This window comes from Equus asinus, chromosome 15, assembly GCF_041296235.1.
Source record: "Equus asinus isolate D_3611 breed Donkey chromosome 15, EquAss-T2T_v2, whole genome shotgun sequence".
Classification (NCBI taxonomy): Eukaryota; Metazoa; Chordata; class Mammalia; order Perissodactyla; family Equidae; genus Equus; species Equus asinus.
The window spans coordinates 97,507-241,685 of record NC_091804.1 but is presented as its reverse complement, the minus strand read 5'-3'; the positions used below and the strand labels follow the sequence as shown (position 1 = coordinate 241,685).

Genomic DNA, 144,179 nt, shown 5'->3' with positions numbered 1-144,179 from the left:
ACTCTGAGAATCCCTTTGACTTCCAAACACGCTGATGGTTATTTCTTTTACATTAAAGGGAGTTTGGAGATCCTTATTATCGAGGTTTCATTTTACAAAAAAGGCAAAATTCAAAGATACTCAGGGCCGATTGGGAAGTGACAATGACATCAACATTTTCTCTAATCTTCCTAGGGAAATGCTAAGAGTGCCCTCCTACCCTCCTATGCAGCTGGTGGGGAGGAGCAGAAGTCCAGATTCCTTTGGGAATGGGATTGTCGGACACTCATGGAGGACAGCCCTGTTAGGGTCCCAGGAGAACAGCAGTGGGAGGTTGGATTCTGGGCTGGCCCTCGTCATCTCATGGTCCTGGGTGGGAAGACCCCTCTGTGCCCACTCTCACCTCAGAGCAGCCCTGGTTATTGATGGTGGCGCGGTGCAGCTGGTCCCTGTCCAGGGAGATGGAGTACCCGAAGCCATCTGCCAGCTCTTCGACCACCTCCTGCGTGCAGCTCTGCAAAGACAGTGCCCGAGAGCCGGGCCAGGAGATCTGAGGGGCATGCCTCGACTTTGCCACCGGAGGAAACCCCAGCACAGATCAGGTACCGAGCAGCATCTGCATAGACCTCTAGCCAGGGAGGGAATGAGATGACACCCGGAGGGCTCGGGACTAACCTATGGGTAGAGGAGCTTGGTCCCCAGCACCCACTCTCCCATCCTGCTAGCCACCACCTAGGCTGGGAACATGACACACTGCCAGTCTTCCAACACTGAGCAAATGGCTCCTGCCCAGGGTGGGTCCCCGCTCAGCCCCGCCGTCCCTCTCTCACTCCCGTCCGACACACAAGGAGCCTCAAAGTGGTGTGCGGGTGGCATCCAGCTGTGGCCTAACCCGGTTGGCTTTCCCTGTGTTACCTGAGTGCTCCTCCTGCCAATTGGACAGAGGCGGTGCAGGCGAGGGCCAAGCCAGTGTCTATAGTGACTGAAAAGTCTCTTTTTCTTGGCTTTCCTGAAGCCAGAGCTTCCACAACTCGGGAGACAGCAGGAGAACATCCTCTTGTCTTCAGTGTCACCACTCAAGTGGGCTCAATAGGATGCTATGTCTAAAATGCGGGTGCCTGGAGACCAGTGTGCTAAGTTCTGTTGGGGTCTGTCTCCAAGGAAGTGAGGTCACTTCCTCAAGGTTCCCTTACCTGGGCCCCTTCCTTCAATCACACCCACCCAAAACCCCTCTGGGATCTTGGCTGCTCACCCTCCTTGCCCATGTCACCTCCAGAACTGTACACAAATAGCCAGCACACTTCCCCACACAGGACCTTGTGATGGAAGCAGGGTTCCAGCTTGAGGTCATGCAGCTGAGTTCAGACCTCTTTTTTCCTACAAGCTCTGTGTCCTGGAACCGCCATTGGGCCTCCCAGGGCCAACTCAATCACCCAAGCTGCACGATGGGGATGATGCCAGAAATAGCTCCCTCGGGACGTCCTCAGGTGTAGAAGAGACAATAGCGACAACACCTGTGGTCTGGTTTGCATGTGTCTGATGCACACACTTAGAGATGAAAGAATGACAAGAAGGGGTGGGATGTAGTGTGGAGTACCCCTCAAAACAGGACTGGGTTCCAGCTCTGTGACCTTGAGCAAGTCCCTGCCCCTCTGGGCCTCGTTTCCAGGTCTGCACCTCTAAGAGGTGGAAATTAGGGGAAATTCAGATATTTCCATTCACTGGCATGAAACCTTGCACGGTCTCCTGTTTGACTTAGAATCAGACCCAAGTGCCTCGTGTTGGCCTATGTGGTGGGCAGCCTCCACCATGGCTCCTGGTGCTCGCTGTCTTCTGCTGTGCGCATCCTTGTGGAACACACAGTGGTCAGGAACTGGCTTCTGAACAGAATGCAGCCAAGGTGATGGGATGGCACGCAACCCAGGGTTAAGAATAAAAAGCCTGGCCCTTCCTTCTTACTCATTTTTTCCAGCCCCCTCCCTCTTTCCCTCCTCCTGTTTCCATCTTTCTGTCTCTCTCTCTGCCTCTTAATTCTCTGGAACTGCGGGAGCAAGTGTGCATGTTTTCAGTTGCCCTATGAAGAGGCTCCATAGGAGAGAGTGGAGGGAATGATCGGCCAACAGACACGCAGGATCTCAGATTTTCAGTCCAAACAAAACCCATCAACACGCATGTGAATGAACTTGGGACCAAACCCTCCCCAAGTCGAGCCCCAGTAGAGACACAGGCCCTGCTTCAGACAGACCTTGAGGCAGAAGCACCCAGCCAAGCCGTGCCCCCTTCTTGGCACACAGAATTTGTGAGATTAAGGATTTGTACTTTTTGGGCGCAAGCTCTTGGAGCAATGTCATCAGAGAGCGATGGCAAAAAGCACAGCCTACCAGTTCCCACCACCTGGCCCTGCCGTGCCCCCATCTGCCCTCCGCTCCCTTCTCAGGCTCCTTCTCACCACACCTCCACCCTTCTGCCCTTCTCTGGTCACACTCACTTCTTCCTGTGAGTCTCTGCACCAGTGGTGCCTTCTCCCTGACACTCAAACTGTTCCCAGACACAGGCCGGCGTGCCTCTCATCTGGCACTCTGCTCACAGCAAATGTCACCTCTGTGAGGCCTTTCAGAGCCTCCCAGGCACAGGCTCCATCATCACAGATCTCCCACCTGCAAGGGCATATCATGATGTCCTCCTTCTTGGTCTCATCTGGATAAAGGGAGTCCATGAAGGAGGGCTTTCTGCTTGGCAGACGCAGAGGCAGCTTCTTCCAGTTTCCTCAGGATCATGACTGTCTCTTCTGGGCTGAATGTTTCAACTCCCAAGTCCACTGTGAAAGGAAACCCTCATTCCCTTGCTTTCAAGGGTCTGGTTTCCCCAAGAACACAGGGAGACTCCCATCTCCCTGGAATGCGGCACCAGCCCCTACACCCAAAGCTAGAAAATTAGCACCCAGCTTGAAACACCACCAGATCCTGAAGTCAGTTCCTGCTGAGGCCTCCCATCCATTTTGTAATCCCATGGGAACTCCTGAGCTCACCTTTCCCTTCAGACCCAGCTCCCAGCCTGCCCTTGGCTTCTTACAGGAACAGTGGGATTTCCCAGAAGCACTCCCAGCCTGGGCAAGAAATGTTTTGAAATGTTCTCCATGTATTTTCCAGGACATGGGATATGGGGAGAAGTGATTTTGGTTGTGTATGTGCAAGAGTTTTGATGCAAATAGCATCTTTTTCAGACAGAGATCAAAGAGTGGGGCTACCGGGTGTAACAAGAAAATGGATACACTGAGCCAACGTCTTCTTGGTGTGAAGTCATAGGGAGCAAAGAACATGCTTAAGAGCAGAGAATATGGAGCCACAACTTATGTTCAAATTCCAGCTCAATCACTTCCTAGATATTGGTAGTGGGCAAGTTATTCACCTCATCAGTGCCTCAATTTCTTCATCTGTTGTCGGCAAGAATGATAAGCGTACCTAATTTGTGAGGATACGGAGAGTATTAAAGGAGTTAATGATTCAAAACGCTTGCAACATCCAGCACATTACAAGCACTGTGCCTATCCATTATAAATGAAATGCAAATGTTCTTCTGATGCTGTCTGTTTGCTCCAGAGGGGAGACTAGGGGCTGGAAGGAGGTAGACAGCACTCCCTGAGACAGCACGTATCGATGAATGAACAACACTGTTGAAGGCATTGCCAATGGCACATCCGCCTCCCTATGGACATTCCCAAGCACAATCACACCCAAGCATCCCTCCTTTGTCCTGCATCGTCTTCTGGGATTCTATCCAGGAATCACGGGGGCTTCTTGAACCCTGGGACCCACACCCACTACAGGTTCTCTTCTCTCTGGCAGCAAACCCCAGGCCTTGTCCTAATGGCTGCAGCCCACAGGCTCTGCACTCTGATCCTTTTCTTCACTTGAGGGAGAAGTGCCATCCCCAGAGCTGGGCACACACAGTGTGAGCCTTGGAGGGAATGTCTCCCTGGCCGGTGGCAGGTGGAAGAGCGCCGTGAAGGAGTGGGATTTGGGGAGAGTCCTCCAGGTGTGCTCAGAAGGGGCCCAGCCAGGGTATTTTTCAGCAAGGACTTGTCTGGTTGGTGGACCTTGGCGGCAAAAGAGTGGCAGGGGCAGCATGTTTCAGAGGTCCTGGCACAAGACGATCCATAGGATGGTCTTCAAGTCAGAATCAGCCTAATGAGGTCCAGCTCAATCCACTGTCATCTGTTCCCTGACTGGCTCACTAATCCAGGAGTGTTTTACATGGGCAATATTCGTGTTCTACCATCTTTTCGTTGATTGGCAGGAGCTAGTATTCTTTACAAAACTTGTGTATTTTTACATAGGAAAGGATAGGTGAGTTCTGTAACAACCCTTCTTGCAAAGTTCTCCCTAATGTATTGAATCACTAACAGAATCCACCGCTGGGAACCTCTCGAAAGATCCTGACCTTTACTCTCTGGTTTTAGATCTTCCTGATTGGTAAATTCTCTTGACTCCTGGCTGCTTTCCTGAGGTTCGTCCACTTAGGACAATGTAGGACTGCAACCTCTTGCCACTTGAGAAGAGTAGTGCAACTCTATGATGATGTTGGTCTTGTTTTCTATGTGTGTGTGTGTGTGTGTGTTTGTGTGTGTGTGTATGAGACTGTTTTCTGCATCTTGCCGTGCATTCAGAGCGACTCCTTTCCTTGGAAAAATTGTCCCTAACCACGTTCTCTGGGCTTTATTCTCATGGCTTGAACAGTGCTGTACAACAGTAGAATTTCTCAATCTGTCTTATGGAATTTAATTTTCTTTAGTAGCCACATTTAAAAAAGTAAAGATAAACAGGTGAAACTAATTTTAATAGTATATTTAAACCCATTATAACCAAGCTATTACCATTTGTCCATGCAATCTATATAAAAATTAACAATGAAATAGTTCACATTCTTTTTTGTTTTAATTGGGATCTACTAATCCATTTAGAGCACAGTCTTCATTTGTAAGTTGTATATTTCCTCATCTGCAGTATCTGTGTTGAGATACTATAATGCTCACAGAGGTAACATAAGATTCACGTATCTAAGGAGCTCCAAGCTTATCAAAGTTTCCCACTGAATGATCATGTCAGATGAATGATGAAAAGCCCCTATTGGTCTAGTAAGAAAGGAGTCAGTGTGGCCTTACAAGGGAACAACCCATAGAATGGTGAGGGCAGATGGAGCATGGGGTTTTCTGAGGAGGCGTTTGCAGGTGAGGCCACAGAAACACACAAGGTAGATGACCTTTTCTTACTGGTTCATGTCAAAAGGGAAGGAGAAGAGACAGCAATTTCTCTGTGAAATATCAGGCAAGTTAAGGGACCCTGAATATATGTATAAAGGAAAAAGAAATGTAGGGAACATTGAAAACAGGCTTTGTGGAAAATCAAGGAGTAAATATGCCAATCCATAAAAGAAATTAGAATTTCCAGGCATTAGGGATGCTTCCAGTTGATGCAGCTGATTTTGCATTTACACTGGTACCAAAAAAATCCTGTTTTGTCATAAGATCATAAGATTGGCAGCAGCTAGGGCATGGCTGATAATCAGGATCTTCTGGGGTTGAAATTTTACAAGACATATATGATGAGCAGTAAGAAATTTTGGACGGCTCCAAGGGAATTACTGAGATCATAGACCACAGATTGCAGGAATGGCAGGATAGGAGAAGAGAAATTAAGCTGAGAACACGGTGATGTGGCATCACTTCCGATCTTGAGGAATGGGTATCTGTTGTATGAGTGTTTGAGCAAAATCCGGCCATCAGGGATTTGTGTGGGTTGATATGTTTCTGAATTATTTATTTTTGAACATGATCCTTTGGGTTGATGGAAACATGTGGGACAGGGGAGTCAGTCACTCAGAGTTGGGCAGATGACAATTTCACAACTGGTTCGAGCTCTAAAGGAGCTATGAACACCAGCTGGCCAATGGGAGACACTATCTGCACAACAGATCCTTAGCAAAGCACATATGTTTATAATATCCAAAGAGCTCTTACAACCCAATAGTAAGAAGACAAGCGACACTTCCCTGCTTACTAGGAGACAGCAGTTCAGGCATGTGATGAGCACCAGGAATCCTGCTAAGCAGATGAGGACGATGGCCCAGAAGGGGAGGTCTGGGGAGACAAATGTTGGGCTGAGCCACCTCCTGCTATTCCCCCAGGGCTCCTGCTGTTGCCCACTGTACTCAGCAGTCCTTCACATGGTCTGGTCAGCTTTCATCATCAGCCAAGACCCTGTGTGCAAGGTGCCCTTTGATGAGGCACAGCATCGAGATATGAAGCACAAGCCCCACCCTGGGCTAGGACTTCCTTGAGACTCACTCGAATTCCCAGTCAAGGCATCACTTCTGTTGGTAAAGTACCCTGGAAGTCAATAAAATGGAGAATACATGTGAATGTGTTTTACTTTTTTAAATAAAATTTTTGAAACAGGTAGAAAAGGAGAACAATATTGGAAACATCCATGACCTGATTTAACAATGTAAACTTCATCCAATTAAAACCATATTTCATCCAATGTGTAAATTATTCAGACCTGCCACCCATGCTTTCTCCCATATTTTCACTGAAATATTAAAGTCAAGTAGACATCCTGATATTTCACCCCATTTCAGTTTGCATATCTGAAAAATTAGGACACTTTGCTACACAATCCAAGGCCATGATCACATTACAAGAGTGTAACAAATTAAATCAAATTTATACCTCTGGGCACAGAGGAGTGAAATTGCACCAGGCCATCTTATGATGGTGAGGGGGAGCACGGGTCATCAGTTGGCAAGACCATGGGTAAATTTGTAAATTCCCTCTCAAATGATTTCTTCCCTGTCTAGAAACACATTCCTCCCCTTCTCCTTTACCATGTGTTTCATACTCATATGCCAGGATTCACCTACAGTGGAATTTCCTTCAGGATGTCTTCTCTGATTACCAATCCCAAGTATGGAATGGCTCGCATCAAATCATTTATAACTTTCAATCATCTGTTCCTGTTATTGCCAACTACGCCATCTACTCTAGGGGGTAGAGACACAGAGCACTCATTGGGCACCAGGGGAGGGTTGCAGGTCCCCCTACTTGTGCAACCTCTCTCCAGGTCACTTCTTAGAGATGTGTTGTCCAATATGGAGCAGCAAATGCCTTTTTACATTAAAATTAATTGTAATTGAATAAAATTAAAAGTCTAGTACCTCAGTAACATTACAAATCAGTAACCATAAAAACCAATCACAGTGCCACCCTTCAAGTACTCAACAGCCACATGTGGCCTGACAAATGGAAATGGCGAGCAATAGGATATATTGGAGTAAATGAGGAAGCCATTTGGTGTAAACCAAATTCAGCCTGACTTTCTTTCTCCACAGGGGCCTGACACGGTCATCAACCATGCATTGTATATCTGCTTTAAACATTTCCTATGGCAAGAACAAATGCCCTTAAGATAAAGGTGCAACTTCCCCCAACACTGGCGTTTCCTTAAGGATAAGCATCTTTCCTTAGGCTAGGAGCTGATTGTCGTGCTCATCTTTGACCACCCAGCTCACCTGTGACCACTCAGCTCAAAACAACAGACCTGCCATTCTGCTGTGTCCACTGAGACAGCAGACCTACCTGCTGTGTCCATCAATCGCTGTGCTGACAGAGCAGTCTCGTGACCATTGTAAAGGGACATTTCCATCACATGTGAAACATCTTGCTTGGGGGTATATAACCGCTCTGTACACCCCACTTCTTTGGTGCCCTTCCTTCCACTGGGAAGAAAGGCCCTGGACCATGGTCCTCACATTTTAGCTCAGAATAAACTCACCCAAATTTTCATTTATAGATTGGTTACGGATTATTTTCATCCACATTTCCTGGCATAGTCGTGGCAGGATGTCAAAGAAATCCATCGGAGACCACTTGAAATCTACACTGAACCAGCATTTGGTACCAATAGGGGCCCATTGAGCCCCCGGGATCACTGCATTCTTCGGGTGACCCTGGTGAATTCTCCTGAAACCCAGACCTCCTTATTTTATGTTGACAGTCCAAGAGTTTACATGAGCTGGTTAAGGTCTTAAGACTAGGTGTCTTAAGGGGTACCGGTACATACCCTCGGTAAGAGGAACCTAGGAGGAATTTGCTAGGCCAGAGCAGCCTTGAGGAACTTTGGAGTGAATGGGGAAGGCTGACCTTTTTAATTTGGCTTTAAAATTGGAAAGAATTGTGTCTGTAAAGTCTGAACAAACTGCTTGATAGAGAAATGAGAGACTGCAGGGGTTCAGCTCTGAAGAAAAGGGACTCCTGCTCCTCCTTGCCTTTACCAAAAGGAGTCCTTAGGTGACTAAGGGCCTCAGCAGGAGTGTCAGAGGATCAATCCTCAAGAAGTGCAGCGGTCCCAGAGGGAACTCTATTATCATTCACGTTACCTAATTATGGGCCACTCCTTCCTCCCCATGTCATCCTGCCACCATCAGCCGCAAGCCAAGCCTGCAAGAATGAGAAGAGCCAGCTGCGGCCGCCCACCTGACCCCGGGGAGAGCCCCGTGGAGACTGGTCACCCTGACCCCAGTGGGAGCCTGGCTGGGACACTCAGTGATGATTGGCGTGTGTGGTTTTAGCCTCCGAGCTGTGGGTAGATGGGATGCAGCTACAGACAAGAACCCACAGTGAGGGCCTGGTGCTGGAACAGCCCCATCTTCACCCCAAAAAGGGGGGACAGCGCTGTTTGCAGGACGCTGCCCCAAGACTTGGTTTGAGGCATTTTCTGAAGGGCCCAAATCGTCTGACCTCTTAAGCCCTCTCTGAGGATGCGCTATCTCCCCAGGTGTCTGTGACTTTGTCCTCATGCTCCGTGCTAATTCCGCACTTTTCCCCTGTGTTCAGGCTCCCTCGTTTTGTGCCCAGCCAGGTCATGTTGGGGTGGCCATCTGCTGCCTGTGGGGAGGATTCTGGGACCTCATCACAGCCCTGCGGGAGAGCTCGGCGAAGGGTCTGCAGCATCCCGGGCACAGCCGAGGATGCAGTGATGACTCCTGGCACCAGCCACACTGAATTAGAGAGAAATGCGTGTTGTGCGGGTAGTGACTTAGCAATAAGTTTAACGAAGTGTGTTTGCCTCTGACTCTTTGAGGCGGAGTCTGAGGGGGGCTGTAGCTCCTGGAAGGTGATCCCAGAGGCAGGGGGACCAGGTAAAGACGGGGAGGCGGAAGCTCTGTGGGGCTGTGAGTTGAGTGGTGGCCCCCACAGGCCCTGGGCCTCCATCCCTCACGCCTGCTGACGGGCATGTGGACCACCCGCCTCTCAGCACCATCACCCAAACAGCCGCAGGGAGCCACGGGCAGCGAGTTCCCCAGAGGCAGGATGTGACTCCCCACTCCTGGGCTGTGGTCCTGCCTGTGGCCAGCGAGCTAGTTGGAGAAGCTGTCCCTGCCTCAGTGGCTGGAGCTGCCAGTCCCCACCACTGGGGTTGCAGTCGCCTTCGCTGACTCGAGGGGCCCAGCTCCACGGTGTCAGCTCTGGTCTCCAGAGGACAGCTGACCCTCTCTGCACACTGACCAGCCGCGCTGCACCTCCACCTAGCTCACTGAAGACCACCCTCTGTGGGCCAGGACCTCAGTAGGGAGCCTGGGCCAGCACAGCCGTGTCACCAGCCCTCATCACCACCTACCCTGTGCCAGTCCTTGTGGGTCCACCCGCCCCGTTTCCCTGGGTCCTGATGGTTTGTGTTCTCTGGGTTTAATCTGTTTGCAGGATTTCTGTCTGGCATTGTGCTGGGATCTGACCCTGGTCATTATTCTAGAAGAGCAGGGGGAGACCAGCCGAGGTGAGGAGGACGATGCTTACACAAGGCCTGGGAGGCCTGGCATGACCTCTGGCCTCCAGGTAAGGGGGCCTCTGTCCTCTGTCAGGGAGAGGGACTGCCCCTTCCAGCTCAGAGAGCCCAGGACTCCAGGGGCGCCTGTCTGAACCTCCCTGACCAGGCTCCGGGCGCCCTCACTGCCTGTGGGTACTGACCGCGATGTGGAAGGCCGTGAGGGCCCACAGCTACCACCCCGTAGCTCAGCCACACGCTGGCCATGCCAGGGGAGCAGCTGCAGCTGTTCAGCCTTCATGGCAGGCCCCCAGGGATGCCATGCTCTGTCTTCAAGGCTCTGCAACTGCCTTCCACAGTCTTCCACCACGCCGCCCCTTCACCTGCCCAGCCGTCTACATCACCAGGAAACCCAGGCTCCCCTCCCACTCCCTCCACCGAGATTCTCTGTAAATGGGATGTCACCTATGACGGGGTGATCACCACCTCACCTTCCAGGGGCCAGGGCCCTGTCAGCCCCTGAGCAGGGTGCCCACCTGCACAGTCCCTTCCTGGGGCTCTGCCCTCAGTGCTCCAGCCCGGAATCTGGGCTGAGACGATGCATTCTAGAGAGGCGACCCCAGGGAGCAAAGGTTAGAAGAGAGCCAGACAGAGGTGGGGAAGTCCAGTAGATGGTGTGCTGCATTCAAGCAAATCCCAGCTCCTGGCCCTGGGCTCCAGCCTCCTGGACCTGCTGAGAAGCCAGGAGAACCACCCTCAGAATTGCCGATTGACAGGGAGAAGGTCTCCCAGAGCCCACCAGTGGAGGGTGCCAGAGGGGCACCAACACCCCTGCACTTGGGGGCTGCACACGTGAGTGTTAGTCGGCTGTTGCCACAATGATGCTAAGTAACCACCCGCCCCAGTGCAGTGTCTTAGATAACAGGCATTTATTGTCACTCCTGGGTGGGGAGAGACCAGCGGGGATGGAGACAGGGTGCGTGTTGGGTGGAGCAGGTAGAATCCCAGTGAGGACCTGGAGGAACGTGTGTGGGGGCCGCCAGGCCCGGCCAGCATAGCATCAGAGAGAATGGCCGTTCAGGCAACTTGGGGACATTTCCTGGACAGACACAGTCCTTGCATGGGTTCAGCAGAGCAGGGGTGTCCCTGTGAGGATGTAGCCGCCTTGGCTGCTGTGTTGAAAATTGACAAGGGCAGAGACAGACACAGTCTGCATTTAAACAAAAAGGATACAGAAGTAATATCAGAGGCAGCCCCACCACCGTGGCCTCTATTAATACAACTAATGACTGGATTAGCTGAGGCTGCACATTGCTCTCCTCATTTTTTTCTACTTAGATAATGCAGTTGCCAAACTTTGCTGCCTACTGTGTGGGTGAGACGTCCATGCTGAGGGGCTCTGCCTGGGAGCCAGGCGCTCAGGACGCTGTCAGCCACTGTCTGGTCTACACACCCTCTGCTCCACCTGAGCATCTGTCCACACCTCGGCGTGTGCATTGGCCACCAGCCTGGAGACCAGAAGTCCACCTTCAATGCAGGTTCCCTCCTCCTTCAGATCACTCACTCAGACCTCGTGCCGTGTTCTTTTGTGAGGATTTTCTATCTGACTATCTGCATAGCAGTCATAATGAAAATAATGATTTTTGATACTATCTTTAATATTTATTCTCTATGCCTGTTAAAGAGGAATCTCAATATGCCTTATTTCTCTCATATTAAGCTATGCGTATATAAAACTTGAACTTTGGATGGTTTTTTAAGTCCATTTGAAAAATGACTTAACAATTCTACCGAAATAACATGATAGCACATATTCATAAGTAACATGATTGGTTTTGAATTGAAGCTGTTCTACAGAGAAGCTGAAGGACTTCTGACTGCTCTGGGCCGTGTAAGCATGTTTCATATAATAGGCTTGGAAACCAGCCTACGGTAGTCGCCTTTGACAGCTGACAGCTGAAGAGCAGCTGCAGGATGAGAGGAGGATCCACGGCGACACTTGACTCATCTCACTTTCCCTTGAGGGGAACTCGCAGGATTTTCTGCCTATGAGCTTCCATCTTCCCCAAGATGAGCCCAGGCAGACAGACTACACGACGGGGACGACTGTGAACACCCGGCTCATCCGGTGCCAGTTTTACATTGTCCGTGTGTTTGTTTATACCCTCTGTGAAGACTCTGCTGGTCTCTGCAGAAGGTACAAAGTAGAATAATTCACAATCCCACACCTAATATAAGTGCACTTTGGTGATGGGGCGAGGAGTGCCTGCCTGGCTTTTACTTCACGTTTCTGAAAGCTGCTCATTTTTCTCATTACTCTGGGAGACTCAGGGACCAGGTCTCACCCATCCCTTCCCTCTAATTCTCCGTCATCGCCCTTTCCACATGGGGCTTCCCGACATCCACGCTGGTGTCATTGAATTTACAGCCGACATGGGGAGAAGAGGCATCGTACACAGTGCTGAGTCCTCCTATTCTGTAACAGTCAAGGTTCAACAAGAGAAGCAGAATCAGTAGAAAGTGACCACAGGTGGACTTATCACAAGGAGTCAGCTTTCATGACTATGCGGACTGGCCGGGCAAGTCCAGGAAGGGCAGGCTGGAGCTCTGGGCACAGGCTGCAGCCGCTCTGCACAGGTGGCATTCCTTCTTCCTCAGAGAAGACTCAGTGCTGCCCTTAAGGCCTATGAGCTTATTGGACCCGGGCCACCCAGACTATCCAGCATAATCTCCCTTCCCTCAAGTCAGCTGATGTTGACTTTGATCCCATCTGCAAACACCTTCATGGCAACACCTGGATCAGTGTTTGACTGAATAGCTGTCACCATATTCTAGCCAAGGTGATACACAAAACTAACCATTATGGTCCATGCCTTGTCAACTTGGCACCCTTTTGAATCTCCTTAAGCCATACTTAATCCCCTAATAAAGACAGTAACAAAGGCATGCTTTCACCTAATATGATATTACTGTCTTTTGTATAACCAAAAATGCATTAACTTTTTCCCCACAAAAGGATGCAGAGTCCTTGGGTGACACTCGCTCTTCTCTTTGATGTCCCGTAACCTAAATGCTAGAACATAAAATTGACTGTTATTAACACATCTTACATTAGATGATAATGGAATAAGAAAGGGAAGAAAACAAATACGTTAGCTTAATTGATCTGCCTGTCTATCTATCATCTATCTATCTATATCCATCTATCTATGTACACACACACACACACACACACACAGACATTCATGACAAAATAAGGAGGAAACACTCGTGATGATTACAGTCCTCATGTCTGTGACTGGGGTCACGTGGTCATAGCTGCCATCATAAACAGAGTCTTCCACCTCCCACTCTGTATTCCCTTTACGCCTGTAAGTACCTCAGCTGGTCATGGTCTTTGCCTGGTGGGGTGACCCAAACCTTCATTCCTGAAGGATCGGGGTCACACCTTGGAGCCTGGCTCTGGCCCTAATGGTGTGGTGTGGGCCTGAGGTGGGCTCCACTTCACGGGTCAGCTCCCCGCCCCTCCCCTGGCCTCTGTGTCATCCCCACAGCATCCCGCTCTGTCCCCCCAGGTTCTCTGCTCAGGGCTGGGGTGAAGGGGAGCACCGGGCTCTGTGCTCTCCTGCTGCTGTTCCTCCTCTTGCCCTCTGTCACTTTGCCATCTATCAGTTCTCTGTGCAGGATGCTAAGGTGCAGTTTGCTCCGTGAGGCTCCCCTCACTGCCCTGCAGGGCATTTGCCATGGTTCCTTCTGCTGTCACGCCTCCCCCCACCCCCCATGGATCTCACCAGCAGCGCCACCCCTGAATGAGCTCCTGATCCTGCTTCAGATGCCCTGATTTTAGTTTCCCCAGAGTCTGGGAACTCCTTGCAGCAGGGCTCCTAGGATCCTTGTGTCTCAGACAGACGTTTGGCTGCACCGTAAGCTGGCTGCACCGTAAGCTATCTGCACCCCGACGAGTCCTGTAAAGTGTTAAGGCTTGATGGTGAGCACCCCAGCACGAAGGCCAGGGAGACACTGGTTCTGAGAGTATATGGCCTCCACTGGGTGTCCATCCATCACATGGAGCACTTGGACCCTCAGTGGACACCTGGCCTCCAGTGTGAGGAAGTCACATGCCCTGGCAGCACACAGATAATTCCATTCAGTCGTTCATTATGTGATGCATATAATCACGAGGGTATTTATTCTAGGTTTAGAGATGCACACGTTCTCGCCTGGGTCTCACCTCCTTCCAGACACATTCTAACATTTCCTCCTCTTCCTGTGTCCGTCCTGTTTCCTCACCCCCAACAAGAACCGGGGGCTGGATGCTGCTCGTGTCTGACAAGAACCAGTGGCTGCAGATCGACCTTGGAGAGAGGGCGGAGGTCACCACGGTGGCCACTCAGGGCGGGTCCGGGAGGTCCGACCTGGTGACCAGCTACCTCCTGATGTTCGGCGACAGCAGCAGGAACTGGAAGCAGTACTGGGAGGAAAGCATCTCCATACATCCCATTGGTGTGACACGACTCCTGGGGCCACAGCAGGGTGACTCCTCCCCCAGCCACAAAGGTCTCAAATCCAGCAGAGAAATGGAACCTGCAGAATTACTTTGCCGAGGTTTTTGTGCATTTTCAGATGCATGACACACGCATAACTTAGGTCTCCAAAAGTGAAATCATTTTAGAGCGTATTGGAAAAATTGAAGAGAAAGTCCTTTGTTTCACTGAACGTGTGGACAGCATCGCGTGTAACAAGCTGTGTGCCACAGCACGGAGGCCGCACTGTCTCCCAGTCATTTCACACGCACACAGGGGCCATTGTCTTCACTCCTTTGATCCCAAGTTTCTGAAGGGCACCACTGAATGACCTCCATTCCTGGCATGTGCAGAAATGCGGAAATTGCCATGTGCGGTCTGCAGGGTCTGTCCTTCCTTCTGTGGCCACGTTTAGCGAGTCTTTGGGTAGAGACCTCAGTGGGATTCTGTGACCTTGTGTCTCTGAACACCAGTGCTTCTTTGGGACAAAGTGTTTTTGTTTGGTTAACTTTTGTGACTTTTAGAAAGTTATACAATTGACTGCACCTCCTGTATTACAGGATCATTTAAGGAACATTTGCTAACCTTTGTTCAACCTTGCCTATCTCTGACAAAGGTTTAAAATGTTGGATTTTGTGGCTGGGGTGTGGGCTGATAAAGGAGGGACTGGCCATTTAAAGAGGCAGGTTATTTAAAGAAGGCAGTGATGACAAAGCCACAAATGGGAAATGAGCACTGAGGGAGCGAGCTAGAAGGAGACTGTCAGAAAAAAGACCTTCTTCTTTTCTGATCTAAAATGACATACAAAAGTTAGTCTGGGTTTGTGCCCACCAAGTACCATGTCGCAGCTGGATAACCCTCGATTCTTTGTTCTGAGCTGTCTTGACGAGGGGAGGATGCAGAAAGTAACCACCAGTGACGAGCAGACAGCGAGCCCCGGCCGGAGCCCCGCCCCGGCCCCCCCGCCCCGGCCCGAGCGCCACCCGCCCCGCTGGGCTCGCTGCCTCCGGGAGGGCGGGGACGCCGACGCGGAGGGGTGAGCGACAAGGCCTTGGTTGCGGCGCCGAGCAGCCCTCCCTCTGCAGGGGACCTGTCCCCAGGCGCAGACGGGGTGTGACGAGTTCTCTCTCCCTTCCGAGGGTGCAGGCTTCCAAGAGTTCATGTTGTTCGATGCACCGCGGTAACGGCGGTGACAGTGAGGACGCTTCTCAGGGACACAGGGCTCTGACCAGGGGAAGGGGTCGTCGCCGCCAAGCCGGGGCGCAGGACCACGACACCCTGCGCTCGCCTGTCGGTGGCTCTGCTGCCGAATCCGTGGTGCGCGTCGGCACGTGTGACTACAGGGCAGTGTGCACCCCGAGAGTGAGGGAGGGCGCCTGCAGCAGCAGGTCGGATCACAGCAGCCCGCCCGCCACCTGCGGAATCCTGTTCCCTCTGGGAGTTCCCAGAGGGGTCGGAAATGCCGGTTCCCTGAAGGACGGTGCCGGCTGACTCTTTATGGGGCGGTGGGTGGTCTTGGGAGGCGGGAAAGGGAAATCTTCCTACTATAAATAGTAGCAACAGCACAAAGTCTGGAGTCAGGCTCAAAACCCAGTCCCAGCTCTGCCGTCTACCAGCCGTGTTGATCCCACCTCCCACTGAGTCAGTTTCTCAGGTGTAAAGTGCGCCTGAATCCGTGCACGTGTCTTTCACAGAGGTTGTGTGAACTGACCGAAACAGCACTGTAAAGCCTTACTCCGCAGGGCCGGCGTAGAGTGGAGAAATCTCTCCAGGTGTTTTTTTTTGGGGGGGGGGGGGAGATTGGCCCTGAGCTAACATCTGTTGCCTGTCTTCCTCTTTTTGCTTGAGGAAGATTGTTGCTGAGCTCACATCTGTGCCAGTCTTCCCCTATTTTATGTGGGATGCCACCACAGCATGGCTTGACAAGCAGTGCACAGGTCTGCACCCAGGATCTGAACCTGTGAACCCCAGACCACCGAAGCAGAGCATGCGAGCTTACCACTGCACCACAGGGCTGGCTCCTCTCCAGGTACTTTGGGGTTTTGTTTTTTGGGTTTGTTGATTGTGGTAAAATATGTATAAAATAAAATTTACTATTTTCATGAAAAGAACTCTTTTCGTCTTGCAAAACTGAAACCCTGTCCCCATGAAGCACTAGTTCCCCATCCCCTGCTCTTGGTCCCTGGCAGCCACCCTTCCACTTTCCATCTCCGTGAATTTGATGGCTCTGTGTCAGATACCGCATATGAGTGGAACCATGCAGAGTTTGTCCTTTTGTGTCTGGCTGTTTCACTCCGCATGACGTCCTCAAGGTTCATCCATGTTGGAGCGTGTGTCAGCGTTCCCTTCCTTTTTAAGCATGAATAACTTTTTATGACATGCGTATGCCACATTTTGTTTATCCTTGTCCCTGTCGTGTTTGAGTTGCTTCCACCTCTTGCCTACTGTGAATAATGCTGCTGTGAACGTGGGTGGACAAAAGTCTCTTCAGTTCTTTTAAATTTATACCCAGAAGTGGAATTGCTGGATCATAGGGTATTCTATTTTTAATTTTTGAGGAACTGCCAACAGCTTTCCACAGCGGATGCTCCATTTTACATTCCCACCCACAATGTGCAAGGATGCCAGTTTCTGCACGTCCTTCCCACCGTGTGTGTCTCTGTGTTGACAGCAGCTGTCTCCGTGGTGGGGGCGGTGCCTCCAGGTGTTTGAAGCACACTGGATTTGATACAGCAACAGATATTTACAAAGTCACAGAGGGACCCTCGGCTGGGCCTCCTGGGCTGCCTCCCGGAGCTCTGAAGAGCCCGCCTGCAGGGCGGGAGGGCACTGCCGGCTCCACACAGCCGGCTGGTTGAGGCACAGCTCCCCCTGCTGCCGGGAGCTGGGATCAGGGCCTGTCCCACAGCGCAGCAGCCCAAGATCAGACATTGGGATGCCACTGCAGAAAACCCCACATCCCAGTGGCCCTGTTGGACAGTGGAACACAGCCCAAAGCAGCACGGAGATGCCCCGCCTTCACCTCCCTCAGCGTGTTTCCTGATGGCCCCTCTCCCACACCCAGAGCCAGCTGCACGGGAGCCTGCCCAGTGTAGTCTTTTGGCTTTCCAGCCTCTGCATGTGAGGAGGTGGGAACGGATGCCGAGGGCCATGCACCATGCCAGTTCAGCAGGGGCTCAGGACCCAGTACTGTTGATATCCCCAAGAAATGTGGTGCCAGGAAGTGGCACCCCTTCAGCCATACCTGCCTGCAGGCTCCCTCCTGCCAAAGGCCTTTGCAGGTATCATTCCCTCCTTCTCGATGGTTCCTTGCTACTCCCTCTGCCTCCTTGTATCAAGTTAACTTCTACTCAACTAAAAATGTCACGTTCTCATAGCACCTTTGTTCATAGTAGATGAAAATTAGAACACCACAAATAGCCATCAACTGAGCATATCAACTTGTGTATTCATGCAATGGAATATTGTACAGCAATGAAAAAGAATGGCTTCTCCTCATGTGCAACAACATACACGAACCTCACAGATGTAATTGTTGAGGGGAGAGGCCAGGCACAAAAGAGCACGTTCTGTGTGATTCCATAGTATGAAGCTCAAAAAAAGGCAAAGTTAATCGATGGCAAAAGGGCTGAGCAGAGTGGTTCCTTCAGAGGGAGGTGTTGGCTAAGAGGGGCCCAGGGAGCCTTCAGGGGCTGCGAAGGCTCTACGTCTTGGTCAGGGTGGGGATCGGCCCCGTATACACATCAGTAGAAGTTCACCCAGTTGTGTACTTAAAATGGGCCTACTTTGTACAATAAAAAAGTAAAAATAAGCAAGTTCTTTTCTCTGGGAAGCCTTTTTCCCAGACTAGAACGAATGCCCCCCCATGAGGTGTCGGCCTTCTGTGCAGCCCTCCTTCAGGGCTCTGGCCACCGCAGTGACAGTTGGCGCTAGTGGTCTGTTCCCCTGCTAGGCCAGGAGCTCCACGCGGAGGTCTCTCTGTCTTCCCGTGCTTGTCTCTATGGTCCCCCTGTAAGGACCCTCTAAGGTCACAGGACAAGCCCGCTCTCTGCCACCCACCTTGTGGGCCTCGTGCTTACAACGTGAGTTCTAAACCCAGAGCCAGGAGAGAACAACCACATCTGCGACTGATGGAGCCCGGCGGCCCCGCTGAGCCGAGAAGCCAGGAAAGGCGGGTTTCCAAGACAGAACCACCTATGCCTGTCACTCTTTTTCCTGAAAATGTCCCACGTTCAAATATCTTTTCCAAAAAAAGACAGACTCTTTTCGCCTTGGAAACTCAGCACTTGTGATCCCTAAAATCATGCACCCGTAATATTTATGTAACTGTATTCACGTGACACGTGAATGCTTTCAAAGCTGCCTGGTGCGTTTAGAGGCAGAGAACGTATATGTGTCGAGGGGCAGTAGGAGGAAGAGGTGATGAACTGCTGTGCCTGGTCTGTCTGCAGCTCAGCAGTCTAAGAAAAGCTGAGGGATGGACAGTGACAGCTCAGGGGTCACATAGCCTGGGCCTCAGCCCTCCCATGTGAACAGGATTTTCACTACCTCCTAGATGGCAAAGCCAGGCCAGTGCAGAGGTAGATGTTGGCTCAGTATAGAGACAAGCTTTCAAATGATTAGAGCTGTGACCTCGAGAGGTGGTGAGCGCCCTGTCCCTGGAGGTAGGCAAGCAGAGACTAAAAGACCATTCGTGAGGGATACTGTGAGACAGGCAGAGATTGTCGAGGGGCAGTAGGAAGTCCTCTTGGAGGATCTCAGATGCCCAGGAGTCTGGTGTCTCCATCCTTTTGAAACACTTTGCCCTCACTGAGGTCACGATGCTTGCCAGGCCCTCTGCGACTGGATACAGAGTCTTGGAAGGTGGGAGCGGGAAGGGGCCTGCAAAAGTGTGGCTTCCCACCTCAGATGGCAAGAGCAGCACAAACTGCACCAGCGGTTGCCTCTCGTTGCGCTGTCCCTGGGTGCCCGGTGTGGAGGGAGGACTACACGTCACCTCCTCTCAAAGGGCGGCATCAGAGAGTTGTGCTTAAGAACCTGGTTCTGGAGCCCGGCTGTCTGGGTCCCACTCCTTACTTGGGGAGTGGGGTCTCAGGGTCAGACCCTGCAACAACGGTTCCAGGGCAAGTACTTGATCTGGGAGGTACTGTCAGGGGAGCAGGCTGTGGGGCCGGGGAGGGAAGGAGCCAGTAAAGGGTGTGTGATCGAGGGTGGCACCTTGCCGAGCCCTGGGAGACAGCGTGGAGCAGGTCCCAGAGTCCGCCCAAGGGAGGAGCAGAGCAGGGGGACTCGTCCACACCTTGTGGGCTGAGAACTGCTTCTGGGACACTCACTCCCCAGACCCCCGGCTGTTTTAGCCCACCTGCTCCTGCAGCTGTAAAGAGCCCTGAGGTGCAGTCACACGTGTCCCCGGCCTTTGGCATGAAAAGATGGATCCTGGAGAGAGGTGTGGCAGGGCAGCGACCGTGGCCGCTGCAGCCACTTAGGAGCTGTGTGGCCTCAGGAGTAGCTCTGCCTCTCGGTGCATCTGCGTCCTCACTTGTCAGGAGCCTACCTGACTTCAGTGAAGGTAGAGGGCTCTGAGCTGCCTGACGCATTGTCAAGCATGTGGGGGTCCCGGATCCATGAGGGTGTCCTGTTCTGTCCCCTTTCACAGAGGAGGAAGGCAAGGACAGAGTGGCTGGGCCTTAAGCACACCGCAACACAGCACGAGGGGCAGAGATGGGCCCATCTGACGGGGGGCCCACACCCACAGGACTCCCTGTCCAGTGCTCTCCTGGGGGTGGATCAAAGCAGCCACGTTCTCCAGGAGCACTTCCTCTGGCTCCCTATTGCCCTCTGCCCCTGAGCGGGTGTTGCCGGCAGTGACTGCAGCATTGATCCATCCTTGGCAGCGCCCCCCCCCCCCCCCGCCCCGAGTCCCTCTGAAACCTTTTTAGCACCGCTCTGTGGCAGGTGGCAGCTCGAGGATCCCCAGGGCACAGGCCCAGCAGCATTCAGCAGGAGGAGCCAGAAGACGAAGAGACCTCCAGGGCCCCACCCACCCAGCCCACCCCAGCGAGGAGAGAGTCCGGGCTGCTGGAGAGCACGCTCTGCCTGTGCTGTGACTGTCCCACCCACGCGGGCGCTGGGCTGCTCTTGGTGTCCTCTGTGCCTGGATGTCGCCTAGAACGCCTGGAAGCAGACTCCCTGAGCCCCTGTCCCTCGGCACCGAGGAGGCAGGTCCTGCAGAACAGACACGCCTCCCAAGCTGCTCACTCGAGGGCCCCTCGCTCAGCCACCTTTCTCAGCCCTCACTGTGTGTGCCCTGCCCTGTGCCCCCAACACGCAGCATGGGGTGCACAGGCTGTGCAGCCAGCAGGGCCCGAAAGCCCCCTGGGCCACCAGCCTGGGGATCGACTGAGCAAAGGGGTGGGTTGGGGATGACGTGGGAAAATGCATGGGAGGTGCTTCCTCAGCAAGATGTCCAGCCGCGCAGGCCCTGGAGAAGCCTTACCTGACAGTCTGACCCTCGTGAATGCCAGCAAGGCCAAAGCCAGCACCCTGTGCGGCCACCTGAGGCAGGAGAGCTCCGCTCTGAGGGACCGGGCCCAGAGCCCGGAGGTTTGATAGGGGCGCTGTGAGCCTTATCCAAGGCCAGGGAGGAGGAGCCCTCCTTCCAGACAGTTCCGTCAGCCGTGGGAGTGATGGTCATCATCATCACCATCATCATCATCAAGCCCGCGGACTGCTTACTGGTGCCGGCCCCACTTCGATAACTCATTGAGTCCTCCCAGCCCCTCTATGATGCCTCCTCTCGTTTTATAGGTAAGGAAACAGAGGCCCAGAGAGGTTCATTAACCTACCCAAGGTCACACAGCCAGCGAGTGGTAAAACCCCAGTAAAGCTGGGGTTTGTGAGGGCTCCAAGCTTTGTGTGCCTGTGCATAGGCCAACTGCCCCCTGAGTCCCCCCTCCACTGGGACAGGACCCACAAGCTCTCCAAGTCCTCTCCCAGTGGCACCTTCTGGAACTACAGGCTCTGTCAGTTGAGTCATGTCCGTCACTCCAAGGACAAGCTTGTCCCGGCCGGGTTAATGCTCCAGCTCATCTGCTGACCTCCCTCATTGGGCCTCGTCACCCACCTTCCCGTGAGCCCAGTCCTCAGGAGGCCCCAAGTTGACACACCACATGCCCTGATTGCGTCTGAGATTGTCTGCTTCCTGGTGCCAGCACAGAGGAAAATGAACAGATGAGTCTGACACTCAGCCTGGGAGAGGATGATGCCCAGGAGCAGCGGGGGTGGGCAGCCTCATCCGGAGGGCAGGGGCCTCTGGGGTGGGCAGCCCCTACGTGGAGGGCAGGGGCCCCTGGGGCGGGCAGCCTCATCAGGAGGGCAGGGGCCCCTGGGGCGGGCAGCCCCCATCTGGAAGGCAGGGTCCCCTGGGGCAGGCAGTCTCATCAGGAGGGCAGGGGTCCCTGGGGCGGGCAGCCCCCATCTGGAGGGCAGGGGCTTGGGCTTTGTATACAGTAGGCATTCAGCAAATGCCTGTCGATTTATTGAATAAGCAAGGAAGGAATGTAAGCTTTGGCAGGAACATGGGCCTTTGGTGACACTTAGGCCTGGGTTAGAATCCCAACTCTGACACTTGAACAGTTCTCTTACTTTCCTTCCCTGAGCCTCCGTTTCCCCACCTGGCCTCTCAGGGGCGTTGTGGCTGTAAATGAGGTACATGATGCCGTGGATGCCGTTGGTGCTCAGCCCACATCTCCCTGGGGCTCTTCCATCAGGTCTGCACACCTGGCCCCAGATACCACGTACTTGCTCCCTGCAGCCCTCCCCCCGCACCCCTCCTCACGGGGCGCCCGGGGGCTCCTGGAGCAGAGCTGGGAGTGCCTACAAATGCCCCCTTCCTCCACCCCCACTCCAGGCCCTCAACTAAGGACGGACAAGTGCAGAAGTCTGAGAGGCCAGCTCCTGTCTCAGCTCCCTCTGAGGTGGAGCTGATGCCCTGAGCTTCCTGCAGCGTCAGGCTGAGGCCGGGCTTCTCCTGTACAAACCCCTGGCACACAAATGCTTGTCTCAGGGCTGCTTCCAGAATCAGCTGGGCTCGTGCGTGGCTCTCCCCTGGAGCTTGAGCCCTGCCAACATCGCCATGGGAGAGGGCCTTCCTCGTCTCCCAGAGCCCTGCCCTTAATAGGCTCTGATGAGGACCTGCTGTTCTTAAGGAGGAGCCTGTACCCCCTTCCCAAGGGCACACCGCAGGGCTCTCATGAAGGAGGAATGTCAGCAGAGTCCCTGTTGAAAGCATCTCGTTTCAGAAATCCAGCTTACTTGCTTTTAGCAATTGCTAGCATTAGAGAGTTTCTTGTCCCTCACAAAATAAGGGAGAAGAAAACTAGGGCTGGATGCTGAACGAGAGCCTGCTCATTGCCTGCCCAACATCCAGTCTCCTCTTCTTGCAAGATGACCAGGTGAGCAGCTAAGAGACTACAGTTCCCACTTCCCTGGTAAATAAGGATGGCTAAGGATATAGAAGTAGGTGTTCTTGGGCTGGACTTCCAGAAAAGCTCCAAAAAAGCTCGTGTGTGCCCTCTTTATCTTCTTTCTTTTTCTTCCTGACTGGAATATATACGTGATGGCTGACACTGTAGAGGCCATTTTGTGACCTTGAGGATGGAGCCAAACTCTAAATCTGGCAGAAGGGAAGGACAGAGGATTGCGGGTTCCTAATGATGCTCTAGAACCACCATCCTGGTCCTGGGAGCCCCTGCCTTCTGTGACCTGTGAAAACAAACCTTCTGTCTCAGCCACGATTTTCCAGCGCTCTGCTGCTTGCAGCTGGATATAATTCCTAACTACCACAGATGTCACCACAGGTCCACAGTTCTGGTCCTAAGTGAGACGACGGATTCTCTCCTCCCAGCCCCTCTCTCAACAGGGCCACTTGGTCCTGCTCACAGAGACTCAGCTGCAGGAGCAGGTGACCGCTTGACATCACTGAGGAAGCCACACGAGCTCTGGGACCCAGGCCCACTTCAGACAATGGGAGAATTCCACCTTTTGGCATAGGGCCAGAGTGGGGACAGGTGACACCGGGGTAGTTTGTGGTACTGCACAGAATAGGGAGAAATGACGGTGAAACACTTGGTCTCATTTCTCCCTCTGTGGATCCTACAGTCTCGTTATAGTAACAAAGAACCAAAGTGCCAAAGCAGCACTATTCCTAACAGTGGGAGAAAATGGGAAACAACCACACGCCCACGTGCCGTGAAATGGGCAAGTGCGTTGTGCCGCATCCCCCGATGAAGTCCTCTCCAGCGATGGAAGTGAACTGCCTCCCGGTGCACAGCAACACAGATCGCTCTCCAGGTGTAACGTCCAGCAGAAGTCAGACGTGAAAGAGCATCCACTGTGCGACTTCATTTTGAAGCAAAGTTCAAAACCGGGCAAAACTCACCTGTGGGTGGACAGTCGGACAACCATCACCCTCGGGAAAGGCAGGGATGGGGTGAAGGGGGCTCTGGGGCGTGGTCACGTTCTGTTTCTTATGTGGGCTGTAGTCACACAAGTTGTTCGCTTTTCAACATTCATTGAGCTATATAATTAGGATTTGCACACATTTCTGTGTGAGTCTTGAACTTAAGACAGTGCTGTCAGCACCTGGAGGGGGCGCTACTCCTCCCTTTGGCAGATCGTGGAGCTCAGCACAGGACGAGTCCTCGAGAAGTGTATTGTGATGAGCGTGGGAAGTTCAACAGAAGTGCTGGGTGCCCCCTCACATTTGGGTTGGCTTTGAGAAGAGGATTTAACTGAAAAGAATGACCTTTGCTGTGGGTACTTGAGCTGCTGTGGCAGGTAAGGGGGCGTGTATATGGCATATGTCTAGCCAGGCAGCCTAAACCCGTCCGCAGACCCACACAAGGAGGCCCTTCCCAGCTGTCCGCTTGAAAGGCTCGCTGTCTCCGTCAGGGGCCTGGAGCAGAGCAGGAGGCCACGTCTGCCATGCAGCAGGCGCAGGGCGAGGACTGCGCACACCGTCTCACCTTAGAGGAAAACGCTGTAAGCTAGTTGTTATCGTCACTGTCAGAGTGTTAATCAGGGTTCTTTGGTTGCACGTGGAGAACATCGACTCCAACTGGCTTAATGAGAGAGGGAGCCCAAAGAGGGAAGGAGGAAGGGAGAGAGAGGGAAGGAGTGGGGAGAGAGATTTGGTGGTTCAGTGTCTTAGTTTGGACACCCATCATGGGCGCACATTTGAGTGGTCCCAGAAAGCGCTGTGTGGATGTAGGGCAGTGAGAGAGGAAGAAGAGGGGCCGTGCAGGGTGCACTACTGAGTGGTGACCACTGGGGAGTTCCAGGAGTCCCAGAACACATCTCAGGATGTGCCTGACAGCAAGGGAGCCGGGCGGCCCTCACTCAGCAGCTCGTGTCCCTCGGTGGTGGAGGGTCACCCTGAGGCACTAACTTTCTGGCCTGCCTCACACATGCAGTTCCTGTGAGCAAGTTCTGCAGGTGACCACCGTGAAGGCCAAGGGGACATGGACAGGGACCAGGTCACCAGAAAGCAGACGCTAGACGTGGGCCCTGGGTAATGTCCCAGGCAGTCCCCTTTCTCCAGGCCCTGGCTCACTTTTCCTATGCACTTATCTCCACGTGGTGCCCCTGATGTGGGGTCCCCACAACTCCACGGAAAGGGAGCAGCTCTTGCTCTTCCGGTGAAAGTCACAAAACTGGGGGCTTCCAGGTCCAAAGGTGGCCATGCGTCCTTTCTTGAACCAGTCACTGAGCCCCTGCTCAGCTAGGCCCCTGTCACGTGCTCCGACCTGAAGAGGGATGATTCTGGCCTGCCAGACAGTACAGACCAGCGGTGCAGGAACAGCAGCTTCCCAGAGAAGACTCGGGCTCTCTGGCAGCCAAGCAGGCAAAAGTGCAGAAGCCCGCCCGACGCCCTGTAACAGATGAGAAGACTGAGGCTCACGGGGCAGCCGCCCGGCTCCCAGTCACACAGCTGCTAAGTGATGGAGCCGGAGCTCAAGCTGGGGTCTGTGTGACTCCAAAGCCCCCACCTAAAAAGTGTTTGGGGGGTGTGTGTGATGATAAAAGCACTTCATAAATATTTTCCTAGTGAAAAACCCTTCAAACATCGCTGAACCTCCCTCTGACAGTGCTGACCCCCAAGTCCTAGTCCCTCCACAAGACAGATAGCCGCCCACGTAGCACCTTTGGGAGAAGGAGAAAAAGGCTTCCCCTCCGTGTGGACTCAAGCCTGAAGGTGCCTGACCCGGAGAAGGCAGCACAGGCTGGCTCCACTCCCCTTGGTGGGCAGCTTTGTGCAGGGCGCATCCTCGTGCAGGTCCTGCCTCTGCCCCCCTCATCAGCGGCTGTGACTGCTGTCATTCTGGCACATATCCTTGCACACCTTTTCCTACACATTTACTTACCACTGGGTTAACCAGTAGAAAATATATAAGGTTGTTTTGTGTTTTTAAATACATGAATGCTGGGGCCGGCCCCGTGGCCGAGAGATTAGGTTCACGTGCTCTGCTTCGGCGGCCAGGGTTTCACGGGTTCAGATCCTGGGCACAGGCATGGCACCTCTCATCAGGCCACGCTGAGGCGGCGTCCCACATGCCACAACTGGAAGGACCCACAACTGAAAATACACAACTATGTACCGGGGGGCTTTGGGGAGAAAAAGGAAAAAAATAAAATCTTTAAATAAATAAATAAATAAATAAATAAATAAATGGCATCATACATGTGTACATCATTTTATAACTTATCTTTTTTTACGCCACATGTTCTTTCCGTGAAGGCCACATAGACTGACTCTGCTGTTTGTACTGCTACCTGATTCTCCACATTGTGATCGTGCTATAATTTAATTATTCTCCTTGTGATAGAAATTTGAATTGTTACCAACTTTTCAACGTCACACACAATGCTGAAATAAAAACCTTTATGCCTGTCCCCTTGCATGCCTGAACAAACATTCTTCCAGGAACGGTCCTTATAGTGGGATTCCTGGGTCGAGGGAAAGCACTGTGACAATTCCATGACCTGACAGTCATTGCCGAACTGCCCACCAGAGCGTCGCAGGCTCGCCATCACCCACAGGGCTCTGCGCCCACATCCTCGGCAGCGCCGGACCTTGCGGCTGAATCTGTGCGGACCTGCTGGGCATCCTGGACCTGCAGAATGCCTTTAGAAGACTCCCCCGGGTCTCCCTCCTCAGAATCTTCCTGAAGAGACTGGTCAGAGCTGCAGCAGAGATGAGCATTTAAAGTTGTTCACTGCAGCATTATTCACAGTGGTGAAAAGGCAGAAAAATATACACATTCTGACAGAGGGGAATACCCAAAGAAACCTTGGGCAGGCTGCTAGAGAGCCATTAAAAGTGGTGTTTTTGAGGAAATTTTTGTAACACAGGAAAATGCTCATGAGATGATGTTACACAAAAAGGGCAGGATACAGAACTATGCGTATTTTGGAAAAGATGCCAAGATTGCCCGTGAGCGGGTTGATGAGGCTGCCTCCGTGAGCGGACAAGGGCCTGGGGCCTGGGTGGTGGGGCCCCTGCCTCCCTGTGCGTGTGCCGTGTGAGCAGCTGGAACCTCTGCTGTGTGCACGCGTTACCTTTAAATGTTCTATTCTGAAATAATTTCAAACCTACATAAAATTTACAAGCATTAAAAAAATAACATTCTTATAGCCTTCACCTAGAGTCACCCGTTGTTAACATTTTATGACCTTTGTTTTCTCCCTCACTCTTTGTAATAATGCATGGTATAATAATATATATTGCACATTATAAGTTATATATAGGCCTGGCCCAGTGGTGCAGCGGTTAAGTTCGCATGTTCCGCTTCGGTGGCCCAGGGTTCACCGGTTCGGATCCCGGGTGTGGACATGGCACCACTTGGCAAGCCATGCTGTGGCAGGTGTCCCACATATAAAGTAGAGGAAGATGGGCACAGATGCTAGCTCAGGGCCAGTCTTCCTCAGCAAAAAGGGGAGGATTGGTGGCAGATGTTAGCTCAGGGCTAGTCTTCCTAAAAAAAATGTTTTTAAGTTATGTTATATATAATATGCTCTGGTTATACATAGTGATACATCATATGTACATGTATGGGAAGTTGCCTTCTGAGCCATCCCTGCATAGACTGCAGACCTCATGCCCTTCACCCGCAATTACTTCAGTGTGATCTCCTAAGATCCTAGGATCAAGGGCTTTCTCTATGGTGGTCAAACTCAGATGATATTCAAACTTTGCCATGTGTCCCAACAGCATCCTCTGTGTTACTTTCCCCCGATCCACCACCCAAACCAGGACCTCGCACTGCCTTCAGGTGTCACATCTCTCTTTTCCGTCCGCCCTGGAATGATTCCTCAGCCTGTCTTTTTTTTCATGACCTTGATTTTTTAAACGTGCATAGACGGTTGCTTTGTATATTGTCTCTGCTTTCGGTTCGTCTGATGTTTTCCCGTGATTAGCTCCATGCTGCGCAGGTTTGGGATCTCACAGCAGTGACGCTGTGTTTGTCCTTGTGCATCCTATCAGGAGTCACCCAAAGTCGGCTTCTCTCATCACTGGTGTTGTTGACCTTGACCTCTTGGTTAGGGTAGTGTCTGCCAGGTCCTCCAGTGTGGAGGTAATTGTTCCCTCTGTCATTAATAAGTAAATTTTTTTTTTTGAGGAAGATTAGCCCTGAGCTAACCGCTGCCAATCCTCTTCTTTTTGCTGAGGAAGACTGGCCCTGAGCTAACATCTGTGCCCATCTTCCTCTACTTTATATGTGGGACACCTGCCACATATAAAGCCAAGCAGTGGCTTGCCAAGCGGTGCCGTGTCCGCACCTGGGATCCGAACCGGCGAACCCTGGCCGAAGCAGAAGGTGCGGAACGTGCGCACTTAACTGCTGCACCACCGGGTCGGCCCCATGTCATTAGTAAGTAATTTCTGAGTGATGTTCTGTGTGAATATCCTATTCCCCACCAAGCTTTTACTCATAGTTTAGCATCCATCAAATGCCTGACTCAATTATTATCCCGATGATTTCAAGTATGTATTACTTTTACAATTTAAAGTAAAACTTACTTTTAGAAAACTCGTGATTTTTCATAAAAAAAGGTGAGGGATAGATGAAACAAGATTGGAAAAATGTTGACAGTTGGTGAGGCTAAGAGATGCGTGCTCTCGTATAGTTATACTATTTTTCTCCACTTTCGTGTATTTGAACATTTCTATACTAAAAGCTTTTTAAAAAGTTACTTTACACTAATTAATAGTATTCATGCTAAAATTGTCTTCAACTTAGTTTGCAATGCATGAAAACATAAGGGAAATGGAAGGACGGCTAGAGGCCGGGGTGGGGGGATGGAGAGAGGTGTGTAAAGACCGGAGGGCTCGCGAATGCAGCGTCATGTGGCGAGAGCCTGGGAGGTCTTTGTGTGATTCTGCCAACTGCTTTGGATGTTCAAAATTTGTCGTAAAATGTGGGGGGAAAAGTGTTTATTCCTAAGTGGAGGGTTATCTTATCATTCTGTTATACTTTTCTGTGTTTTTAAATCTGCTATAAAGAACACAAGTTACTTTGTTTTTTATATTTATATTCGATGCTCAGTAATTCAGAGGCTCTAAGAGATGGCTGGCCAGAAGTCCTGCCCCACGGCGAGGGATGAACAGGCTGTCCTCTTGGCTTCTCTGAGGACGGCCCCGGGTCTGGGGAAGGCCTGCGCTCCAGCGTGTTTGGGACTGGTCTCCATGGACAGAAACACTGAGGGTCCCTCAGCAACTGAGAGCAGGTGCCCCTTTGAAGAGGAGCGGCTCCTTCCTTCCTCCCTCAGTCTCTTCCCTGGATGCCCACATCACTCCTTGGCTGGCAGACACTCAGCTTGCAGGGAGCTGCTCTCCATGTGGGGCACAGGTTTGGGGGCCCTCTGTGCACACTGTGCCCTCCAGCATGCTTTTCTGCTCACTCCTCTGTGCCCCCAGGAAGGAGAGTGGGGGCAGAGAAGAAGAGCTGAAGGGAGGAGAGGCCCGTGTGAACGCTTCGCAGGGCAGATCAAGGGAGGCCTGGCCCCAGCTCCCACTCTGGCCCTCCCGGCCAGGTTCCCAAACGCAGGCTCGGGCAGCTCCCTTTTCTGAGGAGGTATTTAGTCTAACAGACAGGTTCAAATCCCAGCCTCACTGCTTCCTCGTGACGCTGGACAAGCATGTTCTCCTTTCTGAGTCTTTATTTACTCGTCTGGAAAATGGGGCTGTCCTGCGAGCTGAAGGAGATGATCCACATTAAGGGTGTACCCGTGCCTTTTGCAAAGGGCCCAACAAACGGTCACTGTCCTTCCTCCACCTGAAGCCTCTTACTGTCAGCCGCTCTTCTAGATGGAGAGCCAGCGGGCACAAGACTAGTCCTCACTCTTCTGCAATTGACACTCTAGTGAGATTTATTATCAGTCCATGTGATCAAAAGCCGCTGATTTACTCATAAGTTCTGGGGTTGAATACAAGACCCCGGATGTAGAAAAGCAGTGAAATAAGTGGAAAGTGCAAGGGACGTCTATTCAGATCCTCTGGGTGCCGGAGCCAACTGGTTGCAGGTGGCAGCTCAGGTGCACTCAGGTACCTTATCACAGGGATGCTCAGAGCCGATGCTCAGGGTCCAGATTCCTCCTAGGAGCCACATGGCAGGGACTCCAGGAGAAAGAGGGTCAAGTTCAGGGTGACCCATCCCCTGGCCCTATCAGGAGCTGACATCACTTTAGGGTCCCCTGCCAAAATACAACTACATTTTTTTTTAAAGATTGTCACCTGAGCTAACAACTGTTGCCAATCTTTTTTATTTTTCCTGCTTTTTCTCCCCAAATCTACCCAGTACATAGTTGCATATTTCACTTGTCCTTCTAGTTGTGGCATGTGGGACGCCGCCTCAGCATGGCCTGATGAGCGGTGCCATGTCCGCAGCCAGGATCCGAACCGGCAAACCCTGGGCCGCTGAAGCGGAATGTGCGAACTTAACCGCTGTGCCACCGGGCCAGCCTCCGGAATGCTAGCTCTGCTAGGGACTTGCAGTGTGACCTCAGGTCAGGATCTTGCCCTCTCTGGGCCCAGTGTCTTTATCTATAAAACAAAGGGCTGGAGCTGAGGGTCTCCAAGGGCCCCTCTGGTCCTGAGGCTCGGAGGCATCCTGCTCCTTTTCTTTTGCCCAAGATGCCCTTCATTTACGCATCTCCTCAACTCCCCATCGCCCCCCTGGGCCCCCCTGCCACCTCACAGGAAGGGCGACCAGACAGGCTGTGTGTGGGGAGTGATCACATCAGGCCCATGAGCAAATGGCCTCAGGCAGCACTCGTGGCAGATGACGAAGGGGTGGCGGGCTATGGGGGCCGTGTCCCGGATCACAGACTCTCCAGCTGGTCAGGCCAAGGGGTCCCTAGGAGCCAGGCCAGGGCAGGCTGGCAGCTGCAATGTGTGAGTGCACCAAGAGTGGACTCCAGAGCCCTCCAAGCCTGGACCCTGCAGCCAGCCTGCCCTTGCCCTTCGCACCCCAGAGCAGGCTGGCAGGGGCTGCTTGGACCTTATGTACGTCTTATGGGGACAGGCAGAGGGAACTGAGAAGCTGGTGCTGATTGTGAGAGATTCGAACCCTGACCCCCAGCATCCAACACACACACACACTCACATGCATGCACACATATATACACTCAGTCAGACACAACACACAGCTACAGAAACTGACATACACTCACACACAGGCATGGACGCACCGAGATGCTCATACATACAACAGACATGCAAGCAAACACAACTCAACCAGGCAGAGCAGACAGACAGACACACACACACAGTGTAAACACACAGGCAATCCCACAGAAACACGGACATGCAGGTATCAGGGCAGCTGGATAGCGCAGCTACCCACAGACACACACAGACAGGCGGCACCGTCTCACACATACACAGCAGACACACAGATGTACGCCTCCGTACAACCCACACGCACACTCACATGTCATGGACCCACGGATAAACAGGTCACTATGCACGTAGATGCATAACGTGGCCATGCCTCTATTCACTCTCAAAGGCAGCCAGACCCCACCGGGACATGCACGGACACTGACACCCAAGGAGATGCTATATCCCTAACTTTCATGCACAAATGCATGCACGCATGCAGAGGGATGGCCCCTACAGTGACCTGGTGAACCAGAGGGTGAGAACTCAGGCATGCGGGCTCCAAAGAAACCTCCATAAGCCAGCCTGGCCACATGCAGGGCTGCAGGCCAAAGAGCGGCAGCCTTTCCCTGCCCTGGCCAGCTGGCTATCCTCCAGGCCCTGGTGCAGATGGGGGGGCCAAGGAGGGGGTGGTCCAGCTGGCCTCCTGTGTTGCCTGCCTCTTGCAGTCCCAGCCTGGCGCATAGTAGGTGTTAAAACAAGAGCTCGGAGCTGGGCCCGGGTGTCCAGAATGGGGGCAGGAAGACCAGGCTGGAAGCCAGGTTTGCGGAGAGCCGGCCGGAGGTTTGCCCCGCCCCCGCAGGCCCCCGCCCCCTGCAAGCCCCCCGCAGGCCCCCGCCCCGGCCCAGCAGCGGTCAGGGGCTTGGCGGCCTGGGCGCCAGTCCACCAAACCCGAACGTCCCATGGCCGCGCCCCCACCTTCCTGCGCCTGCACATGTTACCTTGCGCCCGGCTGCCCTTCGTCCCGCCCCCGGCTCCCATTGGCCGAGGGCTCCCTTTGTTAGCCGGTCGAGCCGCTGCCATAGGCTGGCAGGGCCGCCGGTCGCCCGGCCGCGGCCCCGCACCGCCCGGAGCGCGCCAGCCGCTCCGCTCCCAGTTGCTGCGGCCGCGCGGCGCCGAGGGCAGCGGCGGCGGCATCGACCTGGAGGGGCAAGACCCGGCGGCGGGGGCGGGCGGAGCGCGTGGGGCGCCGGGCGCGGGCCGCGTCCATGGGCCTGCGGCGGGCGCTCGGCGGCCGTGCGGGCGGGCGGCGGGGACCTCGCGCTCTGTGAGGCCCGCGCCCGGGGCCGCCACGCGAGGGGAGGCGCCAGCGTCCCGGCGCCCGCGAGGCCCCGACCGCCGCGCGGCCCGGTGAGAGGCGGCCGGCCGCGGGGCATGCGGCGGCGCCCGCGCTGAGCGGCCCGCCCGCCGCCGTGCATGCTGCCGCCGCCGCCGCGCCGTCCGCCGTCCGCCGCGCAGCGCGCTGGGCCTGGCCGGGCCTCGGGGCCTGCGCCGCCGCCGCGCGACCATGTCGGCGGCCAAGGAGAACCTGTGCGGGAAGTTCCAGGCCGACATCTTCAACAAGAGCAAGTGTCAGAACTGCTTCAAGCCGCGCGAGTCCCATCTGCTCAACGACGAGGACCTGACGCAGGTGAGCGGGCCGCGCGGGCCTCGCGGGCGCGGGTGCGCCGGCCGGCGGGGGGCCGTGCGGGGTCCGGGGCGCGGCGCGGCGCGGCGGGGAGCGCGCGGGCGGCGCGGGACAAAGGGAGGCGCTCCGGTCGGCCGCGGGGCGCCTCCTCCCGCTCCCCGCGGCCCGGCCGCCGCGTGAGTCGTGCCGGGGGTGCCGAGACTCCAACGTGCCTGCTTCTCCGCGGAGGGGACACAGGGCTCGGGAGGGGCCCGCCGCTGCCAGGACCCCGGCGTCTGTCTTGGGGCCGGGCTCGGACTCGTCCGCCCGGGGCGGCTGAGGCCGGAGGACTGTGCGGTGGCCCGTGGGCGCCCCTCTGGTCTGGCGCAGCCGTCGTGTTCCCCGTCGTGGTCGCCGTCGGCGGCCGGAGAGCGGGGCAGGGTCCCGAAGGCTGGCACGAGCGTCCGGCCTTCGAACTTCGGCTGGGGGGCCCGCTGTCGGCGGGGGGCTGGGGCTCCTCCCCGCCGGGCGCGGAGTGGGGACACGGGGTCGGAGGGCCGGGCCCCTTGCCTGGCCCGCGCTGTCGGGAGAGGCCTCGGACCCGTCCCGGAGCTCCCGGGTCGGCGTCAGAGCCGCCGCCTCCAACGACGCCGAGTCCTGGGCCCGTCCCTGGAGTGGCTTCGGAGAGGAGGGCTTTGTGTGGGTGACAGCGGCCTGGGAAGTTGGGCTGCGGTCCCCGGTGGCCCTTGGGGCCCTCAGCGGTCGCCTGCGCTCCCGGCGCCCAGGGTTCTCCGGAGCACGGGCAGGGCTTTCGGACGTGCGGGGTCCTTGCCTCCCTGACCGAGCCTCGTCTCCGTCTCCTCAGGAGGCGTCTGTGGCCCCTTCTCGCCGTCTTGCCCAGCCTCCATCCTCTGAGAGCTTTCCCTCCCCTCCCCGAACGAGACCAGGGGAGCTCCTTTCGCATTCCAGCCCGGTGTGACCCAGGTGTCGCCGTCCCTTTGCAGAAGAACCCCCGAAATGGAAAACATTGCTCTGAAGTGCCGCGCCTGGCTGTTTTTCATGGTGCTTAAGCGCTCCCAGGGTTTGACTTGTTTACATGGCAGAGCGGAGTCGGGTGGCAGGGCAGGGGTTGTGGCCTGGGATGTGGTGTCTTCCTCTGAGGTCAGGTTCCCAGCAGCCAGCGAAAGACCCCTTTTATCTAAAATCAAAAGCTTAACCAAACACTCAAGGCTGCAAAGTCATAGATTGTCAGGGCAGAAGGGCCAGGTCAGCTTGGGAAAGGGTGGAACTCAGTTTCCTGGTGAGTGTTCTGGGGTGGGGGGTGGGCTTTAAGGGAGGTTCTCTCTTCTTGACTGGACGCCTTTTTCTGGGAAGCAGTTTGTGTGCTGATGAGGGTCCTGGACCAGGAGTCAGGAGACTTTGCTTCTAATCTTGCTGTCACTTTCAGCTGCACGACCTTGAACAAGTCCCTTTGTATAGTTTCATTTCCTTTTCTATGAATTGGGACTAGGGATCCCTGGCTTTACCACCCTCACCAGGCTGTCGTGGAAAGCAAGGAATGGTCTTATTCAACTTTTTTCTCTTACAATTTAAAAGACAGAAATTGCTTACCGAATAGTGAACTTGGGTTTAGGAAGTTTCTGGGCTTGGCAAGGGTTGTTCTGAGAGAGATTCATGGTTACTCCAGGCGACTGCCAAAATTGGTAAATTGGGTATTTACACCTCATCGGGCCTGTTTTCTGATTCTTAAGCTTAGATAAACTAGAGTGAAATCTGCGTGAGTTGAATCTGTTAAAAATTAAAAAAAAGTCTGTTGATTATTAATTGGATTCAAGAGAGGTTGTCAGAAATTTGAAGTACTTTACTCCTTTCGTTGTATTCGCAGTTTAATTGTGGATTTTGACGCAGACCCGAGTCTTGCAGGGCACAGCTGGAACGGTAATTTCTGAAATAATGAATGGGGTTGTTTGTGCTGGGAGAGATCAGGCCAGCCTTCTACCTCCTGGGATCTTTCAGGAAGAAACTGCTCTTGGAAAGAGGAGGAGGGAGACCCAGGGCTGTTGCCAATAACCTTAGCTGCTGCTCTCTGCATCCGGCCCTCCCCAGGCCTCTTACTCTCATCCTCCTGGCTCCATCAGAAAACCTCAGCCAGTTGGTTCCCATCAGTCTGCCCCCAGGTTCCTGCTTCCTGCTGCCCCTCCCCGCCCAGAGCTCCTTTATTTTTTTATTTTTTTTTTTATAAAGATTTTATTTTTTCCTTTTTCTCCCCAATGCCCCCCGGTACATAGTTGTGTATTCTTCATTGTGGGTTCTTCTAGTTGTGGCATGTGGGACGCTGCCTCAGCGTGGTCTGATGAGCAGTGCCATGTCCGCGCCCAGGATTCGAACCGACGAAACACTGGGACGCCTGCAGCGGAGCGCAGGAACCTAACCACTCAGCCCCGGGGCCAGCCCCAAAATTAAAAAGTTTTTTCACATCAAAGGACACTGTTAAGAGAGTGTGAAGATAACCTACAGAATGGGAAAAAAATATTTGCAAATCATATATCTGATAAGGGTTTAATATCTAGAATATATAAAAAACTCTTACAACTTAGTGACAAAAAGACAAACAACTCAATTAAAAAATGGCAAAGGACTTGAATATACATCCCTTTACTTTTTAAAAAAAATATTGTGGTGAACTACCCATACATAACATAATATTTACCATTTTAACCTTTTGTTGTTGTTGAGGTAGATTCACCCTGGCAACGTCTGTTGCCAATCTTCCTCTTTTTGTATGTGTGCCACCACCACAGCCTGACCACTGACAGACGAGTGGTGTAGGTCTGTGCCTGGTAACAGAACCCAGGCTGCCGAAGTGGAGCGTGCCGAACTTAACCACTTGGCCACCGGGGCTGGCCCCCATTTTAACCTTTAAATGTACATTTCAATAGTGTTAAGTACATTTACATTGTTGTGCAACCAATCTTCAGAACTTTTTCTTCTTGCAAAACTGAAACTTTATACCCATTAAACAACAAGTCCCCATTTCCCCCATCATCCCTTTGCTTAAAATCACTATGGTTATGTTTATTTTTATTTATTTATTTATTTATTTATTGTTATGTTTTTATTTATTTATTTATTTATTTATTCATTCATTCATTCATTTATTCATTGAGGAAGATTAGCTCTGAGGTAACTGCTGCCAATCCTCCTCTTTTTGCTGAGGAAGACTGGCCCTGAGCTAACATCCATGCCCATCTTCCTCTACTCTATATGTGGGACGCCTACCACAGCATGGCTTGCCAAGCGGTGCCGTGTCTGCACCCGGGATCCAAACTGGCGAACCCTGGGCCGCCAAAATGGAACGTGCGAACTTAACTGCTGTGCCACTGGCCAGCCCCAATATTGTTATGTTTAAAGTGGGTTTCTTGTAGACAACATATAATTGAGTCTTGTTTTTTAATTCATTCTGACACCTGATTGTATCCACACTGACACTCTGATACACTCTGACTCTTAGTTGATGTATTTAGATCATTTACATTTAAAGTGAATTTTTATATAGTTGGATTAATATCTGCCATGTTTGTAGCTGTTCTTTATTCGTTGCACTTGTTCTTTGTTTTCTTTTTATCTTCCCCATTTTGCCTTTGGTTTTAAACATTTTATAAGATTTCATTTTCTTTCCTCTTTTAACTTATAAATTATACTTCTTTAAAACAATTTTTATTGGTTGTCTTACAGTTTGCAATATACATTTATAACTAGTCTGAGTCCACTTTCAAATAACACCGTACCATTCACAAATAGTGTAGGTACCTGATAATAGAGCGTTCCCAATTCTTCCCCTTATCTGTAAGGGGATCACACTCACCCGATAGATTTTTGCTATTAGGTAAGTTAAGAATAAGAAACATAAAAGATGTTATTTTCCCTTCATTTATTCCTTCTCTAATGCTCTTCCTTTCTTTATCAGATCTGTGTTTCTGACCTATATAATTTTCTTTCTCTTTGAAAAACTTCTTTAACATTTCTTGCAAGGCAAGTCTCCTGGCAACAGATTCTTTCAGTTTTCGTTTGTTTGAGAAAGCCTTTATTTTTCTTTCACTTTCAAAGGATCATTTTGCCGGATACATTGTTCTTGCTTGGTGGTTTTTTTTTTCCCTTTAAACACTTTAAATATTTTATTCCGCGCTCCTCCTGCTTGCATGGTTTCTGACCACATGTCAGATGGAATGCTTATCCTTGTTTCTCTGTAGATCAGGTGTCTTTCTTCTGCCTTCTTAAAATTTTTCTCTGTCTTTGGTTTTTTGCCTGTTTGCATATGATATAGCTCGGTGTAGATATTTGGTATTTATCTTGCTTGATATTCTCTGTGCTTCCTGCATCTGTGGTATCTATCATTAATTCTGGAAGATTTTCCACCCACAATTATTTCAAACATTTCTTCTGCTCTTTTCTCTCTCTTTCTTAGTCCATTATGTGTATGTTACAACTTTTGTAGTTGTCCTATAGTTACTAGTTTTTCTGTTTCCTTTTTTTTTCCCTTTTCTCTTTCGCATTTCAGTTTGGAAAATTTCTGTTGACGTATCATCAACCTGACTGATTCTTTCCTCTTCGAGCTCATTGATTCTTTCCTTGCCTGTGTCCAGTCTATGGATGAGCCCATCAAAAGCATCTTTATTTCTTTTACAGTGTTTTAGATTTATAGCATTTCCTTTTGTTTTATTTATTAGAGTTTCCATCTCTCTGCTTATATTACCCATCTATTCTTGCACGTTACCTGCTTTTTTTTTATTGGAGACCTTATCATACTAGTCACAGTTATTTTTAATTCCCCTGTCTTATAATTCCAAAAACCTGTGTCTTATCTGAGTCTGGTTCTAATGCAGTCTTTGGTCTCTTAAGATTGTGTTTTTTCTTGCCTTTTAGCATGATTTGCAATTTTTTTTGAAAGCCAGATATGGTATTTTTGGTGATAAGAACTGAGGTAATCAGGCTTTTAGTGTGAGCTTTTATGTTAATCTCGCTAGGAACTGGGTTGTGTTTAATATTTGCTGTACCCGTAGGTGACAGAGGCTTCATTTTCTTCTAGTTTCCTTGTTTTAATTTTTTTCTTCCTGTTGTCTTTGGATTTCCCTAAGTAAAAACTCCTTCTTAAACAGAGTCTGTTATCTTGCTGCATTCTCACTTGTAATTCACTGTTGTTATGGTGGATCCCTGTTGATGGGGTGATAAGCAGTTGGGGAGGGAAAGTGTTCTGTAATCTTACGATTAAATCTCATTTTTTTCTAGTGGTCCTGAGTCCCTGGACTGTGACCTTCAAAAGTGTCTTTTAGCCCTCCCTCCCTCCCCCAGCTTCGGTGAGACAAGAAGGCTGGTGGAGGCTGAGGTTGCCTAATTGCTCTTCCTCCAGGTAGATGATGCTCTGCTAAAGTACTTTATCTTCAGGGTGTGACTTTGTTAAGAAGAGAATGTTCTGGGCATATTTCAGTATGGTTACTTTCCCCTTCTCCTGCTCAAAGCAGAAGAGGATTTTCCTCAGATCTTCATTGTGAAAACCTGAAAACCTTCTAGGGTTCCTGGACGTAAAACCCAGGAAAGTGTGGGCCCCCCCCTAAATCTGGGACCCCAAGATATTTTAACTCTCAGGCTAATCCATACTTGGTCTCCTACAGTTTGTCAATTACTGTTGAAGTGTTCCCACTCCAGATAAGCTGTGATTCTCTGTATCTGCCTGTCTCCAGTGTTTTCGGTGGTGATTTGCCCTGTGACCTCAGTTTTCTAAGATGTTATTGATTTACAGTTTCTTTTATCCTTTTTCTTGTTGTGAGCATAGGAGTGAGGACTTATAAGCTCCTTATGGGCTGTAGCTGACTGGTTAGTGTTTTGTTTTTTTTTTTAAATGGTCCTATGTGAAATGCCGTAGCTGTCTGTGGCTTTAGTTTTCGTACTCTCCTTTGAAATACTTTTGTAACGCCTGTCAAGTCTTGGTCTTTGTGAGGATCGGTTCCAGTTTTAGTTGGAAGTTTTAGGAATTGATTTTAAAATGATTTACTTTTCTTATTGTTAGTGACTTATCTTTAGTTGCTGCTGTGTCCAAGTGAAGATAGTGTGGTAAGCACAGTGGCTTAAGCATGAGCAGTAAAGCCAGAGAACTCAGGTAATTTCATGTGTCCATAAAGTGTCTTATTAAAAATGTAAATTAAATCAATGAGCGTATATAGAACAATAACAAAGATAGCAATGAACAAAGATGAAAAACTTTGGAAAAGTATCCTCTAGTAACTGAAAGCACTTTCATGGACGTCTTAGTTTGTCCATAGTCCTTTTAAGTACAGATGGTTCCCAACTTAATGATGGTTCGACTTAACGATTTTTTGACTTTACAATGGTGCAAAAGCGATACACATTCAGTAGAAACTGTACTTCAGATTTTGAGTTTGAGTTTTTTGAGGATTATCTTTTAGGGTAACTACTTTTTCGTTAAATTATATTTGTCACTGTGCCTGGAGTTCCCCTAAGGGATGCAGTATAGCATAGGCTTTGGTTGGAGATAGAATTCCTAATTTTCCACTTAGTAGCTGTAAGTGCAAATTATTTAACTCCCTTATTGCATTCAGCAAATAAGTGCCTTTCTGAGCCTCAGTTTCCTGTAATAAAGTTCTCATGAGGTTTAAATCAGGTCAGTGTGCATAAAATGCACATGTTAAAATTGGGTGAGATTTTGTAAGGAAACCCAAGACGTGGACCCACTGAGAAAAATTCCACCATTTACCCTAACAACCGGAAGCAGTGGTAAGTATTCAGCAGCATAGTGGAAACCTGTAGGGGCCTGTATCACATTTGCGACTAAAATCAAGGCATAAAACGTTTATAGACAATTAGACTTTATTTTATATGCTTACGTAACTAATACTTGGAAGATTTTGATAGGATTTCTTATAATTTTACTTGAATAAGGACATAAGATTTCTAACACTAAAGCAAGGCGTAAACTTGTAAATAAAGGAGGTGTGAAAAGAATCTGTTGGATTAGTGAAAAGCTAACTATCAAATACTGTTTGATTTATAAGTGAAGTTATGGATACTAACAAATAAATGAGCTGTATATTTTATAATGCATTGTAAATAGATATTATTTTAAAACTAAAAACACATGCACATATGAGTAATTTCTTGAATGGGAGTGGATTACCTTGAAAAATCTTAGGAAAATTAAATTTTCAACTTTTAAGTTTAGTTTACCTCATACATCTCCAATCTTCATTTTATGAACTATAAAAGAAAATTACATGAATTAAAAAAGAAAAAACTTTTCCAGCATAAAAGCGATAAATTTATTATATCATGAAAAGATAGAAAAAAGTCACCTATAATATTATCATCTAGATAACACCTACTATTAATATTTCTGAGAGTATTTTACTGTAATTATTTTATTTTATTTTATTTATTTCCTTTTTTTTGGTGTGTGTGAGCAAGATTGGCCCTAGCTAACATCTGTTGCCAATCTTCCTCTTTTTGCTTGAGGAAGATTGTTGCTGAGCTAACATCTTTGTCAATCCTCGTCTATTTTATGTGAGATGCCGCCACAGCGTGGTTTGACAGTGGTGCTAGGTCTGTGCTCAGGATCTGAACCTGTCAACCCCAGGCTGCTGCAAACTTAACCACACTATGCCACCAGGCTGGCCCCCTATTGTATTTTTTTTTGTTGAGGAAGATTGGCCCTGAGTTAACATCTGTTGCTTATCTTCTTCTTTTTGGTTGAGGAAGATTGTTGCTGAGCTAACATCTGTGCCAGTCTTCCTCTATTTTGTATGTGGAACACCGCCACAGCATGGCTTGATAAGTGGTGTGTAGGTCTGAGCCTGGGATCTGAACCCGTGAACCCCGGGCCGCTAAAGTGGAGCACGTGAACTTAACCACTATGCCACTGGGCTGGCCTCATGTATTTTTAAACATAGTTGTGATCATATTTTATCTACAACTTATAGCCTGCTATTTTTGGTTAGCATTGTAGTGTGAACTATTTTCCATATTATAATTGAACTTTTTTGAATTATTTTTAACGGGTGGTATGATATTGTATGACTTTTATGCATACCTGTTTAGCCATTATTATACATTTTAATTATTTACAGTGTTTTCGCTGTTGTAGATAACTCATAGATTAGTATCTTTTGGGAGTAAAGTTATTTATTAAGAATTATTTTCTTTGTATAGATAAAAAGAGGCAGAATTACTCAAGAGATCAAAAGCTTATTGCCAAGTTGTTTTCTAAATCCTTTTATTACCACTGTCCATATGTGAGAGCGTCTACTTCAGAGTGAGTTGTCCTACAATGGGTAGTCTTTTTTTCCCTTAAGTATTTGATAAGTAAAAAAAGATATACATTTAACACTTTTTTTATTGAGTTAATGATAGGTTACAATCTTGTGAAATTTCACTTGTACATTAATGTTTGTCAGTTGTGTTGTAGGTGCACCACTTCACCCCTTGTGCCCACCCCCCACCCCACCTTTCCCCTGGTATCCGCTAAACTGTTCTTAGTCCATAATTTTAAATTCCTCATATGAGTGGGGTCATACACAGATTATCCTTCTCTCGCTGGCTTATTTCACTTAACATAATTCCCTCAAGGTCCATCCATGTTATTGCAAATGGAATGATTTTGTTCTGTTTTACAGCTGAGTAGTATTCCATTGTATATATGTACCACATCTTCTTTATCCATTCGTCTGTTGCTGGGCACTTAGGTTGCTTCCGTGTCTTGGCTATTGTAAATAATGCTGCAATGAACATTGGGGTGCATAGGACTTTTGGGATTGCTGACTTCAAGCTCTTTGGATAAATACCTAGTAGTGGGATGGCTGGATCGTATGGTAGTTCTATTTTTTATTTTTTTGAGGAATCTCCATACTGTTTTCCATAGTGGCTGCACCAGTTTGCATACCCACCAGCAGTGTATGAGGGTTCCTTTTTCTCCACAACCTCTCCAACATTTGTTACTATTAGTTTTAGATATTTTTGTCATTCTAACGGGTGTAAGGTGATATGTTAGTGTAGTTTTGATTTGCATTTCCCTGTGCCTATTGGCCATCAGTATATCTTCTTTGGAGAAATGTCTGTTCATGTCTCCAGCCCATTTTTTGATTGGGTTGTTTGATGTTTTGTTGTTGAGTTGTGAGAGTTCTTTATGTATTATGGATATTAAGCCTTTGTCAGATATATGACTTGCAAATATTTTTTCCCGGTTAGTGGGTTGTTTTTTTTGTTTCAATCCTGTTTTCATTTGCCTTGAAGAAGCTCTTTAGTCTGATGAAGTCCCATTTGTTTATTCTTTCTATTGTTTCCCTTCTCTGAGAAGGCATGGTGTCCGAAAAGATCCTTTTAATACTGATGTCAAAGAGTGTACTGCCTACGTTTTCTTCCAGAAGCCTTATGGTTTCAGGTCTCACCTTTAGGTCTTTGATCCATTTTGAGTTTATTTTGGTGAATGGTGAAAAAGAATGGTCGATTTTCATTCTTTTACATGTGGCTTTCCAGTTTTCCCAGCACCATTTGTTGAAAAGACTTTCTTTTCTCCATTGTATGCCCTCAGCTCCTTTGTCAAAGATAAGCTGTCCATAGATGTGTGGTTTTATTTCTGGGCTTTCAATTCTGTTCCATTGATCTGTGCACCTGTTTTTGTACCAGTACCATGCTGTTTTGATTACTGTAGCTTTGTAGTATGCTTTGAAGTCAGGGATTGTGATGCCTCCTGTTTTGTTCTTTTTTCTCAGGATTGCTTTAGCAATTTGGGGTCTTTTGTTGCCCCATATGAATTTTAGGATTCTTTGTTCTAATTCTGTAAAGAATGTCATTGGGATTCTGATTGGGATGGTGTTGAATCAGTAGGTTGCTTTAGGTAGAACGGACATTTTAACTATGTTTATTCTTCCAATCCATGTACATTACATGGAATGTCTTTCCATCTCCTTATGTCGTCATCCAATTCTCTCAGAAAGGCCTTGTAATTTTCATTATATAGGTCCTTCACTTCCTTAGTTAAATTTACCCCAAGGTATTTTATTCTTTTTGTTGCTATTGTGAATGGTATTGTGTTCTTGAGTTCTTTTTCTGTTGGTTCATTACTGGAGTATAGAAATGCTACTGATTTATGCAAATTGATTTTATACCCTGCAACTTTGCTGTAGTTGTTGATTACTTCTAACAGTTTTCCAATGGATTCTTTGGGGTTTTCTATATATAAGATCATGTCATCTGCAAACAGCGAGAGTTTCACTTCTTCCCTCCCTATTTGGATTCCTTTTATTCCTTTTTCTTGCCTGATTGCTGTGGCCAGGACCTCCAGTACTATGTTAAATAAGAGTGGTGATAGAGGGCATCCTTGTCTCGTTGCTGTTTTCAGGGGGATGGGGTTCAGTTTTTGCCCATTGAGTATGCTGTTGGCTATGGGTTTGTCGTATATGGCCTTTGTTATGTTGAGGTAGTTTCCTTCTATGCCCATTTTGTTCAGAGTTTTTATCAAAAATGGCTGTTGGATCTTATCAAATGCCTTCTCTGCATCTATTGAGATGATCATGTGATTTTTATTCCTCAGTTTGTAGATGTGCTGTATCACGTTGATTGATTTGCGGATGTTGAACCTTCCCTGTGTCCCTGGTATGAATCCCACCTGATCATGATGTATGATCCTTTTGATGTATTGCTGAATTCGGGTTGCCAAAATTTTGTTTAGAATTTTTGCATCTATGTTCATCAGTGATATTGGCCTGTAGTTCTCTTTTTTCGTGGCGTCCTTGTCAGGTTTTGGTATCAGTGTGATGGTGGCCTCATAGAATGTGTTAGGAAGTGTTCCATCCTCCCTAATTTTTTGGAATAGCTTGAAAAGGATAGGTATTAAATCCTCTCTGAAAGTTTGGTAGAATTCCCCAGGAAAGCCATCTGATCCTGGGGTTTTATTCTTTGGGATGTTTTTGATTGCTGTTTCAATCTCTTTCCTTGTGATTGGTCTGTTCAAATTGTCTGCCTCTTCTTTTTTTATATATATTTATTTTTTTATTTTTTAAAATTTTTTTTAAAGATTTTATTTTTTCCTTTTTCTCCCCAAAGCCCCCCGGTACATAGTTGTGTATTCTTCGTTGTGGGTTCTTCTAGTTGTGGCATGTGGGATGCTGCCTCAGCGTGGTCTGATGAGCAGTGCCATGTCCGCGCCCAGGATTCGAACTAACGAAACACTGGGCCGCCTGCAGCGGAACGCCCGAACTTAACCACTCGGCCACGGGGCCAGCCCCAATTGTCTGCCTCTTCTTGAGTGAGCTTTGGGAGATTGTGGGAGTCCAAGAATTTATCCATTTCCTCTAGGTTATCCATTCTGTTGGCATATAGTTTTTTGTAGTATTCTCTTATAATCCATTGTATTTTTGCAGAGTCTGTTATCTCTCCTCTTTCATTTCTGATTTTGTTTATTTGAGCTTTCTCTCTTTTTTTCTTTGTAAGTCTGGCTAGTGGTTTGTCAATTTTATTTATCTTCTCAAAAAACCAGCTCTTTGTTTCATTGATCCTTTCTACTCCCTTTTTCGTTTCAATAGTATTTATTTCTGCTCTGATTTTTATTATTTCTCTCCTTCTGCTGACTTTGGGCTTCATTTGTTCTTTTTTCTCTAATTCGGTTAGGTGTACTTTAAGGTTGCTTATTTGGGATTTTTCTTGTTTGTTAAGATGTGTCTGTATTGCGATGAATTTTCCTCTTAATACAGCTTTTGCTGTATCCCATATGAGTTGGTATGGCATGCTATCATTTTCATTTGTTTCCAGGTATTTTTTTATTTCTCCTTTAATTTCTTCAATGATCCATTGCTTGTTCAGTAGTGTGTTGTTTAGTCTCTACAATCTTTGTGCCTTTCTCAGCTTTTTTCTTGTAATTAATTTCTAGCCTTATAGTGCTATGATCGGAGAAGATGCTTGTTATTATTTCAATTTTTTTAAATTTGTAGAGGCTTGCCTTGTTTCCCAACATAGGGTCTATCCTTGAGAATGTTCCATGTGCACTTGAGAAGAATGTGTATTCAGCTCTTTCAGGGTGGAGTGATCTATAGATGTCTATTAAGTCCAATTGTTTTAGTTTTTCATTTAGCTCCACTATTTCCTTGTTGATTTTCTGTCTGGATGATCTGTCAATTGATGTGAGTGGGGTGTTGAGGTCCCCTACTATTGTGTTGTTTTTAACATCTTCCTTTAGGTCTGTTAATAGTTGCTTTATGAATCTTGGTGCTCCTGTGTTGGGTGCATAGATATTTATAAGCATTACTTCTTCTTGATGAAGTGTCCCTTTGATCATTATATATTGTCCCTGTCTCTCTTTACCTGTCTTATTTTGAAATCCACTTGGTCTGATATAAGAATTGCAACACCTGCCTTTTTTTCCTTGCTATTAGCTTGAAGTATTGTCCTCCACCCCTTCACCCCGAGTCTGTGTTTGTCCTTGGGGCTGAGGTGTGTTTCCTGGAGGCAACAAATTGTTGGATCTTGTTCTTTAATCCATTTTGCCACTCTGTGTCTTTTTATTGGAGAGTTCAATCCGTTCACATTGAGAGTGATTATTGATGCATGTGGACTTAATGCTGTCAATCTGTCACTCATTATCTTGTTTTCCTGTGTTTCTTTTCCTGTGTGCTTTATCCTACCCATTTAATACTGCAATTTCTTATGCTGGGTTTCTTAGATTTTTCCTTATTTATGATTTGTGACTCTGTTCTGTACTTTATTTTAGTGTCTACCTTGAAGTTTGAATTTAGAATCTCGTGTATAATATAGTCTATTCTCTGGTGGTCTCTTACTTACTTGACCAACACTGATTTAGACCTTTTGCTCTTCCCCTCCTAAATAGGTATTTTCATTTTTATTCCAACTCATCTTGTGAATTTGTAGTTAGAGTGCTAAGATCATCCTTGCTTTGGTAGTTTCCTTACCTTTACCTTAATGCTATAGTTGAATATTTGCTATCCTGTTCTGGTTCTACCCATCGGTCTCCCTAGTCTGTGGATTGTGTCCCCTTTCTCCCTTTTTTCTTTCTTTCAGGTATGAGAGCCTTCTTGAGGATTTCTTGTAATGGAGGGCTTTTAGTTACAAATTCCCTTAACTTTTGTTTGTCTGGAAAAGATTTAATTTCTCCCTCATATCTGAAGGAAATTCTTGCTGGATAGAGTATTCTTGGCTGAAGATTTTTATCTTTTAAAGCTTTGACTATGTCACTCCATTCTCTCTTAGTTTGTAAGGTTTCTGTAGAGAAATCCACTGACAGTCTGATAGGGGCTCCTTTATAGGTTATTCTCTTTTTTTTTTCTTACTTCCCTGAGTATTCTTTCCTTATCTTTCCTTTTTGCCAATTTTACTGTGTGCCTTGCAGTAGGTTTTACATTGACAAACCTAGGAGATCTGAAACCTTCCTCTACACACATTTCTCTGTCAATCCCTAGATTTGGGAAGTTCTCTTCAATAATTTTGTTAAACACGCTTTCTGCTCCATTTTCCTTTTCCACATTCTCGGGAATTCCTATGATCCTTATGTTCTTACTCCTCATTGAATCCATTATCTCTTGGAGATTTTCCTCATTTTTTTAAATTCTTAGTTCTCTTTCTTCCTCTGTCTGGAGCCATTCAGCCTATCTTCAGTTATGTTAATTTGCTCTTCTATGGTGTCTACACGGGCATTCAGGGAATCCGTATTCTGTTTTATCTGGTCCATTGTGTTTTTCATCTCTAGTAATTCTCTTTGATTCTTCTTTATGATTTCAATCTCTTTTGTGAAGTAATTCCAGAACTCGGCTTGCTTCTCTCTCTTTCTCTCTACCTCATTGAGTTTTTTGATTACAGCTGCTCTGAACTCATTATCACTTAGTTTACCTACTTCCAAGTCCTCAGGACTTAATTCTATGTTTTTATTGTTTTCCTTCTGGTCTGGGGCTTTTATAAAGTACTGGATGGTAGAGGAGCGTTTTTTTCGCATGGTGGTAGAATTCGGTTGCAGTTACAGCCTGTCGCCACTAGATGGGGGTCAAGAGCGGCGTCTTAGCTCTCTGCCTTGGGGCAAGATGGCTGCGCCCACTGGCTTTGCTGGGGGGGAGGGGCTGTTACTCTCACGTGCCGGTCTGGGTTCAGATCACTTCTGTTCTCTGGTCTCCCGAGGCCCTTGGTTTATGGGGTCCCCATGGACGGAAGCTTTCCCCCCGTCAGCGGGTCTGCACTGAACCAGCGGCAGGAGTCCTGGGTGATCCTGGGTCAGGCGGCCCCTCCCCCGCTCCTTCCCGACCCACCCAGCAGATCGCAGACTCTAGGGGAGGGAGCGATGTTCTCTCCTACCGTTCCAGCACCTCCGAGGCTGTAAGTAGGGTTTATGATCTCTGCCTTCTTGGTATTGTAGGTCTCTCACGTGCTAGCATTATGTTTATTCTCTGAAATTCAGTTTTTCCAATTTTTGGAGGGGAGAGAATCCCGGGTCAGCTCACCCCGCCATTTTGCTCCGCCCCTTTTGACATGTTCAATTTTCTTAATAGTTATAGGGTTATTCAGATTATCTGGGTTTTTTTTGAGAAATTGGTCCATTTCAGCTAAGTTGTCAAATTAATGTTTGTAGAATTGTTCATAACATTCCCTTGTTGTCCTTTTGATGTCTACAGGATCTATAGTGGTATTTCCTAATTTTAATTTGTGTCTTCTCTCTCTTTTTTGGTCAGTCTTGCAAGAAGTTTATCAATTTTATTGATCTTTTCGAAGAACCAGTTCTTTGTTTCATTGATTTTACTGTTTTTCTGTTTCAGTTTAATTGGTTTCTGCTCCTGTCTTTATTTCCTTCTTGGTTTGGGTATATTTTGTACTTCTTTTTCTAGATTCTTGAGGTGGGAGCTTACTGATTGGAAACCTTTCCTCTTTGCTAACGTAAGTGTTTTAGTGCAATAACATTCCCTCTCAGGACTGCTTTAGATGTGTCCCACAAATTTTGATGTCATTATTTATTATTTTTGTGTGTGTGAGGAGGATTGGCCCTGAGCTAACATCTGTGCCAGTCCTCCTCTTTTTGCTTGAGGAAGACTGTCACTGAGCTAACATCTGTGCCAGTCCTCCTCTATTTTATGTGGGATGCTGCCACAGCATGGCTTGATGAATAGTGCTAGGTCTGCACCCAGGATCCGAACCTGTGAACCCTGGGCCACTGAAGCAGAGTACGTGAACTTAAGCACTGCGCCACTGGGCCGGCCCCCGATGTGTCATTGTTTTTTTAAATCTCCTTTGAGGTTCCTTCTTTGACCCAAAGATTATTTACAAGTGTATTGTTTAGTTTCCAAATGTTTGAAGATTTTCCTGTTACCTTTCTCTTACTGATGATATCTAGTTTGGTTTCGTCGTGGTCTGAGAACATTGATTTTAGTTCTTTGATTCTATTGAGATTTGTTTTACGGCCCAAGGTAGGATCTGTCATGGTCTGTGTTCTGTGGGCACTTAAAAAAAAAGTATAACCTGCTGTTGTTTGGTGGACTGTTCTAACATCTATAGTTAGATTATGTTGGTTGATGGTATTGTTGATTGCTCTGGGTCCTTGCTGATTTTCTGTTTAGTTATTCTATCAATTATTGAAAGAGGAATGTTGAAGTCTCCAACTGTAATTTTGGGTTTATTTTTTTTTCCTTCTAGTTCTGTCAGTTTTTCTTCACAGTGCTCTGCAGATCTGTTATTTGGTGCCTATACATTTAGGATTGCTTTGTCTTCTTGATGAATCGAGCCTTTGTTATTATATAATATTCTTTCTGTCTCTTGTCATTTTCTTTATTTTGAAGTCTACTTTGTTACTAACATAGCAACTCTGCTCTCCTTTAATATTTGCAAGGTGTATCTTTACCGTTCTTTTACTTTATCCTGTCTGTATCATTATGTTTGCAATGAGTTTCTTGTAGACAGTGTATAGTTGGATCATTTTTTTCCATCTACTGTTTCAGTCTCGGTCTTTTAATTGGCATGTTTAGACCATTTGCATTTAATGTAATTATTGATATGTTAGGCTATAATTATTTTTTATTTGCTGTTCTCTTTGATTTTTATTTCTCTTCCTCCTTGAATTTTTTTCCTTAGGATTTGATTTTTTTGTGATAAGTTTTATATTTATCTATAGTGATTTTTTCAATATAGGTTTTTTTAGTGATTGGCTGCTTTAAAATCCTTGTCAGGTGGTTCTGACACGTCTGTCACCACCATGTTGGCGTCCATCGAATGTCTTGTTCATTGACTTTGCAGCCTTCCTGCTTCTTGGTATAGTGGTGATTTTTCTGTTGAAACCTGGACATTTTCATGTTATGTTGGGTGACTCTGGATTGCGTTTGATCCTTCTCTTTCAGTCGGCTCTTTCTCACACTGCTCCAGCAGGGAAGGGGGACCACTGCCTTTTACTTTCAGGTGGAGGTAGAAGTCCAGACTCTCCACTTGGCCTGCACTGACACCTGAGGTGGGAGGTTCCTTGGTACTGCCAGGGGAGGTGGGAGTTCAGCTCCCCACGTGCCCTCCTCCATCATCATCCTAGCAGGGAAAGGGAGGGGGCCTGGGAACTGCTGGGTGGGAATGAAAGTCCCAGCTCCCTATCTGGCCTCCTGACCCTTCCCTGGCAGGGATGCTAGGGCACCTCTGAGCTGGCAAGGTGGAAGTGCAGCCCTTGCTGGTCAGGGTGGAGCTGCATCTTTTCTGTGGTGTGTGTCTGGAGTAGGGTGGCTGTTGTCTGAGAGTTCTCTCTCTCACCCAGCTGTCCCTTGCCTGGTGCTTCAGTCAGAGAGAACAGGCTTTTATTGGGGCTTCTTTTTATCTGTGCCTGTTGGCACTTTCAGGTTGCTGGCTCCTGCAGTCCCCAGTCTGGGACAATGAGGCAAAAAGAAAACCCAGGACACCATACCTCCATGTCGTTTCTCAGGGTCCAAGGTTCCCAGCCCATCTGCCTTTCTCTCTCCACCTTTCAGTCTTCTTAGGTTTGTCTTATGTACTATGTCCAGGGTTTTATTCGTACTTAGTAGGAGGAATGGACAAAATTACATCTACTCCATCTTCCAGGAAGCAGAAGTTTCAGGGAACCATTTTCGAAAGGGCTTTGGGGTGAGGAGTATGCCCAGACCACCAGCAGCCTCTTCCCGGAGGCCAGCCAGGAGTGCAGCCTCCAGTTGATTGGGTCTGTGAGGGAAGGCCGAGTTTAACTGAAGGGAAGTAGCTCAGAGGACACTCTTGTGTGGTCACTTTTATGTGGGATCTGGACCAGTGTGCTTCCTCTGGGGTGGCCTGCTTGAAACAGAACTCAGTCCTGTCCTTTGGATCCTTACTGCTCAGCTCCTCGGTATCAACAACAGATCCCTGCTTCTCCTGTCCCCGTCTCTCCCTCAGAAGACAGAAACAAAAACAGAAACCCCAGCCACCCTGTCAGAAAACAACAACAAAGCTAGCATACCACTAAGAGTTTCTAGACACGCTCCCATGTGCCAGCTTCCTTTTGGGTTGTCTGTTGAGAGTCTGTGTGTCCGTCATTATGGGGCTCTCAGGAAGAGAATGCCTTCAAGCCTGTCAGAGGCCCCTCTCCAGGACAGACGGTGAGGCCTGAGAGGGAGCAGTGCTGCCTTACAAACTGCTTGTGAGCCTCTGGTCCTGTGGGGACAGTGGCTCTGGAGGGCACTTCTGGACTTAGCGCCACGGCCAGGCCCGCTGCTGGCGTGTTTAGACAGTCAGAAATGGTGGGAGAAGCAGCAGCACTTCCTGGGAGGCCCTTCCCACGCCTGTGGGCTGAGGACAGGGTGGCCGGCTCAGGACCACAGGCTGTCCTGGCGCTGGGCTCTCGGGCATGTGGGGTGGGTTCCAGTCCGGGGGCTCGCAGTAGAGGTGCTGGGGAGCTTGAGGAGGGAAGCAGCAGGAGTGGCTTTGTGTGGTTAGGTTGGCTCCTTCCTCACCAGCCCCTCAAACGCAGTCATTCCTGCCTCTGTGCCTTTGCTTTAGCTGTGCCTGTGCCCAGAGAGTCCTCTCCACCTCAGGCCGCCCTCCTGTGTGGTGGGGCTGGGGGTCCTCACCTCCTTCACGGTCATTTGCTCAGTTGGATGGCTGTGCAGGGTGGCAGGTACCTCCCTGTCTCCTGAGGAGGTAGAATGGCACAGTAGACATCTGGAGGCTCTTGTCATCCAGCTGTGGGCACCAAGTCAGCCCTTTTAGGAACTCTTTGCTCCACCCTCTACCCCGTCAGCCTGCGCCTGCTGCCTCTTGCTCCCTCTCTGGCCTCTGTGCCTGGCACGTTCCAGCTCTCTTCCTACAAACCAATGGACTGGGTCACTGCCCTTTGGAACCTTGTCCCTGTCTCTTTGAATGAAGTTTCCCAAATCTGGCTGTGGGGGCAGAGTCACTTGAAGACTTACATAGTGACCCCCCCAGTACCTCCCCAGATTTGGCTTCCTTAGGTTTGGGAAAAGGACTCTCTCTATTTCCTTTGGACTGTGAACCCGTGAAGGTAGGAGCAGTTTCTCATTTATCTCTGCTTCCACAGACTTTTTAAACAGCTTTATTGAGATGAAATTCACATATCATACAGTTGATCCATTTAAATTGTACAGTTTGGTGATTTTTAGTATATTCCCAGAGATGTGCAACCATCACCACAATCAATTTTAGAACATTTTCATCATCCTGGAAAGAAATCCTGTACCTCTTAGCTGTCATTCCCCAATCCTTCCATCCCCCTGGCCCTGGGCAACTGTTGTCTGCCTTCAGTCACTGTGGGTTTGCCTTGGAAAATGCTCTTGATAGAACATACCCACTTCCCAGCCTGCTCCTCCTCCCAGAGCACGTGTTTCTGGCCCTATGCCCGGTGTTGACCTGGCCTTCCTACGTTTCTATACAACCTGCCGACCTGGAAGGGTCTCCCTTGGGGTGATCTGTATAAAGAAGTCATGGCCAGGGGCCAACCCCGTGGCATAATGGTTAAGTTCAGTGTGGCCGGCTTCAGCGGCCTGGGTTTGTGGGTTCCGATTCCAGGTGTGGACCTACACCAGTTGTCAGCCATGCTATGGCGGTGACCCATATATAAAGTGGAGGAAGCCTGGCACAGATGTTAGCTCAGGGTTAATCTTCCTCAGCAAAAAAAGAAAAAAAAGAAAAAAATCATGGCCAATCGAGGTGGGTGCTGGCAGGCTCCCTGCTGTACAGCACATGGGGGCTATGCACATACTCAGCTGAGTATATGTTTGTTGAGTGAATAAGGACACCAATGGTGGGCCAGGGTGAGACCAAGACTGGGTTCTGAGGGAAGTTGTGCTAGCCCTTGGGTCTCCCACTGCCGCTTTTGGGGAAAGCCCAGATGTGGCTGATAATGTGAAGCTGTCTCAAAGCCCTGCAGCCAGAGACTGGGAGGCTGATGTACAATAAAAGCTGGACAGAAATGGAGGAGACATGACCTCGTCGTCTAACTTCCTGGTTTCACAGGTCACAGAACTGCAGGCTGAGGGGCAAAGTGGGGAAGTCACCTGGCCCAGGATACACACAGGGGGTTGTCCTGCCCCGGTGCTGACCGCTCCATCCTGTGTGCAAGCTTTGATGGGGTCTGATAAGTGTGTGAATCCCTGAGTGGTGCGGGAGAGAAGCCGAGCGTGCTCACCTGCCTGGGGATGGCTGGGTGCTGCTGGTGTTTGCTGAGAAAACAGACCTCTACTCTCTTTGCTTCTGCTTTCCCAGGCAGAATTTCATTCCACATACCCCATAGCCCTCCTGGATTGTGTCCCTCTAACCCCTGGTTACCTGCCAGTGCCCACTCTTGTGTCCATCAAAGCCAGTCTTTCACTTTCTTCAGGCCTCTCCATGCCCCTTGCCCGAAGCCCCTCGTTATGTGCCCTGTTCACATTCACAGGGAAAAACCATTGCTTTCCTGGGGGGCCTTGAGGAACCTGCAGAAGCCAAGAAAAGAGAGTTCTTCTTGGCAGATGGTGTGTGACCTCTGGCAAATTACCTTTCCTCTCTGAGTCCACAGATTCCAGGCTGCCAGCTGAAGAGGTGTGACAGGGCCTCCTGGTTTGGAGAGCGTTGAATAAAAAGCACTTCCAGAGGAGCCCTTAGGCTCACCCGGAGATCAGTGTGTGTGTCGACAGCAGGCAGAGGGTTTGGGCTTTATTTGTGTCCTGCCCTCCAGAGGGCAGTGGACAAATTGGCCTGGTTGTGCCTTCCCCGCCCTTTCTCTCCAGCTGGCTCTGGCTGAAAAGGGGGGTGGAGTCAGAGTTGCTGTCCAGATCTTTAGCTCACGCTGAGCTCCGACTGCCATGGTCTTGGGGGAGGAGAAACTCTTTGGATATAAAAAAATTATAATCATAGCTAACATTGATTGAACTCATAGGCCAGACACTGCTCAGTGTGTTTTTCTGCTATGATTTTTTTTGAGATATAATTCACAGACTGTAAAATTCACCCTTTTAAAGTATACAGAGTAGTTTTTAGCATATTCACAAAGTCATACAACCATCTCCACTGTCTAATTCCAGAACATTTTTATTACCCTGAAAAGAAATCCCTTACCTGTTAGCAGTCACCCCGTATTTCCCACTCCCTCCGTGTCGTGCACCCATCAGTCTGCTTTCTGTCTCTGTACATGTACCTGTTCTGGATGTTTCATAGAAGTGGAATCATGCGCCATGTGGTCTTTTGGGTCTACTCTCACTTAGCATAATGTCCAGGTTCATGCATGTGTTAGCATTGTCAGTACTTTGTGCCTTTTTATAGCTGCATAAGATTCCGTTGTGTGGCTAGGCCACCTTTTGTTTATCCCTTTCTCTGATGATGGATGTTGGGGTGACTTCCACTCTTTGGTGACTGTTTAATAGGACTGCCATGAACGTTCACGTCTGCGTTTTTATTTGAGCACCTGCTTTTAGTTTTCTTGGGTGTATATACCAAGGAGTGGAATTCTTCGCTTAACCTTTGGAGGAACTGCCAGACTTTTCCACAGTGGCTGCACTGTTTTCCATTCCTGTGCTGAGTTTTACTTGCATTGTGTCATCAGTCCTCACATAAGTTTCGTGAGGTGTAGATATAATTGTTATCGCCCCCACCTTTCAAGTGGGAGAACTGAAGCTCAGAGGGTTTCAGCCCAGGGTCATACAACCAGGAAGTCAACAGTGGTTTGGCCCACGCTGGCTGCCATCACTGAAGGGGTCTCTCTTCTCCCAGGCCCTGCTTTGTGCCATTAGGATGAGGACTTTTGACTGTGTTGTTCGCCTGGCACACATCGGCACTCAGATGGTTATTGAAGAAAATGCCGTTGTTTTCTGATCTTGGTGGCTCGAACAGGAGCTTGAAGGAGGCATCTGTGTCCTAGGAGTTCCTCTACTCGCAGTTTTTCAGACTTCCACTGGGTTTTGCATTCTCCTCTCCACACCAGATGCTGCAGACCTCCCACAAGTTTCTTGCTGTCAGACATCTCTCTTGGAGACTCAGCCTGTGGCTAGGGAATGAGATGCATGGAGTGTGCTAAGCAGAGGTGACTTGTGTTTCCAGAGAGTGTTTGTCATTAACTTGGCTGTTGAACCTGTTCTCTCTCTCTTTGGTCTAAGACCACTGATGATCTGCTCTCCTTTTACTCCTCCAGGCAAAACCCATTTACGGTGGCTGGCTGCTCCTGGCTCCAGATGGGACTCACCTTGACAACCCAGTGCATCAGTCTCGGGTAAGGGCGTCAGAGTGAATTCTCAGGGTGGGAGGGACTGGAGAAGGGCCCATCTAAGGGCAAACTGGCCAAGTGGAAGAGGGAGATAGGGAGCTGGACAGTGGGTTGTGGGATGGCAGGATGAGCAGGGAACCTCCATTTCATGAGCTCATAGGTGTTTGCTTCAAAATGAGGTGCTCTCATGTGGTGCCACCTGTTTCATGGGTCCTCTTGACTGTAGAAACAGTTAAATGGAAAAGGCAAAAGAGCAGTTTGGCAAATGTTTGTATTATGCTAATTAGGTTCCCAGTTCCTTCAGGGCCGAGGCCTTGCCTCCTGCAGTTCCCCTCTTCCATCGGGTGCTTCAGGCTGGGCGCTTAGCAAATGAGCATAGTGAGGGGTTAAGGGCCTCAAGGGCCAGCATTGCTTTTGCCTCATCTCTCCTGGGCACCCCAGCCCAGGACAGGTCCCTGCTGTGCACGGGCTGCTGGGAGCAGTGAGATGGTTAAACCAACATTGTCCCTGACCAGTGGTTTGTTCCTCTGCCAGGGAGCCCCTTTGGATTTGACTCCAGTTAAAACACATGCTTTCCTTTTCCACGGGCTTGCTTCCAAGTGCTGCCACCTGCACCCTCTAAATTGCTCCATCTCTGCTTCCTTCCCATCCCTGGCTCCTCCAGAGAGCTTCTGCCCTGCCTCTTGGTCTCTGCTGCCCCCAACCTGAATGCCGCACTCTGGGGTGGGGGCCACAGTGCCCCATAGACCCTGCGTTGTATCTGGGGTGTTTGGAATTCCTTCTGGAATGGATTTTGACTTTAAAACAGCAAGTAGGAGTCTTGAAAATGTTTCTCAAGAAGAGTCCACGTGGCCTCTCCCTGGACACCAAGGGCGGAACCAGCCCTCTACAGGTCCTCTTTGCAAGGCCGTTTGAGTATCCTGTTCCTGCCACCCAGGCGGGAGGAGCACAGGGGTAACTGTGTTCCAATGACTTCAGCAACTAGGGAGCAGTTCCCCTTCCTGTTTTATATTTAGGTCATACAGAATTGCCATCTCCAGCTTCTGATGGGAAAATCATTATTATAAATGATATAATTCTGGCCCAAAGCAGAGCATGGTATTTTACTTAGTTCTTGTGGCCTTATTGCCAGAAAAGTACGAATTTTGTTGGGCTTTTTGAAATGTGAAAATAGGTCATGGATCCTCATAATGATCTTTGGGATTCAGGGACCAACAGTCTCATGTTCTAGACATGTTTTCCCCCCACCAAAAGGAAGGCGTCTATCTTCAGGTCCTTGTTGTTCTGCTGTCAGTGCTGTCGGCCCACTGTTGGCCCCTAGCAGCTGGCCTTTGGGTGGGGAGTAGAGGGGGGCACTCCTTGCCGGTTCGTCATTCCCGGACGTTGGAGTTGTTCCTGCTGCTCTTGCTCTTTCTCAGGTTTGATTTTTGTTAGTTTGCTCCTCCTCAGTGAGTACTGGAGCCCGGCTGTCTTTTTCCCTGTCTCCCACTCCCTGTGGATCATTGGAACAACGCTTTTATAGCAGTTTCCCAGATTTTTTCAGAAGTGGGGAATTAGTGCCTGGCATTCTCAGGTTATCCCATATCATGTCAGATAATTCATCAAATAAATACTGACACATGTTAGTCGGTGAAGAATACAAAAAGGTGACCAACACACTATCTCTTCTCCCGAGGAGCTTGCAAATTAAAATAAACCAGGTGTCTCATTAAATCTCCTTAACTCGTGTGGAATTGCAGTGGGTGGTTTGGGCCTCTCCCCTAGCTAGCACATCACCGTTCTTCACCATGGGTCCCTCTTTTCATGCCGTCTGCCCTAGCAATGGAAGCTGTGGAACCAGCGTTGCGTAAATACAGATTTGTCAGACACAGGGACTCAGGAAGCAGAGATCGCAGCCAGAGCCCTCCTAACCACTCACTCTATGCTCCGTTGCAGAAATGGCAGTGGCGGTTCTTTATCCTCTACAAGCACGGCCTCTTGCGCTACGCCCTGGACGAGATGGTGAGTGTCCTCCTCTGCCCACTCCCCGTCTCCAGCCTTTGCCATGCCCCTCAACTCAGCTTCATCTGCATCGTCTCTGAGCACAGCAGCTGTGTGCTCTTCGCTTGGGCTTCTGTTTGGGAGCCTGGAATTTTTTAAGAACTTGTGGCAGCTCGTAGAGATGGTCCTTAGAACTCAGACCTTTAGTTTGAGGCATGTGTAGTGGTTGTGGGTGAGAATAAGTAGTGAGGAAAGAAGGCCCTTCTGTTCAAGGCTGATAGGAAGTGGACTCGGCAGAGCGCTCCTAGGCAGAGAGAAGTGGAGCAGGCTGTGGACCTGTGGGCAGATGGGGGCTGGCTCTGGGCGTGTGTGTGGAAGTTGAGCACACGTGCATTCACGCACTGTAATCCCAGGACTGCCTCTCAGTTCCGTTGCTGTGATTGGTCTCACTCATCCCATTCGGTTTTCAGAGGCCTCCTGGTCATGGGGTCAGTGTTCTTGTGGTCACTAAGTTGTGGCATGCGGGCTCCTTCCTGCCCTGCTGCTTACTTGGTTTGCTTCCTGCATCCTGGGCTGGACTAGTGTTTACTGCTGTTGGTCCAGAGGCAAACCTGAAAACCAAGCAGGTGGAACGTTCTGGCTCTTTCTCCCCCCCCCCCCCCCCCCCGCATTTCATCTCCTGACTTTTTCTCTGAAGGAGATTAGTCTCTCCTAATCTGACGTATGACTGAATTCCAAGCTTTAAAAGGGTTGAAGATGGAAGATTTGATTACCTTTTCCTGTTCCGTTTGAGTGTGAGTGTGTGTGTGCATTCACGTGGGCAGCATTTTTCAATTGGGACTGTCCTAAAAAACATAGTCACACCGTGTAAAATAGGTTGACCCCCCCACCCCGACGTCATATCTTTTCTGCAGGGTTGAGAGCAGACTTCTGGAAGTGTGAGCAGAGATGACTGTCCTCTCCAAGGACCTTGTGGACTGTTGGGACACCTGGATTTTAGGGGGGTTATTAAAGCTCATATGTGAGTAGGCCATAATTGGGTTGTTTCCACACTTGGGTCCTAATCTTTGTGATATGTTGCTTTCTCTGTTTCTGGGATGAGTTAATGGGTATGATATCTAGGTATGGAATTAGTAGGTATGATACTCTATATCGACTATCACCTCATTGGCTCCTTCTTAAAAAGAATTTTCTTCCTCATTCTTCCTGGTGAGACTATTTCTACAACATGGATGGGCCACAGAGAGTTTTTGCCCTGGAAACACCTGTGGTCTAGAGTAGTTTGAGATGACTGGGTTGAAAGTGAGTGCCGATGGGGTGCTAGAATTCCTAGAGGTGGGAGCAGGCAACTGCTGCGCTTGGACCCTCAGTTCCTTTCGGGGAGGAAGCAGGCCTGGAGGCAGACCCAGCGCTGCCTCTCTGTATTCTCCCCACTTGGCCATCCGTCATGTGAGCAGTAGCCTTGGGGTGGGAGCTGGGCTCCTATGAACCTTGAGGTTTCCTCTGTCCCGTCCTCCCTGTGCCTGGCTGACCCATTCTGAAGTCCCACAGAGACTTACAATAGAGAAGGGGCCCCCAAGTTGACTGGATTGCATCCAGGCTGGGCTGGGCCATGAACCATTCCGAAAAACAGAGTTGCTTGGACTTATCCTTGGAGACTGATTATTCTGGTTAGGAAATCTTTCTCTAGGTCTAACTGGAGTCCAGCGCAATCCATTATTCCCTTCAGTTCAGTTGCACAAGCACAAAGATGGTCGCTCTTGGGGACGCCTTTGTGTCGGCACATGCTGCATCCGAGAGCCACTCCAAAATGATGGAGGCTGCTGAGCTGTGAGTAGGGACACTTGCAGTACACTGTGGTCTCCCAGCAACCTGAGTGTTGGTTGGGTATTATTTCATGTGCTGCTAGAGCAGAGGTGGGACTGTGCCAGCGACGTGGGAAGAGAAAGAAGTCCTAGGAAAAACTGGGACTGCAGAGAGCACATTGGTGGGGGATGCCTAGGATTGAGAGTTTTGGGAGTCCCCCTTTCTGGGAGATGACTTTGGAGCTGAAGAGACTGAATTGGTGAGCCAGTTAGTACTAATCTACCCAAATTGGGCGGTGCAGATACCCTGAACCTGCAGGGAAGGAAGTGGCATTATTTCTTTGAGTGAAAGAAACAGTGGCAGTTGCATTGAAATACCTTTAAAACAGCGTTTCAGGCATGTGAGGGTTTTCCCTCTTGTGCTAGGAAGGTCCTGTGAGGAAAGTTGCAAGGAAGCATCTGGGCTGCACTTGAAGAGAGGCTAGGTGAAGGAGGCAGTCAGATACCAGCTGCCCAGTGGCCAGTGTTAATGGCCGTTGCTGTAGTGCTTGTGGGCAGGCTCCTTCTTGCAGGGGCTGGAGGGGCCTTTGCCGCGCCAGTGCTCGGCATCAGGCCTTGTTCTTCATGGCCGCTCCCTGGATGAGCACAGTCCAGAATCCTGGAGCTCCAACCCCGAGGTCAGCTCTCCTAAAGCCTAGACTCCCGCCTTGACCTGGCCAGCAGAGTCCTGAGACCTGGAGCAGGAGAACTTTTCAGGCAGGCTTGTGTGTGAACTGAATTCCAGCCACGCTGGAGGTTTTCTCTTTGAGTGCCCAGAAGTAGAAGCATGATCCTCAACTGGGGATGTTGTGCCTCCCAGGGCCACCTGCTAATGTCTGGCGTCCTCTTTGGTTTTCACAACTGCACAGGGGTGGAGGGGGTTGCTACTGACACCTAGTGGGTCGAGGCCAGGGATGCTCTTAAACATGCTGCAATGCACAGGACAGCCACTCACAACCCAGAAAGATCCAGCCCCAAATGACAGCAGTGCCAAGGCTGAGAACCCTGCATGATCTGGTCAATGGCTTAAATTATTTTTATTTTTAAAAATTAAAATATGTTTGACTTGCTATCACCCATTCTTAACAGGTGTAGAAGTGATGCGGGGTCGGTGAGCCGAGGAGTCGAAAGAAAGATTTCTTAGACTCTCAAGATCTGGCAGTAGTGCTCTTTTATTTAGAGAATAGTGTGGAATAGCATGGGGACAGGACCCATGGGCAGTCGGAGCTTCTGCTGCTGCTGCTGCCGCTGCCGCTTCTGCTGCCCCCGCTGGCATGGGGACAGAGCCCATGGGCAGGCAGAGCCGCTGCTGCTGCCCCTGCTGGCATGGGGACAGGACCCATGGGCAGGCAGAGCTGGTGCGTGGGGACAGGACCCACGGGCAGTCAGAGCTCCTGCTGCTGCTGCTGCTGCTCCGAACTGAGGGTTGGGGCCAATATTTAAGGCATAGGTGTGTGTGAGTTATCTCTTTATTAGTGCCCGTTTGGTCTGGCCTTTTGGTGGTCCCACAAATCAAACCGGATTGAGTAAATGGCAGAAGTCACCGCTCAAATATTATCCTCGGCTAAAGACAAAGGAGGATTTTGGGGTGGGGGGTCAGTTACATGAGGTTGCCAAACAGTCTTCAAAGATAAGGCCATCCCCCCTTCCTCCTGGCTCAGAGAGGGAGGCATCTTCACAGATAGAGGTTTCCCTTAGAAATGTAAATGTTTTCCCAACAAGGGGCAAACAAATTCCAGAGAGGGAGGCATGAAGATTTCCTTTACAAATGCAATTGTCTCTGATCAAAGGGCAAACAAATTCCACTCCTTGGAGCCTGCTTCTTATCTGTAGTTTGAAAAGTAACCAGCCTAAAAATCCTCATCATAAACTGTTTTAAAATTAAGCAGCCTAAAAATCCCAAAATCCCCATCAGAAGGATTCACTGTCAGATTTCTGGGAGAGAGGTGGGTGATGGGGCAGGGTTAGCCTGTTGGCTGGTGTGCTAAGTGCCTGGTGTGGAATGGGGGTGGGCCTATTCCTGGCATGGAGGGGTTTCTCTGGGGTGTCCCTGCACATCCAGTGACACAGGGCTAGCAGAACTGCTTATGTGTGCTTTTACCCAGGGAGCATGTAGGTACCACTCACGTCCCATGGCATGCTCAGACCACCATGCCTATATAATGGCCCCATCTTGGGTTTGGTCTCCGAGGGCAGCAGCTCTGAGCAGTCTGTAGCTACTGCTGATCCTACCTCTGGTGACAAGCTTAGCTTCAGCCCTCCCCCTTCCCAACCCACTCATCCCTCTTGAGCTGATCTACTGCAGTAATAAATTGTAAGATTTTGTGGCTGGGCTGTTCCCTTAACGCTTAGTTATAATCTGTTCCAAATTGTTGCTTGACTTTTATACAGTGTTACTATTTGTTTTCATTTTATTTGTTTAAATGTTGTCTTACTAACTAGTTTGTGACTTCTTTTCATTGTTGGGCCCTCTGATAGTTCTTGGTATCTCTCTGCGTTGTCTGGGCTGGGTTTGGGTGGCACAAACCTAGTAAGTATTTGTTGAATTGAACTACTCAACTTTGTAAATGCATTGCTGCAGAATTTCTGCGTTCATTGTGGGGTGAAGGTGGGACCTGGGATGCTTCTGGAAGAGAGGTTAGGTGCGTCACATGTTGCGACTCTTAGTGGTTCCTCAGCTGAAGGGAGAGTGACCTCCAGAGGGTTCCGGAGAGCAGAGTGGGGAAGGTTGTCTTTGCAGGGCTGCCCCACCACCCCCCGGCCTGGCTGGGACTGAGCAAGGGTCAAGGTGGTTGTCAGAAGGCCCTGGAGGAGGAGCAGGACTGCAGTCCCTGGGGTGGTGCCTGCCGCAAGGGCTGCTTCGAGAGGCCTTTCTGCCTGGGGCCTTCTGCTAGGTCTGGGGCCTTCAGGCCTAGTGTGGCTCCAAGGGCTGACTGTTGCCTTTCTCTTCCAGGAGGCTCTGAGATGGGACTAACCTTTGGAAGTCACTTTTCCTTTTTTGGGAAATTTCTTTCTCAATACACCCACATACCCTGTAACTGGTGGGTGTGGAGAAGAGGCAAATTCCCAAAAAAGGAAATTTCCTAAATGCAAGTTGAGGTGAGGTGGGCTCAGGGCAGCCTCACAGACAAGTGGGAGCCTGAGGAATTTGGCTGGGCCTCTGGTTCTTCAGGAGTGGATGGAGTGAAGAATCTAGAAACCCAAACTGCTGCCTCTCTCCTCTTCTGTTTCTCCCCCTGTAATTTGCCCACTGTGCCAAATTCTGCCACTTCTCTTTGAGCTTTTGGGGGCTGACGTAAAGCTAAGGTCTTAGTGGTCAGAGCCCAAAGGCCACTAGAAGGCTTTCCTGGAGAAGCACCAAGTCCAGAGGGGAAACAGGGCCCCAAGTTTCAGGTGGAGCACGCTGGGCTTAAGGCTCCGAGGCTCCACAGGGGGCTGCCCCTGATGCGCTCTGCGCAGCCTGGTCTCTTGCTTTCATGTTCTTTTCCTTTTCCTTCCTGGAAGCCAGGCAAAAAGCTGGTCTAAGGTGTGTTTTTTCAAAAGAATTCTGGTAAAATATATGGAACAAAATTTATCATCTTAACCATTTTTAAGTGTACAATTCTGTGGCATTGAGCACATTCACACTGCTGTGCAGTGTCCATCTGCAGAACCGGAACTCTGTCCCCATTCACTGCTGAGTCCCCAGCATCTCTCCCCCAGCCCCTGGCAACCACCATTCATTCTACTTTCTGTCTCTATGAATTTGACAACTCTAAGGTCCTTTATAAGTGGCATCATACAGTGTTTGTCCTTCTGTGTCTGGCTCATGTCACTTAGCATTATGTCTTCAAGGGTGATTCGTCTTGGAGCATGTGTCAGAATCTTCCCTTTTGATAAGTTGTGCTGGATCTAATACTCTCGAGCCCTGCCTGCTCTGAAACACACTGACCCTTGTCTCTCTCACGTGGAAACTGGAGAGGTTGTACCCTTGCTTCCGAGGCAGGTGTGTGGTATTGAGGGCTGCCCTTGACTCTGTGAGGCTTCTCTCCCTCCTCTGCCTTGGGAGTCAGGACAGGCCAGAGCTGCACGATTTTGTCGGGGCCGTGCTGCCAAGGACCTTAGCTCAGTTCACATCTTCATACATAATAGGGAAAACACTTTTAGCTCTTGGCTGCGTGCCTGTTTGGAGGCGACTGTGGGTTTGTCCGCCCCAAAGTATGTGAAGGTCCAGCTAGAGAAGTTCCTCTGGTGTCTGTGCTCATAGGTAAAGCATGGGCTCGGTCTGCGTGCTCTTCAGAGGATGCCGAGTATTAGCCATTGGGATTCTGGCTCCTTCGGGGTTTGCTTCCTGCAGGAGGGAATCCCTGAGGTTACTTTGATCTTAGGACCTTTGTCCACTTCGTGCTTGATGGATTTCAGCTACTTCTGGTGTTGTGTCAGCCCTGAGTAGCACACAGGTGCCCAGGGCCCTAGGAGTGTGTGGAAGAGGGACAGCACAGCTCAGCTTGACTGCCTCCAGGAGCCGTCTTTGAGACTTTCTCCTCCTGTGCAGCCAAGCCCTCCATCCCCCATGGCATCGTTCTGCAGACATACCCCTGGGTAAGAATATCCTGAGGGCAAGGCCCAGGTATCCAGTTTAAATAGCCACTCCCTGTGATTTTCAGGAAGCACCAGCATTTGAGAAGCCCTGCTTTAAGCTCTGGTTTTCTTTCCCCCGTGCAGGCTGATGTGTCTGATTCATTGGTAGCCAGGGTGGCACGCTCTCCAAAACCAGGATTCACATGCTCTTCAAGGCAGTGGGTGGTTGGGGAGTCACAAAGTCTTCTGGGAGGAAATAAGGGCGTTGGCCACCTTCCTGCTTGTCATGGAGATTGGGGAGGAGCCGCGTGCTCTGCCCGGTGCTCTGTGTTGGCTCTTCAGGCACGATCTCTAATGGGGTCCTCGCAATGACATTGCTTGATAGATATTATGTCCGTTTCACAGGTGAAGGAACTGAGGCAGAGAGATCGTGGGGTCGCTCAACTTATGAGTGACAGAACTGGGATTTGTAAACAGGCGAGATGCCTTCTAGGAGAATGATGGTGTCTTTTCCCCCAGTGGTCCTGTCCTTCACTGTGTCTAGTGATGGCCCAGCCAGCCAGCATCTGCTGCATGCGTGCAAGAGGGGAATGGTGCTGGCAGAGGGCCATGCTGGGCTCTTGGCATCCTGCCCGCCACCCGGCTTTGTCTGTAGCCGCAAACTGGCAGCTACAGTAGTTTTCCTTATGTCTTAAATCTCGTTGAACTAAATTAACTTCAGGCTCGCAGTCTGGGTGTATGAACATATAGTCAGAGGTGTGTAGAAATCAGAACAATAAGGAGTCCTGTGCCTGTCTGAGAGGCAGAGAAACTTTCTCAGTCATGGGGAACTTTCATGTTCAAAGAATCAGGGTGGGATGGGGAAGCAGAGAAGATGTTTTACGGATTAGTCTCATGTTTTCAGAATTACTTTTAAATTGGTTGTGTGTCTGGCCTTGCTCTGGGCTTTGTGCTCTTCCACAGGGTTTCAGCCTCCAGGTGCCAGAGCCCGAGGAGTGTCGAGAGAGAGTGCTGGTTTGAGAGTCCAGTAAACGTGGATTTTAAGCCTATTCCTCTGTTTCTGGCCGAGCGGCCTTGAGCCTGGCCCCTTTCCTGCCTGTTTTCCCTCAACAGGAATCTCGTGGGATGATTGTCAGTCCCACAGTCATCTGCATTTCCTTCTTCCCCCTCTGCTCAGCTGCTCTCTCCAGTCCTGTGCTTGCTGTGGTAGTAATGGGAGTTTTAAAAATAACCCTGGACTCGACAGTGTTTTCTTTCGTATGCTAGCCCCGAGAGCAGTGTGGGGCTGTTGAAGAGGGACATGAACCCTTGAGGCCCTCAGATGAGCATGTGCCTCCGAGGTTTCTGGGTGCTGTCAGACACAGGCTGGAAACCCTCTGTCTTTAAGGGGGATTCTGCACAGAGCTTAATACAAGTTTTAAAACTGATACAATCTGGTGCTACTTTAGTTGAACCCCTCCTTCACACGTACACCCCTACCCAAGCTGTAGTGAAGAATATGCCCTGACTGGACGGACCTCCTTCTGCAGCTGAATTATCTAGGTGCCTGAAGTGCTGTCCATGTGCCTGCGTGGGCAAGGCACCTCTTCTTGTGTCAACCATTTAGTTAACTTATTTTTGCAAAATAATAAACTTATTTTTTAAACGTTTTCCAGTGTTGGCTGATACATGAATAACACCCATCTTTCTAGGTAAACTCTGAGGCCTATGTCTCAGAGCTGATGAGGAGCTGATGTTTTTGAAGAAAAGTGGAGAGTAGCTGGGAGGCAGGAAGGGGGCCACTGGCCACTCAGTGGGCTGGGCCCGTGTGCTGGCTGTCAGCGATGGCACCGCCAGGGAGTGTTGAGGAATCGGGGACCACCAGGGGTGCTGAGAAGGTGATTCAGGGTGTTGAGGTGTTTCACCCCCACCTGCTTTGGTTTTCTGCACACAGGGGCCTTAGATGAGTCTGTTAGGTCATCGTAGCTTAATCGTGACAATTAACCATAGTTCTCACCTCTTTGGGAAGAATGTTGTAACAACTAATTCCTCCATGACTCTTAAGTATGTGAAGATAAAATATCTGAAATAGATGTTATGGATGCAAGGGCTTCCTTGGCTGGAAGGTCAGATACTGATGCAGTCCTGGGGGAGTCGGAGGTAATCTCTTGAAGGCGGTGGGAGTGGATGACAGGATGAGGGCTGGGTGCTGAGGGGCCCTGAGCTTCCTGCAGGCCACTTTGCCTTAGAGCATCTTTGGGCCAACTGTAAGGTATTTTGAAATGTTACAAAGTCGCTGAGCCAAGGCATGGCAAAGGTGAACCAGGTGGGATTGGGAACTCTTCGCAACTGGCAGCGGAATCCTGTCGTCCAAAGTTCGAGGGTCAGCAGTGAAGCAAGTGGTTAAGGTGGTCTAAACTGAAAAAGCTATTGCTTGGTCCTGCAAATTCTATGTGAGGAATTACATGAAAAAAAAAAACACTGAAGGCGGTAGAGATGACAGTATCTTGCAAGATACAGTGTGGTGTATGTGTCCATTACTGGGTGAATCAAAATATACAGAGAATCATTGTTAAGAGGTCTAGAGTGCAGATGTTGCTTTAAAACCGGAGCACCTGCTGATTCTGATGTCAGTGCTCTATGGGGTTCGCTGAGACACTGAGGGAAAGAGTCAGTGCTTCGACAGCCAGGACTTGTGTTTGCCTTGACATCCAAGTACAAGAACTTGGGTCAAAAAGCCAAGCAGCACTTTTGTTAGTTCCACTTCACATCATGGAATGTTTATCACATTTATTGTCACGACTTTACAACTTAGCATCAGAATACTGAACTTTAACGACGTTGTCTAGTTCTGGCTGTGTCAGGACTCAGCTTTTGGTTAACTATTAGGAAGCCAAGTATTTGAAAGCTCTTATTTGTGTGACCGGTTTGCCGTTAATAGGTATTAAAAGCGGGCTGGCAGGACAGGAAGGAGGTAACCGTTATTCTCTGCAAAGTAAAGCATAAAGTGCCCTCAAAGTGGCCCTAAACCTCTGTGAGAAAACCTTGAGGAGCTTTCATGGGTAGAGGCGGTAAAGAGGGAATGACAGCTGATGAGAATGACGTGACCAAGACAACGAGGCAAAAAACTCAGCACATTGTCTTGCTTCCTTTCAGATGCTTCTGTGTTACATCCAGTCCTTGGCCTAATGTACGTCCAGTGTGTTTTCTGTTTAGAAAATCATCCTGTATTTATACAATGAGTTGCTTTTTAGAAAATTGCATGTTCTTCACTTGATACAAATGCACAGCTTGAATCATTTTACTAACTCTGGTCTTTGGTTTAAAACAGGCTCGCTTGAGATTTCAAGAGAGGGCATGATGTCGCCTTCCACTTTAACCCGCGCTTCAGTGAGAACAACAGGAGAGTCATTGTTTGCATTACAAAGCTGGATAATATCTGGGAAAAGGAAGAAAGACAGGCAGTTTTCCCATTTGAAAGTGGTAAACCAAAGTAAGTTATTGCTACTATGAGATATTGAAAATGTCTGTTGCTCATGGGACTCGCTCGAAACCACAGTGCCCTTGAAATGAATTTTTATCAGCTCTCCTGAGACACCTAACTAGGACATCTCCTCCCCATCCCAGGGGACCAGGCACTGCAGGCTGGAACAGGGCCAGGAGTGGCTGTCGTGCTTGCGGCCACCACTCTGACTTTAAGCTCTTCTGGAAATGAGAAAAATATCATCCTTAATAAAAAAAAAAGGCAGAAAGTCTTTACGGTGCAGTTGGACTGAAACTCGCTTCCTTAAATCAACATAGTTGGCACGGCAGTCAAAACTAAAATCTTTTTTTTAATTCTAAAATGAATACGTGCCTGTTTTATGAAAAAAATTATACATTTTCAAAGTGGCTAAAAAGTCCTCCATCCTTCATCCCTTCCACCATCCTCACAAAAGTTGCAACTTGGTGAATATCTTTCCAGTATTGTCTACGACACACAGCACACTTTCTGTTTTTAAGTGCTGCTTCAAGAAATATTTCCTATGCCCTTGTTGGGCCGTGGTTGGCTGTAGAGTGGGCAAAAAAACAGCTCGACTGTAAGCTCCTCGAGGGCAGGGAGCGGAGGGACCCTATTCTACATCTGGTGGACGTCTTTTCCTCCTGAACATTGTTACCCAATGGTATGTCATTGTTTATATATGTGATAATTCAACCGGTACACTATTGATGAAAATTCGGAATATGGAAAATTCCAAACAAATAAAACCTGGGAAGGTTAATTTATTTATTTTACTGAAATACTGTAATAACTATCCTTATAAATCTTTGCTCCCTAGAAGAACAATTTTATTCAAAGAATAGACATGTTTAAAATGTAGAGAAGACATTGCCAAAGTGCTCCTTCTGAAGGATGTGAGGATTAACGCATCCACGAGCTCCTGGAAGAGTGTGTTTTCCCTGCTCTTGCCCAAACTGGTTATTACAGAGCTTCATGACATTTGCCACTCTATTAAGGATGTCCTACTTTTGTGTTTATTTTTTACTTTTATGTGTTTTAGACCATAAAAAAACTTTGTTTTAATGTAAACTTTTTTTTATTAATGTTTTCCTTTATGGCTTCAACTATATATTTTTTCTAACAATTTTATCATTTTGTTTTGTGTAAATCTTTAAATAATCTAGAGTTTATTTTTGCTGTAAAGTTACTCTTTCTGCACTTTAGTCAGTTCCACAAATGATCTTAAAGATCGAACATCGGGCATCCTGAGCTCAGGCAGACTGGTTTTGAAATTAGTGGGCATTTCTAACGGTTCTGTGTATGTGCCATTTCAGATACAAGTGCTGGTTGAAGCTGACCACTTCAAGGTTGCAGTCAGAGATGCTCACTTATTGCAGTACAATCATCGGAAGAGAAATCTCAGAGAAGTCAGCAAACTGTGAATTTCTGGTGACATAAATGTCACCAGTGCTTTGCACACTATGATATAATCTTAAAGGGGCAGATGCTTTTTAAAAAAATGAAATTGAATGTAAACTTTGCACATTTAAAGGGTTTATGTACACTATGAGTGAAAAGTTTTACCTCTATTCATCAATGTCCTACTTGTAAATCATCCATTTAATAAATACTGTAAGAGTTACCTGTCTTCATATGTCATTTAATCATATGTGCATTGATTTTCAATAATGCACAATGGAAAAAGAAATATGTAGCAATATTAATACTGTGTTGGAGTCTCCCAAAGCTTTCTATACTTCCTACAATATTTTTTAAGACAAGAAATAGAAGTAAATACTATCCCAAAATTAACCTCTCTCTTCCTGGGTTTCATAAAAACCAGGAGATGCCACAAGGAAATCATTCTCCCATTTTCTTACTTCAGGAAATAAAATATATTCAGGAGATGAGAAAAGCAGAGAGTTTACCCATAGATGACCCTTGACCCATAGGCAATTACTGTTAGCATTCTATTTCTTTTGAATCCTTTTAAATCCTATTTTGTCTCTAAACTATACTTCACTGCTTTCAAATCAGTATTGGAGACCGACATGAGACTATCTCCCCATAGGTTTTCTTGGTTTTTATGAAATCTCTAAATTTGTAGAGGGGAAAAAAATCATTTCTTAATTAAACGTATATCAGATTCAAAAGTTTAATAGTTCCCATTGTCAACATTCGTAACTATGCCTTTCTGCCCTTCCTTTCTCCCAGCAAGCCCAAAGAATAATAAAATTTCAAAACTAGGTTGTGGTCACACGACTTCATTTTATAGAAAACCAAAATATTATTGTATCTATTATTGTCTCTACAATACCGTCTTCTCAAGTACTTTAAATTGCTCATTGTCACAGGCTGGTTTCCCCGGGAAGCAAAGAGATCAGAATGCAAGAGGTTTATGAGGGAGCGCTCTTGTGATCAACTGCTATAGGGACAAGAAGGTACAGGATTGGGCAGAGGAGGACATGGGGCGTGGATACCCTGCAGGGGAGCTGAAGCTGGGATGATCCTTTAGAGTAGTCAAGAGGGGGACAGGTCCTTATAGCTGAACTCTAGTCAACAAGTACCGGCCACCTGGGAAACAGGGCGGAAACGTGGGTGAAGGGTCTGTCTTCACCTGAGGCCGTTCTCACATGGGATGATAACTGACTGCGGGCTGTCTGCGCTTCCGATGACTAGAGGAGTTAATTCTTCAGTCCTTCAGAGGGATTGGGCGGCACATCACAGCACATTGTAAAAACTACATAAATCCCTTAACCTAACATCTGGTCTGGACCGCCCTTCTCCTATGGTTAAATGGAAGAACATAAGCTTTGGAGAAAAGAGGGAACTATGTTTACGCAAAATAACTCCTCTGAGCCTCGGTTCCTTTGTCTATAAAATGGGCAGTATAGTACATCTTTTGTAGGGTTACTGTGGTTGCTAAATATTGTTTGCAAAGGGGTCGTCATGTAGTAGGTCTTCAATAAATGGAAATGCCCTTTCTTTTTGATTTTGGAAAGGCTCTTGTTCTACTCAAGCAGTTTCCTTCCATTTGGTCTTCACAGAGTTTTCTCATGCCTCATGATTCTAGAGTCCAATAGCCCAGGAACACTCTTTCTAGTTGTAGGAGACACTGATGGCTGCCTTCCCATTTATTCCCCGTTTCCTATCCCCTACTGACTCCTATTGATCTGCAGATGGGCAAGTGGCATCAGTTGGCCCAACCAAAGGGAAAGGCAAAGCTCTGCTGACCACCCACAGCCATCTTATGACCCTGAAAGGACCCCGCCTTGGAGAAGCCGACACCGAGGGTGACCAAGTGAACTACGAACCGAATGTGGACCTTGATGCCATCACTGAGCTGTTGATACTAAAGTGCCTCGAATCATCCTGATGACTTATTGTTAAGCCAGTTTGAGTTCACTTTACTGCTACTTAACAGCCAAAAGCTTTCTGAACAATTCAGTAGTAGATCTTATTAAACCTACCACAGAGAAAAACCTTGCTTACAGACTCTGTCTTACTCTCATCTACTTTATCCTCGAGGGCAAGTATTATTTTATGTTGCATATTGTTACTTTGTACTCACCTCTTTTACATGTTCCTGGCTCTGCACCCTTAGTAAACCCTAACTTCTATATATATTTCTTTGTTCTGCATGTCTTGCTTGAATTATTCATTGACAAACAATGATTAAAAGCTACCTTAATCTCGGGTAAGACTAGGCATTCTGGGAACATTCCTCACACAGCCTCCCAACTGCTCACATGGACTTGATAATAAACACCGTCTCCCCCACAAGCCGAACACACCTTCCTTTGACAAGAGAAGTGGATGCGTTTTCTTTTCTTGTTTGCAAACCCCTAATCTTGAGGGGTTATCCATCAAGTTCCTGCTTGTTTGGTCAACACCTCCAACCCTCAGCCCATTTGCTGACACAAACAACTGGACCCAGGTCTGATCACAAGCTTCAGCTACTCCGAGTCTTCTTGGTGCTCCGTTATTCTGACGGTCCTGCCTTCTACAATCTCATAGGTGAGAGTCTTATAAAAGAACATTTCAAACCCATCGTGATTGATATAATTCTCTTCAGAGGAAGAAGGCATTTCCTTCAAAGGTTGTCAGTTATGTCAAAGGAAAAAGGCAAAAGGCAAAACTTTAATGGGCACCTCTAATAATTTGACCATTTGAAACAGCAGCATGTAAACTGAGTTCAGAATCCAGATAGCTCATCTAAAGAAACGCAGTACACCTGGAAAATGCAACCTGCTAAGCTGCTCAACACCAGCAAATTTAAGAGTTCAAACTAAGAACAGCGTATGAAAGGATGTAAATATTCCTGTCAAAGTTTAACATATTTTGATTAAACTGAAGAATGTTCATAAGCTGTGAATATACTTAAAGTTTTTTTTTTTTTAAAGATTGTCAACAGTTGTTATCTCAGTTGCCAATGTTTTTTTCTTCTTTCGCTATTTCTCCCCAAATCCCCCTGTTACATAGTTGTATATTTTTGGTTGTGGTCCTTCTAGTTGTGGCACATGGGACACCACCTCAGCGTGGCTTGATGAGCGGTGCCATGTCCAAACGAGTGAAACCCTGGGCCACCGCAGAGTAGTGCACAAACTTAACCCCTCGGCCATGGGGCCATCCCTAAGCTTAAAACATTTTAAACAAGAGAGGCTAGGCACAGTGCATTTTTTATTCTGCATAAAGTAAAAAATATCCCCACTTCCCCTGAAAAACAGTGTCGTATCTAAAACACATGATAGTAAATATTAACAATTAAGACATTACATAACACTATATACATGAACATGAATCCATATTCTTTAACTTTTCAGTATTCGAAGAATACACTGCAGCATGGAGATTATGACAAAAATGTTTTGCTTTTTCTAATTCATAGTTCTTCTGGTTGATTTACATTAGGAGGCGTTCGAGGTGAAAAGGCACTTAAGCCCCCACCAAAGGAAGCGTGCCTGGCGTGGTCCTGTCACTTCTCTACCTGCGTGAAGGGATCACTGCACCCCAGGCGTGGCTAGAGAACAAAGTCAGAGAAGTCAGTAAAGTAACATTCAAGTTTCACCAACTTAGTCTGCAACATTGCAAGTTAACAGTGGATTAATTAATAACATAACATTTTTGTACCTAATAAAATTATTAACATAATGATTATGCTACTTTCTAGCAGATATAATGTCAAAACTATAGCTTTTTTCATTGAAAGGGTGATTAACACGTAAATGGACTCAGCAGCACATGCAGAATGAATAAAACTGAGGCCACATCTTCAGCCACTTATGTAGAGTCCACAAATCCTAACCCATAGAGCCGCACTTAATATGCCTTTTACTAGTCGGATCCTGTGGGATCCTTTCCTCTGTTCCCCCTCAAGCCCCAGTTCAGGCTCAAGTGATGCCATGGAGCAAGTCATAATTTGGGTGTGAAATGGACAGGGGGGACCAACAAAAAATATATCAAAAAATCAAAATTCTAATATATACAGAAGTAGAAAAGAATTCACAAGGAGAGTAAATTATAAGGTACTAAGATTTATCAGCAAGATAATGTATAGATAACTGTAAAGTACTTGTAATCATATTACTAATATATGAAAAACAGAATATTGTGATTCATTAGCTTCCAGATTTACTTATAAGATCATATATTATCAGAACCTACCATTCTGAGTTCAGATCTAGGAACAAGATGAAGTCAAGTTTCTATAAATGGGCCTTATGCCGAAATGCCTGACCCTCTGGTCTCAGCCTGCGATTAAAGGCAGCTGGAACCAAGAAGGACCAGAGTGTGGGTCACAGTAACACACTTCTTTCTGCCCCGGAGACACCAGGCCACCCAGAAGCCTGAAAACCAAGAAGGCATCTTTGAGAGCCAATGAAAGCCAAGATAACAGAGGTCCTGAAGGAACTGGTGGCTTCAGGAAGCCAAGCATTGGCCAGGCTTCATGAGGTTAACAACAGTTGCTGCTGTTTGATCCCACACTTGCCATAATGAATTGTTTACATTCTGAAATCAAAGATCAACAAACCAAGGCCATTCCCTGAGCCATTTTAGCAATTGCCCTGGAAAATTTCAAGGTAAGGCTGTACACCAGAGTTTCAGCCGGGCTACACATTAAAATGACCTGGCAAAGGTCTACCCCAGATCGCTGAACTGCAACCACGTGGAAGGGCAGAAAACCAGGGCAGCAAACACTCAGTGGGCAAGAGAGCACTGCTGCATCGTGCCCGTGCCAGTGGCCCTGAACACGAGGCAGACGCTCTGCCTGAGACAGGCCCAGGGTGGACCAGGGAAATGGAGCCCTGAAGTTACAACATGCTTTAGGAACATAACACATTCATATCCCTCTCCTCATAAGAGATTAAACATGTGCCCCTGTGCCTGGACATGAGGCAACACGGGAGAGACGAGAGCGTCCACGGGAAGGCTGCCCAGAGGGCTGATGCTGGAGCTGGAGTCAGAGGCAAGAGGTCACCAAAAGTAAAGGCTGGGGGCTTCCAAATAAAATAGAACATAATTAGAGTAATCTAAGCAAATTAGAACGAAAACAGCCAATGACACCTGAAGCTAGGCTAGACATCGTGTCCCCAAGCGCATGCTTCAGATGGGTGGAAACCTTGCCTTACACTTTCCTGCATCACTTAGAAACACCTGCATAACCCCGGCCACATGTTAGATATTCATGTACTCAACCGACTTGTCACAGCACATTTGACACATAAGTCACATAAGGAAATACACCTTCAGAGCTTAATACTAAAACAAACTATATTTTAAAGTATGTAAACACGAAATTTTGTTCCCATTTTGATAAAAATGAATAACAAATGGATTTCAGAGTAAAAAAATAAGATGTAAATTTTAAACTGCATTTCAATTAAAAACTGAGTAATATTCATTTTATAAAACAAGTCTAGAATATAAAAGAACTTTTCAGATTAAGTTGGAAAACTTACTGAATCAAGAAGATGGCATTCAGTCATGAGATTTTTATTATCAAATACTGCTGAAAAAAAAGAATTTTTAACTTTTTAAATATTCTCACAGTCAAGGGTTATTAGAAATGGACAAAGCTTTGAAAGATATGAGAAGTTCCATATATCAAATGCTAAGACAAAAATATAGGTCATCTTATGCTATAACAGTTTTTCAAAATTCTCATCCTTTATTTCAGCATAAAAAGGGACTTCTCCAAGCAAATCTCATGCTTGTAACATTAAAGGTGCCCAAAAGAATCTCAATGAAGAACCCAGCTGGGGAACATGAAATGTCCGGCCAAGGTGATGTTTATTTTGCGTTAGGCCCCAGCCAGAAGAGCACCACAGAGCAGCAGAAGAGAGGAGGCAGAACTATCACACGCTATATTATAACAGAAACGCAAGAGCCCTTTCCTAATGCATGACAATCACAACAAAGTAGGTAGGAGTAGGCATTAGGGAAGAAAAATTGGTCATTTGGAAGAAAGGTTTGACGATGTGTGTTGAAAAGGAGGAGAACTAATAAAACTTCAGGGAATTTCTCTAATTCTGAGTCTTCACAAACAATGAAGGATCCCAAATAGTTTGGTCTAATGTAAAATGCTACTTATATCCAACATGGATTAGTATCTGCTGTTGATTTTTTTTTTTTTTTTTTTTTTGGTGAGGAAGATGGCCGCTGAGCCAACATCTGTGGCAATCTTCCTCCATTTTGTATATGGGATACCACTGCAGCATGGCTTGATGAACAGTGTGTAGGTCTGTGCCCAGGTTTCAAACCTGCAAACCCTGGGCCACCGAAGCGTAGTGCAAAAGCCCAGCCACTATGCCACCAGGAAGGCCCAGCCCCTGTTGTTGATTTTTAATAGGTCTACCACAACCGGGGTCTACCTCAGCTGATTTCCTTGGAATATTTTGAAATTAGAACATTTACTGTTTCAAAAGTTCTGGGCAAAAGTTTTGATACAAATGAAAATAAAACCAAACCCAACTTCCATAAGCATCATTTTTTAAGCACAGCCAGAGAAGTGTGATGGTTTGGTGCCTAAGCTTCCTTTGCATCTGAAATTCTCATCCAGCCTGGCACCAGCCTGAAGGAAATCACCTCACTCCTCATCATCTCTCTTCCCTCTTGGGACCTGTGACCTTTCTCCCAGGACCGTGGGGTTAGGGGCTAATAACAGAAGTGAAGTCACTTAGCAAACACAGAAAAGCAACTTCAGGAGATTTGTCACTTCAAGTAATCTAATCCCATCCATCAAATGAAATCTGCAAGTGTTTGGGGGTGAGGATGTGGTCTATTTTCCAGAAATCACAGACAGCTTATATCACTTCCTGTGAAAATTTTTTCACCTCCTGTACAAGCTCCTATCCAACCCAAATACTTTTCTTAAGTAGTCTCAGCAGAAAAACTAACCTGAGAACGATTTAACGGGACTTTCGATTCTAAAATATCCAGCGTCAAAGGTTATATGACCAACTTCCTTCGGCCCTCAGCCTGCTCTCCCTGCTGCATCCTCTCTCTCATTGCCTTCTTCACAGCAGCGAGGCGACCCCCATCTGCGATCCCAGCACCATCCGTTTTGGTTCACTCGCTATACCTGAAACAAATTTGTCCTACAAAGAGAAATTATGACATTTACTAAAGCAACTCGTTACCACCTTATAAGAAAAATAAATAAAGCATACCTGAAGTATTTCACACATCCGTCTTATACTTATCAAGTTCCTAGTTTGTGCTAAACGTGCTGGGGGTCAAAGGTAAAGGACAAAGTTCCTGCCCTCAAGGAGTTAGTCTAGGCTGTTGTCATTTAATGTAAACAAAGACAAGACCCGTCAACATGTCTAAAAACTGATGGAAACTAGAGAACGAGGCTAACTGATGGGAGGAGAGGTCAATGAATAAGAGGTCTGAGGGAATGGTTTCAAAGTACAGATAAAAGATTAGTTTGATTTTACTTGTTCAGTAATCTTAACAGTGGCCTATACAATAAAGTAGGAGAGGACCAGGAGGAGGGAGAAGCCAGGAAGAAATGGCGGCAGCGCCTGCAGTGTCCCCCGGGGAGGCTGAGCCGGAGATGGAGCCCGTCCCCGCAGCGAGGCCGGCACGGACCCCCTCCCGGTCACGGCCACTGAAGCCTCGGTGCCTGACGGCGAGGCCGACGGCCAGCAGTCCTCTCCTCAGGCCGAGCCGCCGCCGCCGCCGGGGGAGCTCGCCCGCAGCCCGGAGGCGGCGGGGCCGGGGCTGGAGGCCGAGGAGAAGCTGCCCGCCCGCCGGGTGCTGGAGCCGCGGCAGCCGCGCTCAGGAAGGGCCCGACCCTCGCCTTCCCCTGCCCGCCGCCCGAGAGCCCCCGGCTCCCGAGGAGCGCCCGGAGCCGCCGCGGCCCCAGCCCGCAGCCCCGCGCTCGTGCCGCCGGCGGGCGGGACTCCGCGCTGTCGCAACTCATCCCCGCTCGGAGGTGCGGGTCACGCTGCACCCCGTCATTGAGGACGCGCTCGTCGTGTCGTCCCGCCTGGGGAGAAGCTCTTCTCCGGGGTCCTCATGGATCTGTCCAAAAGATAGGAAGTGCAGAGACTCCCTTTCACGGCTCTCCATTCTGTTTCCTGCAACAGCACACACTCCGATGGTTTGGGCCCCGTGGGACCCTTGTGACAGTATTTCCCAAAAGGGAATAGAAGGATAAACCCGAAGCTATGCAGCTTCAAAGTAACACATTCCAAGAAGGGACAGAAGTCCAGCGAGAAGTGAGTGGTGCTGTTCCTGGGGATCCCCCTCCTGTCCCGCCTCCCCAGCCGAGCTTGGCTGAAAGCCTGTGGACTTCCAAACCACCTCCTCTCTTCCACGAAGGAGCACCTTATCCTCCCCCTTTGTTTATCAGGGACACATATAACCAATCGATACCTCAGCCACCTCCGCGGAAAATTAAGCGACCCAAACGAAAGATGTACAGGGAAGAACCTACTTCAATAATGAATGCTATTGAACTACGGCCCAGGCAAGTCCTGTGTGACAAATGTAAAAACAGTGTTGTTGCTGAAAAAAAGGAAATTAGAAAAGGCAGTAGTGCAAGTGACTCTTCTAAATACGAAGATAAAAAACGGAGAAATGAAAGCGTAACTACTGTGAACAAAACACTGAAAACTGACCATAAAGTGGATGGGAAAAACCAAAATGAAAGCCAGAAAAGAAACGCTGTGGTTCAGGTTTCAAATATTGCTCACAGCAGAGGCAGAGTAGTCAAAGCTTCTGCTCAGGCCAACACATCAGAAGCTCAGTTAAGTACCAAAAAAGTGCTCCAGAGTAAGAACATGGATCATGCAAAAGCTCGGGAAGTGTTGAAAATTGCCAAAGCAAAGGCACAAAAGAAGCAAAGTGAAACCTCTACGTCCAAAAATGCACATTCAAAAGTCCCTTTCACACGCCGCTATCAGAATCCTAGCTCAGGTTCCCTTCCACCTCGGGTTCGTTTAAAACCACAAAGGTACAGGAATGAAGAAAATGACTCCTCTCTGAAGACAGGACTTGAGAAAATGCGGAGTGGCAAGATGGCACCCAAGCCCCAGGCTCGCTGCACCTCTACCCGCTCAGCAGGTGAGGCCCCTTCAGAAAATCAGAGCCCCTCAGACGACCCTGAAGAGGCCAGCTGTGCGGTTCAGGACACAAACGAAGTGCTTGTGCCTGGTGAGTAGGAGGAACCGCAGACACTGGGCAAAGAGGGCAGCAAAAGCAATATCTCTGTTTACATGACCCTAAATCAAAAGAAATCTGACTCTTCCAGTGCGTCAGTGTGTAGCATTGATAGCACGGATGATCTGAAATCCTCCAACTCTGAGTGTAGTTCTTCTGAAAGCTTTGATTTTCCTCCAGGCAGTATGCACGCACCTTCCATCTCCTCCACTTCCTCCTCTTCAAAGGAAGAGAAAAAGCTCAGTAATTCCTTGAAAATGAAAGTCTTTTCCAAAAACGTCTCTAAATGCGTCACACCAGATGGCAGGATCATATGTGTAGGGGACATTGTTTGGGCCAAGATATATGGCTTCCTTTGGTGGCCAGCCCGTATTCTTACTATAACTGTGACCTGGAAAGATAACGGCCTTTTAGTTCGACAGGAGGCCCGGATTTCATGGTTTGGGTCTCCAACAACATCTTTCCTTGCTCTTTCGCAACTCTCCCCCTTTTTAGAAAACTTCCAGTCATGCTTTAATAAGAAGAGAAAGAGCCTGTATCACAAGGCTATCACAGAGGCAGCTAAGGCTGCCAAGCAGCTGACCCCTGAAGTGCGGGCTCTGTTGACACCGTTTGAAACGTGAACATGGACAGGAAGGTAGGCAAGAACCATTGGAAGGCGCCACAGATCTCCTAATTTAGTTAGGAGTAACTTCTATGAAATAGCCTGGCCAAATTGGAGAGAGAAATTGCACTCAGCTGGCTGCTTTTTTTTATACTTACCTTATAGCCATTTTTAGACTGAGAAGCTTAAACTGAAGAAGCAATCAAATTTTGTCTTAAGGAAGTGAGATTTTAGCAGTATTTTTGAGTTTTGATGTCTAAAACCATCCCAAGGCAGAGGAGCCATAGCCTCAACTGAAAATGAATTTTTGCAGGGACTGTTAATTGCCATTTGTACCTAGTACTGTGTGTATGTGTGTATATATATGCAGACACGTACATATGTGTGTGTGTATATACACATATATATATATAATATAGCCTGTCACTATGTGACACAGGTTGCATATTCGGGATTGCAGTAAGGCTGGTGAGCTGGGGGGAATAGTGTGGATATTTAATGACTACTTGCTTTTTAATTAACGAACACTTAGCCTTTCTATGTGCATAATGGTGCAAGAATGGCGCATAGGTGTCTGAAAAACTGAGATGCTTGCTATTCAGTTGCAGACTGGGTACCTAGCCCAGTATTTGAGATTGAGACTGTCACAGCTGGCTAGGTTTGAATCATCACTCTCTCTCTTTCGTCCAATGGTAATTTAACAAAAACTTTCAAACTTCTGGTTTGGGAGTTTAGATAGCTTTGTCTTTGGATATGTAAATAGTCGATTGCTGAATTTGGTCAGATTTCCTGACTGGCTGTTTCTAAATTCCTAGGATACGTCCTAGTAAATTACACTTTATGAATTAATTGTCATATGTGTAATTGTTGCATTTTGGATTTACCTATTTTGATAATTTTAAAAAAAATATTTTCATTTAAGGTATCTGTTTGCAGGTCAGAAAATGAGAAAATGTAATCGTGTAATGCTCTGAAATGTAAAAAAACAAGCTGTAAATAAAATCAACTAAATCCAAAATAAAATAAAATAAAATAAAGTAGGAGAAAAACACTGCGGGTAAGGGGCAGAATTACAAGGCTCTGATATAATGCTATCTTGACACAGCCATTATCTGCGTCGCTGGTGGTGTTATGTTCCCAGGACTAAGCACCGGATAAAAAATGCCCACAGGAGGTCCAAATGTCCCAGCATCCTTCCTGCTTAATAGACTTGAAATTCATTCAATCAATCTCGTCACTGTCCTCAGGGCCTTTGTCATTAGTAAGACATTACCTCATTAGTAAAATAAGGAGACTTCATTAGTAAAATAATCCTACAATAATCTTTTAATACTCTAACATCTTAAACTCCTAAGACAGAATTCAAAACACAGTTTTTATTTGGATTACACAGCATAATAAAGTACCAGTTTAGAAACCTGATTTTACAACCACAGGCGTTTTTCTAAAATCTAAAAGAAAAAGTGGCAGGGCTCCAAGGTGGCTTGAGAAGTAGCAATCTGAACCAAAAGCTTGGAGTTAAAATATTTTAGGAAAAAAATTACTACAAATAGATAAGAATGGAATCTATCACGTCAACAAAGCCAATTTTACAGAGAAAATAGGAACTTTTCCATGACAAAATTTGGGAAGAAGAGAGAGAGTCTAAGAGTCATTGTTCCTCTTTTCTCCTTAAAAAGTTCCTTCATTTTGAAATACATCACACACAAGAGTATATAAAGCAGAGAGACGGTATAGCCTGTGGGTTAAGAACATGCGTTCTGGAGTGAGAAACCCAGCTCCACCCTGGGCACGTGCTCGAGTCTTCCTGGCCTCAGATTCCCCACCCGGGGATAACGGCACCCACTTCACAGGACTGTTGTGAGGATTAACTGAGTCCATGTGTGTAACGGCCTGGGAAGCATAGTTGGCACATACTAAGCATTATGTAAATTATTTACTACTGCTATTATTACTACAAAACAATGGATAGGTACAGTCTAAAGAATAAAACACACTGGTACATACCACTGCTTAGCAACTCAGAAGCTCTCAGGGGGACCAAATCCAATCTCAGCCCCCACATCCCCTCCCAGAAATGACCATCCTGAATTTTGTGTTGACCTTTCCTCACTCTTTCAAGACAATCAGGACATTGTAAGTAACAGATGACACGTTTTGTGAAATGATGAAAAACCTGAAGCTAAATGTTTCTAAAGCTTAAATTCATTAAAGTAAAAGTCTATATTAGAAATCCACAAATTTACCTGAAACACGTCTTTGCTCGTACTGCAGGCTTTCTCCCATCCACACTCCTCAAGTATGGTGAGACTGTTGAATCTGTGGTGCAGATCCTGTATCTGTTAATAAATAAAGCACAAGTTTATCAGATTAATGCTAACCATATTAAATTCACAAACTAATGAACAAAAGCTTCAAAAAAATTGACGACTGGGACTGGTGACATAAATTTAGACTGTCATTTTCAATTTAGGATTCAAATCACTTCTTATGGTAAAATTGTTCATTGTTATTTTATGTTATAAACCTCAAAAATCTACATAAAGGATGTCATATGTGAATAACTCTCCTAAATTATTTTGATGACTAAAATGGTAGGAGAGATATCCTAAATTATACAGTGTGAACACAATCTCTCTCCCTTTTGTTGTTCTTGTTGTTTTTTTTTTACAGTTTATTTATCCCTTCTCCTACTGAGGAGCATATTCGTTGCTTCCAAGTCTTGGCAATTATGAACAAAGCCGCTATAAACTTTTGTGTGCACATGTTTGTGTGGACACAGGTTTTCAGCTCATTTGGGTAAACACCAAGGAGCGTGACTGCAGCATCATATGGTAAGACTCTGTTTAGTTTTGTAAGAAACTGCCAAACTGTCTTCCAAAGTGGCTGCTCCATTTTGCACCCCCACCAGCGATGAATGAGCGCTCCTGTTGCTCCACATCCTCACCAGCATCCGGTGCTGTCAGCGGTTTGGATCTTTGCCATTCTAATAAGTGTGTACTGGTGTCTCATCGTACTTTTAACTGGCAATTCTCTAAGGGCATATGATGTTGAGCATCTTATCTTTTCATACACTTACTTGCCATTCATCTGTCTTCTTTGATCAAGTGTCTGTTCAGGTCTTTTGCCCATTTTTTTTTAAAGGTTTTATTTTTTTCCTTTTTCTCCCCAAAGTCCCCTGGTACATAGTTGCATATTCTTCGTTGTGGGTCCTTCTAGTAGGGGTGTGTGGGATGCCGCCTCAGCATGGTTTGATGAGCAGTGCCGTGTCCACGCCCAGGACTCGAACCAACGAAACACTGGGATGCCTGCAGTGCAGTGCGCAAACTTAACCACTTGGCCACTGGGCCAGCCCCCTTTTGCCCATTTTTTTAATCAGGTTGTTTGTTTCATCATTGTTGAGTTTTAAGAGTTCTTTGTATATTTTAGAAAACAGTCCTTTATCAGATAGGTCTTTTGCAAAATTTTCCCCCAGTCTGTAGCTTGCCTTCTCTTTCTCTTGATGCAATCTCATTTTATTTTTACTTTTTTGGTGAGGAAGATCGGCTCTGACCTAACATGTGTTACCAATCCTCTTCTTTTTAGCTTGAGGAAGCCTAGCCCTGAGCTAACATCTGTCCCAATCTTCCTCTATTTTGTATGTGGGTCACCGCCACAGCATGGCTTGATGAATGGTGTAGGTCCATGCCTGGAATCAGAACCCGCAAACCCTGGGCCAATGAAGTGGAGTGTGCCAAATTGAACCACTAATACCACTAGGCTGACCCTGACACAATCTCATTTTAAAGGATTCAAATAATATACATACTAGGAGGATGGGAATATATGATCCCCATCCTTCTGGTATTTCCAATCTCCTCCAAGTGGTAACCACTGTCAACAGTTGGGTAAATATGCTTTGAGTCTCCGTACTATGCATTTATACAAATAGGTACTCTCAATCTCCCTCTCTCTAAAAAATTAAATGTCAAAAAGACTCAGGATTACACTTATGACTAATTGATTTTTAACAAAAGTGCCAATGCAATTCAATGAGCAAAGGATAGTTTTTTTCAACAAACAGTACTGGGAAAAGTGGATATCTGCAAGAAAAAACATGAATTTGGCCTCTTTCCTACACCATACACAAAAATGAACTCCAGAGCCGGCCCTGGTCAAAGTTCGGTATGCTCTGCTTTGGCAGCCCAGGTTCGGTTCCCAGGTGTGGAACCACACCACTTGCCTAGTAGTAGCCATGCTGTGGTGGCAGCTCACACAGAAGAACTAGTAGGTCTTACAACTAGAATATACAATTGTGTACCGGGGCTTTGGGGAGGAGAAAAAAGAGAGGAAGACTGGCAACAGATTTGCTCAGGGCAAACCTTTCCTAGCAAAATTAATTGATCACAACTTAATTTTTAAAAAAAATGAATTCCAAATGGGCACAGACCTAAGTGAAAGAGATAAAACTTTCAGAAGAAAATATAAGATAAAATCTTTGTGACCTATGGTTAGGCAAAAAGAGTTCTTGGAAATAATGCCAAAATCACAACATTAAAAAAAATTGATAAACTGAACTTCATCAAAATTAAAAACATCTGCATTTCAAAAGATACCACTAAGAAAACTAAAGAACAAGCCACACACTGGGAGGAAATATTTGCAAATATTTCTGATAAAGGACTTGTATCCAGAATATACAAAGAACACTTACAACTCAATAATAAAAAGACAAACCCAATTAAAAATGGGCAAAAAGATTTGAATAGATATTTCACCAAAGAAGACATATGAATGTCTAATAAGCACATGAAAAGATGATCATCATCATTACTCATTAGGGAAACACGAATCAAATCTACAATAAGACAGTTCAAACCCCACAGGATGGCTCTACTAAGAGAGACAGGAGCAAGCACTGGTGAGGATGTGGAGCAACAGGAGCTCTCACACACCCCTGTTGGGCACATGAAAGGGTGTAATCACTTTGGAAAGCAGTTTGGCAGTTTCTTAAAAAGTTAAACACAAATCTACCACATGATCCAGCCATATCTTCCCAAGCGAAAGAAAACATGCCCATATGAAGATTTGTAAGTGAATATTCATAGATTATTCGTAATTGTGAAATAGTGGAAACAGCCTATATGTCCGTCAACTGGAGAATAAAGAGTGATGTCTCCATGAACTGCTACTCAGCCATGAAAGGAACAAAGTACAGGCATGCCCTGCAACACGGAGGAACCGCAGAGACACCACGCAGAGGGAAAGAAGCCACATACAAAAGACCACATATTGGGTGATTCTACTGAGAATGAAACGTTCAGAAAAGGCAAATCTACAGAGACAGTAAGGAGACTCGTGGTTGCTTGGGACTGGGAGTGGCAATGGGAACTGACTGAAAACAGGCAAGAGGCATCTTTCTGTGGTGATGAAAATGTTCTAAGTTTGGATTGCAGCAATGGTTGCACAACTCTGTAAATTTACTAAACATCATTGACTTTTACACTTAGAATGGGCAAATTTTATAATACGTAGATTATTTATTCTCAGTACAGCTCCAAAATAAATAAAAGCCCCAGGAGCCAATTTGAAGAGGCTCCCACTGGCCAAAGCTGGGAAATGAGCATCACTAAAGATAATGACTGTAAACGATGCCAACACAAATACTTTTAAATCCATAAAATAATTATGATACTAAGAAAGACAAAATTATTTGGTCACCATTGAAGGATGCTAGTGAACCAACTCATTATTATGTCAACTGGTCATAAAGTAATGCTGACATTATTCTGACTCCATAAACACTATTCACTTCTGCGCCATATAATTACCAGAATATTGTGTTTCTTCACATTTTTCTCTAGACTTCATCATTGCTTTGCTTTTTGTTTGCTTAGTTTTTTAATGTATCTATCATCAATTTGCCTCTAAACTCAGCACAGTGTGTATAAATCCCCTCTTAATACAACTAGAAAAGCGAACCAATCGGGTATTCTATTCCGTTCAGCCTCAGAGACAGCATCTTGCCGAGCCCCAGCCTCCTGCTCCAGTCTGAACTGAACGGCTGCTTCCTAAGCCCGCTGCCCACCCTCTTTACTCACCTCAGCCACAATTCCCTTAGACTTTTTGGGGATCTGTCCCAGTTCCTTCCCCTTTCTTGGCTTACTCCCTCATTTTTGTGAGGGCCGTTTTCAATTTCCTGAGAAAGGGTGCATGGGAGGTAAAGTTTCAGACTGTGTGTGTCTGAAACATGCCTTTCCACCCTCAAGCGTGACTGGCTGGGTATACAACGCCAGGCTGAGTGCTCTTTTCCCTGAGAAGTTTGAGGCCATTGTTCTCCCAGCTTTCGATGTTGATGTTGAGAAATCTAGGGCTATTCTGATTTTTGACCCTTTGGATGAAACTTGTTTTGCTCTCTGGAAGTTTCTAGATGTCTCTCCTCATCCCAAGAGTTGTACAATTATATTTCATTGTGCATTGGTGTGCGTCTACTCTGACTCATAGTGCTAGGCACTCAATGGGCTCCTTCAATCTGGAATTCAGGTCCTCCACTTCTCGAAAAATGTCAAACTATTTCATTGATCATTTCCTCTCCGCTATTTTTTCTGTTCTCTTTTTCTGGAATTCCTATTATTTGGATATTATACTTCCTAGACTGGTCCCCTTAATATTCTTATCTAGTCTCTCCTATTTTCTCTCTCTTTTTGCTCTAATTTATGGGAGATCTCAGCTTCATATTCCATCTTTCTAGTGAATCTTACATTTCTGCTCTTATAGTTTTTAACTTCAAAGAGCTCTTGTTGTCGTTCTCTGAATGTTCTTTTTTTCATAGCTGTTCTTATTTGGCAGAAAAAATGCCTGGTCTCTTTGAGCATATTAACACTTGCTTTTAAAGTTCCTTCTCCTGGATCAGCCCATGTCCTCATCCAGACAGCTTCCTTCCTGTGCTGCTGCGGCTCCTTCTTCCAGGTTTCGGGCTATCTGCAAATGTCTCACAGTTCTTGGCCACTGGTTCTTGAAATAGTATTTTATATGCTTATTTCTAAAATAAGCTCAAAAAGCCAGAAAGTGTCATCTCCTCCCAACCTTCACTGATCTTCCTAGTAACTGCCTCTATCAGCACTTTCTACACCGGATTGGAATGACGTGCTATGTCTGACTCTGATAAAACTATAAACTCCTCTGGGGTAGAGAATGTGCCCTATTTGTCAGCTCCTCGTCCAATGCCTGGCACACAGCAGGGACAATAACTGCTGGATGGACCCAGCTACTGAAGACTCGTCCTCATTTTCTCACATGTGGAATAATCACAGACTAGGCAACAGCTGAATAGAATCTCAATTTCCAACCCTGATAGAAATTATCCTGACAGTATGCGGGAGGAGGGGACAGCAGCCATAAAATTTAGACAGTGCTTTACAGTTTGTAAAGGGGCTAATATCTCATTTAATACTACAGATACCTAAGCAGCCTCTACTACTCCCATTTTACTACTGTTGCCTCACTTCCAAAAACATGCTACTCGAAAGTTAATCCATTCCAAATCCTGACCACAAACCTGAAAGCTGGCCATGTCCCAGAATCCATCCAGGTCTGCACAGGTGGTATCCTTTTCGCTTTGTTTGTATTCCAAATTGTCCACCAGTTCTTCAAACTGTTTGAATATTTCTGCCTTAAGGAGTCTTTTTTGACCAACTGCAAGGGGAATAAGATCTTCTGCTAAGGGAAAGATGAGATTTTTAAAAGCTAGAGAACAAAACAGGACCTTGGTTGCAAGTCAGCCAGCTGATAAGACGACCTCACCCCAATTATCCTGGGGCTTCCAGAATCAAACTCTTACCTTAAAGCAAAACAAAAAAACATTGACTACAAAACTTTGTCATACAAATACTGAGCATTAACTGTCTGCTTCTGTTCCCACTAAAACGTAGCCATATTCATTCTCATATATGTTGCTACATAGTAAACAGGATTCTGCTCACCTTGTACTTTATAAGAATTCAACCTCAAACAACTCACTGTACATCAGCATCTAAGGACTTCACACGGCACACAAGTGATTTTTTCTAAAAAGCTTCTCCAAATAAGATTAAGGAAATATCAGAAAATTTGTTCCATATTTATTTAGGTCATTTTCATTCAGAAAATATTTTGCATAATTAAACAATACTAGATATAGATGTCACTCAAAAAGTCATAAAAAAATCTAATAATAAAATAGGCAAACGTTTAACTCCCAGGAATGATGGCTAACATTCTAATTGCTTACACCTTATAAGTCATCTACCATTTTAGCACAGAGATACTAGTGAACATATGTTGAGATATGAAAATTCTTGCTATTTTGAATAACAAAACTATAAAGTTCAGCAACACTAGATTTTTGTTTCAGCTAAATGTAAACATATTAAAATAAACAATGCGGAGCCAGCCTGGTGGCCAAGTGGTTGGGTCCATGCACTCACCTTGAGCGGCCCAGGGTTCGCTGGTTCAGATCCTGGGCACAGACCTACACACCGCTCATCAGGCCATGCTGTGGTGGCATCCCACGCAGAAGAACTAGAATGACCTACAACTAGGATATACAGCTATATGTCGGGGCTTTGGGGAGAGGGAAAAAAAGGAGGAAGACTGGCAACAGATGTTAGCTCAGGGCCGATCTTCCTAAATACATACATAAATAAAATAAAATAAACAAAGCTAAGACAAAAAACATAAATGTTCCCTCCCCTTTATTTGGAATATATGCTTCAAGCTTCCTTTCCCACTCAAGGCAGTCGGTCAGTATTAATTCCTCTCTTTCATATCGGAGAATCTTTCTAAAGTTATGACATATGTTTCAGTTTTACAAATGTTTCTCAAACTAATATCTAAGTATTAGCAATATGACACTTGTACAATAGTAATTTTCCAGAGCTGATGCTTATTTTATGAACTGTGATATATTAAAATCCATAAATACAAGTTGATATCCTATATATGTCCATCTTTCTACACCTAAAACTTATGTGGATGGTTAATGCCAAGAGCCACTCTCCAAGCTAATATTTCTAGTTCTTTCTGTTCTTATTTATCACAGATGAAACAGAAAGAACCAGACATGCCTGAGTTCTGTCTTTGGTTCTGGTATTGCCCATGGAACTAAGACCAACCCAACTCCCCAGAGTAAGTTGAAGCTAAACCCTGTAAGTCTGGAATTACAGTGTCAGGGCCTCACAGATTCTAATCAGTAGGTTTTGCTTGTCCAAGTGCAGTAGTTCTCAACACGGGTCAATTTTGCCCCCCAGGGGACATCTGGCAGTGTCTAGAGCACCTTTGTCACAAACCAGAGGAGTGCTACTGGTCTGGGATGTTACACAACATCCTGCGATGCAGAGGACGGCCCCACAACAACAATTATCCAATCTGAGTGTCAGTAGTGCCAGGCGAGAAACCCCAGCCCAAGATAAATTGAATCTGTCTCTTTATAAAAAGCATCTTAGCAGGAGAAACTGAGGATAGTTTTTTTCTTAGAAGAAAAATTTAGCTGTTTATATCTAATGAGAACTTAATTAATGAGAGAGGAGACTTGGCTTAGATCCGACATTATTTAGTTGGGTAAATTGCTTATTATCTCAGTGTCTCAGTCCAGCAACACAGTGGACTAGCTCATCTCTAAAATCCCTTACAATCGTAAAACCTTACATTCTACAAACAACTGAAGTGGCTCTGAAATATACTCATTCAGGATAGAACAAATGAGTATCAAAACTATAGGAAGATAATATTTCTCCTCTATTTGATTGTCAGAGACCAAAAAAGTGGTTAGGACTGCATTGGGAAATGTGTGAGAATTTTCTTGCTACATGCACTAAAGGACATAGTATGTCATCACTTCCTGTGTGATGTGGAGCTTTGGGGCCTTTCTCCAGATGCAGTCCTCTGATCTGTGACCAAGGCATTTAGGTGACATGGCATTTAGGTTCCCAAACAGGAACTCTAATTTTCAGTCTTCATAGTTGGAGAAACATAATCCTATCTCATGATTTAGTGGGCCAAGGAGCCTACCATCATCTCCCTCTATCCTTCTTTTACAAAATAAACATTAACTTAGTTTCTTTGTTTGAGAAAAAGAAAAGGTATGATAAAATAGGAACTCCCATATTTTGCTGAGGGAATGTAAATTGAGGTCTTTATTTATTTGCACAGGAGAGGATTGAAAAGCATCCAAGCTTGTTCTTTGCAGGCTTGACAGTAATACTACCATACTGAACTCAATGGAAACAACCAGAATAGGGGCCTACTAAGTAAATCGTGGTGTATCCATACAATTGGATACTATGCGGCCATTAAAACACACAAAAAAACAGCATGAGAAAGTTCTTAAGGTACTAAAATGGAATATCTCCTCCATTTAACATTAAATGAAAAGAGAATAGTATACTACTGTTTACATTTAAAAAATGTTTATCTACATATGCATTATGTATCTCTGGAAAAATTCACAAGAAATGAGTAACACTTGCCTCTGTGGAAGGTTCGAACTGTAGGGTTGGGAGCACAGTTGGAAAAAGGGTTTCTCACTTGTACCTCTTTCTATCTTTTAAGTTAGGAACCACAAGAATGTACTAGCCATTGAAAAAAATTTAATTTAAAAGATAAATAAAAATCACTCAATGTCAGTTTCCTCCTAATTCATGTACGTATCATATTAAGGTTAAAATAGTTTAATTTTGGTTTTAAATGTCTAGACATTAATACAAAATGCTTACACTGGGAACAAATGCACAGACCTGAAATGCAGCACATGTCGCTGCTGAGATGTCTGATCCTCATCTATTTCAAGTGTTGGGACTTCTTTTATTGGAAAGCAACGTAAATTTTCAGTAGTAGTTTCATTTTTATTTAAGACACGATCTATAGATTAAAGAAAACATTACATATACATTTCAAAGCAGCAAGTCCTATGACATCCCCCACAAGACAAATTCCTTAAATCCTTCAATTTTTTCAACATTGAAATTGAAATTTTTAAATAAATTTAAAATTTAAATAAAATTTTATTTCTGCTTCAATGATTTCATTCATCAGATCTCCTTTTACAGTGTCGCTCAATGTTCTTCATCTCTTCAAATTTACATTTCGGTCCCCCTCTCAGTCTGTAGTCCTCATTCCAGCTCTGTCTCCAGATAGCCCTCCCCATGCTTTTCCGTTTCTTCTGACCCTGAGATCACACCCTGAGCTACATGGTGAGACATATGGTGAAAAGGGCTCGAAATGATCTCTGATAAATCATAACCCAGAGAAACAAGTAAAAAATTCATGAAAATACCATACCTGTGCTCTCAACTGTCAGAGAACTCAAAGGACGTCGTAATTCATCGGAATCTTAATGTACTGAAGTTTTACTTTTGCGTGCCAACATTTCTTTTGTTACTTCTGGAGCCTCATCACTAAACAAGAGCAAAAATACACTTCATGAAACATGAACCCCATATATCTCATTGAAGGATTTCAAAATTATGTTGTTTTTTAAAAACATGGGATAAAATAGAAATATGTTTGTTTTTTAAAACGTGTCTAATCTGGAGGGGAAAACCGTAAACACCTCCAGTGGGAAGGCCCGTCTCTGCTCCCTGCGATGAGATCCACAGATGCGAAGACCTCTCAACTGGACATACACACTTAGGAGTCTCAGATGCCGCAGAGCAGTTCCCAGTCAATCTGCCGCCAGCCGGCCTTTGGAAAGCAACCTTGCCATTTCTTTTAAAGATTCAAACTGATTTTTTCTCCCCACTTTACAGGTTAATCATTTTGTCTTTTGAGATAGCTTTTATAAAGTAATACTCAGTAAAAAAAAGACAAACAAAAAAATCCAAACCATGTCTGAACTACAGTATAGCAATTTCTTCTTTCTAAAAATTTATTTCTAAGTGTTACAATTAAGTTACTTCTTAAAAGCAAAAAAAAATCAAATTGAATCATGAAAATAATAATGCACAGAAAATATCAAACCTGTCAAATACATTATTGTAGCCTTCTGAAAAATTTTTTGGAAAGGTCAAATTTTCATGATTTATAATGAACATAGTTTACTAACTAAATAACTTAAAAAGCACAGGCCAAATCTAAGAAAGGCATTCATCATGCATCTCAGCAAGGAATTCATTAATAACATCTCATTCTTACACTTCTGTTTTTAAAGAGACGCAGCTGTAACTGGCTGTCAAAGTAGCGGTACTTGTTGGAGTCCTAGGTGTTACGTCACAGCTCTTCAGACCATCTGGTGGCCGAAACAGAAAATCTACTGGTGCGAAGGATGGCCTCCCTTTCATTTTTGCAGGATTTGTCTTACGTAACGTTTCCACTTTTGATAAGACTCCATCTGGATCCCTTCCGTTTGTCACACTGATTTGTGATTCCAAAGTATTTACTTCACTATCAACTTTAAAAGAAACGACCTGGATGTGAATAAACAGAACAGAGTGAGAGTCTCTCTTCTGGGGATATATTCCCCCAATGTTTTAGGCCCGAAAATGTGAAAGTTAAGAGATATATCCCATGTACATAATTTAAGAAACAAAAACAAATACAATTAAATGTTTACATGGAGTCAGAAGACCAGCTACATAAACCATTGCTATGGTCCAGAAAGAGGGAGAACCAATCCATATTAAAAAAACTATATAACAGGTTTTAGGTATTACCAAAAATTAAAATATGTGAAAACTAAGGTGGAAAAATTCACTCACCTAACAAATACATATCTTTTTACTTAAATTATGTTGATAATTACAAAGGTTTGAGAATCAGAAATCCAATGTTTATTGGATTACTACTATTGTCAAGGACAAAATCCTTTTTTTAATAACTTTGGATTATTACAAATAACTTTATCATATGAGCAAAACCATTTTTCAATGTGATACAGTAAGATTAACCATATAAAATGTGAAGCGTATTTTCTTTTTCAAGTCAATTTGTTATTTGGTATTTTTTTACTGCAATATAATTGGCATACAACATTACATTAGTTTCAGGTATACAACATAATGATTCAATATTTGTATATTGTGCAGTGATCACCCCAGTAAGTTTAGTTAACATCCATCACCATGCACAGTTACGAATTTTGTTTTCTTGTGATGAGAACTTTTAAGATCTACTCTTAGCAACTTTCAAATATACAACATTATTAACTGTAGTCACCATGCAGTACATTACATTCTCTACTTACTTATTTTATAACTGGGAGTTTGTACCTTTCGACCACCTTTGCCAATTTGACCCACCCATTTCAACAGAATTTTTAGAGGTTTCTACGTTTCTGAGTTTTAATGAGATATGAATTGAAAGCAGAGTATTTCTACTCGGACGAGAGTTTAAGGGTAACACTGTCCCTGAGGCCTGTGTGGCTGCAAAGGTAGACACTAGCGATAATCCTTAAGGAGAAAACCAACCTTGAGGGAGGAGCTGTGAGGTCCAGCTGCTCGCCTGTGAAGATCACCCTGTACTGCCTTCCTTGGAGGATCTATGTCTGATTTTTGGTAAGAATCTAGCCAGGTTTCTTACGCTTTGGCATAACTTTGTGTTTTTTTTTTTTTTTTTTTAAGGCTAAGGAATTGTAGCATGGATTATAAATTAAGGGACTGGGTCCTTGAAATGGTCCTCTTTTTGAAGACTCTACCAGGCACTATGCTAGATGCTGTCAGAAACGTCAGGTGATTTAATTCTTGAAACTACTCTATGTAGATATTACATGTTACAGTTGGGAGAACAAACTCATAACTTCCCCAAGATTATATAGCCAATTGGAAGTGAGACAATAGGCAAACTCAGGCCTAGCTGAATCCAGAGTCAACGCATTTCACCCACTGCACCCGTCTCCTAGCCGATGCTCACATAAAGGTTTCCGTCAGCTGTGTTTTTATTTTCTCTCTTCTGTTAACCAAACTACACATTCTCTACCTATAAGGTTTTGAAGATGAGACACCTCATAAACCCTAACAGTAAACCCTCTTGATGCTTCCTTGTGCTTCAAGAGGTTTTCACACACGTGGAGGTTACCCTCTTGAAGCAGTTCTGTAAGCTTAATTTCAGCTTCATGAAAATCGCAATGAGATTTTCCAAATGTCTAGAAATAAACAGATACTTACACTCTACCTTGCCTGGTTCTTCTTCGATCTTTTCGGCACGCCTTCCTTGATTGGGTACTTTTCTTTCTGTTTCATTATCTAAAATAAAAATGACATAACAGATCCATTTTGACTAGATAGAAAATTCTGCATTAAAAGTACTAGGTAAGGAGCCGGTCCGGTGGCATAGCAGCTGAGTTCATACACTCCACTTCGGTGGCCCAGGGTTTGCTGGTTCAGATCCTGGGCATGGACCTATGCACTGCTTATCAAGCCATGCTGTGGCAGGTGTCCCACATATAAACTAGAGGAAGATGGGCACAGATGTTAGCTCAAGGCCAATCTTCCTCAAAAAAATAAAAAAGTACTAGGTAATTTGGGAAAGACAAAAAGGCAACAATATGAATCTATGCCTTATAGGATTTTATGATTAAAAGTCATTTTAAAATATCCTATTTAAAAACGATAAAAACAGATATAACTTCCTGCCAAGTATAGGATATCTGTTTTCAAAACAAAAGGTGCTAACGTATTTTACCTTTTGCCTCTGACTATCAAATGCATATTTATTATAGAAAATCAGGAAAAGAAAAGCACAAAAACAATGCAAAAAAAAAAATCACCCCAGAGGGGCAGGCCCCGCTGCGCAGCAGGTAAGTTCACACTGCTGCTTTGGCAGCCCAGGCGTTCAGATCCTGGTGCAGACCTACCCACTGCTTGTCAAAACCATGCTGTGGCGGGTGTCCCACATATAAAGCAGAGGAAGATGGGCACGGATGTTAGCTCTGAGCCACTCTTCCTCAGCAAAAAACAGGAGGATTAGCGGCAGATGTTAGCTCAGGGCTAATCTTCCTCAAAAAATAAACAAATAAAAATCACTCAAGATGACATTATTCAGAAATCACCACTGCTGACACTTCAGGGTATGCTTTTCCAGTTTTTTTCCTATGTTCACATATTCACATACATATTTTAGAATTGTGATCATACTGTTCAGAATTTGACCTGTTTTCTTTGCCCACTTAATATACCCTGAACCATGTCATGAAGTGTCTTTCACAGGATCGTTCTTAAACGGTACACTGTATTCCACCAAACAAATGGGCTGTAATTTACTGGGGCCATTAATCTTCACTTTGTGGCGCTGCCCACCGATGCACATACTCCACCGCTTGAGCGCCCACTGTGTGCTAACTGGATGGTGGGGCACTGAACCTGTCTTCGGGACCTGGAATCTCCCGTTTCCTCCTCGCCTACTCAAAGACGTACACGATGACTTTAAAAACTGAACACGAAAAACCTCAGGGACCAGAGCATTCTACTTCAGCCACTGATGAAGGAACAGTTCTCACCTCGCGCCGCTCGCGTGGCCGGCGCAGCGGAGGCTGCTCCCGCGGAGGCTGCACTGGTGGCGCCTGCCCCCGCGGTCTGCTTCGCTCTTTGAGTCATCGACCGAGTGGTTCTCACGCACGTGGGCATTGCAGGCTGCCCTGCTGCGGGAACCATGAAATTAAATGCTTTCGGCAATTACTAAAGCATTGTTGCGGCAACATCAGAGCTTATAATAATTGCTAACACCCCTACCTTTTTTCTCGTTGGACACTTTCTTTTCAGAAGTTTGTCTTTGACCAGATCATGTTGCTTGAACATCACTCCTATTAATGATCTATTTAAAAGATTAGGTGGTACGTGATTTAATTGCTTAATGAATCAAATTACCACATTTTCAATCGGTATTTTGACCCCTCATCTGAAATCTGACTATTGTAAAGGACCCAGCAAAAAATCCACCACCCCAAATAAGATGAGATGAAAAAAGTTTTCCATTATATAGATTTCCTTACAAGCTTTTTGTAGAATCCTAGAATTTTGAAAATGCTAATAGCCTAAGCTATTCAAAATAGCTGACTATAATCTTATGAGAGTCCTTAAACATACCAGCATGTTTTCGCTTCAAAACTTTTGAATTTTGTCTGGAAAAATCTTCTCCTGGATAGAAAACTCTTCCCACAGTGCACTCTCCAACTTCCTTGGAGACTTCATTCAAAATGCCACTGTCTCAGCGAGGCCCCATCAGAAGCTCACCCTGTACCAGCTTCAATACTCCCCATCTGCCTTCTCTTTTTTTTTTATTTCCCGCATAATACTAATGACCATCACATACTATATATTTTTCTTTTCATTGCCTATCTCAGATGTAAGCTCCATGAAAACAGGGAAGGTTGCTTTATTCATTACTATATCCTAGAGCCTAGAGGAACATGGCAGTGACTCAATTTATTGAATACATGAAACAGAGCCTTCTCACCTGATAAAGAGACATGCTATTTACCTCCTTGCCCACTTCACTTTATTTTAGTAATCGTCCTATTAACTTTGTTCATAATGGTGTTCTGAAGACCCATAAGTTTATCCCCCACCCTACGTGCTTTATATCCCTATCTGCATTTTATAGTGACATGGATGCATAATAGAGCCCAGTAAACAAACAGAGTGGCACACAGAGTTGGTATAGATCTCCTAAGGGATGTTTGGCAATGAATATTTCAAGTGAGTACTTCCTTAGCATCTAGCCAAAACTGCTCTATGTCACCATACCAATAACAGGGAGTTTGGTACTGTTAACTCTAGTAAAATAATCACTCTGATTGAAGCTGAGAATAGATTTAAAATGAATTTACTTACTCTGAGAAAAGGAGCACGATTCATCATTTTAGTAACAATTATCTCCTATCAACTACACCCTAGTCAGCTCCATTTGGGCTTTGGCCTTTGACCTGGCAATCCATACAAGATGGAACAGCATTAAAACAGTCAAAGATAAAGTTAAAAAAAAATGAACTGCCATAATTTACTTCCATGTCTCACTACAAAATAAAGTTTCCATTTTAAAGTTAAATTTTACCCATAGCCATCTAACCCTTATTCATTTATGGCAAAAAGATACTTGCCAAAAAGACACTTGCTAACTTAAATTACTCTCTTTTCTGGTTCTGGTTTGATTTAAATTATGCTTAAAAGCCTCAAAATGTACTCATATTTCTCAGTGAGCACAAAGGAGAAATTTCATACTATATTTTCCAGGTATTAGAATCCTTGTTAATATGATGAACTGGAAATATTTGGAAGGGGTCGATGAAGAGACTAGAGTATTAAGATCTCTTCTCTCCTGTTTATGAAAAGATACTGCACAGCTTACTTTCTTAGCTTTGACAGTTTGCCTTCAAATCCAATGATTATGCACTTGTCCTCTGTCCATAAGAAAATGGAGACCTGATCAGAAAGCAAGGAAGAAATCCAGCAAGAGAAGGATTGATTAAAAGTGATAAGATATTTATCAACTCTAAAATTCCTGAAGAAGCACAACCAGACTTCTCCTCTAGATTAGGAGCCACTTGCTTCTCCAAATCTCAGGGAAGATCTAGTGCTGAAGAAATGAGGCACAATGTAAACAATATTCAGCGATGGCTATCGTCTAAGTAGAAGAAAAAACTACTGGTGAATCGTGTTATTTAACACAACAATGTGTGTCTTTTTCCCCCCTACATATAACACTTTGTAAATAGCTGTTTACAGTTTAGACCAATGACTGGTGCCTTACATACTCTTGAGAAGCCAGATTAAATTCAGCCCCTTCCAAGAGGTCTTCTCTGATGTTCCTCCAAACAGAAACAATCTCGCCCTCCTCGAACACATACACACCATATTTTTCTGTATCTTTCCACCTTGAGCTACATTCTACTACTTTTGGTCACTTCCATGTTATCCTAAGGTCACACGCAGAGTAATCAAAGGTCTCTCAAATAAATCAATGACATTCCTGAAGCAAACAAAAACAGGCGATATCTTGAGCTTTTATGTTATTCACTTCTTATTTAAATCAGGAATGAATACACAGCCAACAAGAGACTACCTTGAAAAGAGCAAATCACCAGTGACTACCTAATTTACAAATCCAGTTGCCTGTGTTCAAACTTCATCCCTCTTGACTCATGGATCATTCTCTTCTTTAGATCACCCCTCCTCCAGCTTCTGTCCTGTTTTAGCTCTCCTGCCAATCTGACCTATCACTGGTACCTGACTTCTGCCCACTTGAAGGTGCTCTCTAGACCTTACTCTTTCACAATGTATATATCTTTACTGGAGTGGTCTCATTTAGCCCTACAGCTTAAACCCCCATCCATACTCCCAATATCATATCCTAAATCCACCACTCAGCATGGACCTCCGTCCTGATTTTCAAATTTTTATTCCCAACTGCCTGTTATCCAGATGGCCCAAATGAGCTTAAAAAAAAAGCAGAAAAAGCATTATCAATATGCACCCACTTAGGCATATTCCTTTTTCTGCCTTCCACACCTCTTTTAGCAGCAGCACAATTTATATGGTTGCTCAAACTAATTTATCTTCAGAATCATCTTATCTCCGACTCTTCAATTTCCTTCACCCCTCACCATCTGCTTGGTCCCCCCCCGTCAATTTCTCTCCTGAGATGTCTCACACCTGTTTCTTCCTTTAAGCCCACTGCCCCAGTCCCCTTATCCTGTCTCATCTATTCTAGCACGACAGTCTCACTACAGTCTTCCTACCTATAAGTTCTTCCCCTTCCAGACTACGATGTTCCAGGCAAGGGTAATCTTCCTGAATTATTAATCTGATCATGGTACAAGCTCATGTATAAGCCTCTCTTGACTCTCCGCATCCGACAGGGTGGACGCCAAATCCTTCACCCGGCCTTCACCATCCAGCCCGGCTCTGACTGCTTTGCTAATTTTATCCCGTGTCAACCTACCTATGGCTGCACCGAGAGACCTGATCTTTATCTTCTGAACTATTAAGATGTCACTCCCGGCTCCTGCCAACTAGCTAAGTGAATAAAGGGACTACAGGGAAAGGGTTATTTTAGTCATTTAAACTCTCAAAGAATCGCTTCTTGGCCTCTTGGCTAAGATCAAGTATAATCTCTTAAAGAAAAGTCTGGTTAAGAACTATTCCTGAATATCAAGTTATGATACTAAATTTACCTTTTTTGGTTGGTGTGCTGGTATTGATGAAAGAAAAATAGGCTTATTGGGTCAATAAACACCCACTATAAATGGTTGTCGCTGAGGTTTCTCTCTTAATTTTTTTAGTCGCTTTTCCTCTAGGTATTTCCGGAGCATTTGTCTTCGTTGATCACTTAGAAGAGACACTTCGCTGATCCTAAGCAGGGGGGAAAATAGCATATAAAACGTTCAAATAAAAAGTTATCCAAATGTCTAATATGCCATTGTCTAACTTCAACAGCTGCTAAGCAATACTTTCAGTAACTTCGTATTGATTCCTTAGCACGCTAACCACACAAGTCATTTCAACCCCTATTCTTTTAAAGTTTCTCTTCCTTTTGCCTTCTCTTGTTCACATATTAACAGCTTGTCATGTACTAGGCATGCATTACTTCACTTTTAAATTAATTAACTTCTATGATCACCCACCTCCAAGCTGACCTCCAACAATTCTCACCTCCTGGTAGTCACGCCCTTGTGTTGTCCCCTCCACACAGAATAGGGCTGAGCTGTGTCACCAAGAAAAGTGTGGGAATGATGGAGTGTGGCTTCCAAGACTGTATCATTAAAGACAGTGCAGCTTGGCCCTGCTCTCTCTCAGATCACTTGCGCTGGGGAAGTCAGTGGCCATGTGGAGCCTTAAGGAGACTCAAGCAGCCCTATGGAGACGCCACATGACAAAGAACTAAGGCCTCCTGCCAAAAGCCAGCATCCACTTGCCAGTCATGTGAGTGAGTCATCTTGGAAACAGCTCCTCCAGCCTCAGTCAAGCTTCAGAGGTATCCCTGGATGACACCTTGACTGCAACCTGCAGAACCACCTGGCTGAGCAGCACCCAAATTCCTGACCCACAAAAACTGTATGAAATAATAAATGCTTGTTGTTTTAAACCATTAAGTTTTGGGGTAACTAACACAATTTTTCCTTTGAGATTAAGGCTAGTTGTCAGATTCCTTACCTCTCACCTATGATTCTCAACTCAGGTTTCTACTATGTATTCTCATGTTTATTTAAACTTGTTTAAAAAATATGAGCAGCTACTATGTACCAGACATTTTTAGGAAGTAAGAATAAGAGAATTTCTGCCCCTGAAGGGCTCACAGTATCGTGGGGGAGATGAGCACAGTTTCAATTTGGTTTAGCATGGATTGAAGACTACAAGAATGCACAATTGAGAATCAGTATAAACCTGTCTGGGGAGGTCAGGAAAGGCTTGTCAGAAGAGTGAATACCAGAGAAGGGTTCTGAAGAATGAGAGTGCATTTGCCCACTGGGTGAGGGTTTAAAATAATCCAGGGAGATGACTGCACAACTCAGTAAATTTACTTAAAAAAGGGCATTTACTTAAATGGGTGAATTTTATGGTATGCAAATTCTACCTGAATAAAGTTGTTTAACAGAAATAATCCAGGCAAAGAACAGAAGATGCGAAAGCTCAGATGATGAAATGGTTAATCATCGATGAAACCCCTATATCCTCAACTTCCCTGAAGTTCCTGTTCCCTTCATCTCTTGATTTAACCGAAACCTGACTCTCCCCTGAAGACAATGCTCCCCATATTGTCCTCTCAAGTGGTTTACTGATTTCTTCTCCCAAAAAGGTCATATCACTGGGCCTGAAGCGGGCCAGGGGGGTGATCCCTCATTGCTGTTTCTCAATTATTTCTTCCTCTTCAGTAGAACAGCCCAGCTTTATATTTCACGTCATCAGACCATACTAGACAGTACCCTGACTTGCCATCTATAGATGGCAGGTTCTTCTCTCAGTATTTTACAATTTAGTAAATGGCCACTCCATTTTTTTAGTTGCTCAGGCCAAAACCCTTAGAACCAACCTGACTTTTCTTTATCAACCTACATCCACTCCATTAGGAAATCCTATTGGTTCAAACTTCAAAATATATCCAGAATGAAACCACCCAGGGTTGCCGTTCCCACTGTGGTCAACCATGAGCTAAATTATTGCAGTTGTCTCCCAGCTGGTCTCCTGGAGGCCATGCTGGTCACCCTACCATCCATAAGTGATGCTTTAAAACATAAAGCAGATTATAAACACACTAATCCAATAATGGCTTCTCATGTCACTCAGAGTAAAGCTCGTCTCCCTGTAAAGAAGGCCCTCGGGGCTCTACGGGCACTGTCCCCCTTGTTCGTTCTTCTCTAGCCACGCTCACCTACTTGCTTCTCTGGAACATGCCAGGCCTACTGCCACCTCTAGACCGTCACAAATGGAAAGTAAAGGCTATTTTAACAGCATACTGACAGAGTTAGACTTTCCTTTGAGAGATTTTGGTCAAGGAACGGAGTATTTGAGAGGGCTAGAGTAGACGCAAGGAGCTGATATAGGCAGCAATATCACCTTCTCAGACAAAAAATGTCTAGCTCTTCCTTTAAAGGCCACCCTATATCATTCTATGGCCCAGTTTTCGTTTCCTCCCAACTCCTAAGACACGTTATTCCTTACTTTCTCCCCCTCAACTACCAACCCATTTCCTTTGACCTTCAAACATGCACCGATCACGTCATCTCAAAAACAAAAACAACCCTATAACACTTTTGTCCAATTCTTTTCTCTCATTTTCCTTTAGAATCACAAAAGTGACAAATCTGGAAGAAATATTTTAGCCCAAGCCTCTCTTTTGCAGAATCAATTAAGCTTGAATACGTTCAATATGTTGTACATGCTGCATATTTCACTGGGCCTGGAAAATGACAAAATTGAAGCAGTGAACATTTAAACAACTGGACACCTCATTTATCTACAAAACTTCTATTTTAATGTCCCTTATCAATTCATCTTGTCAACACTTATCTTATTCAAACTCCAGAAGTCAGAACTTTATTATCCATACTGCCATGTAGGAATCCTAAAGCATTACAATACTCCACAAGTGAATGGAACTTTCACAGCCTTTACCTTAAATAGACAGTATTTAGTTGTAGAAAATACCAAGTTATTTAGAATGGGATTTCAAAACTCCATTCTTCTGGTAAGGTGTTTTTTTTTTTTTTTTTTTTGATGTGGAAGATTGCCCCTGAGGTAACATCTGTTGCCAAATCTTCCTCTATTTTGTTTGCTGGATGCTGCCACAGGCTTGATGAGCAGTATGTATGTAGGTCCATGCCCAGGATCTGAACCCACAAACCCCGGGCCGCAGAAGCAGAGTATGTGAACCTAACCACCACACCACCCAGCTGGCCCCTGATCAAGGATTTTTTAACCTCAGATATTAAACCAACTTTTTTCCCCTCTTCAAAGCAGTTAAAACTACAATAGCCCTTTACTTACTTTGCCTCACATGCATCTCTTCTGGAATAGGCTCTTGAGATGCCTCCTCCAATTCAAGATTTCTACCTTCCAACGTTGGAGTGTCATTTTCATTCATATTTATCATATCTGCCTGCTTTCTGAGAGAGAAATCTCTCCTCAGCAATTTTAGCTCTAATCATCTCAATATTTAAATCCTTTCTCAGTTGACTGGCAAAATGTGATGCAGCCATCCTGCCAGGCAAAAGAAAGGTAGACAACTTATATAGGTTTTCATATTATTTAAAAAATTAAGATTCCAGTTCACCTCCTGCCCCAACTCAGAGCATTCTAAAATAAAAATTTTTCAGTACAAAATGGAATAAATATGTGACACTGCAGTGTGGGCAGAAAGTTATCAGAAGATAGTACAGTCTATTTTGGGGTTCTACATACGGCCTTGCTTGACAGATGAAGTGAAGCCCAGGAAGATATGGGCCATAACACAAACAAGAGGCTCTAGGCTCACCGCACAGCATTACAAAGTGACAAGTGTGAAGGAAAGGAGAGGATAGGGAGAGCAAGTGAAGGACAGTATATAGAATCGTTTCCTAACCTTTCCCTGTGATGAAGGCAGGCAGCCTGGCACTTTTTCTCAAGCCAAAAAACAAAACAAACCAAACACACGAGATGCCTATTAGACAGACAGGGATGATAAGCAGGCAGTTGGATATACAAGAGTGAGCAAAAGATGGGTTTTTAGAAGAATTACCATGGTCACACAGAAGGATAGCCATACAGTTTGCCATTTGAGGGCATAATGAAATTATTTTCGGCCATGTAAGAAATCACATTGTTTAGCTGGCACATACTCTTTTCTTAGAAAGATTCTTGAGAACGTGTTCAAGCCAAACAAGGGAGAAGGACAAGAAACAGGATGCCATGTGTTCCAGGAAATCCTTCATTCAAATGAGGAAAAGAATAAAGGAAAGTGGAAAGTCTAAGGGAGTCACCTATGCAGCTGGTATAGAAAACAACCAAGCCCAATGGGAGAAAGATGACTGATTCTCCAGAAGTGTTGCTGGCTCAAAAGAAAAAAATAGAGAGAAAGAAAAAGGGGAAGGTCTGCCAATAGGAAGATAAAAAAGTTCTAAGCAAACTAGACTCGTCAACAACAAGAATAACTGAGACAGTCCACTAGAAAACTCCAAAGAAAAATCTGCACAAGAAATGCAACCCATTAAAATGTTACAATCAACAGAGTATACAAAAAATGAGAATTCTTCTGACTTGGATGCTAATAACACTCTCCTGTAAGAGCCCAGGGGAAGTGACAAAGGACTCTACTTTTCAGTAAGCATGCTCCTCTACTATTTGACTTCCCACCTCCTGGAAGTATTAATGTGCTAAATGTTAAAGAAACAATAAACCATTAGTTACTTTAAAATACAGCATAGCACTATACACCACAAAGAGAGACAGCCTGCATGCAAAAGCTTGAGTTAATAGTAAAGGCGTGTTTAATTGTCACCTAAACCCGAACAGGTGGTTAGTATCATCGCTGTTACACAGGTGAGGGAGAGAACTGCCCGCGCTAGCACAGCCAACAGGCGCTGGAGCTGGGATCTCAAGCCCCGCAGCCTGGCTCTTCACATCACTACATCCAAGTTCCCCTCTTGGCTGAGTGGAGTTTCTTCCAGCTTGAAAGTCTAGAATGCCTTCATCTTGCTTGCCTAGAGGTTCCCAACCAGGGCGGTTTTAGACGTCGCCGGCTCTGGGAGCAGCTAATGGCATTGAAGGTCGGGGCCAAGGATGCTAAGCATCGTCCCGCCCCAGAGGCCAATCACGGCCCAGTGGTGAAACGCTGACTGCTACATAGATTATGGCAACAAATATTTACTCTTCTGGAGGACGGAGCCATCGGCTGCGGGAAGGACAGGTAAGTGGTCCTAGAGGAGCCTCCCCCGAGAGGAGTCCAGCTCGCCGCCGCCCACCTCAGACCCTTCCAGACCTTCTAGGAGGAGGCGAGCCAGCGCCCTTCCTCCAGCTCCCAGCACCCACCTCCCTTAGGCAGCCTGTAGCGTGAAACCTCAGTCAAACCAAAAGGAAAGAAACGCTCCGTATCTGGAGAGCCGCCGCTGCCGCCGCCTCGGAGCAGTGCCGCCTACACCTGAGCCGCCCAGAATCCGAACTTCCCACACCCAGCCTCTGATTGGAGGGCCTTTGAGCAACCCCGCGGGGAAAGGGGCCCGCCCCTTCTTTTTTTGACGAGGCTTGCGATTTCGTCCGTCCCTGCGCTATTCGAATTGATTGAAAGGTGAACGGACTGTTCAAAGGATGGGCGCGTCCGACGCGATTATGGCTGAGGATCGGGGACGGGGCGCTGGTGAGGCGGTGCGGTCCGTAAACCGCCTGGAGCTCCAGGGCCCCAGCATCCGAGGAAAGATGAAAGCGCTCCTCGGAGCAGAAGGGACTCAGTGTTTGCAGGGCTTTTAATGTCCTTGTTTAGTCACACAAATCCAGCACAACTTATTGGAACGTTTTCTTCACTTAATATTTTTTAAAAAGGGTTTACAAACCCAGAATTCTCCTTACATCGCTTAGCGTTACTTTCCAACATCGCCAGGCTTTTTTTTTTTTTTCCATCCGGTTTTTATTGAGGTAAAATTTAAATACCGTGGAAAGGATTGATCTTTTAGTGTGCGATTTCATGAGTTTTGCTAAACGTAAACAGCTGTGTAAGCACCACCCAATCGGGAAACAGCATTTCCATCACTGAGAGTTCCCTCATCCCCTTTCCAGGCGCCCACTGTTAGGCAGCCAACCTCTGCTCTGATTTCCATCACCACACACATAAAGGGGGTAGTCCTCTCCCAGGTGGCCCTTCTTTCTCTAACCATGCTTTCCAGATCCATCCCTACTGTTGCGTGATCAGGAGTTGGTTTTTATTGCTGAAAGGTATTCCATCGAATACTTTGTCTATCCATTCACCCATTGCTGGACATCTGGATTATTTCCATTTTTGGCTATTATGAATAAAGTTGTGTGGAAATTAATAAATAGAAACCTCACTAAATTGGAGTCTTGGGATCCAGAGGCGGAGCTTTCACACCCTACCTCCTAGCAGAGCCCAACAGGAAGAAGACAGACTTCTTCTTGACCAAGAAGATCAGCCAATGAGAGACTATCACAACTCAGCTAGTGAAACGCTGCTACACCTCTGGACTCCTTGTTTACAATGGCCCTCCCAACTTCCTCTTCCGCCCAGAATAGAGTTTCTCCTCCATGCTGCTAGCGACTTGCACCTGGCTCGCCGTTGAATTGCAATTCTTTCTTGGTTCCCCGTAAACCCATTTTTGCCGGAGAAATAACTGGCTGTCTGTTTAAGGTCAACAGTTGCTATAAACATTCTTGTACAAGTCTTTTTTGTGGGCATGTTTTATTTCTCTTGGGGAAATATAGATGTGGTATTTCTGGGTCATTCTGGGTATGCTTAACCTTATAGGAAATTGCCAAGCAGTTTTCCAAAAGAAAGCTGGCACATTGTTAGGAATGGAGAGGGTCATGGTGCAATGATAGAAGATTCTATTCACCAAGCTAGAGCAATTTGAAACATGTATGGATCTAATAAAATAGGCTCACAATTGATGAAGCAAAAATTTACAGAACTACAGAGAAAAAATTGATGAATCTGCCATTATCGTGAGTGATTCAACATACCTCTCTCAGTGCTGATTGACCAAACAGACACAATTCAGCAATGATATAAAGATGAGTCAACAAAAGAATTAAGCAACTTGACCAAATGAACCCTGACCCATGACAGAGACAATCCAGAGCTGATCCCTGCTTCCTGGGTCCCTCCCCAGAATCACCCAGCGGGGCCCACACCCTGAGGTGAGCCCCTCCCAGGTCGCTGTGCCCAGACTCCCCAGGGTTCCCCTGAGAGGCTTCATGTTCTCCCTTGCAGCAGCAAGTAAATAAACCAAACTTTGCTTAACTGCAACTTGTGATACCAAACCTCTTAATCTCAAATTCGCGTGTCTGATGTACAGTAAGCCGAACACAGAGACATGCGTGCCTGGAGGCAGAGAAAGATTTATTCAAATTGGCCAAAACAAGGGGGAGGAAAACAGGTTCTCTCAAAACCACCTTCACAAGAGAGGAAGGTGGGGGATTTCATAAGCTAAGGGGGTTGGCAGGAGGAGTTTCAAAGAAACAAAGGGGAAATCCGCGATGTTCCTTTCGCTCCAGATAAGCCCTTGGGCAATTTGACTTCTGGGTATCAAGGGCAGCTGGGGGCTGTTTATCTGGTGATTGTAACTTCATTGAAGGCATTCTTGGGGCTGCACTGGTGGTGTGGCAGTTAGGTTCATATGCTCCACTTCAGCAGCCCCGGGTTCATGGGTTCAGGTCATGAGCACGGACCTGTATGCCAGTCATCAAGCCATGCTGTGGCGGTGCCCCATATACAAAATAGAGGAAGACTGGCACAGATGTTAGCTCAGGGACAATCTTCCTCACCAAAATAATAATAATAAAATTAAAAGTAACAACAATGAAGGCATTCTTTTTCTTCTGCAAAATAAGCTTATAAATCCTTGTTACCCTTGAGTCACCACTCAAGTTAAACAAAAAAAGCAGCAAATTGACAAGATTAATTTCCTTTCACCTACATCTGTGTCGGGAACAAGGTCAAAAGAATCGAATGTTTACAGTAACCCTCAGGTACCCAGCTTCAGGTGTTCTTGGTGGTCTCCATCTGATGGGCTTTATCTGTAGACATCTTGAGATGGAGTCTTGAAATCTTGAAATTGGATTACCAAATAGGAGCAAGAGAAATCATTATTGATTCAAGAAAAATTTACAATGTAGAGCGGAGATTAGTTTTAGAGTCTGACCACCTAGGGCTCTAGTTCTGGAGCTGCTCAATTTCTGTTCTCAGACTTCATTGATGTGAGTCATATCAACACCTACTTCATAAGTGATATGAGATTTTCACATATTGTGTATATGGGGTAGCCATTCTGGTTCAAAACTGATTTGGCTTGAACTAAGGAAGCTTGACTTACTGCCTATCAAACACACATTGTACATCTGCTTTAACTGTTAAAGAATGCATTCTCTTACAAGAATGCATACGTCCCCTCCTACAATGCCAGTCTCAGCCAGTATCCAGTGTCAGTAATTCCCTATTAGTAACACCCATATCAGCACTCTGAAGATAACTTCCCTTTCCTGGACATCAGGGTCAGGTTGACCTGCTAATTTTTAACTGAATACCTCTTTGAAACTTTGATGAGTATGTATCCTGGGCATGTTTAAGGTATGTTCTTTGTTCTAAAAAGCTATAAAACTGTACTGAAAACCATGCTTCTCTGGAACATTTTCTTCCTTTGTGGAAACTGCCTTCCCAGGTTATAATCCTCAACTTGGCTCAAGTAAAACTCAGCTTATCTCTCTAACCTATAGACTGGTTATGGGTTATTTTGTGTAGACATAAGGTTGTTGTGAGAATGAAATGAAATATCCTACCTAAAGATCATAGCATAGCAGCTGGAATACAGTAAGGACTTCAAAACCTGGTAGTTACTGTGAGCTGACCACAAAAGGGAAAAGTTAGAATGAGGCTCAAATCCTGCGGGCGCCCCTGTGTACTCCACCAGCCCCGTTCCTGGCAAGGCAGGGAGCAGGGCTTGGGTGGAGAACCGGACTTCATTACTTAATGAATCTATTTGCCTGTAACAGTTAAAGCTGAAAGGAAGATAATGGGGCTCTAAATTCTCCACTGGAATTAAAGGAGGAAAGAATTACAATTAAAGGATTCTCCATTTCAAAAACCTGTTCTGTTTTCCCCAGTTTTAAGGATGCTCTCTAGAGCCAGCCTGATGTCCTAGCAGTTCAAGTTCAGCGTGCTCCACTTCAGCAGCCTGGGTTCAGTTCCCAGGCACAGAACCAGACGACTCATTTGTCAGTAGCCATGCTATGGTGCTGGCACACTTAGAAGAACCAGAAGAACTTACAACTATACACAACTATGTACTGGGGACTTTGGGAGGAAAAAACGAAGAAAAAATGAGGAAGATTGGCAACAGACGCTAGCTTAGGGCAAATCTTCCCCTGCAAAAATAAATAAATAAATAAAGAAAGAAAGAAAGAAAGAAAGATGTTCTCACTTTGTGTGTCTAATAAACTTTTAAGTCCTAATGGCTCCAGAGTCCATGTAAACCAAGCCTTGGATTAGCAGGGGCCCGAGATGAGTACAGGATAGTGGCAAAGAGTGTGGGCTTTGACTTGGGTTTTAATCTCTACCCTGCCACTGTTTTAAATCCAAAGGTTGAAGGCCATATATGGCCTTGGGCAAGAGGCATAATCCTTCATAAACCTCAGTTTGATAACAATCTCTTCTCCATGGAGTTTTAAGATAAATTGTATTACAGTACCTGGCAAATAATAGATTTTCAATAAATGGTACTTTAAAATACTGATAATGACAACAACAATAATAACAATATCCCTGGATCTACCATTAGAAATTATGAGCATTTTTAGGTAAAGTATTGAGACATCAAGAGCAAGAGGTATTGCTATAAAAAATTAGTAAGAATGACAAAATGTAACATTAGTTGGCCACAAGTATAAACTGTGGAGTCTTTCTAGAAAACAAATATAGAGCTGTTTCCCAATCAGTCTTACATGTTAGAGGATGAATAGGCTCTCACTTAATCCGGAACACTGTCAGCCATTGCTCTGGATCAGCATTTTCCCCCTTAAGTGTCCATTTGGAGACTTAAAGAAAGTAGAACTCACTCAGACTTTCCTTTCTCATCCACTGATTGCCGCTTTCTTCCAGCAATAAGTAAAAGCTGTTGATGGTTCTTCCCTCAGAAACTGTCTGAGAAAACATAGCAGAAATACAATAAAGATGTTGATTGGCGTTTTTATTACGTAGATGTTTTATATAAGGTGACAAATATTTTTCTTTTATGCTGCTTTAGAACTCATAAAATATGATTCAAAACACTGTTAAAAAATCTCTGTAAAATTTAAGCACACATCTCCAAAATCATCTCTGAAAATGTATAAATACAGAGTTGACAGACTGCAATTATTTACAAGTCACACACACATATTGACAAAGCCTGGGAGGAGCTGGGTGATCTGGCAAGATCACATCAACCTTTCTTGTGTTTTCATTTCCTCCAGCATTGTAATAATGGTTTTTATACAAAAAATATAGTTTAAAAATTCCTGCAAATAGCTCAATCTAATTATGTCCCTGATGATCTAATTAAATGTTAAATTTTCAGTTATCAAAAACCCACATCTTTCTTGAAAAGAAAATGTTTTCATTAATTGCTGTATATTTTTTATGTTTTATATATGCTATATATTACAAATTAATCACTCTCTTCGTATTAGCTATTTAAGGTATTTCTAATTTTCCTATTATACATAATCCTTCAATTAACATCTTTTAAAATGTCAATTTTTGTTCAAGCTTCTCTTTTATATCTCAACATTAGGTTTTTATTTCCCTGGTCTTTACAATGGAAGACAGGAATGGCACTCTTTTAAAAACTGAAAGAAGTAAAAATGTCTGTCAAACAATGCAAAATTTATACATTTCCACCCCTTTCTGTCCTTCCCCACCACTGCCATCTCCACATAAGTGTGATCCCCTTCAGTGTGTCCAAGTCTCTGATAATTTCTTAGGATACAATCCCAGACAGGGGAATTACTGAGTAACATAGAAATTATAGAAACATTAAAGGAAATTATTGGTGGCAAAAAAGAAAAATTCAAATCCTATATATATGGAAATAAGAAACATTTACACCAAAGAAAACAAAGATAAAAAGAAAGTCAATGGAATGGGGTAATGCTTGCCATTAGTATGTCAGAGGGAAGTCTGGTATCTAAAATATAGAGAACTGCTGATAAATTTCTTTGGACAGTAACTAGGATGCAGTCGATGAATAAATATTGGCAGAGGAGAAAAACGAGATCTGGAGGTCAAGGAACTTGCCCACCTTCTGAAGGAAAGTAGACTGTGAAGAGGGCGCTGAGTCTGTGTGCTTGACTGTGCAGTCTTGCACTCTCTCTTATTCAGGATGATGTGTATTTTGTACGCGAAGTTTAGATCTCAGGAATAAACATATAGTGTGATGTGCACTGATAGAGAATATATGCAGGAAATGGGATGGAATGGAGCAGGGTGCTGGAATATATATATATATATATATATAGTGTGATGTGCACTGATAGAGAATATATGCAGGAAATGGGATGGAATTGAGCAGGGTGCTGGAATATATCTTTAAAGTGGTTTTACTGTACCAGAGGACATGATTGTTTTTGTGTCTCTGATAAAGAAATATTTTGAATGATTCCTTCTTTTGAAAGACGGCGTGCTCATTACCATTGCCTTGTCACTCTTGCTAAGTTTTGTTAGTGTTTCCTTCCAGTCGTTTCCCAAGTATTTCTTTTTGGCTAAATTATTTGTTTATCTGTATAAAGCTAAGGGGGTTTGTTTTTCGGTGTGGATTTTTTAGCAGGTCTTCCTAATACGCGAAGGAATTTAATAGTGAATTTTTAAAGTAAAGGCCTAGTGCCCATAGGCATATTTTAATGTGTGAATTCTTTATCAAATATGTCATAAATATTGAGGAGGCGGTGTGTTAAAAGTCTTATTTATTTAATTTTTTAAAATTATTTTTTAAAATTTTTATTGAGTTAACGATGGGTTACAGTCTTGTGAAATTTCATTTGTACATCATTGTTTGTCAGTCGTTTTGTAGGTGCAGCCCTTCACCCTTTGAGCCCACCCCCCACCCCATCTTTCCCCTGGTAGCCACTAATCTGTTCTCTTTGTCCACATGTTTAAATTCCTCATAGGAGTGGAGTCATACGAGATTGTCCTTCTCTATCTGGCTTATTTCACTTAACATAATTCCCTCAAGCTCCATCCATGTTGTTGCAAATGGGACGATTTTGTTCTGTTTTGTGGCTGAGTAGTATTCCATTGCATATACATACCACAACTTCTTTATCCATGGAAGCACTTAGGTTGTTTCCATGTCTTGGCTATTGTAAATAATGCTGCAATAAACATTGGGGTGCACAGGACTTTTGGAATTGCTGACTTCAAGCTCTTTGAAGAGATACCCAGTAGTGGGATAGCTGGGTCCTATGGTAGTTCACCATTCCCTTTCCACTTAGATTACTGACAGCTATCTTATTGAGAAAAAATGGAATTAAGATTACTATCAGTGTGCTCATTATATTTTTTAAAAATAAGTCTATCAAATCTTTGTCTAGGATTAACTTTTATTAATTGATTTGCATTCAAGTGATTAGGATGATTGCAAATAATTATCTAGTCAACTCTTAAAATTTTAATAACATTCCTCTCTTTGGGCATGCTTGGAAAATCTGTCCCTGAATCAATATTACAAAATATCTACATAATTTTCACCACAGAACTTCTACAAATAATTATCCATTCCATTTTGACTATTATAGCTTAGCCTAGAGAATTAAGTAAACATGTATTACTTCACTCCTGCACACCTTTTAAACGCAGCTAACAGACACTGAATAAACCAGCTCATCCCAGGCGGTATCAGGAGTTACTTGCCCCACGTGCTGTCCCCAGGCTGCAGCCGCCTGAGGGGACTCGCCCGGGGCCCCGCCCTCAGAGCTCACACCCGCCGTGCGCTCTCGCCCCGGGGCCGCCCCGCCGACCCTCCCGCGCGGCTCTGCGCGCACAGGCCGGACGCTCGGAGCCGGCGCCGGGCCAACCTGCTCGGCCTCCTGGGCGCAGCGGCGCCTCTGGACCGAGCACGCGCACCAGCGGCCTCCGCGCAGGCTCCGTGCCCGCGCACGCGCCCTCGCGTCGCGCTCCTGGCGGAGACACCTGCGCTCGGGCCCGGCTCCGGGCGGTTCTCGCGCTGCCGTTCCACCGGGACTTCCGCGCTTCGGCGGCCTTTCGGACGAGCCGCGGCGCCCGGAGATGTTCAGGTTGGAGCGACACTTCCCAGAGGGCAGCGGTCACGCCAGATCTTCGGCTTCCATTCCGTTTTCGCGCGGTTCTCCCTCTTCGCAAGGTGAGTGGAGCTCGTTTGTGGATGTGTTAGCACAGGATGCGGGAATCCTGTGAAGCGAGTCAATTCGGAGCCCGACGTGAACCAGGAGGGGTGGCGGCGGAAGCGCTCACAGCGTGGAGGCCGGTAGTAGGGACACCAGTCCTCACGGGACTCTCGGGCCTGAACGGCGGAGGACGGTGTGTGTCTGTGGGGACAGACAGGCAGCGTGTGGCGGGGTGTGTGAGAGACGCGAGTGAGCGGTGGGATGCGCCTCCGTGCCGTGGGTGTGGCTGCGAGGCTGTGACAGGTGCGTGGCTGTGCTGGGGTGACGGGGATTTGGTGCATGTCCTTCACCTGTGCGGGTGTGATGGCTGTGGCTCTGTGGCGTCACTGTCTGGTGGCTCTGGGCTCCCTGGCGCTTCCTCCTCTTCTCTCCTCACAGCTACTTGGCTGCAAGAGGGAAGTAGGATATTGAGCCCTAAAGAAGATTTCCAGCCAGGGGGCACCGAGGTTAGTTTGGGAAAGCCTGGGGAGTTCTCTACTTGGGAGCTCTGAGGGGCGGCTACTGTCTCAGAGCCTCGGGGTTCCCAGAGCTCGGACCCCAGGAACGTGCTGTAGACCTATTCCCGTGGTCCAGGCTCTGTCCTCCTGCCATCTGTTTATGTGTATGAGCAGGGCGGGTGTGGACCTGGAGAGTGTCGTGTAAGGAAGTCTTCTGTGCCCCAAGAACAGCCTGGTGCCTCGTGACTTCCTCCTCAGTCCTGCCATCCCCAAAAGAAGAACCTTGATGAGGGGAAAGAATTGGTTTACACACAAAAGTCAACATTGAGGATAGTTTTTTTTTCATAAAATCATTGATTTTAACTTATTGATATAAGAAAAACTTAACAAAACTTTGCAATAATATCTGATTTTTAGTTGTCTTCCCAAAAACATTTCCAAATACTGATTGAAATAGAAGAAAATAAGGAATCATTTTATTTCCCCACGTCTTTCTTTGCTGCTTCAGGGCACTGAGAGTCTTACTGATGTTCTCACTTTATGAGACGCTTGATCACATCAGCTTCTTTGGGCAGGTTGTGATTCACAAATGTCTCTTTGATTCTGCTGCATTTCGGTGGGAGGGAAATTTCCTCCTCCTCTTTTCTAGAAGCTCTTGATTTATGAATTAAAAATGCATTCTCAAGCAAAAGTCCTGATTTTTTTTCCCTTTGTTTTGTGAGCATTATCAGAGCAGGGCTGATAAGCACAATTTTAATCTAAGAATAATTTTCTTTTATAATACCGAATTAGAGGACATGCAATGTTCTTCAGTAAAAATATCTAACATATTTATATAGGATTACAACATATTATTAAGTTTTTATGTAGATTATACTTCTCCAAGATATTCATGCTTAGTAGGTGATCTTCACACTCTTAGTTTTACTGATGAAAAAGTCAAGACATTAAAATGTCATGAACTCTAAGAGCAGTTACTTTTAGAAAATCTGAGAACAGAATCTATGTCTTAAGTTTCAACTGGATACCGTTCCCCAGTTATGGGTGCATATTTTACACTTGGACCAGTATCATCCTGATTAATAATGCTGTACCTGCCATCATGTAGCAGAACCAAATTAATTAACCTGTTCCCTGTTAGAATTTTGTGTTTCTGGTTTTTGGGTGTCAAAAACTAAGTATTGAACATACTCGTACATGCATTTCTTTATCTCAGTATTTTCTTAAGAAATGTCTAGAACTAGAATTTGGGGTAGAATAATCAGATTTTTAGTAAGTGCTTATGATATTCCAGACCATGCCATCTTAGTATTCGGGGTGATAAAAAGATTCAAATGACATAGTTGACACTTTTACGTTCCTTCTGGTAAGTAAAGTAAACCCTGAATAGGAATAGATGCATCGAAGGCCACTAGGGAGATTCAGATAATGTGACTTGGTGTTTTATAAGGCAGTGATGTCATTCTGACTGCAGTCACCACTGTCGGGTTGTGATTAAACTCTGATGACCTATGAGAGCACCGTGATGGTAAGGAATTTATGTTGTAAATTTTTACGTTACTTTTTAAGTTGAGATAGATTCATGATCATAAAATTCACTGTTTTCTTTTCTTTTTTTTGGTGAGGAAGATTGGCCCTGAGCGAACACCTGTTGCCAGTCTTCCTCTTTTTGCTTGAGGAAGAGTGGCCCTGAGAAAACATCTGTGCCCATCTTCCTCTATTGTGTATGTGGGATGCCACCACAGCATGACTTGTTGAGTGGCGTAGGACCATGCCTGGGATCCAAACCTGTGAACCTGGGCCAACAAAGCAAAGTGTGCTGAACTTGACCACTATGCCACTAGGCCAGCCCCAAAACTCACCTTGTAAAAATGTACTCAAAAGAAAACATTTTACTATAGTCACAAGGTTGTACAAATCAGTACCACTATCTAATTCCAAAACATTTTATCACCTTAGTAAGAAACCCTGTCCTTGTTAGCTGTCACTTCCTATCCCTGGTCCTCCCATACTCTGGAAACCACTAACCCGTCTTCTGTCTCCATGGATTTGCTGAGTCTTGAAATTCAGTCTACATGGAATCATGCAATATGTGTCCTTTTATGTCTAGCTCCTCTCACTTGGCATGAGGTTTTCAAAGTTCGTCCATGTGGTAGATAAGCACATCATTCTTTTACTTTATTTTGGAAAGTATACATGGCATTACATTTGCCATTTTAACCACTTTTCAGTGTATAGTTCTGTGACAGTAAAAGACCTTAGATATGTTGTCAAACTTAATGTATAAAATCATAATCACCTAAACATGATTAATTCTATTATAACCATAAGTTAGAGTGCTATGCAGCCATTCAAAATATTTGTCAAAATAAGGAAACTATGTATGATAGAATTTAACAAAGATTTTGAGTATTTAAGATATTCTTTTGTTTCTTTTTAAATCCTGTTTTTCTGTTATGACAAACTCTAAGTTTCAATTGGAGAATTTTATCCTTTTACATTTAATGTAATAATTGACAGTTAGATTTAGGTCATCCATTTTACTGTATGTTTTCTTTTTTTCCATTTGGCTTTTGTTCCCCTTTCTCTTTTTTTCTTCTTTGGGGTTAATAATATTTATTTAAAATTCCATTTTAACTTGCTTTTTCTATATGTGCCTATTTTTAGTGGTCACTGTCTGTATTTAAATATATATATGTATATATATGTATTTATATATACATATATATATATAATTATTTTATTGGGTCATATTGGCTTTCAACCTTGTATACATTTCAAGTGTCTATCATTATATTTTAGTTTCTCTTTAGACTGCATTGTGTTCATCACCAATAATTCAGTTTTTATCCGTCACCATACATATGTGGCTTTACCATTTCATCCTCCCTCATCCCTTTTTCTTCTGGTAACCACTAATCTAGTCTCATCTATGTGTTTGCTTATATTCCACATAGGAGTGAAATCATACAGTATTTCTTTCTCTGTCTGACTTGTTTTGCTCAAGATCCATCCATGGTGTCTCACATGGGATGAGTTTGTCTGTTTTTATGGGTGAGTACTATTCCATTGTGTATATATACGACACCTTCTTATCCATTTGTCCCTTGATGGGCACCTAGGTTGCTTCCATATCTTGCCTATTGTGAATAATGCTGTGGTGAGCATACGGGTGCATATATCTTTTGGAATTAGTGATTTCATGTTCTTTTGATAAATACCCAGTAGCAGAATGGCTGGATCATACAGTATTTCTGTTTTTAAGTTTTTGAGAAATTTCCATACTGTTTTCCATAGTGGCTGCACCGGTTTGCATTCCCACCACCAGTTTAAGAGCATTCCCTTTACTCCACATCCCCTCCAACATTTGTTATTTTTTGTCTTGGTAATTATAGCCATTTGACTGGTGTGAGGTGATACCTCATTGTCATTTTGATTTGCATTTCCCTGACGATTAGTGATGTCCAACATCTTTTTGTGTGCCTATTGGCCATCTGGATATCTTCTTTGAAAAATGTCTGTTCGTATCCTATGTCCATTTTTTTGATTGGATTATTCTTTTTTTTGTTATTGAGTTGTATGAGCTCTTTATATATTTTGGAAAGTAACGCCTTGTCAGATGTATGATTTGCAAATATTTTCTTCCCATTGGTACGTTGTCTTTTCATTTTGATGATGGTTTCCTTTGCCTTGCAGAAGCTCTTTAGTCTGATGTAGTCCTATTTCTTTATTTTGTCTTTTGATTCCCTTGCCTGTGGAGACATGGTATTCAGAAAGATACTACTAAGACCTACGTCAATCTGTACTGCCTATATGTTCTTCTAAGAGTTTTATGGTTTCAGGTCTTACATTCAAGTCTTTAATCAATTTAGAGTTAATTTTTGAGTATCACGTGAGACAATGGTCTACATTCATTCTTTTGCATGTGGCTGTCCAATCTTCCCAACACTATTAATTGAAGAGACTTTCCTTTCTTCATTGTGTGTTCTTGCCTTCTTTGTTGAAGATTAGCTGTCCCTTGATGTGTGGTTTTACTTCTGGGCTTTCAATTCTGTTCCATTGATCTGTATATCTGGGTTTTTTATGCCAGTACCATGCTGTTTTGACTACTACAGCTTTGTAGTATATTTTGAGTTCAGGGAGCATGATACATCCAAGTGTTTTTTTCTCCCCCCTCAGAATTGCTTTGGCTATTCAGTGTCATTTGTTTTTCCATATAAATTTTAAGATTCTTTTCTCTCTTTTCATGAAGAATGTCATTGGTATTCCATTCGTGTTTGCATTAATTCTGTAGATTGATCTGTAGATCAGTCTGTAGATTGATTTAGGTAATATGGACATTTTAACTGTGTTTATTCTTCCAATACATGGGAATGGCATATCTTTCCATGTCTTTGTCTTCTTTGAGTTATTTCATTAATGTCATAGTTTTTGGAGTATATGGCATTCACCTCCTTGGTTAAATTTATTCCAGGTATTTTATTCTTTTTTGTTGCAATTGTAAATGGGATTATAGTCTTGACTTCTCTTTCTGCTGATCCATTATTAGTGTATAGGAATGCAAGTGATTTTGTGTGTGTGAGGAAGACTGGCCTTGAGATAACGTATTTTGCCAAGCTTCCTCTTTTATTTTCTCCCCAAAGCCCCAGTACATAGTTTGTATATCCTAGTTGTAAATCATTCTAGTTCTTCTATTTGGGATGCCACCACAGCATGGCCTGATGAGCGGTGTGTAGGTCCATGCCCGGAATCCAAACTAGCAAACTGCAGGCCCCCATTACGGAGTGAAATGCAAATGATTTTTGAATGTTGATTTTGTACCCTGCAGCTTTACTGTATTTGTTGATTATTTCTAATAGTTTTTTGTTGGATTCTTTACAGTTTTCTGTATATAGAATCATGTCAACCACAAATAGTGACAGTTTTAATTCTTCCTTTCCTTTTTGGATACCTATTATTTCTTTTACTTGCCTTACTTGTTTGGCTAAAATTTCCAGTACTATGTTGAAGAAGAGTGGCAAGAGTGGGCACCCTTGTCTTGTTCCTGTTCTCAGAGGAATGGCTTTCACTTTTTGACCATTGCGTATGATGTTGGCGGTGGGTTGGTGCTATATGGCCTTTGTAATGTTGAGGTACTTTCCCTCTATACCCATTTTATTGAGAGTTTTTATCATAAATGGATATTGGAAATTGTCAGATGTTTTCTCTCCATCTATTGAGATGATCATGTGATTTTCATTCTTCATTTTGTTAATGTGGTACATCACATTGATGGATATGCTAATGTTGAACCATTTCAGCACCGCTACAGTAAATCCCACCTGATCGTGGTCTATGATCCAATTAATGTATTGTTGTATTCAATTTCCTAATATTTTGTTGAGTACTTTTGCGTCTGTGTTCATCACTGATATTGGCCTGTAATTTTCCTTTTTTGTGTCATCCTTGTCTGGTTTTCATATCAGGATAATGTTTGCCTCAGAAAATGAATTCAGAAGTGTCGCATCCTCCCAATTTTTCAGAATAGTTTGAAAAGCATAGGAATTAAATCTTCTCTGAATGTTTGGTAGAATTCACCAGAGAAGCTGTATGGTCCTGGACTTTTTCTTTGGGAGGCTTTTGATAACAGTTTCAATCTCTGCTTGTGATTGGTGTATTCAGATTCTTTATTTCTTCGTGATTCAGTTTTCGGAGGTCATATGGTTCTAAGAATTTATCCATTTCTTCCAGGCTATTCAGTCTGTTGACATATAGTGTTTCATAGTATTCTTCTGTAATCCAATGTGTTTCTGCAGTGTCCATTGTAGTTACTGCTCTATAATTTCTGATTGTATTTATTCGAGTCTTCTCTCTTTTTTTCTGAATCTGGCTGAGATATTGTCAATTTTGTTTATCTTCTCAGAGAACCGCTTCTTAGTTTCATTGATCCTTTCTATTGTTTTTCTACTTCCTGTTTCATTTATTTCTGCTCTGATTTCATTATTTCCTTCCTTCTCCTGACGTTGGGCTTTGTTTGTTCTTTTTCTAGGTCTTCCAGGTATAGAGAAGCTGGTTTATCTGAGACCCCACTGGCTTTCTGTTGGCTCCCATAGGCTTGGATGCTGCTGCCCCATGCATGACCGGTGATGCTTGTCCTGGGCTGTCTGAAGGTGCTCGTTGCACTGCTGCCAGGGGTGCTGGGTTCATAGGTGTCACTATCCCTGCCAGGGACCTGGAGAACTATATGTATCTCCAGCTGAGCTGGTGTTGGGGGGTGCCACCAGTGGGGGCTAGGTCACCAGATCTGCTGTGTTTCCTGAAGCCTCTGGTCACAGGTTCCACCTGCCAGTGCTGGGGCAAAGGGGCTATTTCTTCTGCCCCCACCCAGTTTGCTCACAGTTGTGTGGGCCAGGCCACCTCCACTGTGCCAGCAGTCACACAGGCCAGGCTGCCACCATCCATGCTCCACTGGCAGTCAGGTGAGCTGGGCTGTCCTCACCACTTGTGCAAGCCACTGTGTGAGGATCCACAACCTGGATTGCTGCCACTCAGGGAGGGTGGTGGGGGCTTCCCCCCTAGTTCCACTGCTTACTGGGGGTTGAGTCCACCCACATTCAGATGTATAGACGCATGGATCTCTTAGGCATCCTCTACTGCTGTATAGGAAATCCTATGTTGGTCAGTGCATGTCCATTTGGCTGTAACTTAGAGGGGAGTGACAAGGGGGAAAATTCCACCATGAGGCTGATGTCACTCATGTTGTCTCACCTTTTCTGAACTTTCCAAAAAACCAGTTTAAAAAAAATTATTGCGGTCTAACTAGTTTATAACATTGTGAAATTTCAGTTGTACATCAGTATTTATCAAACACCATATCGATGTGCCACCGCACCCCTTGTACCCACTCTCCTGCTGCCACAGTAACCACTAAATTGTTCTCTTTGTCCATAAGTTTGTTTATATTCCACATATGAGTGAAATCATATGTTCTTTTCTCTCTCTGTGTGGCTTATTTCTCTCAACATGATGCCCTCAAGTTCCACCAATGTGGTTGTGAATGGGACGATTATGTGCTTTTTATGGTGGAGTAGTATTCCATTGTATATATATACTACATCATCTTTATCCAATCATCAGTCGTTGGGCACTTGGGTTGCTTCCACATCTTGGCTATTGTGAATAATGCTGCAATGAACATAGAGGTGCATACGTCTCTTAGTGTTGATTTCAAGATCTTTGGATAAATACCCAGTAGTGGGATAGCCTGGTCATATGGTAATTCTATTTTTAACTTTTTGAGAAATCTCCATACTGTTTTCCAAAGTGGCTGCACAAGTTTGCGTTCCCACCAGCAGTAGATGAGGGTTCCCTTTTCTCCACAACCTTTCCAACATTTGTTATTTTTTTGTCTTGGTCATTGTAACTGTTCTAACAGGCATAAGATGATATCTAACTGTAGCATTGATTTGTATCTCCTTGATGATTAATGATGTTTAGCACCTTGTCATCTGCCTATTGACCATCTGTATATCTTCTTTGGAAAAATGTCTCTTCATATCCTCTGCCCACTTATTGATTGGGTCATTTATTCTTTCATAGTTCAGTTGTGTGAGCTCTTTATATATTGCAGAGATTAATCCCTTATCGTATATATGATTTGCAAATATTTTCTCTCAGTTCCCGGGTTGTTTTCTCATTTAGATCTTGGTTTCTTTTGCCTTCCAGAAGCTCTTTAGTCTGATGAAGTCCCACTTGTTTATTGTTTCTATGTTTGTGAAGATCCTTTTAAGGCTGATGACAAAGAGTGTACTGCCTATATTTGCTTCCATAAGTTTTATAGTTTCTGGTCTTACATTCAAGTCTTTGATCCATTCTGGGTCTATTTTTGTCTATGGAGAAAGATAATGGTCTACTTTCATATTTTAGACGTGGCTCTTTAGTTTTCTCAGCACCACTTATTGAAGAGGCTTTCCTTACTCCATTCTATGTTCTTGGTTCCTTTATTTTTTATTTACTTATTTGTTTTTGAGGAAAATTAGCCCTGAGCTAACATCTGCTGCCAATTCTCCTCTTTTTGCTGAGGAAGACTGGCCCTGACCTAACGTCTGTGCCCATCCTCCTCTACTTTATATGTGGGATGCCTACCACAGCATGGCTTGCCAAGTGGTGCCATGTGCACACCCAGGATCCAAACTGGCCAACCCCGGGCCACCAAAGAGGAACGTGCAAACTTAACCACGGCACCACCAGGCCAGCCCCTCTTGCTTCCTTTATTGAAGATTTGCTGTCCATGTATGTGTGGTTTTATTTCAGGGCTTTCAGTTCTGTTTCACTGACCTGTGTGCCTGTTTTTGTACTGGTACCATGCTGTTCTGATTACTACGGTTTTGTAATATGTTCTGAAATCCGGGACTTCAATGCCATCAGTTTTCTTCTTGTTTCTCAGGACTGCTTTGGCTATTCTGGTTTTTTTGTTGCCCCATACGAATTTTAAGATTCTTTGTTCTATTTCTGTGAAGATTGTCATTGGGATTCTGATTGTGATTGCATTGAACCTGTGGATTGCTTTAGGTAGTATGGCCATTTTAACTATGTTTATTTTTCCAATCCGTGTACATGGACTGTCTTTCCATTTCTTTGTCATTATCGATTTCTTTCAGTAATGTCCTATAGTTTTCCTTGTATAGGTTTTACACATCTTTGGTTAAGTTTATTCCTAGATATTTTAATCTTTTTGTTGAAATTGTAAATTGGGTTGTATTCTTGAGTTCTTGCTCTATTAGTTCATTATTAGAGTATAGAAATGCCACTGATTTTTGTACATTGACTTTGTATGCTACAACTTTGCTGTAGTTGTTGATTATTTCTAAGAGTTTTCCGATGGATTCTTTAGAGTTTTCTAAACATTTTATATATAGAAATGATGTCGACTGCAAAGAGTGAAAGTTTCACTTCTTCAGTGCCTATTTGGATTCTTTTTATTTCTTTTTCCTGCCTAATTGCTCTGACCAAAACCTCTGTACTATGTTGAATAAGAGTGGAGAGAGTGGGCATCCTTGTCTTGTTCCTGTTATCAGTGGGATGGCTTTCAGTTTCCCCCATTGAGTATGATGTTGGCTGTGGGTTTGTCATATATGACCTTTACTATGTTGGGATATTTTCCTTCTATACCCATTTGATTGAGAATTTTTATCATGAATGGATGCTGGATCTTGTCAAATGCTTTCTCTGCTTCTATAGAGATGATCATGTGGTTTTTGTTCCTCCTTTTGTGTTTATATGGTGTATCACATTTACTGATTTGTGGGTGTTGAAACATTCCTGTGTCCCTGGTATGAATCCCACTTGATCATGGTGTATGATCTTCTTAATGTATTACTGTATTCAGTTTGCCAATATTTTGGTGAGGATTTTTGCATCTATGTTCATCAGCGATATTGACCTGTAATTTTCCTTCTTTGTATTGTTCTTGTCTGGTGGTGGGATCAGGGTGATGTTGGCCTCATAGAATGTGTTAGGGGTACTTCCATCTTCCTCAACTTTTTGGAATAGTTTGAGAAGAATAGGTAATAAATTGTCTTTGAATGTTTGGCAGGATTCTCCTGAGAAGCCATCGGGTCCTGGATTTTTATTTTTGGAGAGGTTTTTGATTACTGTTTCACTCTTTTTACTTGTGATTGCTCTATTCAGATTCTCTGTTTATTCTTGATTCAGTTTTGGGAGGTTGTAAGAGTCTAAGAATTTACCCATTTCTTCTAGATTGTCCAATGTGTTAGCATATAGTTTTTCATAGTATTCTCGTAATCTTTTGTATTTCTGTGCTATCCATGGAAATTTCTGCTCTTTCATTTCTAATTTTATTTATTTGAGACTTCTTTCTTTTTTTCTTAGTCTCACTAAGGGTTTGTCAATTTTCTTCATCCTCTCAAAGAACCAGCTCCTTGTTTCATTGATCCTTTTCACAGTGTTTTTTGTTTCTATTTCATTTATTTCTGCACTTAATTTTTATAATTTCCCTGCTTCTCCTGAGTTTGGGCTTTGTTTCTTCTTCTTTTTCTAATTCTGTTAGGTGTAGATTAAGATAGTTTATTTGAGCTTTTTCTTGTTTGTTAACGTGGTGCTGTATTGCTATAAATTTCCCTCTTAGGACTGCTTTTACTGCACCTCATAAGAGTCAACATGCTGTTTGCATTCATGTTTGCCTCCAAATATCTTTTGATTTCTTCATTTTTCTGACGACCCTGTGGTTGTTCAGTAGCATGTTGTCTAGTCGCCACATTTTTGGTTCCTCTCCCAGCTTTTTTCTTGTAGTTGATTTTTAGTTTCATGGCATTATGGTCATAAAAGATAGTAGATATGATTTCAATCTACCTAAATTTATTAAGGTTTGCCTTGTTTCCCAATATTTGCTCTATCCCTGAGAATGTTCTATGTGTTCTTGAGAAGAATGTGTATTCTGCTGTTTTGGGATGGAAGGCTCTATATATGTCTACTACATTCATCTCATCTAGTTTTTCATTTAAGTCCAGTATCTGTTTGTTGGCTTTTTCTCTGGATGATCTATCCATTGATGTAAGTGGAGTGTTGAGGTCCCCTACTATTATTGTGTTGTTGGTAATATCTCCTTTTAGCTTTGTTAATAGTCGCTTTATGTGCTCCTGTGTTGGGTGTAGACATGTTTATAAGTGTTATGTCTTCTTGGTGGTGAGTCCCTTTTATTATTATACACTGCCCCTTTGTCTCTCTTTATCAGTTTTATCTTGAAGTCTACTTTGTCTGATATAAGTATGGCATCACCTGCTTTCTTTGGTTTGCCATCGACTTGAAGTATTGTCTTCTATCTCTTCACTCTGAGCCTATGTTTGTCTCTAGAGCTGAGATATGTTTCCTGGAGGCAGCATATTGTTGGGTTTTGTTCTTTAATCCATCTTGTCACTCTGTGTCTTTTGATTGGAGAATTCAATCCATTTACATTTGGAGAGATTATTGATATACAGGGCTTAACACTACCATCTTCTCACACATTTCCTGGTTCTTCTGCATTTCCTTTGTTTCCTTCCTGTGTATTTTGGACTACCAATTTGATTAGGTAGTTTTCTCTGTTGGTTTTCTTCTTTTCCTCCTCGTTTATTGTAAAGATGTCTGTTCTGATTATTTGTTATTGGTTACCCTTACGTTCATATAAACAATCTCATAGTTGAGATAGTCCATTTTCTGACAGCCTCCTACTTCCTTAGACTATACTGATTCCATCCCTTTACTATTTCCCTTCTAAGTTATTTTGTCATATCATTTTCCAACTTGTGTTGTGAGTCTATGGATAAAAAGATGAGGTCATTTTTGTTTTGGTATTTTCTGTTTATCTTATCCTTGACGTTAGAATTGTTTACTAACCTGATCTGATAGAGATATGCCACTTCTTGATTATTGCCTACCTATTCATCTCCTTGCTCAGGGCTTTGTAGCGCCTTTCCTATTTCTTTTTTCAGATATGAGGGCCTTCTTGAGGATTTCTTGTAGGGGGGCACTTGTGGGAATGAACTCCCTTAGCTTTTGTTTATCTGGGAAAGTTTTTATTTCTCTGTCATATCTGAAGGAGATTTTCATTGGATAGAGTATTCTTGGCTGAAAGTTTTGTCATTCAGGATTTTGAATAGATCATTCCACTCTCTCCTAGACTGTCAGGTTTCTGCGGAGAAATCCACTGAAAGCCTCATGTGGTTCCTTTGCAAGTTATTTTCTTCTGCCCTGCTGCCTTAGTATATTTTCTTTTCTTCTTTTTTTTTTTTTTTTGAGGAAGACTAGCCCTGAGCTAACTACTGCCAATCCTCCTCTTTTTGCTGAGGAAGACTTGCCCTGAGCTAACATCCGTGCCCATCTTCCTCTACTTTATATGTGGGACGCCTGCCACAGCATGGCTTGCCAAGTGGTGCCAGATCCACACCTTGAATCCGAACCAGCGAAACCTGGGCCACCAAAGTGGAACGTGCGAACTTAACCACTGCACCACCGGGCCAGCCCTGGTTGTCTTTTCATTTTGATCCTTGTTCCCTTTTCCTTCCAGAAGCTCTTTAGTCTGACGAAGTCCCAGTTATTTCTTTTTTTCCCTTGCCTGAAGAGACATGGTATTCAAAAAGATCTTTGTAAGACCCATGTCAAAGAGTCTACTGCCTATATTTTCTTCTAACAGTTTTATAGTTTCATGTCTTACCTTCAAGTAGTTGATCCATTTTGAGTTAATTTTTGTTTATGGTGAAAGATAATGGTCTACTTTCATTCTTTTGCATGTGGTTGTCCAGTTTTCCCAATGTCATTTATTGAAGAGTCTTTCCTTTCTACATTGTATGTTCTTAGCCCCCTTGTCAAAGATTAGCTGTCTGTAGATGTGTGGTTTTATTTCTGGGCTTTCTCTTCTGTTCCACTGATCTGTGTGCCTGTTTTCTTACCAGTACCATGCTGTTTTGATTACTATATCTTTGTAATATATTTTGAAGTCAGGGATTGTGATGCCTCCAGCTTTGTTTTTTTTTCTCAGAATTGCTTTAGCTATTTGGGTTCTTTTGTTCCCCCATATGAATTTTAGGATTCTTTGTTCTATTTCCATGAAGAATGTCATTGGGATTCTGATTGGGATTGCATTGAATCTGTAGCTCACTCTAGGTAGTATGGACATTTTAACTATGTTTATCCTTCCAATCCAAGTTCATGGAATTTCTTTCCATTTCTTTATGTCATCATCAATTTCTTCCAGTAATGTCATATAGTTTTCATTGTATAGGTGTTTTACCTCCTTGATTAAATTTACTCCTAGATATTTTATTCATTTTGTTGCAGTTGTAAATGGGATTGTATTCTTGAATTCTCTTAGTTCATTATTAGAGTATAGAAATGCAACTGATCTTTCTAAGTTTGTTTTGTACCCTGCATCTTTGCTGTAATTTTTGATTATTTCTAATAGACTTCCAATTCTGCTCTATTCTTGATCATTTCCTTCCTTCTGCTTGCTTTTGGTTTTGTTTGCTCCTCTTTTCTACCTTCTTAAGGTGAACAATTAGGTATTTATTTAAAATAATTTTTTCTAATATAGGTGTTAAAGCTATAAATTTTCCTCTGCATCCTCGTTTACTTCTTATCAGTTGTGAGATGTTGTTTTTGTTTCATTCATTCAAATTATTTTTAGTTTCCATTGTGATTTCTTCTTTGACATGTGGGCGGTTTAGAAGCATGTAGTTTAATTTCCAAACTTTGAGATTTTCCCACATTTCTTTCTGTTGCTTTTTAATTCAATTATGTTGTGATAGGAGAACTTTACATTATTTCAGTTCTTTTAAATATATTGAGTCATTTTATAGCCTAGCATATGGTCTCTGCCTCTATTCTACACGTGTGACGTCATTCAAATTGGCAGATAAGATTGTTCATATTCATTTTTTAATCTAGTTTTTCTCTCCATCATTGGGAATGCTGTGTGACAGTTAAAAAATTATTGACTCAGGTATAATATCATTCATTCTGGCTGCTCTGTAAATACATCTGTGCTCTTTAATCACACACCTATCCTTGGATTATTTTATGGCAGAGTATCTGCTTGGCTCCTGCGTCACTCAGAGCTTCTCCAGTGCCTGATGCCAGCAGCTCTCAGTAATCAGCAGTTTCCATGTGTGTCCTCCATTGCACAGTTTCGCACTTAAGTATCTCTGGTGAGATTCCCCACGGACAGCTTTACGCAGCACACTAGGGGGTGGGCTTCTTGAAGATCCATTACCATGGCTTACTCGCAGAGTCCTTTCAGTAAGTAAAGGCCTTGCCCTCTCCCACAAGGTCTGGATTTCAGTCCTGTCAAGTGGATCTCCCATGGGCTCTCAATCTCAGCCCTGTTTGGTGTTCCTTATATCTCTAGTCTTACATTCTGTAGCATTCTGTTTACTTACTTGCTAATCTCTCATTATTCTAATCCCCTTATGTTAGTCATTTATATTAACAGTTTCCTGTTCAAATTACTGTGAGGTTTCTCTTCCTTCATTGGACGCAGACTGAGAATGGCATATTAAAGACCCCAGCTATTGTTGACAATTTGTTTATATCTTAATTCTGCCAGACTTGCTTCATATATTTTGTTGTTCAGCTCTCAAATATGTTTATGTTTATAAGTGTTAAATAATTATGTAAGTTGCCAGTTTCCTCCTTATAAAATATTCCTTTTTGTCTCTAGTGGCATTTTTTGCGTCAAACAGTATTTTGCCTGATATTGATATAGCCACTCCAGCTATTTTGTTACTATTTGCATGGTGTACTTTCCTATAATTTTACTTTGAACCTATTTGTCTATTTGAATTTAAAGTTTGTCTCTTGTAAACAGCATACAGTTGTATATTGTTTTGTTTTGGACAATCTTTGCTCCCCATCCCCCCCGCCCCAGGACGATTGGCCCTGAGCTAACATCTGTTGCCAATCTTCCTCTTTTTGCTTGAAGAAGATTGTTGCTGAGCTAACATCTGTGCCAATCTTGCTCTGCTTTAGTGGGATGCCGCTGCAGTGTGGCCTGATGAGAGCTGATAGATCCCACCTGAGATCAGAACCTGCAAACCTTGGGTGACCGAAGCAGAGCACATGAACTTAACCACTGTGCCACAGAGTTGGCCCCAACCATCTCAGCTTTCAATTGGAGTACTTCATACATTTCAAATTTAATTCAACTATCGATATTGTTAACTTTTTATCTCCCATTCTGCTGTTTCCTATGTCTTATGTGCTTTTGTGCCTTTTTTACTGCTTTTTCATATCAAATATATTTTTTTCTAGAGAAACATTTTACTGGTTCTCTTAATAGCCTGAATTATTTTCTTAGTAGTTACTCAAGGGAAGACAATATACATCTTAACATAATACTATTCAGATTAATATTTACTTCCAGTAAGGTTTAGAAACTGTTTCGATATAGCTCCATTCCTCCCTGTCTTTGTGCAATTTTCATATACTACATATTTATATAGGTCCAACATTACAGTTTTTTCATTGTTTTGTGCAATCATCTTTACAATCAGTTAAAAAAAAGAGAAAGATGCATTTTCAATGTCATCTGGCCTGCACTGTTTCTGAAGAGAGGTCAGCTGTCAGTTGCTTGTGGTTTCCTTGTACGTAATGAGCCCTCTTTCTCTTGCTTCTTGCAAGATTTTCTACTTGTCTTTGGCATTCAGTAGCTTGACTATGATGTGTTTATATGTGAATTTCCTTTTGTTTATCCTACTTGAAGTTTGTTGACCTTCTTGGATTTGTAGATTGGTTTCTCCTCATTTGGGGAAATGTTGGGCCATTATTTCTTCAAAGAACTTTTCTGTCCTTTTCTCTACTCTCCTTCAAAGTAACTACTATACTCCTGGAACTTCTGTCATGTGTATGCTTGCTATGCTTGATTGTTTTCCCAGCAGGTTGTGACATTCTGTTAATTTTTATTCCTTTTATCTTTGTTTCTTCAGACTGGATAATCTCCATTGACCTATGAGCAGGTTCACAAAATCTTCCTTCTAACAACTCAATTTGCTGTTGAGCTTGTCTGTGTAACTTTTCATTTCAGATATTCAACACTTTATGTCTTGAATTTCTATTATCTTCTTTTTAAAAAGTAATCTCTCTTTATTGATTCTCTATTTGATGAGCCATTGTACACATTATTTTAGTTCATCAAATATGGTTTCATTTAGATCTTTGAATATATTTATAATAGCTCCTTTTAAGTATTTTTTTCCTGAGTCCAATATCTTCACCTCCCCCAGAAACAGTTTCTGTTCACTTTTCCCCATGTATGGTTCACACTTTCCCATTTCTTTGCAGTTCCCATTTTTTATTGTTGACACCTGGATATTTTAGATAATATATTGTACCAACTCTGGATTTAGATCTACTACTCCCCCAGGAATTGATATTGTTGCTTTTGTGTACTGACTTGACTAATTCTGGAATCTGTCTCCTTTGCAACGTGGAGATGCTGATGTCTCTGACCAGTTTATTGTTATTTTTTAAATTCTTTTTTTCCTTTAAGCCTGGCTTCACAGAGTCACTTCTGGGTCAGCATATCTTAGTGGTCAGCCAATGAATGCTCAGATGTTGTCCATAAGCCCCTTGATTAGGTGAGCCTTCTACCCCTTGGCAATGGCTCTGAGTGTTGGTTGGGAAACACATTAAAATCCCAGGCTTTTACCAGACAGAGAAAGACAAACACCATATGATTTCACTCATAAGTGGAAGATAAACTAACACACAAACAGTTTAGTGTTACCAGAGGCGAAGGGTGTTGGGGGGTAGGGACAAGGCGTGAAGGGGCACATTTATATAGTGACTGACAAACAATAATGTACAACTGACATTTCACGGTGATATAAATTATTATGACCTCAATAAAATAGAAAAAAACCCCAAATCCTTGGCTTTTTACTTTCTGCAGGGCCTTCTCCTGTCACCTCTTTGCATACTCAAGGCCTCGTATTCAGCCAGAGATGGACAGATGGCTAGGGTTCTCACAACTTTTATGCGTAAACCAACCTTCCGGACCCCCACCAGTATGTCAAATCTTATTAAGAACTTCTCTGGCTTTCTCATTTCCAGAATTGCCTTGATTAACCTCTGGTTAGTCTCATGATATTGCACCCTCAGACCGTCTGTGTTAGCTATCCATCCCCAGTTGTTTGCACTGAGGTTCATATTCCTTTTGCACAACACCTCCAGGCATGGGGTTTTTCCATACTCCATTCCAACTCATGTCAGTATCCCAGAGCTCAAAGCTGCTGGTTTTCATAGCTTGTTCAGCTCTGGTAAAACAAAGCCAGAGGGAGATGGGAGCATCCGTAGGCTAAAACTCTGGACACTCCCAATGTCCCTTCCTGGAGTTCAGTAGTTTTGCTTGAATAAATGCGTCTTGATTCATTTATGTGTTTGCTCAATTTCCATAGAGTGAAAGTAATTGTTTTAATAATGTTATGCAGTTTCATCATTGCTTTTTGGGGAAAATTGCCAAGCTCCTCATTACACCATTCTGAGGGTCCCACTCAGTTATCTTTTTACTAATTTAAAAAATAAGAAAGAAATATACTTACACACATTTTTATCATGTCTTGTGTAGATCTAAGTTTTCATCTGATTTTATTTTCTATCTGTCTGGAGGACTTTAACATTTTTATAGTGCAGGTATGCTGTTAAATCAATTCTTTCATTTCTTATGTCTGTGAGAAAATTGGACATACACAAATTTTTACTTTTTTACGAAAATATTTTACTTTGCATAGAATTCAAGGAAATATTTTTCTTTTCAGCACTGCATGAGGATTTTGCTCAATTGCCTTCTACCTTTGTTTTCCCAAAGGAAATCTGATTTTATTCTTGTTTTCTTTACATAATGAGTCTCCTTTCTCTGCTGACTTCCTCTTTACTTCATCACTGTTTTAAAATCATGGGTTATGATCAGCCTTGGTTTATATTTCTACATTCCTATGATTACAGTTCACTGAGTTTTAATTTTAGGTCTATAATTTTCATCAATTTTGGAAAATTGTTTACCATATTCTTCAAATAATTTTTCAGTCCCCTCCTCTTTCTTCATTCTTTGGGAGCTTTAATGATAATATTAGGTCACTGAAAGTTGTCTCACAGCTCACTGATAAGTTTACAGTCTTTTCATTCTGTTTCTTTTTGATTAGTATACCTTCAACCTCAATAGTCTTTTCTCTGCAGTACCTAATCAGTTGTTAATTTCCCCAATGTATTTTACATTTCAGGCATTGTAGTTTTCATTTCCATATGTTTAATTTGGGTTTTTAAAAATCTCCCATGACTCTCTTAACATGCTCATATTTTGCTCTATCTTTGTCACCATATGAAACATAGGTATAACTATTTTAATAACCTGTCTACTAATTCTATATCTGAGTCAGTTTTAAATATTGATTTTTCTCCTGATCATGTATCACATTTTCCTGCTTCTTTGCAGGTGATATAACTTGGAAAGTGTTTGATCCTTTCAAGGTGCATTTTTAAGCTTTGTTAGGCAAGACCAGAGTAGCTTATAAAAGGTTAAGGGCTTTTTTATGTCATAGGTCTAATTTTTCCTCTCTATTAAGCCAGTCTCCTTTTGCATACTTTACCCAATATTCCATATATTATGGAGTTTTTCCACTGTGGCTATTGGTTCATTACTTTTGGAGAAATACTAGGGTTCACCTTGACTGTTTATGCAGTCAGGGATCTTAGTCTTGAGCAGTTGACTAATGTCTGAACACTGTCATTTCACACATATTTTTTATATTTTTAAATTGTTTGAGGTGAAAGAGTGCCTGCTATCCTTGTTACTCCATCATGGGGGAGGAAGGGTCTGAAACTATAACTTAACCCATCTCAATCACGTGTTTGTAAGAAGGAAATAAAGGAGAGATATTTAGGGGCCTCCATCGCAAGGTCACCAAGACCTAGGCCCTGACTGAGAAATATTTGATTGATAAGCTAGATCCAAAACATTCACTTTTTGTGATTACACTTTGTGTGTGTGTGCGAGGCAAAAACATGGAAACTGCAGGAATTATCTAAAATCGTCCAGTTATCATAATCATAGGGGAAATATGGTAAGAAATGAGAATATGAGTATGTATAAACATAAAAATGGTAATAACAAAATGTAAGTCAACTTTTTTCCAATTTACTATTTTTAAACAATATTTTTGCGTATTGTTTCTACTAGACAAGAATTAAGATGCTTTCAAATATCTGACAAAGATTTATTTTAACCATATGCTTTACAGTACTCAATTAATTTTGCAAATGATTAAATGTGTGGCAGTATTTAATTAGTTAAATCCATAAAATTCTCTTTATTTATGTCAAATGTAGGTATTCAGAATATTCCTATCTGATAGAAAGTTTTATGATGATAGAAAACTTCTTTATCTGTAAAGTCCAATACACGTGGCTAGTGAACACTTGGTTATGGCTAGTACCCGTGAAGGATTCAATTTTTAATTTTATTTAATTTTAATCAATTAAATTTAAATAGCCACAAGTAGCTAGTGGCTATTGTATCTGACAGTGCAAATCTAGAGGGATGTTGATAGTTTAATGAAATGACAATTATTTGACAATTATAACTTTAGACATGGTACATTAAACAAATAAAACTATTAGTGGATATTTCTCACCCTGCTTTAAAACCTTCACACATTAAAGAATCTGCACTATTGTTAAGTTTGCTGGTAAGTATTGAAACACGGCTAAGCAGCCACATGGCATTTTATACTCTTGTAGAATGGCCCTGAGCTCCAGCATACTATTGGCCAAGAACACATGATACCTGATTTTCACTGAGGGGCTCATTTAGAGATGCTCCCTTTATGTGGGACTCAGCAGTACTACCAGGATGAGAAGTGCTGAAAGGAATTGGGCTGGGGCAGGTACCCAGGTAATCTGTTGGCTTCAAACAAAGTATAAATGGAAACACTAGTCTGTCAGATGAATTTGGGAAAGTGGTTAACACTCTAATATTAAAATCACAAGAAAGGAAATGAAATGAAAAAAACAGCCCTATGGGTTAGCAATCAAGTTGTATGTATATATATATTTTTATTTTTTTGGTGAGGAAGATTGGCCCTGAGCTATCATCTGTTGCCAATCTTCCTCTTTCTGCTTGAGGAAGTTTGTCGCTGAGCGAATACCTGTGCCAATCTTCCTCTATTTTGTATGTGGGATGCTCACCACAGCATGCTGTGATGAGCAGTGTATAGGTCCATACCCAGGATCTGAACCTGCGAATTCTGGGCCACAAAAGTGGAGCATGCGAGCTTAACCACCAGGCCTGCACCTCTAACTTTTAATGAACATGTAATGGCGATAACAAAAATTTAAGACTATTAAATTCTTAATTTTGAGTATTAATGTATGAAATCAATATTAATACCAATTTGGAATATTTGTACAAAACTTCTGAATAAAATATTCACAAGAAAAACTGAGCAGTTTTTCAAGAGAATAATATGCCATGGCCAAGCATGTTATATTCTGCCTCAAGTGTTATATGCGGTTTTATTCATTGTTATATGTGGTTTTATTGCACTGTCCTCCTCAGCTGTCTGGCTATTCGGTGTCTGGTTATTAAGGAATTCTTAATCCCCTAAATATGCCAGCTACCTTGTCACTAACGTATATTTAGGAAGACCAAAGCTGCTCTCTACTTTGTGTCCACTTGGTGAGTGAAAGCCAAGGGGGAGGGAAGAAGCCCAGGGCAGAGCACCTCGAGCACCACCGCAGTGCATCCCCCTGAGTGACACTCATTCTGGTAGTTCCTCTAGAGCCGTTAACTGAGGATCAGCAGTTTTTTTCATAAAGGGCCAGATAATAAATATTTTTGTAGTTACTCAGCTCTGCTGTTGTAGCTGGAAAGCCGCCATTGACAACATATAAACGAATGGGTGTGGCTGTATTCCAATCAAATTATGTTACCACTTGGTTTAAATTAATAGATAAAAAGAAGCTCTGAGAGATCTCCTTAGTTTGTGTCTGCCAGGTGTAAGAATTTTGGAGGGGAAGAATGAATTTTTAAAATTTCTTTAAAAAAGGACTAAATGCATAAAGCAAAAATAATAATGATGCATTGTATGATGTACATTATAGGCAGAAGTGAGCTGTATGATAAAAATAATCCAGAGGATAGGCAGGTGAAAGGTAAATATACTGTTGAACATTACCTTATATGCTAGGCAGTATAACAGTATTTGAGGATGGACTGGGGTAAATACTGGAAACCATAGAATAATCTCAAAAAATAAAATAAAGGGGTATATCTGATAAGTCGAAGTGGAAATACAAAAGAAAAAATTCAATTTAAGACAAGGCAAGAAAGTGGGAAAAGGAAACAAGCAGCGGATAGGCAGACAGGAAAAAAGGCACCAGTGGTACAGAGAGACACAAATACATAGATATGTGGTTATTGGACCAGCATTAGAATGAGCTATGAACTTGATAGCATTGCAGATTCATGGGCTCCACCGAACATACTGGTGATGGGTCCAGAAAAGTATGGCTTAACAAGCTCTCCGGCTGACTCTTCTACAAGTTAAAGTTTTAGAACTGCTGATATAGATAATTACATCAATTGTAAATTGTCTAATGATTACATTTAGAGATTGTCAGACTGGGTTTAAGAAAGAAAGGACAATACTACACATTTTAATATATATACACATTTACACAATATATACATTTTAAAGAAAAATAGGTCAAAAGTAAAAGGATAGACAGAGAATATCATGGAAACACTAATCCAAAGAAAGCTGTAGTGGCTGTGATAATACCAGACAAAGGAGACTTCAGAACAAGGAATATTACCAGAGTCAGAAAGCCATTTCATAATGAAAAAGTATCCAATTCCTCAAGCCCACATTCACAAGTGTGAATGTACATAATAATAGCTTCAAAACATAGGAAACAAACAGAAGTGAAAAGTAATAGGAAAAAAATAAAATGGTAAAGATGCTTCAACACACTTCTCTCAGTAAATAGATAGCAAATCAGTAATAGCAAAGAAGAAAACCCTACCAAACAAATAGACTTAATTATCAATTATAGAAAACTCCACCCAACAACAGAACACCTGTTCTCTTAAGTGCATGAGGAATAGTCACCAGGTCAGACCATATGTTGGGAAACAAAACTCTAGTCTCATAAATTAGAAATATCCAATCACACAGAGTGTATTCTTAGACCAAAATGGAATTATTAAAATCAGTAACAGAAATATCTGGGAAATGTTTGGAAATTAGGCAATACATATTTATATAACCCATGAGTCCAAGAAGAAGTTTCAAATGGAACTTAAAATATGTTGACCTGAATAATAATGAAGATAGAACATGTCAAAATTTGTGACATTCAGGTTAAAAATGAGTTTAGAGGGAATGGCTAAAATTCAAAAGTCTGATAATAAGAAGGATGATAAAGATGTGGAGTCAATGGAGCAGTCATAAATTAATAGTGGGAATATAAAACAGTTTTAAAAATTGGAAAACAGCTTGTCAATTCCTCCTAAAGTCAAACATACAACTACCTTACTTCCTAACAATTTTACACCTAGGTATTTACCTAAGAGAAATAAAAACTTAGACCCATTCAGATACTCTCACAGAAATGTTTATAGCAGCTTTATTCATAATAGCCCCAAACTGGAACAACTCAAATGTCTGTTGACAGGAGAAAGGATAAATGAATTATAATATATCCATATAATGGAATACTACTCAGCTATATATTGGATTGAACTGATACATGAAACAACATGGATGAATCTCAAAGTAATTATGCTGAGTGGAAGAAACAAGACAAAAAAGAAAACATACTGTTTGATTACATTTATGTACATTTCTAGAAATTGCAAACTAATTTATGGTCACAGAAAGCAGATCAGTGGTTGTCTGGAGGCAGAGGGGGAGGAGGCTGGGAGGTGGGAGGGATTACAAAGGCTTTGGGAGTGATGGATTTGTTCATGATCTTGACTGTAGTCATGGTTTCATGGATGTATACACATTTCAAAATGAATCCATTTGTAACTATATGTGGCGATGGATATTTATTAGACTTAGTGTGATCAGTTCTCAATATATACAAATATTGAATCATTATGTTGTACACCTGAAACTGATATAATGTTATAGGTCTATTATATCAAAATTTTAAATAAATGAATCCAAGTGTATACTTTAAATATGTGCTGTGTTCTATATCAATACAGATGTTATTATAAACATGGTATTATAGTTTTATATAAAGATAGATGCAATATATATGGCAGCTGCAATATAGAAGATGGGGCTATAAATTGCAAGGTTCTTACACTTGACGAGTTAGAGCAGAGTTCAATATTAACTCTAAGTAGATTCTGAATAGTTAAGAATATATATTATAATACAGACCGTGACCACTAAAAATGATCACAAAGTATAGCAAAGAAGCAAATTAACATGGAATTTTAAATAAATACTTAATTAACCCAAGAAGACAAAACAGAGAAACATGGGAACAAAAGCCAGATGGAAAAGACAGAAAATAATAAAATGGATGATCTTAATCTAACTGTATCAATAATTACATTAAATGTAAATGGGCTAAACACTCCAAATGAAATAAAGACATTGTCACAAGGGATAGAAAAATAAGAGGGTTTGATAAACTAAGGGATGTCTTCAATCCTGAAGTTCTTTATGTTAAATCCTATGCCACATAGTTTTCTTATTTTAACAAATATTTTGAATGGCTGCATAGCACTCAAACTTACAGTTATAATAGATTTAATCATCTCCAGATGACTAGGTTTCTGTACACTAGGTTGGACAACATATCTAAGGTCTTTTCTGTTCTTCATCTCTGATAACTTAAACAGCTTATGTTTTTATTCTCTTTTATGGCCATTAACAATCCCTCACTGAACACTTTTGTGGTTCCTGATTTAGAGAATACTCGATGTATGATGATGCAGAGTTATACTAAGGTCATTCAATTTCAGCACCTCCTAGTCAGCAATAAAATATTCATTGTACTCATCATTCAGAAATTCCTTACCAAGAACCATGATCCATACATTACAATCACTAATTCATATTGCTATTCAATTCCAAAAACCTCACAGAGCATTGGATCTCAGCCTCCAGAGACCGTTCATTGCTGGGCTTTATCACATTTATCCAGAAAACTCATGTCTGTGAGAATGTCAGTCTTTCCCTGCTTGGCCAAATGGGATCTCCATCTCTCATGCAACTACAGTCCTGACACGGGAAGCTCAAATCATTTCTTTACAGGACTTAATTTCTTCCTTCCTCCATTATAGCTCTTAATATTACTAAGTTGAGCACATAGGAGAGAATAATCTGGTCAGTGAATACGTAAACACTGGCTAGAAGAGACTGGGCTAGAAGAGATATGAGTATCTTCAATACGCAGTTTTTGACAGCCAAAACTAGAAACACAAAAATCTAAGAGGGAACAGGTTAATTAATTTGGTCCTGCTATGTGATGGCATGTACAGGATTATTAATCAGGATGATACTGGTCCCAGTGTAAAGTACGCACTCATAACTGGGGAAAGGTATCCAGTTGAAACTTAAGACATAGATTCTGTTCTCAGATTTTCTAAATGTAACTGCTCTTAGAGTTCATGACATATTAGTGTCTTGGGGTTTTCATCAGTAGAGGCAAGAGTATGAAGATCACTTCTTAAGCATGAACATCTTAGAGAAATATCATCTACATAAAAACTTAATAATATGTTGTAATCCTGTATAAATATGTTAGCTATTTTTATTGAAGAACATTGCATGTCCCCTAACTGGGTATTATAAAAGAAACAATTTGCCTTTTTAGGATAAAATTGTGCTTATCAGCCCTGCTCTGATAATGCTCACAAAAAAAAAGGGGGGGGGGAAATCAGGACTTTTACTTGAGAATGCATTTTTAATTTATAAATCAAGAGCTTCTAGGAAAGAGGAAATTTCCCTCCCACCGAAACGGAGCAGAAACAAAGAGACATTTGTGAATTATAACCTGCCCAAAAAATCCGATGTGATCGAGCATCTCATACAGTGAGAACATTAGTAAGACTGACAGTGCCCTTAAGCAGCAACAAAAGGCATGTGGGTAAATAAAATGATTCCTTATTTTCTTCTATTTCAATTAGTATTTGGACATGTTTTTGGGAAGACAACTAAAAATCAGATGTTAATGCAAAGTTTTGTTAAACTTTTCTTCTATCAATAATTTAAAATCAATGATTTTATGAAAGAAAATCAACCATCCTCAATGTTGACTTTTGTGTGTAAACCAATTCTTTCTCCTCATCAAGGTTCTTCTTTTGGGGATGGCAGGACTGAGGAGGAAGTCAGGAGGCACCAGGCTTTTCTTGGGGCACAGAAGACTTCCTTACACGACACTCTCCAGGTCCACACCCGCCCTGCTCATACACATAAACAGATGGCAGGAGGACAGAGCCTGGACCACGGGAATAGGTCTACAGCACGTTCCTGGGGTCCGAGCTCTGGGAACCCCGAGGCTCTGAGACAGTAGCCGCCCCTCAGAGCTCCCAAGTAGAGAACTCCCCAGGCTTTCCCAAACTAACCTCGGTGCCCCCTGGCTGGAAATCTTCTTTAGGGCTCAATGTCCTACTTCCCTCTTGCAGCCAAGTAGCTGTGAGGAGAGAAGAGGAGGAAGCGCCAGGGAGCCCAGAGCCACCAGACAGTGACGCCACAGAGCCACAGCCATCACACCCGCACAGGTGAAGGACATGCACCAAATCCCCGTCACCCCAGCACAGCCACGCACCTGTCACAGCCTCGCAGCCACACCCACGGCACGGAGGCGCATCCCACCGCTCACTCGCGTCTCTCACACACACCCCGCCACACGCTGCCCGTCTGTCCCCACAGACACACACACACACCGTCCTCCGCCGTTCAGGCCCGAGAGTCCCGTGAGGACTGGCGTCCCTACTACCGGCCTCCACGCTGTGAGCGCTTCCGCCGCCACCCCTCCTGGTTCACGTCGGGCTCCGAATTGACTCGCTTCACAGGATTCCCGCATCCTGTGCTAACACATCCACAAATGAGCTCAACTCACCCTGCAAAGAGGGAGAACCGCGCGAATACGGAATGGAAGCCGAAGATCTGGCGTGACCGCTGCCCTCTGGGAAGTGTCGCTCCAACCTGAACATCTCCGGGCGCCGCGGCTCGTCCGAATGGCCACCGAAGCGCGGAAGTTCCGCGAGAATGGCACCGCGAGAACCGCCTGGAGCCCGGCCCTGAGCGCAGGTGTCTCCACCAGGAGCGCGACGCGAGGGCGCGTGCGCGGGCACGGAGCCTGCGCGGAGGCCGCTGGTGCGCGTGCTCGGTCCAGAGGCGCCGCTGCGCCGGGGAGGCAGAGCAGCGTGGCCTGGCGCCGGCTCCGAGCGTCCGGCCTGTGCGCGCAGAGCTGCGCGGGAGGGTCGGCGGGGCGGCCCCGGGGCGAGAGCGCACGGCGGGTGTGAGCTCTGAGGGCGGGGCCCCGGGCGAGTCCCCTCAGGCGGCTGCAGCCTGGGGACAGCACGTGGGGCAAGTAACTCCTGATACCGCCTGGGATGAGCTGGTTTATTCAGTGTCTGTTAGCTGCGTTTAAAAGGTGTGAAGGAGTGAAGTAATGCATATTTACGTAATTCTCTAGGCTAAGCTATAATAGTAAAAATGGAATGAATAATTAAATGTAAAAGCGATCTGGAGATACATCTGCATATGTTTTTGTAATATTAAGTTAGGGACAGATTTTTCCAACCATAACTGAAGAGAGAAATGCTAAAGGAATACTGAGATTTGACTTGATAATTATGTGTAAACATCTGAATCATCTAAATGACAATCAATTAAATAAAAATTGATGCAAGACAAAAATTCAATAACTTACATATAATGAACAGACAGATAATCTCAAGGCACTGTGTTTTTGTCGCTCAAAATAATGGTCACTAGTCTAAGAGGAGAGTAGCAATAACTATAGAAATATAAATTATATATGCAAATTATCAGCATTACATGATGATAGTTGAAAATACAAATTACCATTAGTAATAAACATTATCATCAAATACATCAGAATCAGAATTACTTGACCTTTTAGGAATTGATCCTGCTCTCCATAATGAGTAACTAAGAAAATATGGGTCATTTTTTTCCCTTAACTCTGTTTATGCTCCTGAATCTCCTGATGCATTTTATTGCTCCATCTTTTGCATAATTATTTTTTGTAGCTTCTTTCTCTTCAGCTGAGATATCTCCTATATTCTCTTTACACTATTCCATAAATGATCCCAATTTCTTCCTAGGCATCATTGGTGAATTCCATGCTTGTGATGACAATGTAGTGATAAATTATCCATGTGGTTTTCCTCCAGTTTTGTCTATTCCTCAAGTGACTCTCCTGGATGTAGCAATAGGCCAGTATCGATGCATGACATTTTGGTCAGGTCAGGCAGTGAGAAGGAAAGAAAATCTAAACTCTCTCTTTGAGATTTTCAATGCAAGATCTGGGTGGAAGCTGACAAATAATTTGGAAGTACCCACGATTAGTCAGTATGAGGATTTTATGCTCCCTCAAGAGTAATTGAGGTGGGGGGTCGGGATGGGGGGTGAAAGGGATGAAGAGGGTTGAATAACAAACTTCCAGCTATAAATAAATGTCTTGGGGATGTAATGCACTTGTTGACTCTATTTATATTTATATTAACTATAGTTAATAACGCTATATTGTGTATTTGAAAGTGGCTGAGTAGATCCTAAAATTTCTCATCAGAAGAAAAAATATGTAATTATGCATAGTGATGGATGTTAACTAGACTTATTGTGGTGACCATTTCACAATATACACAGATATTGAATCGCTATGTTGTACACCTGAAACTAATATAATATGTCAATTATATCTTAATTATTGTTTTTAAAAAGAGTACTCGAGGTTGTTTTATCAGATGGACAAAAGAAGCTATTTCAAAGGGAAACAAGAAGACCTAATATTTAGAGTCTAATATTTAGACTCCGTGGGGTCCTTGAGAAATGACTCTGTGTCCTGGCCACACTACTGGACAGTGCACTTGAAATACCAAGTAAAGTAAAAGAAATAAATGATATCAGTGCCCCACAAACATTTTCATGTAGGATGATGTAGGAATCCCGGGTTCCCTCCTACCCTGTCCCCCCCCACACAAATCTTGACCAGGGACAGAGTTACAGAAAAGAAAAGGCTGAGTAAATTTACACCACAATCATCACCACACACCCGCCAGAAGCCTCAAATTAAAATCTGGACAGTATTACGTGTCAGCAAGAATGTGAAGATACGGGAATTACAGTGTGGGACTATCAATTGGTTTGTTGACTTTGAAGAAAAAAAATGACAATATCCCCAGTAAAGCTGAAGATATGGTTACCCTATGATCCCTGCTTAATACCATAAGTAAATCCATGTGAATGGTAACCAGATATATATATATGTGTATATATATATACACACACACAGAAGAATCGTCTCAGAAGCATCATTTGTAACTGCCAAAAGTGAACACAATCCAGACCTCCATCAACAATCGAAGGAATAAACAAAATGGTGTATTAATAGGATTAACTTGCAACACTGAGTATGAATCTTAAATACTTAATATTGAATGAAAGAAATCAGATGCAACAGTATATATATGTTACCCTAATTACACAAGGGAAAAAAAACAGGCAAAAATCAGACTATGATTTTGGCATAGAAATAGACATGAGTATAAAGAAATGCAAGGGAGGGTTATTATGCTAATTTGGATATTCGATACCCTGGGGGCAAGAGGAGTCTAGCAACACTAGGGGGCATGCAGGAGACCTACTGGTGGTAGTAGTACTCTATTTCTTGACCTGGGTTGATGTCACACAGTTGTTTATTTAATAACCATCTATATGTATCCATTTTTTTTGTTAAGATTATGATAGTTTACAACCTTGTGAGATTTCAGTTGTACATTATTGTCGGTCATGTTGTGGGTACACCACTTCACCCTTTGTGCCCTCCCCCCACCCCCCCTTTCCCCTGGTAACCACGGATCAGTTCTCCTTGTCTAATATGTATCCATTTTTTGTGTTTGTATATTTCACAATGAAAATGAAATAGAAGAAAGGAAGGTGAAAAGAAAGAAATTTCTCTATTCATGAAGTTCTTAAAGTTATAATTTTGGTCAATCAGGTTCTTCTCCAAATTCAGATTCTAAAAAACTGAAAGCACAAACACTGTTTTCAGGACAAGTGTAACTGTTCTTTGTAAATGTATTTCACGTCAATGACCAGCTCACAGTGACCTCTCAGTCCGTAGGTTACAATCTGATTGCCTCAGTACTTAAAATAAGCTTAACTGGACATTTTCAAAGATTATTTTCACAGAGCTACAATTCACTCAGGCTCTTTTTTCTGTGGATCTCAAAACAGGAATCCTGCCTCAGCAAATCTAGTATTTATTTGTCAGTATGCTTTGGAGGAGAAAGAAGAAAATTCTTAATTTTGTCAACTTAATAATAGAAATTGAATGTGACTGTTGGGGGAGGCAAGCCTCCTTTCACAATTATGAAAGAACACAGGTTTATTAACCATGGAGGATCCCAAAGTGAAGCCTCTGGGTCTCTTCCTAGGTCTGAGTTGACTTGTGGTGTCTTCTTTTTGTCCTTTTCTTCATATTCTGATGATTCAGACCACTTAACCCTCCTTCATGCTGACAGATCACCGTTGGAGCTGTGAGGTTCCTGTTACCCCAAGCTGGTGGCATAGTCTCTCCAGTTCCCGCTTTCCTCATTGCCACTGGAAAAATCCCCTAGGTTTCCTCAGTTTGAAGTTCTGCTTATTTCAAAATAGTTTCATTATCCCTGCTACTGCGAACATCTCGCCCTCTTGTTTCCAAGAACGTTTAATGAAAAGACCTCTTCTCAAACTAAAGATGAAATCCCATCATTCTACTTATTTTATGTAGGAAATCCACATCTACAGGACCCTTCAGAGAGGGACCCCTCTTGCCCTGGAGTAATCCTATTAAGCACCTTCATCTCACTGTTTCTAATTATAATAAGAAAGTCAGAAGAAACTCGGTTTCTCCTATAATGAATTCATACAAGAATTTCTGCAAGTGACAAAACATTGGAGAGAATGACTTCAACACTCAACAGACTGATTTTTTTAAAAAAATAGATCTGATTATTTCCTACAATGTGAACAGCCTTTGTGTGTCTCCTATGGCTTGACTGACTCACAAAGTTGTCCTTTCTTTCCCTCCAATACCAGAAGTTGGAAGGAAACCCCTCCCAGCTACTGTAACGTATAAGCATGTAACTCATTGTCTAAACACTGTAATCGTGGAGGATATTAAAACTTGGCAAAGTGGAGAAGATTGTTCTGTGCCATGCATCATGAGGTCATGACCATCAGTGAAGACTGTCAGAGCCCTCAGTGGCCAGATGGCCCGCGTGCATCAACTGGCATGGTGTCACTGAGTTGGAGATCTCTCCTTGTGTTCCAGGAGTAAACACATGGAAGATGTCATAGACATACAGAAGGGAATGCTGTGTGAGGTCGTAGCGAGGACTCTCCTCTTCAGACCAGGGCAGGGAACCCAGCACACCAGAGGGATATGGCACCTGCATAACTGCTTCAGTGTTTTTGTTATTATTGTTGTTTTTTATCAAAATAAAGCATTGTTTGCTTTGATTCTCATTCAGAATTTTCTTGAAGATATATTCCATCCTTTGAATTATAGAAAATTCCTGTATTTCAATGAGGCAAGGACATATTCATAGGAAAATGGAGTTCCCTTATACGTATGAACCTTCTTGTGTCCATTAAGGAGACATGGCAAGACAAACTTTTCCTCAGCAGACTCCACAGACATCCACTGTTAACTCTTCCTGCTTCCAATGTCCTAGTTCAACATGTCAGTTCTGGCACTCCAAAAGTAAGTAATAGTTCTTCTAAGTGATCTAGGATTAACAGAAAAATTTCTCTGCTCGGGACATTATCCCTATAGTGGAAGCCTAGGCTGAGAAACCCTGAAATCCAGCTTAATAAAGTTTCTCTCTGTTGTCTTATTCATTCCGCTGCAGTAGAGATTTTTAAAAAGTTCTGGAACCTATCCAATATCCCCTTTTGGTCTCGGGTCATTTTTTCCAAATCCAGCAGTCCCTGTGGCACTGAAGTCTCAGGGAAGGAGTAATTAAATCAGCTAGCTCAACATGATATTCGTGATCAAGTTGTTTAACACAGCCTGATCACATGCACCCCTCCCAGAAAAGAGAGACAAAGGATGCAGCGATCTGTGAACATCTTTGGGGAGGCCAATGGCTCCATCACTTGATGTTGGATCTTTCTTTTGTAAAAGGGGTAAAAAAGAAAAAAAAATTCATATAAAATAAAAGAAGATCCAGGGACCGGCTCCGTGGTCGAATGGTTAAGTTCATGCACTCTGCTGTGGCGGCCCAGGGTTCAGATCCTGGGCGCAGACATGGCACTGCTCGTCAGGCCACGTTGAGGCGGTGTCCCACATCCCACAACTAGAAGGACGTGAAACTAAGATATACAACTATACAGGGTGGGTTTGGGAGATAAAAGCAGGAGAAAAAAAGATTGGCAACAGTTGTTAGCCCAGGTGCCAATCCTTGGGAAAAATAAAAAAATAAAGAAAAGAAGATCAGGCTTCTCTTTGGCTTTAGGCAGAGTTCTTAAAATCTATATAGGAAGGAAACTCAGAATTCCTGTCCTGCAATGGTTACCTTTGTGATTGCATTCCAAGGCTCCCTTTCCAAAATTATTGTTTAAAGAAATACTAATCCCTTATGGTAACGCTGTTGAGGTAAGAAGCTTTATGTAGTGCTGGTGGAAATATAAATTAGGGGCAATTAAAATTTTTCTCAGTTCATGCTCTCTTATACGCCTAGCGTAAGAAAATAAAAAATATACAGAATGTTTTAGTATGAATATATGTTAATACCAGCATCGTTTATAATCGCATATTATGGAAAACAACTAAATTTCCCAAAGATTGAGATGGTTAAGTAACGAAACACCCTCAATATAATTTTGTAGCCGTTAAAATGTGTTTATTTTTTGTATGGGGAAATTATTTTGTTACGATACTGATAGCTGAAACTGGGTTATAATTGTATATTAAGTTATAATACTTTAAAATGCACACACACAAGCAAAATTCTATAGCACACAAACAAATTTTCACATTTCTTTTTATTGTACAAGCATCTTATGGCCATTTGTCTCTCCTTTCCTGGCTTGTGTGATTTCCACATTTCCTCAGATAATATTATTAATTCTTAGAATTATTAAAGAACAGCTATTTCATGTCACTTCCTTCTCTGTTCCTCTTTGAGGTTCCTGGACCCAGGACCCTGGACCAGCTGGCTGTCCTACAATGCAACTCAATTCACCCAAATTCTGACACTGTTTACCTGGAGACAGCATCAGATTCCACAGTTTGAGGGTTCAGTCCTACCAGACTGTTCCCCCCCACAACTTCAGATGCCAATCCCAAGCCCCGGTTGTCACTTGCACTTCTGACCGACAGGCTATAGATCAGACGTTCCCACGACCTCCTCCTTGGGCTCAATTTAATTTGCTACAGCAGCTCAAAGAACTCAGAGATATGTTTTACTTTTAAGATTACCAGTTTATCATAGAAGAATATAACTCTGAAACAACGAAATGGAAGAGATGCCTAGGGCAAGGCATGGGGAACCGGCACAGATCCATGCACTCTCCAGACATGCTACTCTCCCAGCACCTCCACGTGTTCACCCAGAAACTCCCCAGACCCTGTACTGTTGGGGTTTTCTGGAGGCTTTCTCTCGTGGGCATGATCAATCATTAACTCCGTTTCCAGCCCCTCTCCCTCTCTGGAGGATGAAGGATGGGGCTCAAAATTCCAAACTTCTAGTCAAGACTTGGTCTTTCTGGTAACCAGCCCCCATCCTGGAGTCATCCGGGGGCCCACCAGAGTCACCTGTTGGGACAAAAGATGCTGCTACTGCTCTCACCACTTAGGTTTTTACAAGGGTTTTAGGAGCTCTGTGTCAGGAACCAGGGGCTGACATCAATATATATATTTCTTATTATTTCACAGTTCCCAACTCATGTTTACTCCTATTCCATGAGCTTTCAGTGTCCACAAAACGTAACATTTTTTTAAACAGTTAAACTCTTTATAGAGGTACTGGATCATGTTCTCAGCCTAGTTTTTATCCATTGTCGGAGATTGAAATACCCTAAGTAATCTTAGAAATATGTGTGTGAATGAGATTTTATTTTGCTGAGCCTACAAAAGGAATAATATTGCAGTGTTCTCCTGTTTGTAGTACAGATGTGGCTAAAGTGACAAGTGTGGAATCCTCGCTGAGCCTTGACACAGAGGGAAAATGTCTCTTTGAATGATATTTGAGGTGAGGAGAAAGTAGAGCATTAGCGCAAGAAGAATGGAGAGTCAGAGTAGGAACTGTGGGCTGGGGAAACAGACACTCACACATTGCTGTGAAAACGTAAAATGGTACAGTCACCATGAGAAATTTTTCAAGTGAAAAGACACTCAAGTGAAAACTCATCACAAGTGAAAATGCACACAGAAAATACACTTTTGAAAATTTAACTTATGTGTAAGCCTACATAGATGCAAACTGTAGTTTATGCAGTTTTAATAATTGGAGCACTGCTTGTAAGAATACAGGGAAATCCTTAATGCGTGTTACTAGAAGATGGGTTATTTAGCCTAGGGTGCAGCCACACATACTGTGACCTAACTTGAAGCTGTGGGAAATGACGACACGTCTAATGTACTGATTTGGAACCACATGTGTGTGAAGAAAAAGGTAAATACTTAGAAATGCATATATGTATTTGAGATTGCATATTAGCATAGTATAGACCTATATATTTATATATGCATATAGGTAGGTGTGTGTATTTTCAGCATCTGCCTATTTGTATATGAAAGTAACTTCTCTGCAAGGATACACACCAAAATTAAAGCACTGTTCTCTCTGAAGTGAACTACTGTGTGTCTGAGCACTTGGAAGGAAAGTTTGCTGACCCCTTTTGCCTTTTGAACGGTTGTGCTATGTATGCATTACATACTTAAATATGTAATAATGCTGATAACTAAAATGTGGGCCTCCTTTGAGGAGAACTTTACATTTCCCATTT

The 144,179-nt window shown here is 44.2% G+C and overlaps 1 protein-coding gene, 3 long non-coding RNA genes and 1 pseudogene across 4 annotated transcripts; 2 read left to right on the top strand and 3 right to left on the bottom strand.

The window, feature by feature from the left end:
* The first annotated feature begins 32,407 nt into the window (after positions 1–32,407).
* Positions 32,408–70,561, top strand: LOC106836989 (myosin phosphatase Rho-interacting protein-like). The gene is made up of 5 exons (XM_070485430.1): positions 32,408–32,670; positions 54,281–54,358; positions 56,288–56,353; positions 66,047–66,208; positions 67,531–70,561. Exons 1-4 carry the CDS (start codon positions 32,548–32,550, stop codon positions 66,074–66,076), a joined length of 297 nt encoding a protein of 98 aa, XP_070341531.1. The 5' UTR covers positions 32,408–32,547; the 3' UTR covers positions 66,077–66,208; positions 67,531–70,561.
* Positions 70,562–70,867: 306 nt separating this feature from the next.
* Positions 70,868–86,047, bottom strand: LOC123276008 (uncharacterized). The gene is made up of 7 exons (XR_011494466.1): positions 85,913–86,047; positions 85,006–85,163; positions 79,715–79,807; positions 74,594–74,793; positions 73,156–73,205; positions 71,861–72,042; positions 70,868–71,216 (listed from the first exon to the last, which is right to left on the bottom strand). It is a non-coding gene; the product is annotated as an uncharacterized lncRNA (long non-coding RNA).
* LOC123275999 (PWWP domain-containing protein 2A-like) lies at positions 74,784–77,583 on the top strand (annotated as a pseudogene).
* A 319-nt stretch (positions 86,048–86,366) lies between the features above and the next one.
* Positions 86,367–91,801, bottom strand: LOC106821904 (uncharacterized). Its single transcript, XR_011494467.1, has 4 exons — positions 91,583–91,801; positions 89,616–89,887; positions 88,764–88,879; positions 86,367–88,343 (listed from the first exon to the last, which is right to left on the bottom strand). It is a non-coding gene; the product is annotated as an uncharacterized lncRNA (long non-coding RNA).
* A 12,139-nt stretch (positions 91,802–103,940) lies between these two features.
* Positions 103,941–135,820, bottom strand: LOC139040282 (uncharacterized). The gene is made up of 3 exons (XR_011494465.1): positions 110,296–135,820; positions 109,427–110,146; positions 103,941–106,748 (listed from the first exon to the last, which is right to left on the bottom strand). It is a non-coding gene; the product is annotated as an uncharacterized lncRNA (long non-coding RNA).
* Between the last annotated feature and the right edge of the window lie 8,359 nt (positions 135,821–144,179).

Excerpts from the sequence above, each read along its gene's own strand:
- LOC106836989 (XM_070485430.1), top strand. The coding sequence starts at position 32,548 with ATGTCGGCGGCCAAGGAGAACCTGTGCGGGAAGTTCCAGGCCGACATC. Across the intron at positions 54,359-56,287 it reads ACCCAGTGCATCAGTCTCGG|AAATGGCAGTGGCGGTTCTT; the intron begins GTAAGGGCGTCA and ends GCTCCGTTGCAG. Across the intron at positions 56,354-66,046 it reads GCTACGCCCTGGACGAGATG|GCTCGCTTGAGATTTCAAGA; the intron begins GTGAGTGTCCTC and ends GGTTTAAAACAG.